The sequence below is a fragment of the Tetrao urogallus genome (assembly GCF_951394365.1).
Source record: "Tetrao urogallus genome assembly, chromosome: 1".
Lineage (NCBI taxonomy): Eukaryota > Metazoa > Chordata > Aves > Galliformes > Phasianidae > Tetrao > Tetrao urogallus.
Window position 1 is genome coordinate 13,226,853 of NC_136813.1, and position 144,179 is coordinate 13,371,031.

Sequence of the window (144,179 nt, forward strand, 5' to 3'; positions counted from 1 at the left end):
AACAACCAGTTAATGTAGGAAAAGTCTGGATTTATGTTTTTAATCTGTCATGTTTGGGCTTATTAAAATTCTACTCACATTTTAAAAAAGGTAAATTGAATATTAAAATGCTCTAAAACTATCTCTTCAACAGGTAATGAATAAATAAATATCAAGTCGTTTACCATGGCCACAGAGGATTTGCCAATGTGATTTCTGCAGTAAAGAACTGGAATGATGTAATTTCTGAATCCATAATAGAAATGTGAGCTAGACTTGACAAAAACATAAATATGGCTTTGAGTGGATTAATGTTCTGTTGCACTTCATAAATGTTTGGTTATCTCTTGCTTTCTTCTTTAGAGTTGATTGACAGTTTTTCCCCAAGTTTCCTTATAAGTTCTGCCAAATCTTCTGAATTTTGAGATTTTTCCTCAAGCAGTTCATACCGGAGACTTGAAATGTCCTGTTTAATCTCCTTCAGTTCACCTGTAACAGACATTAGAAGGTCATACTATTAAGAAAAGGACAGAATAACATATCCATACATCTCTCAGTCATCATGGCTTTTCTTTGGATTTCTTCACTGAACCAGAAGTGCGTGGGTATTCTGTAGGCCATTGATGAATGTTGGGTTATGGATAGGAATACAAAAAAGCAGTTCAAGAAATAAACAAATTCAAAGGCAGGAGCGTGAGAGTTCAGATCAGTTCACAAAACCTTAATGATCCTTCACATGGAAGTTTGTTTTGATTCTCTGATTAGAAGTAAACATGTAATTCATCAACATACTCACCTTCATTGACTTCATCACTTTCCTTATCTATCTGAGCTTTCAGTACATATCTTTTAATCAGACGCTTCATTATTTTCTGCAAAGAAGAAAATTTTAAAAAAGTTTTCTTACTTGCTTTCAGGCTGGACGTTAGGAAATACTACTTGTCTGAGTGGGTGGTCAGGCAGTGGAATGGGCTGCCCAGGGAGGTGTTGGAGTCACCGACCCTGGAGGTGTTCAAGGAACATTTGGATTTTGTGTTGAGGGACATGGTGCAGTGAGAACTATTGGTGATGGGTGGATGGTTGGACTGGGTGATCTTGTAGGTCTTTCCAACCTTGGTGATTCTGTAATTCTGTGATTCTGCTTATCACTACAAAATTTCAACATCTGTGCTATTAAAAATATGCTATTTTTTCTTGCATTCAGACTTTTCACAGTGTAGGACTTGACAGATTTTTTTGGAACAGTCTTTTATGTAGATGCTGCACAATAGCAGCAGTGGTGCAGCAAAGAAAGCAACTTGTTTTTGCCTTATGGTTAGAAAAGTATCAGTGTTCACTACTTTCAGCATCCTTTTGTTGAAGAAACAAACTTGGTTTCTTTGCACTGCACCACTGTTGTTACTATACAGCATCTATATAAGACTGTTTGAAAAACTCTCACCTTGTCATGACCGGAATCATTGTAATGCAGTGATATATGGTGAGATTATGAGGAGACAAAAAATAAAGAAACTAATGAAAGCACAAAGGCTGAAAGATATTTCCTGTGTTTGAGGTATAAGAATATAGAAACACAACACAATAAGCTAAGCTGCTTCAGCCAACAGAAACAGGAGTTTCTTGCATTTCTTTTACAATCAGAGAATCATAGAATGGCCTAGGTTGAAAAGGACCACAATGATCATCTAGTTTCAAATCCCCTCTGTGTAAAAAACTTCCTCCTAATATCTAACCTAAATCTCCCTGTCATAGTTTAAAACCATTCCGATTCCCATTCTCTATTGTGTTCTAGGTTTTCTTAGTTTGTACTGTGCAGTTGAGGGAGTTGAAAACTCAACCTGTGTCTAAAAATAAAGATATTTTCAAACACTGTAAAATATTGCACAATAAGGGCAGACAACAAAGATAAAACAAAACAAACAAACAAAACCTTTACATTTTACTGTATCTAAATTATTGCATTTATTTCTGACCTGCACAAAGTCTATGGACTTGTTTCGGACTCATGTTGCTTGGCATAAATTCAGACTGTCTTCATGATGTCAGTCTGACCTGCACAACTTCTTGACTGGGTACAAAAATAAAGTGCTTTTTACCTGATATTGTCTTGGAGGATTGTTTAAACTGTTTAAGTGGATTTCATCAGAGCTTCTTATACTTGATTGCTTCCTTTGACCGAGCTGAAATGGAAACATTACTTATAAGACAAGATAAATGTGAGTACAATATTAAGTTAAATTACCTCACACAGATATTGTATGATAAAATATTAACTGTAGAGCCCAGTTCTGGGAGTATGAAACTACTGTGGTAGTCTTCATACCTGTGCAGAACTCCATCAGAGGGGCTAAAACAAGCCCTATGAGAGAATGTGCTGTAGGATAGTTTTCTTTGGATTATGTGTATTTTAAATTAGCAAAAACAATTGTACAATATATATAGAGAGATATAGTGAATAATTATTATTTATATCTAGCATACTAAGTTGAATTCAGATGGAAACTGAATTAAAGATGTATAAAAAGCTAATGCTGCAATTTCTTGCTTGAATTAAGATACCTTAAATGCTTTGAATATATATTGGAAAACATAAGTTTATCTAATATGTTGTAACTTAAATGATGTGATTTACAACAAAAACGTTGGCTACTGTGTGCACATCACTGGATAATCACTGTTTTTCAGAGTTTGAAAACTAATACATATTCTTCTGAGTGTCACCTTTATTATTAGAATAAAAGAGAAAAAAACACCTTCTTGCTTCTTCAGCTCCTGGTTTCCTAATGAACAATTTCTGGAAATAATGTAATAGAATAAAATGAAGAATTTGCTTCCCCTGCAAAAAGCACATTTGTGTGCTTCACACACTATGCATTGATTGTACTCTGCTGACTGACCACTTGGTGGCAGAAACTGCCAAGATTTCCATGTAACCTCATTTTTACACTGATTGTTAAGCGTTCTGCCTATGGCTTTTTCCTCTCCAAAAAATTCTACTACTGTAATGAACTGGGCTTGTCACATAAATGAAGGAACTTGTACATGTTTTTAAGGAAATATCAATTAAAAATTTGCACGAAAGTAACTGAAGACTGAAGCGAAGATAATTTAAATACACCAATGATAAAAACTAATAAAAATAAATATCCATCCCTCCAGGTGTGTTGTGTGAAAGAAATGTAGCATATACGCCATTGCTCTTAGAAAAAAACATTCTTGTTTAAATTTGCTTCTCATGTCAACTTTCTCTAGTACTGCTTGAAATTCAAAGCAGTGGTGAAATCAATTTTCATCAAGCTTAATGAAAAGCTTTAAAAATGCTGAGTCATTAAAACCTTGAGCAAATGTTGAGGGAACGTCATGGAGCTGTGTCAGGGGAGGGTCTGCCAGAGGACTGGGAAAAGAGTCTCTGCCAGAAAGTGGTTGGGACAGAACAGGTTCCCCAGGGCAGCGAACATGGCCTTAAGCTTTTGGAGCTCAAGGAGTATTTGGACAGTGCTCTCAGACAACAGGTTTGACTTCTGGATGGTGCTACGTGAAGCCAAGAGTTGGACTCCACTGATCTTTGTGGGACCTGTCAAACTCGGACTATTCCATAAGATCTGTGAAATGCTGGAAGATTTACCTATAGCACATGAGACATCTGAAATTAAAAACAAGGCTGCCTTTGGTGTCAGTGTTTGTAACATCTGTGTTTGCTTTTATAAGCCATTATGAACTTAACCAGGGGCTTGCCAAAAGCACACTGTAGCTCCACACTTTCCTTGTAGGATTGTAATGAATTTCTTTCCACTTCTACTCTTCAGCTGTTATGAAAGAAGCTTGTCAGACTGGCTAAGAATCCACAGAGGCATGTAATTTCTCTACTGGACTCCATTCTGCTAAACTATAGCCACCGTCTCAAAAATTACTGACCTTGAACAGGCCTCTGCTCAGTCTGCTGCCTATTTTAACCCACTTTAAAAAGTTTCATAAAGGATATATTTGATTCAACCAAAATAAGAAACTCTTAACTTATTTACTTTTTTTGTAAGTGACTGTTGCCATATGCTCATCTTTCCACATATTAAGTCTCATTTGTTGGTTATAAAGTTTTTTTCCACAGTGCGTTGTAACAGTGTTAGTCTTTAGACTTCCACCTCTGCCCAAAACCCTACGTTCCCCTAACGCAATTAATTTATCCCAAACCACTGCAAGAAAAATAGACTGACTATAAACTCTTTAAACAAGCCTGTTATATACAGCTATGAATCAACTCAAGTGCTTTTTACTACACTTGTATAAAACAAATATCAGAATGCTTTAGAATAAAACCAAACTGCTTTCTTGGTGGACAGGCTTAGAGACAGGCTGCAAACGGGAATTCAAAACACTGCCCAAGTGCACGAGGGAGGCATTAGGAAAGTCAAAACTCACCTCAAACTGACATCTGCAAGGGCAACGAGAAGAGCTTCTACTGCTGAAATAGCAGGAAAAGGCTGAACAGGGAAAAAGTAGGTCTGTGGCTTAGTGGAGCAGGATGGTTAGTGACAGCAGAGCTGAGGGATTTGGTGCTTTCCCTCCTTCAGACTTCACCATTAGCCTACTAGGACACTGTGCTTAGAGAAGGGCTTTGATGAGGAGTTCCAAGAGCAGGCTGAGAATGAGAGTTGAATCAGGGGCAAGTTGAGAGAGCTTGGCCTAGGCATGTTTGTTAGATCTGATGGGCTGCAAACATGGGTGCTGACAGCAGATGGAGTCCTTGTAAAGATGGCAAAAAGATCATGGAGACTGGGAGAGGTCTCCAAAGACAAATGTCAAACTCATCTTCAAAGAACCCAAAATGATGATCTTGGCAACCACAGGCCACTCAGCCTCACTTTGATAACTGGAAAAATAATGGATTGAGTTATTTTGCAGAACATTTCTGGGTACACAGAGAACTGTTACTGGGAACAGTAAGTGTGGGTTTATGAAGGCTAAAATTTGCCCGACACTCCAGGTGGCTCTCTGTGATAAGCTGACTGGATTTGCAGATGAAGGAAGAGCTGGGGATGTAATCTATTTTTACTTTAGCAAGGTTGTTACAGGCTCGAGCAGTGGGCTCAGGTGAATCTCATGAAGTTCAACAACTCCAAGTGCAATGTCCTTCACCTGGCTTGTGGCCACCCCCACTGTCAGTACACACTGGGGGACAAAAAGGATAGATCACAGCCCTGCCAGAAAGGACTTGGGATAACAAGGGATGGCAAGCTGGACAAGAGCCAGCAGTGTGCCCTTGCAATCCAGAGGGCTGCATTGAAAGAAGTGTGGCCAGTACAACAAAAGATGTGATCCTGCCCCTCTGTTCTGCACTGGTGTGGCCTCACCTGGAGCACTGCATCCAGATGTGGAGTTCTCAGTACAGGAGAGACACAGAGCTGTTGGAGCGCATCTAGAGGAGGACCACAAAAACGATTCCAGGAATGGAACACCTCTCCTATGAGGACAGGCTGAGAGAGCTGGGGCTGTTCAGCCCAGAGAATAGACAGCTATGGGGAGATCTGAGAGTGGCCTTTCAGTATCTAAAGGGAGGCTGTAAGAAGGAAGGGGACAGACTTTTTAGCAGGGTGTGTTGGGAAATGAAGGAAGGGGAAATGGTTTCAAAGTAAAATAAGGCGGTTTAGATTGGATATAAGCAAGAAGTTTTTTACAGTAATGGTGGTAAGGCACTGAAACGGAAAGGTTTTGGATACATTTGGAAACACTTAAGGTGAGGCTGGTCTCTGAACAACTTGATCCAGCTGTAGATGTCCCTATTCATCACAGGGGATTTGAACTAGATGACCTTTAAGGGTCCCTTACAACTCCAAAGATTCTTTGATTCTGTGATTTTAACACTGTACTCGAGAATATATTTTACCAATATTAGGATGTTGTGGGCAAAACTCTGGCTGGATAGTTTTTATCAGAGAGCAGTAAGGGTTGTTGTCATGGGGCTTCCACTTTTTAACACAGAATCTATGAATGTATAAATCACAGGACAGTTTAGCCATGGCTCTTTTGATGCACCACAAGATACTGTTGGCTATCTGGGCTGCAAGCACATACTGTCAGCTCATTTCCAAATTTTTCAACCACCAAGTCCTCTGCAGGGCTGTTCTCAATCTATTCTTTGTTGATAGTACTGACACTGCAAACTGCTCTGGCCCAGATGCAGGACTTTGGACTTGAGCTTTATGAACTTAATGAGTGCACATTTTCCAAGCCTACTCAGGTCGTTCTGGAGGATACTTCTTCCTTCTTGCATTTCAACTGCACCACTCAGCAAACTTGCTGAGGGTGCGCTTGATCCTGCTATCTGTGTCATCAACGAAGATATCATGTGGCATTGGTACAAGTATGGACCCTCGAGGGACAATGCTCATTACTGGTTCCCAGTATCTTTACCAATGACCAGGTGTCAGGACGTGTTGGAGTGCACCCGTCAGACTTAGCAGAGGACCACAGAGATGGTGGGGGCTAAATCACTTTCCCTATCAGAAGAGGCTAAAGAAGCTGGGCTTGTTCAGCCTGAAACAAGAGTTTCATCCTGGATGGAACACTGCCCAGACAGGTTGAACTCTCTCTGTCCTTGGAGGTTTTCAAGACTGGACCAGATGAAGTCCTAAGCAGCCTGGTCTGGCCTCAGAACTGAGGAGGCAGTTGGATCAGACACTGCTTAGTATTTTCTGATTCTGTGACAGAAAGCAGGAAGAACTGTACATTTACAATGTTATTTTGGAACTTAACTGATTATAGAAGTAGACAAATATTCATATTAAAAAACAAAGTAAGAATTTCAGCCTGTACCCAGGTGACTGATTTCAGTCTGAATGAAGAAGATCAGGACTTTCATTAGAAAAAAATGATCAACACTGATAATGAAAACTTAAAACTGTTTTATCTTTTGAAATTGGTAGTCAGTATATGTACTATGAAATTACCTTGTTCATCTCTGCATCTTCCTGGAAGCTTTTCTTTTGGCACATAAATGGTTTAGTGATCCATTTTTTGAGTCTGAGTAAGAGATACAGCAAAGATTTTGGACTTGGCACTAAGTTGAAGGGTACTGGCAGAGTCCTCCCTTCTTCAAAGTAAGAAAACCAAAGTTTAGCCCTTGCAAATTTCCATTCTACATCAGCATCATCCTGAAAAACAGAAACATTACTATTAATATGTATTAATAGCATCTCTAGTATGGAAGATGCTCTAGATAATGTTGTGTGCTTTGAATGCAGTTGGCTGAATTTAATTTCTAACAGATCAAGAGCTTGATTATAATATGTGAAAATCACATATAAATGAATTTAACTGTTATCAATACATTTAAAATAATGTAATTTCAGAAGAACTAAGGAGTTTTGATTTAGACATTGGTTCATGCAGAATGAGTGCTAATATTCTGCATTACAGCATCACAAAGACTTTTTACCCGCCCGCTAGGAGAGTAATAAGAATTAAGAATACACAGCACAATGCCTAACAAAAACATGGCAACATTCAACTTCATACTCTTGGGCTTGACTGAGTAGCCATTTGCTTGGGACTCTGTTGTACTTACGATTTTTCTTTTTTATTTACTATGTTAACAGAAATGTAAAACGCTCAATGAGAACATGAGATCTGATTTCCTATTTCACCTCTTTAACCTATTATTTTCTTTGTGAAGAAGAAACAGTCTCAAAATTTTAGCTAAGAATTTTACTACTTTAAACTGAGCTTATGAAAGGTTAGGGGATTCTTCCTGAATTCCTTCCACCTGCTTAAAAATGTGATTAAATCTATCATCACCACAATTTATGTTTAACATTTATAATGGTTAAAACACTTATTTTTCTCCTTTGTGTAAATCACAGAATTGTAGGAGTTGGAAGCGAACCTCTGTGGAACCCCCCTGCTAAGGCCAGTCCCCTACAGCAGGTTGTAGAGAAAAGTGCCTGGGCTGTTTTTAAATATCTCCAGAAAAGATAAATCCATGCTTCTTCAGTCAGTTTCTCTCACCCTCAAAGTACTAAAGTTTTCAAGTTCAGATGGAACTTTCCTTGTTTCAGTTTTTGCCCACGCACCCCTTGGCCATGAGGGCACACTGTCAGCTTATGGTCAACCCCTGGACTACCAGAACACCCAGGTATTTCTCTGTAGAGTTCAAGAGAAAAGCTCAAGTCCGTTCTGCAGAAATAAATAGAAGTTTTGTTCCTGTGAGGACAAAAGAAATGGTTGTTTACAGTAAAGAAGGAAACAGTGTGTTCTAGACTGGCAAGATCAAGGCGCAGGAATGAAAACATCCTTGTAACAAGGACACTACGCACTACTTGAATAGTAACTACAACAACAACAAGGTAAAGGGAAGATTTACTAACTCACAACATACTATCCTTTTTAGGACCCTAAGACAGTTCAGTAGCAGTTCTTTGGTCCAATCTAGTTCTCACTTCAAGCACAAGCATCTGAGCAATTTCCAGCTATTTTATAATAAAAACGAAGGTTGGAATTAATATTTTTGAATAATACATTCCAAAATCCTATGTGTTATTTTTCTTATAAAAGATGACAAGTAGGTAGCATTTCCAGGAGATGTAGACAACCAGATGTAAAACTATTTCATAACAAATGGAATTTTTACCTCAATTTCCTGAAATGAGCTGTTAATCATGGCAATAAGCATGTTCAGTAAGACAATGACCATGGTAACATTATAGACTCCATAAAGAACGTAGCCAATATTTTCAATGAACTTGTGTTTATAATTGATAACAACTGATTTAACTTCTGACAGTCCAAATATAGCCCAGAACAATGTCTTGAAACTTTCTTCAACACTAAAAGGAAAAATTGAACACACGCACATTAATGAAGAACTGTAGAGCCTTAATGTACAAATTGCCAGCAACTGTTTTTATACGGAGTATAAAATTTTCTGTTAACGCAATGTACAACTCCTCCACCATAATATTATGCAGAAAAGGTTGACTACCTAATTTTACATGTATATGCTGTTCTATAATGTAATGTCATTCCTAATATTTAAGAATAAATATAAAACAATAAAAAATTTCATTCAGTTTAGGAATTATATGCACAGTCTCAAAAGAATATTACAGTGATTCACTATAAACTTTATTCTACATGCTACATACTTGCCTGTAATGTTAACATAAATAACAAAAATTACTAACCTTTACATGCTTCATTATAATTGCATGAACAGTTCGTAATGGCAAAAATTGGTATTAATTATTACACCATTAATATGAATGGTATTCTGAAACCGTGTCCTCAGCTTCTCTGACTGCAAAGCAGTACTCTTCAAAAAAAGTGTCTTTTACACTGAAATCCTGAAGCTGAGCTTTTACTATTCCCAGAGATGCAGGGTAAAGATAATAAGCCATGGCATGGTGACTGATTTTCTGATTATTTTTTTTTTTACAGGTTACTATTCCTCCTTTATATATATGTATGTGTAGAGAGAGAGGGAATATATATGATATATTAAGTATATATTATAAATACACATAGACATAAATTCAAATATCTGGGGCATCTATTCCTATCTGCACCCCTCTCTAGATGTATTTTCTCTTGCTTTGATGAATAAATCTTATTTTCCAGCAACCTGAATGCAGAAGCATTGCAAAGCACATTTTGGATTTTATTGCATTATCCTTAAGGAAAAAAATTAAATTCATAATTTTTAATTGTGAATCTACCTGTCTGTATATAATATTCTATCAGCACTCTATCTGAGAACTGAAGTTTTAGGTATTTCATCTATTGTGTGAACTAATAGTAAGAAGAAAATTAGTAAAAAAATTTCCATCTTGGTCAAGTTTGTTTGTTGGCTGCGTATGCTTTGTAATTGCTACAGCTTGAAATACCATGACAGCCCAAAACAAAATGGACACAGAAAAGAATGAGTTTTCATTCGAGTGACTTATCTTAAAATCACAGTTAGAAATAAGATGTCATAACAAATTTACACCAAATAAGTCCTGAAACAGAAAGAGTAAATTCAGAACTTCATTTCTTATGGTGGAAAAGAAAAAAGACTAATGGAATAACAAAAGTATACTTTTTCCTCCCAAGATAGAACAATCTGTTGCCATAGGAAACTATGGAGAGACAGGTGGCTTAGACCTTTGGCCAGAAAGAATATACAGAACTGCCTGAATTAAAGGATAAGTATTTTATAGTGTGTATCACACTGTAGTGATCAGCCTGCTTCAGTGAGAGGACAGTGGCAGCTAACTGAGGAACCAGCTCCCACATGCTGCAAGGAGCCACCATGCTGTGCTTTGAAGTTGTAATGCTGACTGCCCTCACAGCACGATCTGTCCTGCAGGCCCAGGATTAAGAGCTCATCCACTAACATACAAGAGAGAAAATAACTACTTAACACAACACAGAGTGATTTTTAAAAACAATTATAATCTTGTGCAACAATTAGTAAATGTAATATATACAATGCAAGCAACCATCTTTCCTCTAAAAACAGCCCACAATCATTAAAGTCTAATCAGTTGTACTTACGTTGTAAATGCTTCATTTTGCTTCGCTCCCAGATAGTAGGAGTAGAGATTAAACATTCCTATCATGAAAGCTACAAACACCATGATAAATATCACCATGAACTTGAAGATATCTTTCACAGTTCTGCCAAGTGATATCTGCAGCGGTCCAAAGCTTTCATTGGCTGGTAAGATATAGGCTATTCTGGAGAAACTCAGCACTACTGCAATTGCATACAGGCCTTCAGATATGATTTGTGGATCAGACGGATCCCAGTTGATTCTGGCTAGAAATGAAAGATGAGAATTTCTGTTAGAATTTTGAAGTTCACCCTAGGATATTCACTGAAGTGCTGTTTTTAGGTGCATAATGGTGAACCAGAGTCATTGCAAATTGGATCTGAATTCAATGGAGCAATGCCTTGAATGGTAAAGGTACAACCTACATTTTGTTTTTCCTTTACTGTACATTGCATCATGAATTTTCAGCTATTTTCATTAGTAAAAAAGTATGAAACTTTGCTGACTGAAAGTAAGGAGCAGTTATTTTTTACCCTTTTGAACTTAAAAACCACATAGAAAATCGATGTCTCCTGTAAGCAAAATCACCAAGAGCTGTGAATACTTAGTTATTCATCTGGCTTCAGTGTGCCATGTATAACTGCTCAAATAGTGCTAGTAGTGGTTGTACGCTACTTCACAGTGCTCAGTGAATGCCTTACATGTCACCAGAAATAAAAGTGTAAGAAAGGAAGGTACTTCACTAAGGTTGAAATAGAGGTAGGATACTGGCTCTACTTACTGTACTTAATAGATCTCCACTGATTATAAATGAAAGACAAGCAAATTAAACAGTATGTAAGTTACTTGAATGTTCTCCAAATCAGTGAGTGACAATCCTGCCCACAACACAGGGTTGGAATTATCTGATCTTTAAGGTCCTTTCCAACCCAAGCCATTCTATGATTCCATGATTCTGTAATGCCATGGTGCTGTAATTCTATGATCAAGTGAATGTGGTATTGCCATTTGATAGGAAACACATTCATTTGCAGGAGGAACATTCAAGTTTGAATCTACTTAAATAAATCTTTGTAGAAAAACATCAGAATGAGAAACTCAAAGTTTTTTAAGTTCAACTCACAATTATGCTTCAGAGAAAGAGAAGAGGTTAACCTGGCATGGATTTCATACATCCCAGCAGAGTGTAATCATTGTAGAAAATAAATAATTTATATAAAAATGAAGACAATCACTGACTGATTGCTAAAGTACTGTTCTGAGCTTTTAACTAACAAATAACTATTTAATACAAGTCAGTTATTTGAACAGCTTTACATTTTATCCATTCTCAATGACGCTGAGCAACAATGCTTCGAAACATCCTTTGTATGTCCAAAAATGTTATTCTTCAAGGAACTTACTGCCATGCCCATATTCACGTCATGACAATGAAATGAATGACAGTGGTTTTAGACATAGCAAGGGTCAGTACAATCATTCCATTTCTTAGCTGCTGTGTGCTTCTTGTGGGTATGTGCAGATTGTTTTGTTCACTGAGCTATTCACTGTAAATGCCTAGAAATCTGTATAAACATGATGTATTATGTATTATCTGTATTTTTAATCTGTATAACAGAATACTGTCCCATTTTCTATAAAGAGACATAGCTGTGTAAGTTTTACCTCATTTTCTGTGAATAATTGAAAGCAAAGATGGAAGATGTTGGGTTAGTAGTTTTCCAGGTCTCATAATGGGCTGTTACCATACACCCATTATTACCATAGACAGAATTTTACCACACATAGGTATTTTCCAAACAGGCTAAAGTGCACACACTTAAAAAATTGCTCAGAGCTGCTCAAGTGGAAAATAAAGCTGCAACTTCTTTTCAGGAGCTGCCTTCCCAGGGGTGGTAAAATATCATACAGCACAAATGAGATAAAGACTTGTGCTTGTCATATCCAGAAGCTGTAAACATAATGTTTGCAAGTTCTTCAAGTAGGTGTTATCTAAAATGGAATTAAAATGTAACTAGTTGCCTTTGTAACTTAGGTGAAATTTTGTAACTTCTCTGCAAAAAATTTAGAAAACTATAATTTACTGAGTTTCAAAATAAATATTATTACTCTTTTTTTCCACAATCTGGATGATGAAAAAATGTAACCTTTTCAGGAAAAATACTGGGCACATTGAAATGTGAAAAAGTGATGTAATTTGAAATCCAGATAGGAATATCTAATACAAGGAAGAGAGATGTGGTGTTATTGATTGTGAACACAAATAAACAGGGCTTAATCTTTCCTGAATTGTGCAAAATAGCTTCTACCCACTTCTCATATGTGACAAGCAAGTTTACTAACAAGTTCATTTATTATTGAGATATTAAAAATATTAAAATAATGTAATAGAGTCTCTGGGCAAAGTATTCAACTGTAGTTAAAGATACATCACTTATGTTGGCAAAAAAAGTGCATCTCATTGCTTAGCTTTACCCCTTTGTTAAATTGCATACATCTCATTCTCAGTTGTTCCAATAGAAATGTTTGCAGGATAACATTGTGCAACTGAAAAGATTAAATGACCAGGATCAAAATAATGTAAAATTTCTGAATTTAGATTATTTCAGTGCTTGATGTCTAGAATTGTTCCCAAGAAATTGTATGAGTACAGTAGGGATGAGAAAAAGAAGTACAAGTCCAGAATTTCTTTAACAAGTACATTGTGGAACTAATCATAAAATCATAAAATCATAGAATGATATAATCATCAAAGTTGTAAAAGACCTCTAAGATCATGCAGTCCAACTGTCAACCCAACATCACCATACCCACTAAACCATGTCCTTCAGTGCCACATATACATGTTTCTTGAACACATTCAGGGACAGTGACTCAATCACCTCCCTGGGCAGCCCATTCCATCAGCTGATCACTCTTTCAGAGAATAATTTTTTTCTAATATCCAATCCAAACCAACCCTGGCACAACTTGAGGCCATTTCATCTAGTATTATCACTAGTCATGTAGAAGAGACCGATCCCCACCTCACCACAACCTCCTTTCAGTAGTTGCAGAAAGCAATAAGGTCTCCCCTGAGCCTCCTTTTCTCCAGATTGAACAATTCCTGTTCCTTGAGCTGCTTCCCATAAGATTTGTGTTCCAGACTCTTCACAGCTTCATTGCCCTTCTTTGGACATGCTCCAGGGCCTCAATGTCTTTCCTGTAATGATGGTCCCAAAACTGAACTCAGCACTCGAGATGGGGCTATAGCAGTGCCGAGTACAGAGGAGTGACTGCCTCCCTGCTCATACTGGCTGCCCTATTCCTGTTACAAGCCAGAATACCATTGGCCTTGGCCACTTCAAAACACTGCTGGTTCATGTTCAGCCAGCTGTTGACTAACACCCCAATATCAATTTCTGCCTTAATGTACTAAATAACAGAAAATCTATCAATAAATTTTAACCAAATGCATTCAACTCACCCAAGGTGTAGTATTTTATGTTGGGCTCCAGTGTTGGACTTGACAGATCTTTCATATTTGCATCAACCAAGTTCTGGGCTCTGGACGCGTGCCAAAATGCCATAAACCTTGCTATGAATGATGCTGCAAAAATTGCTAACATACCAAAATCAAGCATATTCCATAATTCAAAAAGATATTCCTTTGGACCTTGAGACCAAATTTCTTTACATTCAGACCATATCATGCCTAGTAAAACAGAACAGAAAAAGCAGTGTATTCTTTTAACTTCATGTTCATTTTATATGATATTTTATTATGTACAGGGTATATCCTTTGTTGCAGTCATATAAAAACTATTTTAATCTTAGGGAGTCTGAATAGAAACTAAAATCTTTGAACCTGTTCACTCATATACATGTCAGTACTTCCTCCCAGTGTGTGTAATAATACTAATCTTTCATATTGCTTTTGCCTATTCTACTCCAAAAGCTTTCAAATAAAAGAATGGGAAGTGAGTTGTCCATCTGTTACGAACACAGAAAGAGACTGAAAGCGCAGAAATGCTCTGGCATCGTACAACCGTAGCAGAACTAGTAGCAGAACTCACATATTCTCATTTGCAGAGGACCCTGTGTGACAAATGAGCATGCAGCTAATAATCGTACCTAATGCTTTGTGAACAGGGAAAGTATCTGTTTGATTCCTAATATTAATTATCAAGTAATAACTCAAAAAATTAAATCTGGGAATATAGCATCCTTTATAGCATCCCTTTTATTGAGCAAATCCTTCCCCTTTTCAAGAAAAAGTTTTCAATCATGAAATAAATTTCCGGAATTCTCGAAAGTGAAAATAAGAAAACAAAACTTTTCATATTTCCTTTTTCATATAATATTAATTACATTAAATAAATTCAATATTACATTAAATAAATTCAATGCTATATCTGTATGCACTGAATTAATTTTTCATAAGTCTACACCTACTTCTGCATGACAGAAATAAAATAAATAGATTAAATTCAAAAACTATACATTCAAATTGGAAAAATACTGTTTGTTCTCCAATTATCAAATTTGAACATTTGTATTTACAGGATATTTGGAAATCTAAGTGTTATATTATCTCTGTAAAACACAGTTATACTCATTTATACAGTTATCTGATGAAATAATTAACAATTGTCAATGTCTTTTAAGGTTATATGAATTAGTTGATGTAAAAAAAGCTCCAATTTCAATCACAGATAGAGCTCATAAAGGCACAAACATTTAATTGTCTAAGTTCATGAGTGGAAGCAGATTTTGTTCATCTTAAAAGTAACTCTCCCATACTTAATAACCCTCCCCCACTTAATTAATAACCAGAACCTAGATCCTTAAAACATCTGTGCAACTAAACCTCACTGGAATCATAGAATGATAGAATGGCTTGGGTTGGAGGTTGCTGAGTTTGTACTTGATCCCATCACCTATGTCATTGATAAAGATGTTAAAGAGTACCAGTCCAAGACCTGATTTGTCACTGGCCTCCACCTGGTCACAAAGTCACTGATAATAGCCTTATGGCTGTGATATTCTAACCAATTCCTTATCCACCAAATAGTCCCCCCTTCAAATCCATATCTTTCCAATGTAGAGATAATGATATGGTGGGGGACCATATCAAAGGCCTTGAACAAATCCAGGTAGAATATATCAGTTGCCCTCCTTTTGTCCACCAATGCCATCACTCTACCACAGAGGATCAGTAGGTTGGTCAGGCATGATCTTCCCTTGGTGACTCTATGCTGGCTGTCATGGATTACGTACTCATCTCTCATGTGCCTCAAATCTGTTACAGGACGACTGTTCCATCATCTTCCCAGGCACAGAGGTGAGGCTCATCAGCCTGTAGCTCCCCAGGTCCTCCTTCCTCCCTTTCTTATAAATGGGATTGATCAAATAAATTGAATTAGACAGCTAAGATATTTTTTAGACACCCTGTTCAGCTTTTTCTGTTAAATAGGACCATGTCACAGAAGTGAACGGGTTATCTCAGAATATTTTTCACAGCATACACTTCATTCCTAAGCTGGACGGAAAAAGTCTACCTCTGGATACTGTGAAGTCTATTAGTTAATGATTCTCATTAGTTAATAATGCATTAAGCTCTATGTAGTATTAATTCTGAGGAAATACTTGCAACATGAGCAGAATATTAGCAGAAATGGAGAACTGGACACAACAACTTTGGCCCACAAATGTGCAAATCTTTCCCCATGGAAGCTGACACATGTGATACAAAACAAAAAACAAACAAACAAAAAAAAACAACAAACAAACAAACAAAAAAAAGCAAACAAACAAACAGAAAACTGGTAGCTGATTTCCTTAGCTATCCATAAAACTGCATTTATTCATATCGGAGATGCAGTTTTTGCCTAAGTCCTTTACCTGAATATTTGTGATTAACAAGGCACATGTAAAGGCCTACTGACATCTAGTAAGAAATATGAGGCCAATGTGGGAATGCAACCCTCTGACTAAATTCACTTTGTTCAATTTTTTATATTAATCCTTAAAAGCAAAGGATTAATTTGAGTCTAGCTTCAGTGAAATCACAGCAAGACAAATTTAAGGAATAATTAATCTTTACCTATTACCCAGGAAATAATTAACATCTCCATCCACGAGAAACACGATGTTTTCATTCTAAATAGCTGTTTTACATTGCCTGTAGTTTCATTGGGCCGGAGCTTGGTGCCATCAAATCTGTCAGCTGCATTCATGACAAGCAGACCAAGAAAAATGGTGAAAGAAGCTGCATGGGCTACAAACTTCATAAATGGTCCACGCATAATCCTTCCCAGCTGTAACAGAGGTTATAAAACAAAAAGATATTGCATTGCTTTCTTCCAAAATAAGAAAAATGAATAAAAAGAACAAGAACATAGACAAATATATGTTTCAATAACACAAAGGAACAAAGATTTGGAAATAAATTGTACTATAATGCTACACTGACAACCACATTTAAAATTTTCTCCTTATTTGCTATCTCCAGAGGAATAATTTCATTACTCACCTTCACCATATATATGTTTCTATATCAGTGTTTTGAAATAATTCTATAATTCTTTTGGGGCATCTTTATGTCTATTATAGGTAATCAAGAGAAGTATTTATTATAGTTGTTAAATATATTTCAAACTTACATTCCAGTGATATTTATGAGGTAGCAAAGAAACTGGGATTTTGACACTTACTAAAGGCATTGAAATATCACCAAGAGCACATTATGACTAAAGAATTCTGTTTCCTAACTTTCATGATGCACAGTTTGGCAGTTATTTTGCAGTTTTTTCAAGTTACTCCCCCTTTTAAAAAATGTCATTAGGCCTCAAGAGGGTATGTTTATAGTTCTGTAGTGTCTTTATTTCCTTTCTGACTCCTTTGATGGAAACATTCTCGACTCTCAATGTCTAAGCACTACTGCATAACTGTGTAGTGCAACATTAAAAAACCTAAAAGTTCCATAAAAACTTATGCAAGGCTGAACTTTTAGTTGTTATTTACTATAGAAGATATCTTGAAAGTGCCTGTATAAATATCAAAAGTCTTAGCTAGTTCACTTAGCTGGCAACAGTAAGAAAATACTTTTTTAGCCTTCTGACAAAAATCTCATGGTAATAATTGAGTAAGTACCACGGATCCCAGACAAAATATATTACTACCTGTGGTCAGAAAAAGGGAGAAGGCAGAAAGTTAAATTATCACCTTAAGTAGTTTTGCTATATTTTTTCAATAGCAAAAAACAGAATATTTTTGACTTTACAATCAGCTTTCACAGAAAGAAAGAATAAGGATGCAATGGTAAGGTCTCAATCACATTTAAAAAGTAGATACATATAAAGAAGATACTCTTGAAGAAACACTGTCAAGGTGCGATCACGGAGACGTGGTGGGACAGCTCGCATGACTGGAATGTTGTCATGGAGGGCTATGTGCTTTTTAGGAAAGATCGGCCGGCGAGGCGGGGTGGTGGAGTTGCTCTTTATGTGAGAGAGCAGCTAGAATGCATTGAACTCCACCTGGGGGAGAGCGGTGTAGCAGTGGAGAGCTTGTGGGTGAGAATCAAGGGGCGGGCTGGTATGGCTGACACTGTTGTGGGAGTGTGCTACAGGCCCCCCAGTCAGGAGGAGGAGGTTGATGAGGCCTTCCACAAGAAACTGGAAGCAGCGTCACGATCCCAGGCGCTGGTGCTTATGGGGGACTTCAATTATCCAGATATTTGCTGGAAAAGCAATGTGGCCAGGCATGCGCGGTCCAGACGGTTCCTGCAATGTGTTGAAGACAACTTCCTGATGCAGGTGGTGGAGGAATCGACGAGGAGAGGGGTACTGCTGGACCTTATTCTCACTAATAGAGAAGGGCTTGTCAGGGAAGTAAAGGTTGGGGACAGCTTGGGGTGTAGTGACCACGAGATGGTGGAGTTCAAGATCCTGAGTGGAAGAAGTAAAGCAAAAAGTAAGATTGCTACCCTGGACTTAAGGAGAGCCAACTTTGATCTCTCCGGGACCTACTTGGAGCTGTCTCATGGGCTAGGGTGTTAGAAGGGAAGGGGGCCTGTGAGAGCTGGTGGGCATTTAAGCAGCTCTTCTTCCAAGCTCAGGATCGGTGTGTCCCTGTGAGGAAGAAATCGGGAAAGGGTGGCAGGAGACCTGTGTGGATGAGCAAGGAGCTCGTGCGCAAACTCAAAGGAAAGAAGGCCCATGAAATGTGGAAAAAGGGTCTGACTACTTGGGAAGAATACAGGAATGTTGTCAGGGCCTGCAGGGATGCGACAAGGAAGGCTAAAGCCCATCTGGAATTAAATCTGGCAAAAGGGTAAAGGATAATAAAAAAGGCTTTTTAAGTATGTTAACAGTAAAAGGAAGACTAAGGAGAATGTGGCTCCCCTGCTAAGTGACGGGGGTGTTCTGGTAACGGGGGATGCTGAGAAGGCAGAGATACTGAATGCTTTCTTTGCTTCTGTCTTCAGCGAAAAAGCTCTCCCTCGGGAATCCGAGACCCTGGAGGTTAGTGAGAGGGTCTGGGGAATGGAAGACCTCCCTGCAGTCAGGGAAGAGGTGGTCCGAGAGCGCCTAGGCAACATCAATGTTCACAAATCCATGGGACCCGATGGGATTCATCCACGGGTGCTGAGGGAGCTGGCAGAGGTGATTGCTGAACCGCTTTCTGTCATCTTTGAGAGGTCTTGGAGGACGGGGGAGGTGCCTGAAGGCTGGAGGATAGCCAATGTCACTCCAGTCTTCAAAAAGGGCAAGAAGGAAAATCCAGGCAATTATAGGCCAGTCAGCCTCACCTCTGTCCTTGGAAAGGTGATGGAACAGCTGGTGCTGGATGTCATCTCCAGACAACTGGAAGAAGAGGAGGTTATCAGGAGTAGTCAGCATGGGTTCACCAGGGGGAGGTCATGCTTGACCAACCTGGTAGCCTTCTATGATGTTGTCTCTGGCTGGGTGGATGGGGGGAGAGCAGTGGATGTAGTCTACCTTGATTTCAGCAAGGCATTTGATACTGTCCCCCACGACATCCTTATAATAAAGCTGAGGAAGTGTGGGATAGACGAGTGGACAGTGAGGTGGGTTGAGAACTGGCTGACTGGCAGAGCACAGAGGGTCGTCGTTGGTGGTGCAGAGTCCAGTCGGAGGCCTGTAACCACTGGTGTCCCCCAGGGGTCTGTGCTGGGTCCGGTCTTGTTCAACATCTTCATCAATGACCTTGATGAGGGGACAGTGGCCACCCTCAGCAAGTTTGCTGATGATACGAAGTTGGGAGGATTGGCTGACATGCCTGAAGGCTGTGCTGCCATTCAGCGAGACCTGGACAGGCTGAAGAGCTGGGCAAAAAAAAACCAGATGAGGTTTAACAAAAGCAAGTGTAGAGTCTTGCATCTGGGGAGGAATAATTGCATGCACCGGTACAGGTTGGGGGATGACCTGCTGGAGGGGAGCTCTGCGGAGAGGGACCTGGGTGTCCTGGTGGACGACAGGTTGGCCATGAGCCAGCAGTGTGCCCTTGTGGCCAAGAGGGCCAATGGCATCCTGGGATGCATTAAAAAGAGCAGCAGGTCGAGGGAGATGATCCTCCCCCTCTACTCTGTCCTGGTGAGGCCTCATCTGGAGTACTGCGTCCAGTTCTGGGCTCCCCAGTACGAAAAAGACAAGGATCTCTTGGAAAGAGTCCAGCGGAGGGCCACAGAGATGGTGAGGGGCCTGGAGCATCTCTCCTATGAGGAAAGGCTGAGTGAACTGGGTCTGTTCAGCCTCGAGAAAAGGAGACTGAAAGGGGACCTGATCCAGGTCTATAAGTATCTAAGGTGTGGGGGACAGAATGGCGAGGCCGGACTGTTTTCAGTGGTGAGTGGAGACAGGACAAGGGGAAACGGCCGGAAACTGCAGCACAGGAAGTTCTGCACAAATGTGCGCAAGAACTTCTTTACAGTGAGGTGACGGAGCACTGGAACAGGCTGCCCAGGGAGGTGGTGGAGTCTCCTTCTCTGGAGATGTTCAAGACCTGCCTGGATGCCTACCTGTGCGACCTGCTGTAGGGAACCTGCTTTGGCAGGGGGGTTGGACTCGATGATCTCTGGAGGTCCCTTCCAACCCCTACAATTCTGTGATTCTGTGATTCTGTGTTAGCAGGCACAAAATTTTATATTTCTCCTTTATATGTTATTTTGCAAATTCATTCTTTTCATTATGTTTCTCGGTCAAAAAAAAAAAAATCTTTTTTAAAATTTATTAAATATTTCTTCCGCCTAATGAAATGATCTTCAACAACAAATTGTTTTGTGTTGCCTACAAGGAGAGAAATTGTTTGTCATGTGAAAAGATTCTAATTCAAGCTATCAAGGAACAGCTGTGAACAAAGAATAAAGCAGAGTTGGAAAATGATAAAGTACCTTGACGGTGTCCTTTCAAATGTATTAAATTTGTGTTTACAAATGAAGACGGGTTAGGAGACAGATGCCAGAAAGAGTCACAGACAGAGAAGAAAGAAAAAAAAATACTGAAGGAAGTAATATGAATATAATTCTTTATCAAAACCCATTAAATTTAAAAGACTGAACCCCTAGTCCCACACCCCTTTCAAAAGAGATATAAAAGTATTTTTACAATAGGTAGCAAAAAACTTCCTGGAGGTAGGAATGACTACAGTTGAAGTGATTACACAAAACCTGGAAGTTATTACGATGTTTCTATGTAGAGATCCAAGAAAAACATGTAAAGGCACTTTTAAAATTTGCAGTCTTCTTAAGGAGATCATATAAGTCAGAAAATAGGAATAAGGTAAAAAGAAAATCAAATATAAAGATAGACCATAATCTTTCAGGATACTGAGATTTTTCTATAAACTAAACTCCCTGTTTAACGCGCTTTCAGTGAGGGTTTGACGTAATACATTGTTTGCCATCGCAGAGACCAAGGGTATGGTCTCGTTCTGTAACCAAAGTGCTTTTGCACGTTTCTGATTCTTTGTGCTGTGATCTCTGTTTTGGAGAGTGCTTTATACATCTGTTCAGGTTTCAGTTGCCATGTGTGAAGTCAGGAGTTCTCATCAGTATTCCTCATGGGTCTCTTCCAACTCAGGACACTTTAAGATACTATGATTCTAGGACAAGATATGGAACTGTTATATTGTGGTTCCTTCTACTCCCTCTATAGGGGTAACCTGAAATTGCTGAGGACTGGAATCTGTGATTCACATTATTTCTCCCCTATATCTGAAGAAGCAATGATAAACACAACATTATGGAGCATGGCATTATTATAGAGAAGATGAAATAGGACTCTGGGTAGTACATGTTTCACAAAGGAGAAGAGGACTGGCAACAAAATGGGATAATGTAAATGCTTTTTAAGTGGAACAATTTCCCAGCTCCTCATGTAATGGACAGTAAAATTCAATTTCTTTAGCCCTACCACACCGTAAAAGAATTATGGGTATAACTCTCAGAACATACTTTGAGAAATAAATAGGGACTGATTAAGTTACTACTTCAGAAATCCCAATCCCGAGGACTGGAAATAGTTAAAGAAGATTGTATGTCAAATTCAGATCCCCTATCTTGGCTAGAGGCTGAAGAAAGAATGCATTAATTCATAACATTAAAAATATAAATTGCATTATTAATTATAACTGAAGAGCTTGGACATTATAAAGATTCTCAGATAAACCTGAAAATAATTTTTAGTCCTTCAAAATGTCATGCTATTAAATAGTGTATGAGAAGTTTTGTGTTAATTATCTCTGTAGTTATACTGATTTACCAGCTGGAAAAGCAGAGTAAATAGTTCAAAAAACTTTGAGGAGCCTCCAAGTGGATCACCAGCTAAAACTCAACTAAGCGACAATCTTTAGCCTTTCCAGGATCTGGCACTCATGAATTTCTGCCAAATTAACAGGAATCTGACCACAGATTTTTCTGAATACATTTTTTCTTCCTGATGTGAAACTCTCAATTCAGTATTTGTGGCCCAAGTTCAAATTGTCAAATTTTTTCCTAAACAGGAAATTGTTTATCTGTACAATAAACAGGTTGAGATGCAAATGTTACAAAGACAAAGGCTGACCCTATTTTTGGCTTTCTCAGAGCCATTGCATGAGAACTTAAAGAAATATATCAGAAAAATTCCAATGCCAGCTGTTATTTTCACTGTCTTCTTTCTCTCCTATCACTGTGCCCTACAGGGCCAAATGATGAAAGACAGTGGTCAATTTATCTCAGAAGGAGGAGAAAAAGAAGTTTTAAATTCCATCAGATCATACACAGAATGGAGTCTGTTGATATAATGTTCTGTATTGGAACAAATCTATACTGAACTTAGACAGCAAACATTTTTGTCTTCTAAAATCCAAAGAATCCAATTTTGAAGTATGAGTGAAGCACAAGAAAAGAAATCACAACTGGTAAAAAAGTATTCTGTGTTTTACATTTGCAGAATACAATGGAACAAAACCAATTGAACATGTACACAGATGACAGAAGGAGATTATTAAAAAGCAACAAATGAAGTGAAACTTAAAGGATCTTGTCCCTTGCAACTAGATATTAAAAAGCTACTCTGAAATAGCTTTTATAGAATGTACAATAGTTCAAAATGGCTTGAAGATCCAATAAATCACTGAAAAGGGGAAATGACAAATAGATAAGTCACTGCTATGGTTGAAAAACAATTACTAAAGTATGTTGAATTTCAAGGTGAATTTTAAGTCCAAAGAGCTCAAAAAAATCCTACTATATAGGAAAGTGAACATGACATTACTGATTTTTATTGTCCAGACTGAAAGAAATGAAAAACATGGCAAAACAAAAACTTTTCCCCATCATAGAAAAATGAGAGGGGAAATAAATAAAGCAAATACTTCAGTCTTCCATCAACCTTTCTTTTCCCCTGGAATCATCTGCACACTGCATCTGGCCTGTTAAAATAATGGATGAATGTCATACTGTGCCCTGTAAGATCCATTTGTTCCTTCTAATATGCTCTCAGAGGAAAACTTCAGTCAGTGTCCATTTGCAATGGATAGTGACTAACTGAAGTAGAGTTTCAGAATAAGTTCTAGAGAGGTCAGAGACTGTAACCTGTTCCAGCAGAAAGGCCTTCCACAGTGTATGCATCATTCAAGCAAATATAGTAGTAGCATCCAAATCCAAACAACATGTTATAAAGGGATACAGGGGAGCCTGAGCAACTGCTTTAAGAACTTCATGGAATATAATGAGTATTAGCATCATCTTGAAAAGCCAACATCATTCACTTTGACTTCTAGAAAATCAATGACGATAATTTCGGACATTAATGTTTTGGTGACTTTTACCTATTAATTTTTAATCATCAAAAATAAAATTGCCTTTGAGTTAATATGAGTCAACCCACAGCTTAAGCTTAGTCTAGCTCTGTGTCAATGAAAAATGAAGATCCTCAGTATTTGACTACTACAACAACAACTAAATGAAGAATATCTTGACCCACTGTTTATAAACTAAAGTTTTTACAAGACATGTCTTGCTCCAATATGTTTACTTAACATACATTGTATTTAACACACATGGTTGCCTAACTTAATTACAATTGTCAGAACATGCAACCCTGAAGCCATTATATTCTAATTCAGTTTTGAGATAACAGATTTGTCATGAGCTATTTGAGCATGAAAGTAGCTTGTAGCCATGTTTCAACACTGCCAGTCAGGAATCTACATGCGGATGATAACACACATTAATAAAAGGTCTTTACAAGATTCTACCAACTGACCTTACTGCAAGGGGCAATCCAGTAAGCCATTGAAAGGAATGGCAGTCCTACTGCAACGGCAAGAACAACCAGAAACTTCACCGCCATAGTCTGCTGCCGTAAACCTGACAGATTCTCATACCAGATGGAGAGAAGTTGTTGCTGGCAGTTTGGATGTGCTACAAACTATAATAAAGAAAAGGAGCACAGCAAAAGTATATTATTATCAAAATGATTTTGATTAAAATAGCAGCTATATCAAATGCGTTAAGACTGTGGGAATAGCAAAAAAAATCAACAAATATGCAAAGGAGCACTAACAAGGCTACAAGAGAAAGGTTTTTTATGAGTACAGTCTTCCAGCATGCAGGCACATCGCTATCAGCAAGAATAGATGCATTAACCCTAAAACAGTTTAATTTTATTGACACTATGTTCTATTACAAGCTGTTAATTTCCACTTCACTGCAATTATCCATCATCTATCTGTGCAAACTCCACTTGTTAAAACTTTTACGTTGGTACTTCAGAAATTTCAGAACAGAGTCTTTTGTTCTGCAAATGATGGTACAGTCTTTGGTCATAAAAGAAACAAATGTGTCATATCTTCACCTGCTAAGGTGGAAAATATCACTTTTTTAGCTGGTATAAGAATATAAGTGTCATTTCGGTAGAACACTGCGTAAAGGCTATTTGTAACTTGGTTATGGAATCCTCTGGGCAAGTACTGCAAAACTGAGAAGTCTGACTGGTAACCTTCTGTTCTGTTAAAACTTCTAAAAAGTGCAAGAAGGGTACAAGGTTACAAAGGTAGTAGTAAAGTTAGGCTCTTCTGCACATTAGATTTTAAGTCTCAATTTGGAAATACAGTTAGAAGTTTAACTCAATCAATCCAGTATTTCTTCTACAATAAATTCCATTATTTGAAGTATGACTGGTTGAAGGTGCAAGGACTGTCTTTATACATAGCAGGCTAAAGAATGTGCCTGCAGGTATCCAGCTGAAGACAGAACTTGCACTGAAGGCAAGATACAGACTCAAACATCATGAAGGACCCAGTCAGTGTTGTATCTGCCCTTTGCAAGTTGCTTTAGCTCTTTTTAGTGAGTTTTCCTTTTCAAATGTTTTGTATGTTCACGTTCATTTGCTAGGAGGTGCTCTTTGGTTAAAATGGCATTCTTCTCCTTTTCATGAACACAGTAAATACTGCTACAAATGTTCAATGTTTGCCCCAGAGATATGAATTCAATTTCTGCTGAAAATTTGCAAGTCTTCCCAGACAAACTAGGTCTGTGAATTGAGTCCATGCTAGATTTTCACACATTCTGATTCCCTTTTTATTTATTTATTTTAAATAAGAAATAGTTTATTTTTGCTGTGTTGACCAGATCTATTTCACTATGTAGGAAAAGTTACCAAGGGTGTTGCTGCTCTGAGAAAAGACAGCCCTACTTTAGGGTAACTTGCTTTCAAAGTACATTCCTGAGTCAAAGTCTTGTGTTCCTCATTTCTACGAATCACATACACATAACTTCTGGTTCACATAAACATCATCTGAAACTTTACAACCTGTATTATCCAAAAGAAGCTCCTGGGTAATTTTAGAGCCTTCGTGCAGCCATTAACTCAGCCAGATCCTACTGTGGAGCATATTTCAAGTGCGGATCACAGTCTTAAACTGGCAGTAGAAAGTAAGCCAAAGCAGATATTATAATTTGTGTTTTTGACACTGCCTGGAGCCCAGTGTTCTTCAGAAGCAAAAACCACTGCACTGTTCTGTTTCTCTTACATCATGTCTTTGATCACCATGGAGAAAAATACACATTTTGTGTGACACAGTTTCAATATATTTTTTTAGCTCTCCGAGTATACACTTCCAGGCTGCAAAATGAGTGCATATTTCTTTCTCTTACTATTATTTCTTTTGGACTGAAAGTTAAAGCAAGTAAAGATCTAAACATTTGCATATAGCTTGACATTTTCTCAGAACCATTAGATTTCATACTCACTTTGACCAGCATCCACCCTTCATACCTGCTTCCTTCTATTACAGGCCGTGTTTGTAAAATACACTGGACAGAAGGGCTCAAATGTTCATTTAAATGTCCTAAAGCTTCCAAAACATAAACACTTAGTAATTCCACATTTTAATATCATCATGATGACACATGTTTGATCACAAACAATTGCTTACTTTTTTTACTTCATATTTGATTGCGAGTTTTAAGCGGCTAAGGCTGGGGCGACTGTGTTCTCCATTACTGCTGTGACTCGTCTCTACATCACCATTCAAAATAGCTTCCACTTCTTCTGTGTTTCTGCACAGATCAAGGAGTCCAACTACAAAATCCTTGCATTGCATAGACAATTTCTTGTAATCATTCTGGAAAAGAGAGGAGGAAAGAAGATGACTTGATGTTTAGAGCTAACAACAGAGGAACGCTTTTGCATTCCAGTAACATGTTTGAGAGAATCAATAGGGGGTTTTTTTGGCATCTTACTTTTCTTCTGGAAATTAAACAGCATTTTGTTACTTCCCCTGAATTTTCTTTAGGAGTACTATTTATCTTATCTTTGTCACCTGGATATCTGTATCATCAATTTTTATCTCAGTTACTTCTCAAGACGTGCATTAGACCCAATTCAAAGTAGAAAACAATTTTAGAAATATTATATGGCATTATTTTAATGACTATTCAAGTTGAACTGTATAGCATGGAGGAAATGATTTTTCTATTCACCACAGAAATCTACATAACTAGCTCAAATGTGGAAAGTTACACTCGAGGTAACAAAATTGGATAAGAATAGTATTCTACGGAGAGCACAACTAAACAGCTTCCCAACTTCCTTGAGAAATACTCATGCATACATGCAAAACTTAAAACTTCCAATATTTTAATTTTTACTAATTTTTTCTACTTTTAATTTACTACTTTTTACTAACTTTAGGAATTCTTTTAAAGTTGTAATTATTGTATTAAAAATACAATTTTTCCCAGAAGAGGGAATGCAAAAAAAAAAAAAAAAACAACCAAAAGTAATAACAAAACAAAACACTACCATACAGTCATGCATTCTCTAATTTCATGTTCAAAGTAAATTTCTATGAATACTGTTATTACAGGAACACATTTCTACCTCTTCTGATTTGATCTTAACAGCATTCTCTCTTCTCTGGTTCTTTCTGCCTGCTTAGTCCTTTCTTTTTAACTACTTCTTCATACCAAGTGCTATCTAATGCACAGCCAGAAAGACAAAACATTATTTAACACAGAACACCCTAATTTGTTTGCTGAGCATGTACTTCATACACGTTTGTCCTTTACTAACCACAAAACAACAGCAGTTAATTACTTGGATGAACTCAAGAACTACATCAGAATTTTACATTTCATTTCCCTTAGATGGATGCAAAAATTCATAGACAAGTACTTATACACACCACTGTATAACTACATGTTTGTGATTTATATTTTTAATAAAGTAATGTGAATCAGATAGCTCAGATCTATCAGACAAGAGAACTTTAATGTCATTTATCTACACAGAAGTAAGAAGCTTTAATAATAAAATGAATCTTTCTGTGACAAGTTGTGTATTTTATTATTGTATAATTTAATTTGTCTTTCTTCAGAAGAATAACTATAGAGATTAACCAAAATCCTAAATTCTTAGCAGTACAGGAAGATATTTTTTGTGAGTAACATATCACCTTCTCTCTGGCTTTCATTTTTGTAACAGCATCTAAGATAAGATTTAGTATTCAATTATGTTAATAGTGAAAGTTAGAGGGAAAGCAGCCTTTTGAGATTCCTAGATGAAGGGGATTCAAAGAATCATCTGATGTACCCTTTCACACGAGCTACGATGTGCAGATTTAGGCTGATATCTGACACAAGAACACCAAATGGAAAAAGGGAATATTTACAAAGTTATGAATAAAACAATTTGGCCTACATAAGTAACTATTTTGTAATATACTGGTATGGGCATATCTTGTGATATGTCATCTAAATATGTGTACCTATATGCACATTAACACGCTCATTAGCAATACTTGCCTGCTCTAGTGCCTGAGACATGACATAGATCTTCAGAACAGGATGTGAGGAGACAATATCTCCGTGGTAGTCTCCGATGCATTTCAGCATTCTCCAAACAAAATTCAGATGTGATACCCTATTCTAGTGATTTTTTTTTTAATTCTAAATTTAATCCTTTTATTAAAATGTCACAAAACATTTTAATAGCCAGATACCCCCATTCACCTTTGTAGAATTAGCCCGCCGCCATTTCCACTCTGCGCACAGCATCATAATAGACTGTAGCTAACTCCATCACTTTCTTATTTGCAAGCATGATAAAACAGTGTTCCCTTCTGTGAAATACTGCCATGGCTGCAATCAATAGCAGCTGCTGAGCTGAAATCTCCCAAGTGGGGTTACAAAGGAGCCCTGGGATTGAGGCCATGCTCAGTATATCCACACTGTCCCTCCAATGGCGCAGGAAGGCCGCTGTGCGGCAGAGCTAGTCGAAGTATAGCCGAAAGCTAAGTTGAAATATAGTCGAAGCTAGTATGATCCTGCTCCTGTTCACAGTTTGCTGTCTTCAGATATATCCACCTATGAAGAACTTATTATTTTAGGGAAGGTTACGGAGGACAGGAGGGATGATAAGATGAGGGCTGCTCTGAAATTAATGCCTCCTATTTTAATACGTTGGCTATCTTCATCAGAAGCATACGTTGGTGGTATGGCAGTAGAGGCTGAACCTTCTCACCAGCATTCCATTACCTTTTGTTGCTGTGTGACAGGTGGCAGCAGAGGGGCACTCTGATAAACGGGCAGTGCATTTTAGCAGTGGCAACAATTGCAATGTGTCACCACTGCTGGGGCAGATTTTTATGAGTTCATCACTAGCAAAAACACATAGCTAATGGTGGTAGCTTCACTGGAAAATAGTGTTTTGTAGATCAGAATTTTCCCTATCAAATAGTGTTATTGTGCTCTTTGCATTAATTGTAGTTTTCATAAAAAGAACTAGAAGGCATTATTTTTTGGAGCAACCTACATATCTTAAACTGCTGCAGGATGATTTGTTAGGGGCTGAGCACAGGTAAGGTACCTCCAGTCAGGGAACTTCATCACTAACAAATCAAGTCTGTTCAATTTCAAAACTGTCTTGGGCCCATTGTTTCCTCCATCCACTTAAATGCATGGTAACAGACAAAACGGTTAACTGCAGCACATGCTTCTCTCCATCTCACTGCCCCTGTCACAGATGCAGATACTTCTGCCTGTCTCTCAGTTCTCCTGTCTCTTGACATTGATATGAGCCAAGGGAAAATGTTCTATTTAACTCATTTTTTTCAGAATGGCCAACGGCACACAGAGAATTCCACAAGTTTTCTTCTACAGCAAATTCTAAACATAATCAATTAAAAAAGCAGCCCTCAGGAACTGAGAAGGCAGTTTGCAATTAATTTACATTTGGAGTCACTAAAAAGAATCAGCCCTTAGCTTTGCAAACAGGGAGGTGTGTGCTTCATTCAGTGAATGTGACATAGCTGTTCAGGCCTCCTCACCAGCTCAGAAAAATCTCTTTTGCCAAATTTTGGCACCCCATGGCTGAGGGGACAGGCATTTACAAAGGCAGACAAATGCATTATTCCCCTTACAAATACAGTCCTTATTCCTCCCATGCCTCAGTTCTTCATCTCTAAAAGGTACCGTTAACTTCTCCCTAAGAGAGCTGAGACTACTCATGATGAAGAGTACAACCTGATTTCTGTTGGTGTGTAAAATTGAAAACAGACAGAAAATCAGGCTTTCAGATCATAATTTGGATTTTGTTTCTCATCAGAAAAACAAAACTCAGAAGGCTTTTTTAGGGGTATTACTTTACAGCAGACATTTATTGATAAAAATGCAGTTTTCCACTCCATCTCATTACACAATAAAACAGTGTGTTGCCATTAGAGCTGCAGAGGACTTTGCACTAAATACAAATCTTATCCACTTTGAACAGCACTGGGCCACAGCTGTTCCTCTCAAAATTCCAGGCCACGTCTCTGCAGGACAGCATTCGTCAGACATCATCTCCATCCTTACAGACAGATATTAGCTTGAGGGTGAGCAAATAATTTAGATTAAAAAGAAAAAATAGAAATACAAGAACAATTCCCCAGTGTTCTGTATGCTTTAAAGCTTCATGCTTGGCTATGAAACTGCCAAAGAAAGGAATTTATGCCTCTGCTTCTTGCTGTTTATGGCACAGATTCATGTTCAATTTTACCTTAAAAAATACTCCATAAGCAGTGTAAAACAAGTGAATTTTACAATGATGTATTACCAGAAAATTCTATTTTCAGTTAGGCAAGTTTTTGAATACTTTAAATGGCTCAGGTAAACTCTAGGTGGAGCTAAAGATTTATCATGTCCAGCTAAACTATGCACACGAAATATTTTTGCATTGATTACACTAACAAGTGTAGCACATTTTAACCAAATCCATATTTTTTCATTGAGTCTACGCTAGTGAGATAATTGCACTGAAGTCCTAAAATAAAATGAGGGGATGTTTTATTATAAAAATTGCTGGGATATGAGCAGGGATACAGGCTGGCAGGAACCCAGACAAGTCCAGGCTCAGTAAGGATGCCAGTGTCCATTTCCTGCAGCTCTGCAAACATAACCTTTGTGCTGTCTGCACTGAACCAAAGTCTGGTAGCCCTCAGTTAAACCCTCATCCTGTCTTGATACTGTAAATGTTACCACTTGTTAATAGTGTAAATGTTACCACTTGTAAATGCACATATAAATATTCTCTCTAGTCTTTGATATTTATCCAGAATTACCATGTGGCTTCAGTACTTGCAAAAATATACCAAACCTTATGCTGCCAGCTGTCTGCTTCTGGTGAAACCTTAAATTAGTGGTGACTTAAACTCCAGTACTGACTTGTGCTCCTGCTCCTCACTGCTCCTATCCACTTACGTTCCTGCCTTAAAGCATATGGATGTCCCAAGCAGAGATTGGCTGATGTACAACAGCTCTGCCTCTTCTGCAGCCTCCTGCTTCTGCTGAGTGACACTACTTCAAAATCTAATTTGCAGTTCTTTCACAATACTATCCTGGAAGTAGAGTTCTAATTTCAGAGAAGACAACTGTGGCAAAAAGAAGAACTCTAAAGAAAGGTCATGCAGGGCTGAGCAGTCACACAGAGCAGGTTGCACAAAGCCATTCACTGAACTAGTCCATCTTTCTTCACTTGTGAGCTCTATTTCCTTCCCCAGTAGCATCAGGGACAAATTCTGGCTCCCTTGTGCATCAAACATTCGAAGAACAATCCTTGCTGATAGTTTGAGATGATGATGTTATTTATCTCTATCAGTCAACTTGTGTTACTCGAAGTGCAGTAAATTGAGCTATACAGTCCCTACAAATCAGACATGCCACTTAGCAGGCTGCACTTATGGTGTATAAAAATGTTTATTTGTTCTGTTCTAAATTTACTCCCTTTTAAGTTAATCAAGTCCTTTTGTTCTCATCTCCAGCAGCTGCTGAAGTGAAAGATACAAGAGAATGTGGTTTAAATACTCTTCTCTAAACTGTAAGTGCAAGCACTGGATGAAATATGAGTCCACTGAGATCTCAAGGATTTCCGCCAGAAACTTCACGGGACAGACTTTCATTCTCTGAATTAAGCTGAACTAATTTTGCTCTTATCAGAATCTGGGCCTTTGTACTGAACTGCCTTTTTATCAGCACACAAGTTCTCATACTTGTACCTTTTCCATTTCTGTTCCCCATCTCACTGGGGGGTAATGAGCAGCTGTGAGAAGCTAGGCTGTTTGCAGGGTTAAACCACAACTGCAATCCACCATTAATACTGCCTGTGTTTGCACAAGGTCTGACTTTTCAGCCACTGAGAGCAAAAAGCTTATATTTGTGAGACTATTACTGTCTGAAATACAACTAAATGTTGCCCATCAGTGTGAAACCACCACTGGAAGAAGGTGGATTTAGACTAGATACTAGGAAGAAATTCTTTATTGTGATGGTGGTGAGACACTGGAACAGGTTGCTCAGCTAGATTGTGGATGCCTTCTCCCTGGAAGCATTCAAGGTCAGGCTGGATGGGGCTTGATGGGACTGGATGGGGCCTGGACGGACACAAAGGGAGATGTTCCTGCCTATAGCAGGGGGGCTGGAAGTAGATGATCGTAAAGGTCCATTCCAACCCAAGCCATTCTATGATTTTATGATTCTATGATAAGTATAACTGAATAAAAAAGATTAAGAGATATACAGAAACAAAAAAGAAAATCAGCATATTAAAAAAGGACAACATTTATAATCCTTTTAGTAAATAACTAAAATATTGTGAGAAGTGAGCAAAATTTTTCAGTCCAACCATGAGAAAATATTGAGTGTATGAGTAGAACTATTTCATCTGGCTTGCACAAGTGACCAAAACATGCCACCTTTTATATTATCCTACTGATTTACGAAGATGATTCCAACCTTTTCCTGTTCAGAAGAAACATCTTTGATTGAAGTTTGTAATTCTGTGTCTGTCAAATCAAATCTTCTTCTACTCACCTTAAACTCTTTTTCAATGTTGGCAAGCACAGCCAGCTCATTGCTTAGCTCTAAGGCAGTCATTACGGGGTCTTCACTGGATAAGGACAAATAAGCAGGGCTGGCCAGACCTTTGTAGGCATTGATTCTGGACCTAGAATGGCTGAAAGAGTCATGCTTTTGTTTCTGGTTGCATTCACTGCACTTGCAGAAATAGTCATGTGGTCTATCAATCCGAGCCCCTTTTCTCAGTAGAGTGTAGACAATCTCATACTCATGGCAGTGAGCAGCCAGAATGATTGGTGTAACATCATGAGAAAACCGTGTTCCATCTTCATCATATGCATAGAAGTCATCGTGCTGAAGCTCTGACTGGCTAGGACTTAATGCAAGCCTCTTGCCTTCGGCAAATGCGGGATGGTTTAGGATAGCTTCTACTATCCGAACATAACCTTTGCTAATAGCCAAAAGCAAGGCATCCCCAACCCGAGATAGGTTCTCCTTTTTCAGCAAAAGTTCTGTGATCTCCAGGTGCTCATTAGCAACGGCTAACTGCAAGGCATTCTGCCCCATGTAGTCCACACAATTTACATTGAGTGAGGGACATTCTTCCAGCATTTTGCGAATCACTGGGATATTTCCATATTCTGCTGCATCCAAGAAGCGCTCTTCCTCAAGAGAAAGACTTGTGGAGTGGTCATTAAACATATATGCTGGCCCTCGACTGGCCTGTCTCCTCCCCTTCTCCCGGAGAATGGTTTGTCGTCGTAGTGCGAGTCTGTTCTCATTGCCTCGGCTGTGTGGAAACAGAGAAAGTATTAATTCTGCTGTATGACAGGGCATGTTGATCTTAAATAATAATAAATGAAATATTTTTAATAATTTATCTGTGGTGTATATTTAATGCAATATAGAGATTATAAAACCTGACTTTGATGCGTTTTGTAACTACTATCACCACACAGCTCTGGAATCAGTAGTGAGCACACTTTCTTTGAACAAGAAAAAATGCTATTCAATCATCATTTAAAACTATACTTCTTTTCTTATTTCTGTAACTTCTGACAAAGCTGAATTCTGCTTTACATTACAGAGGTAGCGTAACAGCTTTTAAGGTAAGGTTCTTTTTCAAGTTGACACAGAAACCCTCCTCTGTTTTTCTAGTACTTCTCTACCTATTTGAACTTCTCATCTTCTCATTGTTGCTTCATATTCCACCCTTCTCTCCAATGTGCACAGTAATTTCATGCTTTTTGTTTCAATCTTAAAAAAACTCAAAAAGACTCGTTTCAATAACATTTGTACACGTTGACTCCACTCTCTGATTAGAAGAATATTTTCACCAGAAAACATTCAGCTAAGTATGAGAATTGCTTCAAGAAGGGCAAAATTACATTTTGCTGGACGAATGCACCACTTTGTGACATATACTCTTGCTCTAGAAGAGATATTTTGAAGGACTTCACTGCAACAGCTGGCTATCATCAGATCTCAAGTTCATTGCTTAAATGTACATTTTAAATACAAAGATGACCTGAAGAATAGTATTTAGGTGCAATGACTGCCTTCAATCCAGAAACAAATGATAACAACAGCACATGGTAAAGAGAATAGGCCATGTCTACTCGGCTGGCAGGAGTCCCAGTGACACCACATGAACCTGCGTGGCCTCAGGCAACCTTTCACTCATAGCTCTTTACTGGGTCTGTTGTGCTAAGTCACAGCTCAGAGTGAAGCTAAGTCACAGTGTGAAAGGGGTCAGCAGCCATGGGATGTGGGATCGCATATCACAGTAGGATGAGTGAGCAATTTTCCAAAACCCCATCTGCCTCAGAAAAGCACGCAGGCACACTACACTTGCTTTTATTATCCTTACTGCTGTTACTACACCAGCAACTATCTAACCTACATTTAGGCTTCTCCTCTGACTTGCTGATCCTTTTCTAATATCTAGAAATAATTGCTCATTCATGAATTGGAACTCTATATAATAAAAGCACACCTACTGTGCTGTATGACATCTGTTCCTCCCCATCTCCTCTTCCTTTTCATTATTACAGTTCAGAAAGTTGATCTCCTCCTATTAATTCCTTCATTTAGTGGCTTGCCACCGAATTATTCTAGCATTACAACAGCTCAGAAATGCAAGTAGTTCTACTACTGAAAATGTAATCCATCCCTCACTTGTCTTACTCATGAAGCATTTAATTATTACAACATAAAATGAACCATTTCAAAACTAAGCTTGTTGAGGAATGCTGAATTCTCTGCTGTGGTTTTTTTTTTCAGGGCAAAATATCCTACATTCTCTCTAACAAGAAGAAAATCTAATTCATGACACTATCTCTGCCAACTAAGTTCCTAATCCTCAACAGAAATTCAACTGCAAATCATTTTCTCTCCTAAAATTACTCTGTTAATCTACTCAATATTCACTGCAACTTCATCTTTTTTCCTTTTTGAATATTTGAATAGTATCTTAATGATTCTTTATATACATATGCTTACATACGCTTCAGCATTTTCAGTATTTCTCATAAAATAATTGCAAGCAATATTTTATTCGTTAAATATGTACCAATTAATATGAATTTGAGTATTTAAACAACAAAGTAAAATCATCATTTGAATCTGACTCAAAACTTCTTCACAAAAATTAGCAATACAAAATATCTTTTAAGAAAAATCTTCCAGACGTTTTATATTTAACCTTCCTACAAATTTCCTTCCTGCTTTTTGCCTTTTCTGTTTAGAGATACAGTCCTCTGCAGCACTGGAAATGCTTCAAATTGACCATGTCTTAAACTGAGCAGGACAATTCTTTGCAAGATATTTAGAGGTATAGAAAGTAGGATATCTCAAAATTGATAACTATAACATTGCTCAGTATGCAGACAGTACTAATAATGTACAACTATGGTAAGGTTGTAAGGTCCCAACGCCTTAGTCACAATATAGAATAAAAATACATTTCTTCTTCTCATCTTCTACTCCTTGAGATTGCTCTTGAGGGCTGTCTCAGTTCCTGTGGTTTCAAAGCATAAAAGAAACCTTAGGTAGATATGCTAATGTATTACAGATGGATATGTTACATCGTTGGTATAAAATTTTCCATCCATATTTTCAGAAATCTTAAAATAAAATATATATGTGTTCATAAGTCCTCCTCTGGAGAAGTTTCATTAAAAAAAAAAAACAAAAAACCATAAAAACTAAATGATGATAATGTTATTGTCATTGGCAAAAATAGTGATGCCCAAAACTGAAATCCATTAAATAGAAGTCAGGGTTGTTTTTTTTTTACTTACTTGCAAGCATTTTAGGAGGAGAAAATAGGCATCAGAGTCCCCAGATTTGAAAGTATGGTCTAAAGGACTGATCCTGAAAAGTTCAAACATGAAGTATAAAAGTCTGCTGGTAGGCTGAAAAGACAAAAGACAACTATGGGAAAAAATGGAGAAAAAAAAAGGTGGGGGAGGCTGGAAATCTGATAACATTTAAGGTTCATGCACTGCATGAACATAGCAGGGTCATAAATAGTGGGATCAAGTGCACCCTCACTAAGTTTATGCATGACACCAAGCACTGTGGTGCAGTTGATAACACCCGAGGAACAGAATGCCATTCAGAGAGACCTAGGCAGTCTTGAACAGTGAGCCTGGGTGAAACACATGAGGTTCAACAAATCCAAGTGCAATGTGATTGTGGCAGCCCCTTGCAATCAGTACAAATTGGAGGAAAAAAAGGACACAGCACAGCCCTGCAGAAAAGGACCTGGGGGTACTGGTGGATGGCAAGCTCAATAGGAGCCAGTAGTGTGCTTTCGCAGCCCATAAAGCCAACCATATCCCCAGCTACATGAAAAGATATGTGGCCACCAGGTCCTGAGTTGGGGAGTGACCCTGCCCCTCTTCTCTGCATTGGTGAGATTTCACCTGGAGTACTGCATTCAGATATGGAGTCTTCAGTACAGGAAATATGTGGATCTGTTGGAGAGCTTCCAAAGGCAGGCCACAGAAATGATCTAAGGGATGGAACATCCATCTACCCTTTAGAAATGTATAAAAGCATTTATAGGATCCCCTCTCAGCTTTCTTTTCCCCAGGCTGAACAGATGCTCCAGGCCTCTAGGCACCTTTGTGCCCCTTCCCTGGACTCTCTACATTTTCCCATCTTGAACTGCGGAGCCCAGATCTGAACACAGCATTCCAGATGTGGCCTCAGCACAGGCAGAATAGAGGGGGAAGATCACCTCTTCCACATGCTGGCCACACTTTTTAATGACCCCCAGGATACCATTGCTGGCCACAAGGGCACACTGCTGGCTCACAATCAACCTGTTGTCCACCAGAACACATGTATCCTCTGTAGAGTTATAGTTGAGGGTTTTAACCAGGCTTGATGCTTCGTGAGCCTTGCACCTTCCTGGAAAAAAGGCTTTGTGAAATAATAATAAAATTTTGAACAAGACAACTATAGTCAATTCTTATAAAATGATCAGAACTGTGCAATGCTTGGAAAAAAAAGATATTTTTGTGGTGAAATCAACTGGAGCTAGAGACAAGAAAACCAATACAGAGTGTAGTTATGTATCTTGCAGAAAAACGGTTCCACCAAATTTACTTTAGCATCAGTTGGTTTTAGAATTTAACTAATAAAAAGTAAGTTTTGCTAATGAAAGAAAACAAATTTCCAAAAAGCAGATACAAAAACCGTGGCTGTACTGCTTTTAAGACATTTTATAATGTGATGCCATGCCAGTTCACTGAACTGTGAATTGCCATTCTTAAGAGATATTTAGAAAACCAAGTATCATTGTGTCAGATTATTGTAAGAAAGATATATTATATGTTTTTTTTTAATTATTCTTTTCTCCTTCTACTGCACTTTAATGAATGAACATTTTCTGATACATACTGATTTGCCCTTTTTTATTCTGTAGTTGAATGATTTATAAATGCAAGAAGTTATTAAAATCATGGGAGGAAATCCTAAATGAGCAGAAAGAATAAAGCATTATTCGGTCAAAACCTGCACCTTTAATGAAATACAGGAAAAAAGAAAAAAAAAAAAGAAAAAGAAAAAGAAAAGTTCGAGGTGATTACTTTAAACAGGAATAGCTTTAATACCGGTTTAGAAAAATATAGGAAGCTTACAGAGTTCAAGATGAGAAAATTAGCATAAATGTAAAAATAAAGAGCATGTAACTTCTTCCTGAGCTACAGTTCTACAATACATAATACTTGTATATATGTTAAAAATAAAAGAGCTTGCTTTCAAAATTAATTTATACATAGAACTGAATACCGTCCTGTCAAAAAAAAGAAGTTGGAAAAGCAATTTATTACAAAATAGCAAATATTTAAACATATTATCTAACAGTTACATGTAGCTATAAATGTGATTGCTCTTTTAAATTGCTTTGATATTATGTAGTCAATCACTCATTTGACTTACACTTCATTTTCCTATTTCCTCCTCCTTTGGCCTGGCTGTTACGCCTCAGACCTTGCTCAGGACTGCTAATACAGTCTTGCTCAGTACTACGACTGTGAGTCAACCATCTTACCCCATAAATAGTGAACAGCTCAAGAGCCCTTAGAGCTCTAATCCCAGTGACATCTGCGTGTGAGCTCCCCAGCTCCTTCTAAACATTGTCAAGCTTGAGCGACTATAGTTTCAGGGTAGAGTATGTGGAATATTTGCAGGTGGTCCCTTACTGAAAGGTCCACCTCTTGTGAGAAGGTAAACTTCCAAGGAAAGCTACACGACATCTGACCTTAGGTGTGTACAAACACCATGGGAGACTTCCATGCTGACTCTAGGAAGAAAAAAAAGCAGCATAGAGTCAAACCCCATGATCATCCTTCAGGGATGGGGACTTGATCATAAAATCATGGAATCATCTGAATTGGAAAGAACTGTTGAAGGCCATCTACTCCAGCTCCACTGCAGTGAATGAGAATATCTGCAGCTAGATAAGGGGTGCTCGGAGACCCACCCAGCCTGATCTTGAATGTCTCCAAGGATGAGGCTTCCACCACCTCCCTGAGCAACATATTACCCGTGCCTCGCTACCCTTATCACAATTTTTTTTTCTTATATTCAATCTAAGCCTCCCCTCTTTCAGTTAGAAAAAATTTCCCCTACTGAAGAGTCTGTCACTTTATTTACTGATGAAACTATTGGAAGAGACCGACTATCTTGTTTTCCAGAGTCAACTCTCAGATAGCAGTTTTCCATCTTCCTGTCAAAAACATGTTCTCGGAGTAAATTTTGCAAAACAAAGGCATGTTTGACTATAGTCATCTAAGCTGCACTTCAGTGTAAGATAATAATATTAAAGTGACCTTAGACAGAAGGAATTTTAGGGAAAGTACAGACAAGTCAGAAGGACACCACTGGCTTCTGGGGCCAGTCAACAGGCTAAGCCTCCCTTCCTCCTGCATAGGGACACCTATTGGAAGAGATACACACACAGCTACACTGAGTTCTTCTCCAGAAAACTTAGAAATCTCTGTAGAGTTATTCCATCATTTAACACATTTGACCATATTACTGAAGCTCTTGGTTAACCTCACATGTTATGCAGGCAGTACATTTATCACCGGCAATTCAAAAGAATCTGCAATCTGTTGCTTTAATGAACTGCACTAATCTAGCCATGAGATTTCTCATTGGGCATAGCCATATTTCTTAAGGGTGGTTGCGAGAGCCAATTTGAACACAAACAGATGAACTGCATGTTATTTGTTATAGTTCATATTTTGTGTGATAGTTCATATTTTGAATGAGACTAGAATTATAATGCTGAATTTGACATCACGCAGAAGCCAAGCTCAGCCACCTCCAGCCCCTCTGAATACAAGCTGGAATGCAAAGGGGTGCAGGGGGAGATATTTTCTGACAAAACTCCTTGCCTTTTCCCAATGACACAGGGTAGCAAGTAGTGAAAACTTCCATCTATATCTGAGAAATCACTGGGCAATTTAGCTCTTGACTTAAATAAACAGTTTACTCATCAGTTGCTCAGTTTCCTTTCTACTTAGTTGTTTGATGACAAATGCAAATATTTTCACAATAATAAATGAAAGTTTTATTACTCAAATTAAATGTAACTTCTTCACAATGTTTGCTAAGGAGTCAAAACTCCAACTGAAATGCAACAGCAAGGCACTTTTATAGAATTACGTATTACAGAAGTTTGAGTTTCTAATCCAGCTAACGAATTTAAAATAAAAATTTTCTAATCAGTTCTGAAACTATGCAGTATTTTAACCCCTTGAGGACTTCTTTGCTCTGTTCAGTAAAAGCCACTGTAGGTGTTTTCTCAGCATGAGTTTTGCCCAACTCAATAGGCAGCAGAAGCGGGCAATGAGTAAGGTAACAAGTGTCATGTACTCATCTTTGATCTATTTCTTACATTTAGAAAAGGAAAAAATTTGACATATTTTAATTAGCACATCAACTACTACACATTTTGTTATGCACACAGTATGTGCCTACCCTAACTCTGCTGCAATTTCTCTCTCCATGGCCTCTGCAGGCCCTAAGATGAGATGACCATCTTCTGACAGATACACCGCAACAACTCTCACCTTCGAATTCCCAGAGCAATCACATTTCCTTTACCTTATTTTACTTCAATTCATTTTGAAGATCCAAACTCTCTTTTACTAAGTATTTATTTTCCTCCAAATCATATCACGGTATCTTCCTCAATCCTTCCTCCATCAGTTTTCTTCCCATTCTTTCCATATGTGCTGCAAGCACACATGAATCTAACTTCCAAAAAGCCACAGTGCCATTCTCTATCAAGGGAATCGCCCACAAACACTAAGTTCAATTTATTGACGCTAATCTCATCAGTTCCTACAATCAATAAAGGCAAACAGACACCATTACAAAAGGATTCAGAACACAAACTTCTCTTTACAGATTATAGGAGTACAGTATATCAAGTATGGAAAAAGCAGCACAAACAGTTTCTGAGTATAAGCTTGCAGCAAAAGGAGGGCTAAAGAATTCATGTAGAGCCTCCGTTCAATGGGGTGATGGACCTAGTGACCGAGGACATCACGGGTAAGGCAGGTAGATGATGCTTTTTCTGCTTCACTTTTTACTGTTCTGATCTCAGACCTCAGGGATCCATAAACCAAGTTGCAAAGTGAAGCACTCCTACATTTGAGGAAGATTGACCTAGACTGCAAATAAACCAGCTGGATCCACAGCCCTGAAACCTTGCATCCAGAGCTGGCAGACATCACCACTATCATGTTCTCTGTCAGCTATGACTGTGCACAGTTACTAGGAAAATTTTTATCCATGGGAAACAGATGTGCCCAAGTTTTTAGCTCCCCATTGGCTTCAGTGTATAGTATCACCTTAAACTAAATGACAATCACCATAACAATTTAAAACATGTATTTTTACCTGCTCTGTAAAACTTATCCAATATAATGAAATGATTTTGATGACTTTGGGTCTGTGTAAAGTCAAAAGAAAAACCCTTGAATTCAACAAAACTAGCATTTGTTTGTTTCCTGATTGGCTAACTGAACTTCAGTTAACCGGCAAAAAGTATAGTTTGTTAGCTGACTTTATCTTTCATTTCTTAAATAATAGAAACAGATTATATTTATATTCCAGCAACGTAGTCAGTATGATTTATCAAAACAAAGAGTAATCATTGCCCATCAAAAACACTCAGAATTAGGTTTTTTGTCCAGTATAATTTCCTCTTTCCTTGCCTAAATATATAAGAAAATCTCTGCTTAAATGGAAAAATTAGCACATACATTCCCTAGGGAGAAGCTCATCTTCTGGCATAGCACTTATTACAGACCGAAATAGAATACTGTACTGTTTGCTGTAGCATATCTTTGATGCTGAGCTCTAGAATTTCAGTGTAGTTTTTCCCTCAACCAATATATTTTATACATATGAACCAAAATTCCCATTTTGCTCATTTGCAATTACAGTTAATTAAAATTAAGGCTCTATAATTAGAACTGGTTTTCGCAGTACAACACTATAAATATGTTTACTTGCAACAGGCAAAGCAAATAATTCTACTTCAGAATTTCTGTTTAATTAGATACACACCATAAATATTAATTGGGGAGTTTGTTAATAAAGGTATAAAATACTTGGTTGCCTCCAAAGGCAAGGAGAGGAACTTGATCCAGAATAGTATATTTATTTTACCATTACTGGCATCTTCTCATTCAGTCAAAAGAAAACAAAAAGTTACCTGTGTTATGACCCATTAGCCACATTATTCTTAAAGTAGCATGAAATCTCAGCCTTTACAAACTGCTGGCTGCAACACATAATTAATGCACTCTAGCAGCAATGTAGTCAAAATGACTGTACTAACATATTACTAAGAGCCAGCAAGACCAAACTGTAATACTTGCACCATTTTGGATACCATATTACAGGAAGGAGTTCCACAAAATAAGAAATAAAACACAAAAGAGCAGTAGAGGTCATATAGTCTCTATTGCATTTTCCACTTAGAGCATAATAAAGTAGATTTTGTGAATTATACTGGATCACATTCAAGTCATCTAACTTCTAACTTCATAGCAACTCCTACAAATCAGTCATGTGGATTTATTCTCTACAAAAAGAGAGAAAATTAGATTAGATTAAGTTAAGGTCTTCTTCAATTTAGTAGGAACATGGAGCACCAAAGGATCATGGAGGCAAGCCCCTTACAAGCATAGATATCATCTCAAATGGTTCCTGTAAATATGACTCTGACTTAATGGCTCTGACTTAAAAGAAGTCAATTTATTGCTGGGATTTTCTTTTCTCTCACTAGTCTCAATAAAAAACTAACACAGAATTTGATTGTTCTCTCAGAAATATTCATCTAATTTTCAATCTAAATTGAATAATTGGCCACCTTAAATTTATCTGATTTAGTTTGTAAATCAGAATTGCCTTTCAAATTAAGTAGCAATTTCACCTGACAATGTTTACTTGCAACACTCAAATTCATAGCAATCATGCATGCATTCAATCTTTATTTTGTTTAGCTAAATCAAGCTAATCCCACTTCCTGCTACATCCATACATTGCACTTACTACAGAACAAAACTATACAGTAACCCCATTTGTCAGTGTTCACAGTAAAACGATCAGCAACCATTTTGTGTTAAAATGTACATCGTTAATTATCTCACTGGTGCATTTATATCCCAGAAACCACCTGGGCATTAATGACTCTTCTGGTGCCAGAGATAAGTCTCCTGCCTTTGCAGGTTTTCCTTAATCAGCTGTTGGGAAGTGAGAGTCTGATTTATGAACTGAAAGAACTGTGTCAAAAGATCCTATTTCAAACCTCAGCTCTGTCCAAGGACACTGACTTTCACAATGAAGAGCTGTGGAGATGGGAAAGTTTGGGAATGGAAAAACTTTTGAGCATATCCAGCACCCTAATCCAAAGTAAAAAGGTTTTTAGGAGAATCTGTAGCAGTAAATAAAGGCTGAACGAGCGTTTGAGTGGTGAGAGTTTAGACTCCTCCTTTTCTTTTGCACTAGGTACTGTTTAAGAGTACTCTGCTAACTCATTTAAGCTTGTGGTTTGGCTTTACTTTCAAAAATGTATTAGCTCTGGAGAAATAGTATATAGCTTCTTAGGAAAGCCAAGTTCTGCACCTTGGCCACAACAACCCCAGGCAATGCTACAGCCTTGGGGCAGAGTGGGTGGAAGACTGTGTGGAAGACATGGACCTGGAGGTGTTAGATTAATCACTCAGCTAAACATGAGCCAGCAGCATGCCCAGGTAGCCAAGAAGGTCAATGATATCCTGACTTATATCAGAAAAAGTGCAGCCAGCAGGAGCGGGGAGATGATCATCCCTCCGTACTCGGCCCTCGTGAGGCTGCACTCAAGCGCTGTGTTCAGTTTGGGGTCCCTCATTAAGGAAAGATATTGAGGCCCTGGAGCATGTACAGGGAAGGGTAATAAAGCTGCTGAGGGGTCTGGAGCACAAGTCTTATGGGGAGGGAACTGAGATTGTTTAGTCCTAGTCTCCTCCTAGAGAAGATGAGGCTCAGGGGAAACCTTATCGCTCTCTACAACTACCTTAAGGGAAGTTATGGTGAGGTGGGGTTGGCCTCTTCTCCTGCATAAGTAGTGGTAGGACTAGAGGGAATGGTTTTGATTTGCACTAGGGGAGGTTAAGGAAAAATTAGGAAAAATTTCTTCTCCAAAAGAGTTGGAAGGCACTGGAACAGGCTACCCAGGGAAGTGGTGGAGTCATCATCCCTTTATGCTTTTGTCTTATAACTAAATTTTAGTAAGAGAGACTGTAGTGAAGCCATTAACGTAAGTACACTCATGCATAAGCAGACATAATGGCTGTAGTTTTCATTAAGAGAAAATAGAAGTATTCTTGTGTAACACAGCCTTGAAGCATGGCTGAAGAATAAAAGGAGTTACAACTGCCAGCAGCATCCTAAAGAGATATATTGAAATCATAAATACTCTAAAAGTAGAGAGAAAGGAGGCAGTACAGCATGTTGTCACTCTGGCTTAATCACAGGTTTCTCTACGTCTTAAAGCTCAAGAATTTTGAAAAATGGCCAATTACTAAACCTGAGAATAGTACACACTGCTTGTTGAAGCTCAAGCACCTGGCTGAAACAATGTTCAAAACACAGTAATCAACTCCCGTCCACCTATCTGGGGAAGATTTCAGAAAACTCGAATCAAACAAGATCCATACATACACTGCAGGCCTTTAGTAAGACTTTTGTTGTTGTTGTCACCCATAACATTTTAAATGCAAACTAAAGAAAGAGGTTGAATGAAACTTTGAAGAAGGAGCTGAACAGTTGGAAAATTGTAGTTATCAATCCAAGGTTATAAAGACAAGTTGCTCAGAAAATCTTAGATCCTATTTAGTTATTTTCATTAAGTTTTGTGTATGATAGAGTAGAATCTTCAAATTTCAAATGTTCATACTGAGAGGAATCAAAAACAGGAGGAAAGCAAGGTTAGGGTTATAAATGTATCTGAAAAGAAATGGTCTAAAATAATACCATGCAATTTGACATTAAGTGAAAATTTTTATCCCTAAGTAAGAATAAGCAAGTGTACACTAAAATATGGGATTGGCCTGGGTTAGCCTGAAAGGAACAGATATGAAATTACATTGGGATTACACAGTCTTGTAGTAATGAGTAGGCCCTACATTTCAAAAACAACCAAGTGGTCTAGCAGATGACAACAGAACTGATCAAGAGTCTGGAAGATGTGAAATGAAGGATGAGCAGGCTTTGTTTGGTCTAGAGAGGACTGCAGGAAGATAATGTTCAAATTATAGTGTAAAAGAAGGGGATATCTATTCAGATCTAAGATTGCTAAGTGTCCTGCAGCCCTGAAGACCCCAAAACTTGTTGGTAAGAAGGAACAAGCTTATTTATAGAAGAGAGGATTACTTGGATATTCTATTCTTTAATATTTCTTAATTATATATATATATATATATATATATAACATACATAAAAAATCCGTTATGTAAGATAATATGTAATTTTGTAATACATATCCACACTGATATAAAGATTCAAAGTTCCCCCATATGCCTCAGAAGCAGGTGCTAAAATATAAGTGGGTAGAGCTGAAGTGCTCTGTAAATAACAATTCAAAACTATCTGTGGAGACTTACAGAAAATATTCCAAATAACCAATGACAGTGACTGCAGCAGAAATGAGTAGAAGTGGGAAAAGCTCACAGCGATCATCCCTTAAATATTTTATTTTGCAGCACTTGAAGGGTACAAATAAGATTTATTTCTAAGTCTTGGCAAACTTTTTTTAAAATCAGAAGATACACAACCAACACCAAAAATGAACTATGTCACCTTTGCCTTTAGAAGTGTTTTCTGAAGTTACAGTAGAAATTGATGCATCCTCTGGGACTTCCCTGATATTTCGGGACCTGCACTGCCATAGGTTTTTACTTAAGTACAACTGAAAAGTGTTTTCTTGAGCTGATTTATTATGTCGTACAAATACTTTTACACAGAAGTAGTTAAAAACAATCTGATTCTGAAGAGGATTCTGCTGTCCACAGCCTGGTTAAAAGTTCATCTGTTGCTTGTGAAGCTGGAAGGGTAATGGTCTGATTAACATTTTCTTCAGGGAACAGCAGGAGATATTCCTCTCTCCCCTCGAAAGCAATTCAATGACTACTTATTTGTCTGATGGAGAGAATGCACACAGCATAGGCCAAGGAACCATTTCCTAGGCTCCTCATTTCATTTATCATTCTCCACCAATAAAACTGGTGGCTTATTCAATAATGCAGCAGCTGCTCATCACTGAAAAGAGAAAGACAAACGAATAGAAAAGTTTAAGGAGATAAGTAAGAAAATAGTGTCTGCAGAAAAAATGGTCCAAAGAGGAAAAGCAATCTGGAAAACTGCAACTGAATCTGCTTGAAGGAGATTTATCAGAAACAACAAATAAATGGTTAAAGAACTCTGCTTCCTGTAGATTTCAAATGAAGAAATGGAATTCATATTCCTTCCTAAGCAAAGAAAAGGAGATAAACAAGTCCTTTACCATCCCAGAACCTGCTGTATACTATACTCGGAAGGCAAAGAAAACAACAGATTATTAACACTGTAAGCTGGTATAACACGACAGATGACACCTAGAATGGAGTTGAGAGTGCTTAGTGTGGAGTGCCTTTTATCACTCTTTCATTTTGGGATTAGCGTAATTTTAAGCTTCAGAAGACTGCCACAGAACTGCTTTTGTAGGACTGAAAATACTGTTGTACCTGAGGACACAGATACTTTCATATTGGCTGCTGGAAACTTTTAACAATAAGACTGGACATTACATATAAGATTTGAAGTTTAATTTTAAGGTCACTGCTGAAAATCTGAACTGTTATCATCCAGTACTTGATGATCTTGCTCGGAATTGTATTTATTTCTGCTAACCTGCATCCTTTATACTAACACATTTCTACGGAAATATTTTTGTAGAATGCAGAATGAATTCAAACTTCAAAATGCACTTTAAGTGCAATTGCTTAGTATCACTGTGACAGTTGCTAGGAAGTAGTTTTTTTAGAAAATTTTCTCGCAGAGGGTATGTGCCCACCAGAGGGAACTCCTTACTAAGCCTGGAACTTGATAACATCAGTCCCCAACATTCATAGCTTCCCAATAAAATTTCACAGCACCAACTTCCTTATGTGTTTCCTTGGAAGTAGCTTTTGAAGCTTCACCACATAATTTTTTCTATATCTCCTACTCCTTGGGAGAGTCAGTCCAAAATTCTTTGGTTTCAGCAATACTAGACAACAGTAAAACTACAATCAAATAGTTATAATTATTCAAATTAAAACTAGTATTTTAGCTAAAAGACTGGAAAAAAACATTAAAAGTCAATTAAATATAAAGTATGACTTTAAAATAAATTTCACAACTGGCTATATTGCTACCTGGTTTGTGTTTCTTACATAAAACACCTAAGGTATGAGTGTTTCACAGACTTCACTGCCATGTGTTTTGTAGAACTAGCCCAATATAAACTTATTTCAAGGGATAGTTTAAATTCTTTATCTATTTTTACAGTCTTATCCAGGGCTATTCTCAGAGTAAATAAGAGACTCTGTGATTCTAAAGGTACTTGTATGCCTTAGGAGTTGGGCCTTAAACAATCTCCATAGGTCTATCTGAGCTTGTATGCTCGTAAACATCTTGTGTTGTTTCCTCTCAGTCAGCCAGGCGGTGGCTAGCTTTGTCACTGAGGCTGATGGTTCTTTCTGAGGCTCACTGTGTAAGCGCTGAAAAGCTATTTATCCTTTGAGAAATTTATCCTTTGGTCACCTGGGCATGAGCTTGCTGCCCACCTCAAAACTTGCATTTTATGGAACTACTACTGTTGTACAGTACACAGGTAGGGAAGCAGCCAGTTGTGCTGCCTCTGGTGAGTTATCAGTTTTCATTACTCACCTCATCAGGAGTAGACTATCAGTAGCTGTTGTCGCAGAAGACTATTTTAGATAACAACTGCAACATGGTTTACCACTTCAAGCAAGCTTCTTATTCTTTTCCCCAGATATCATTGGAATTCCTGTGTTAATAAGCTACTGAAGTTAGCAGTCTAAAAGCCCAGTATCTGACTTCATCTGGGATGGTTATTCAAGATCCATTTGTTTACCTAAATATGAGACCACTGATCAGTTCACTAATTAGGTCAAGCACTGAAATTCCCCAAACTCCCCTAATGTCATTTTTTCCTATTACTATCATTTGATTATTGCTATCATAATATTATTCCTGATGAATTGTAGACTTAGGCACTAAATTCACTTATGGTAATGGTCCATGCTGCTTTTTAAAATGAAGCTTAAGCGTTGTCCAGTTAGAACGATAGCGATTAATAGAATGGCTGTAACACAAACACAGCTGTTCTCTGTGACAAACATGCCTCCATAAACAAAACATTATTACATTAGTAATGAAGCAGCAGACATCAACAAGATATCCCTCATACAGCTCTCTGGAATGTTGTGCTACCAAGGAATACGAGCCTGAGATCTGTGTCCCACTGGTTATAAATAAAAGCACTTAAAATAGAGCATGGATACTCGTACCAATGTTAAAACTGGGTAGAAATGAAGCAAACTTCTATTTTACACACCAAGTTGATCTTGGTACGCCCCTTATGGAACCTTGAAGATTTCTTAAAGAGAAACTGACTTTCAAAATATAAATTACTGACAATGTTCTGTGTTTCAGAAACCTGGTTAACATTAGATACTGATCCCACGAAGACAAAGGGACAAATACAACGGTTTTATTTATTTGTTTGTTTTAAAAGTTTAAAACTGATTTCTATTCAATTAAACAGCTTAATTCCTACACCATTATAATCTACTTGATGCAGCAGTTTTGCTGCCTAGTGGATTAGGTCAGGATTTTGTTTCATGCATATTCTTGCAGAAACACTCCCTCCTCTGCTCATTGCTGCTCCAGTACCATGTCATTTGCTATGGTGATGTAAGTGCTGGAACAACTCCAGGCTGACCTGAACCAAGGAGCTTAACCAAAGGATGGTATTTCTGAATAAAATGGTTACATTAAGCCCAGCTCCTCAACCCAATTTATCATATAGATGGAAACACTTGTGTTGGTCCATGGTAAGAGGAGGTGGGAGGACAAGGAATAAGTGATGGAGAGCAAGCAGAGAGAGAGGCTTGATCCCTTTGGTGACAGTAATTGTTAAAGTTGGGTCCATGGGAGGGCCACTCTTATGAAGACAGGCTGAGGGAGCTGGGCTTGTGCAAACTGGAGAAGAGAAGGCTCTGGGGAGACTTCTATGCAGCCTTCCAGTTGTGCTGCCTTGAAGGGAGCTTATAAGCAGGAGCACAACCGACTTTTACTTGGACTGTTAGTGATAGGGCAAGGAGGAATGGCTTTAAACCAAAAGAGCAGAAATTTAGGTTAGATGGTAAGATTCAAGATGGATAGTAAAGAAAAATTCCTTACTCAGAGGCACTGGCCAGGCTGCCCAGAGAACCTGTGATGCCCCCCCCCCCCCGGAAGTGTTCAAAGTCAGGCTGGATGGGGCTCTGGGCTGCCTGATCTGGTGGGGGGCAACCAGCCCACAGCAGGGGCTAGATGATCTTCAAGGTCCCTTCCAACCTAAGCCATTCTATGATTATATGAAAGTCATGCTGCAATATATGGAAATCTATGAATACAAAGATCTACACTTATACTGATCTGTACCTCAAAAACTACTGTTTGTCACATTGCTTAATTCACTGCAATAGCCTGTTTTGCTTTGCACTGCATTCAGACTGTGTGCGCTATTTGTTGACATGAGCACAATACCAAAAAAAAAAAAAAAAAAAAGCAGCAATATTTTATATTCATTAATCAATGATGATCTATCTATGATGATAGTGAAATGAAAAGAAAATTATCTAGAAGACAGATGAAAAGCAGAATAGATAATGTAATCTCTTATGGATATTTTCTATCAAGTGCCCACATCACAGCTGCATAAACCAAACCTGGATATATTGCTCTTATTTAAGTCTGCGCTGAAACTTGAAAGGAATTATATCTCAAGTTTAGTGTTCTGATTCACGTAGCAGAAAACAGGTTGAAATCAGTAAGTCCAGAAGGACTAGGATTTTTCTCAGTGGAAAGTTATTCACTATCAGCTTACTTTCCACAGTCTGCGAATGATGAGCAATTCCCTTTGCTGATTTCCTACCCTAAGGACTGCTTTTGCTTAGATCCCTGCTTCAGCTTAAGGCAACTACAGAACTCTGCTACTGAGAATCCACGAGAATGATCAGGAGACTGGAAAGAGCAAAGCCCCATTTATAGAAAAACCTTCCCTCTAGAGAGCATATGCTGTTGAACTGACACAAAAACAGATTTAAACTTCTGGCAACTCAACAGTGCAGTTCCATAGTATGTATTTTCCTTCTGTCATGTCTGTTTTTATTTTGACCACACCGTAGGCATGTTTTTAAATAGCACTGGAGAGACAGCTGATGACGAGTTATACTGCATACTTATTTTCCAAGCACAAGCTGAGACTGTGACTCTCCCTACAAAGTAAATTAAAGAAAATTGAGCAGTAAGTGAAATTAGCAGATAATTGGTTGAAAACAAGCAAAAGGATTCACATTGTACAGTTATTATGTGGAACCCACCACACAAAACTGAAGGTGCTAAGTTTACAATAGGCTCAAGGGGCAACTGGGCAAATGTAGAGAACAGAAATCCACCACTGTTATTAAGCATACTGCTTCTGAAGCTTTTCAGCAGTAAACAGCAGGAAATGATGAAAATATGTCTTGTTGTGTTTACTACTGTCATCATCTTCCCTTGGCATGTGCTTTTGGCCCCAGTTGGAGACAAGATACAGTGAGGTCTGTAACATAAACAGCATGTGTATATATACATATATATGAACATATTCATAATCATTATTAGTGATTCACAAGGTTTTCTTGAACCACAGGTAGAACAAAAAAGTCTGTTTTTTGAATCCTTTACCTTAAGAGGTAAGCAACTTTCATTTGGATGCCTCACAAACATGAAAGGCACAAGGATCTCTTTAAGGGACGGTTTCTTTTCTTGTTCTCTGACCAGGATTTAGCATAGCTTGAGATTTAGCTCATTAATTTTAATATTTGTAAGTATCACATACATGTGTGCATGCTGTAACAGCATAAATTAATAAAACACCTCTTCTGAATGGATATTTTAAAGGCTTGCGTATGGATAAAGATGTTAAATTAGGCAACTGAATGTATGCATATATATTAGAGACAAAATTATATTTGCAATGCTTTTCCATGTAAAGCCACAATCTATCATAGATAAATGGAATAAAATTTAGTATAGTGGCAATTTATACTTATTATATTCGTGTTTCTAAAACAATTTCATGTCTAAAAGAAATGAACAGTGAAGAAATTAGTACAAATGACTATAAGCACTGGTAGCTGGCCTGAGATGCAATTTTTCTTTAAAATTTGAAGGACCATGGTGTTCATACAGCTGATCTTGATTTAGACTCCTTTCTAATGCCTGAAATTAAACAGCAGCTTCAATAGACATTAACATCTGAATAAAACGTATCAGAGAGACAGGGATATCAGCCCCTAATTGATTAGCTCTGTAGCAGCACAGTGTTCTTCATTAGCAAATTCCAGAGTTGAAATGTGAAAGTTCAGTGGTATTAGCTCTTAGAGTGTCAGCAACAGCCTATAAACTCTAAAGCAATACTGATTCACTTCCTTGCCATCTGACATTCTGCACATCTAACCCTTTTTGCCTTTGCAAAACCGTATCTGGAGAAAACCATTAACATAAGACTGATGATTATAGATCTGATGATCTGTAATAGTATCTATAAAAGTCAATAACAGTAAGCAATACTGTTGAAGCAGATTTTCCAATGTGCTCTCCAAGGAGTCCAGATTGGAATTCAAGACCTTTAAAGTATCAGGGGTCATAGCTCAGAACCTTTTTCTAAAACTAGTTGGCATCTTCTGAATTGCATATGTAATACTGTACCAAACATACTTTACATAGCATATTTTGACATTAATGAAACAAAACAGATCTACAAGATCCATCTACATAAGGTACATTTAATCCTCTTGAATAGCTCTTTACAACTTATAAGTCTTAATACTGCTGAGATTGGTCGACTTTGAAGTAAAGGTAGGAAAACTCAAATCCTTCCTATAGTTCCAGGCTGTCTGCAGTAAGAGGAGCAACGCTATCAGTATTGGCCTTTTCATATTCTCTATGCCTAAAACAAAGAGGATGGGCAAAAGAAAGAGTTTCCTGAAGTTGAGTTATGTAACTATGAGCTCCAGCAAAATGCCAGTGCAGGGTACATGACAGTAGATGACCACAGCTGGACACTACAGGTAGCAAATTCGGGAAATGATGGACAAACTTTACTTACCAGCCTTTAGTAACAGCATTTCATGTAGTATTTCTGTTTGCTTGCTAGAATAGGCAGATTTGGGGGAGACTGCACAGAGGGACAAGAAACAGTCCTTGTTGAATATCATCAACAAAAAATGGAAAGGTGAAAGAACAGAAAATTAAAGCAGTGCCAGGGAAAAATGTATTTAAGTTTTGCCTCAGATATGAAGAAATGTCCTGGGGTACTAGTCTTCTGATAACAGTGGAATTTGTCATTTTAAGATTAATTCTGCCACAGCTTGTAAAGCTGGCACATTCAAGAAAATATTTTAAAATCAAAGGAACTTCACACTCTTGCTAACATTGCTCCTCTTTAGTTTGATTGTACCTTTACCTCTTATCATCATTTATATCCATTCTGCTTTGATTTTTCTAATGAAAAAAACTCAGCTTACTGACATATGTGATCACTAACCTCATTTTTGAAATGCTTCTCCCCAAGGACCTTCTTAACTTCTCCTTCATTAATTTTTAAATTAACCCTCTTTAGAGAGAACAATTGCCTACTATCTCTGTACTGAAAACTTGCCAGCAGATATTTATAAAATGCCTGGAATTAATCATATACAATAAAATTTAAATACTGGAATAGAAAATGAAAGATAATGCAATAATTCTTCCCAATCCTCTGGGTTGTCTGTTTGCTATCTGTAAAATGAAAGCACTCTCGGACAGAAATTGGCTGCACTTTACAGAGTCTGAGCTTAAAAGATGGATGTTGATAACAAACAGCTGGGTTAGAACATACTGCAAGGACAGCCTCATTTGATCTTCCATGTGGAATATGTACAGGGAACAGGATACACAAAATGCAAGAAGGTGCACCAAATTCTGGCAGATAGACAACTACCTTTCCAGGTAATCTGGGTTCAAAATCTCTTTTAAATATAAAAATGAAATGTAGAGGATTTATCCAAAATGAGAGGATAATCCAAACCAGACTGAATTTTTGGTTTACAAAAAAAACAAGATCAGCAACCATTTCAATTTCTGATTCTTAGAATATAGAGGATATGTTTGCATTCCCAGAACATATGGTATGATTTTTTTTCAGGATGCTGGAGACTATTTGCCTCTCCTTTCCGTGGTATTACTGCTCTTCCAGCTGTCTTTCACCTACAAGACAAGAAGCCAGCAGTATAATAAATTTCTCTTCCTGCATGAATAGGCTGCTGGATTACTCCATTCTTAGTCCCTTCCCATTATGCAACGATCCATCTATGGTTGTTCTTTGGTTCCTGGGAATTAGCCAATATCCTACTTCATCTTTCACTTGACACCACTTCAGTTTACAATCTCCAGCAAAGAATCTTGTCAAATGATTTTAGAAAGTATAAATACTCCAGTGAATATCACTTAACTGATGCAACATTTTTATGGTACTTAAAAAGGACTTCAGAAAATTAACCAGGCTTGTTGTCTTGTTTTCAAAGTCCTTTGGCCATTGATGGATAAATCATTTTCAGGGGTTTTCCAATTCCTCAAACCACATAAACCTCAGAGTTCTCATACAAAAATACTTTACCAAATTGTAATACTATAATTATACGTAATATATGTAGTACCATAGAATTACTTTTTCACATTCTTTCCTTTTGAATAAACCAGAAACAGAATGAAAGATAGCCATGAAATATAGAAACTGGGAGTAACATAGAAGGAACAGACATTCATTGATTTTATAGAAGGTTGTGCTAAATCTACTAAAGGAATTAATCTTCTTGCACAAAAAACCTATTTTTTACATAATAACATGAGTAATAATACTAAAGTTAGCCCAGATAATTATTATCTTCTCTGCAGAGTAAAAAGAGGTAAAAACGAACCACAGTCATTAGTTTTTATCAGGCTTACTAATCATCTTAAGTAATTAAATATTCCTCAGAACTAGTTACATTTATAAAAAAAATAAAATAAAATACATCTGCTCCTTTTTCTTGTAAAACATTCAATTTTCCTGCTTTTTTGTGCCTGAACTTTCCAAGAAGATGATAGTTCCCTTTTAGGATCTTCTTAAGTTTAACTTTCACCAAGAACATACTTTATCATGTACTCCACGTCGTGTACATGCTACATGTTATGTACATGTTATGACAAGGATAAACTGAGAATGATTGAACCATTCTTGTCTATCTTCAGCTCTGTTCTGCTTCTGGAGATTTTATTCAGTAGCACAGTAAAAATCTGTCTCAAACCAGAAATAATAAATTCACCTAAAATTTACATGAGTTTCAAACTCCCAGGAATAAGGATGTGAACTTATGCTTTGGGCCTGTTAGGATGAAAAAAAATGCACAAATGAGCAAATAATCACAGAATCATATAATCATTAAGGTTGGAAAAGACCAATAAGATCATCAAGTCCAACTGTCAACCCTTTCCCACCATGCCCACTGAATCATGTCAGTGTCACTCACTTTTACATTGACATGGTTCTTGAAAACCTCCAAGGATGGTGATTTCACCACCTCCCTGAGTAGCCTGTTCCAATACTTCAGCACTCGAAGAAGAAACATTTCCTAATATCCAATCTGAACCTCTCCTGGTGCAAGTTAAGACCATCACCTTGCATCATATCAATATAAGAGACTGAGATGAAGTAACGTAAGGATGTTCACCAAAGCTTTAATGAAACAGGGGCTTCAATATTTAGAAACCTTCCCTTAAGAAGAAGAGCAACACAGGTCCAGCCCCATCCTCCTGGCTGGAGCAAAAGCCAGAGAACCCTATGTGCTGAGCACAGAGCTACAGCTTCCATTGGTTTAACTTCCTTACACTAAAAAATCAATGGACAGTAGACAGCCTGTTATGTTTCAGTAATAAAGAAAACCATTATATGGAGAGGACTGGTATCTCCATATACAAGAGTGACTTCATTTGTGGAAGTAGTAGAAGTAATCCACATAAGCTTTGTTAAAAGAAGCTAGCTTTTGGTGTAACTGTTACCCTCTTCTTACTTTGCTACAAATGCCACTGCAGCTTGAATCTGGAGTGGTATCTTTGGAAACAGGGCCAGAACCACATACCTGCATTTCATGTATATTGTATAAAATTGCCATTTCCTTCCTTTTATGTGACCTAAATAAAGAACTCATGTAAGCAAAGAATGAGCTTTTTCTTTTAAAGTGTTCTAAAAACACTTTACATTTTACCTATAAATAAGTAATAGTGATATGAAGCATCTGGGCCAAGTTCAGTGTACAAAAATTCATTCAACTATCCAGAACAGTTAATAGATTCACGTAATGGTACCCTTAGTTTCAGAATAGATAAATTTCTTACCTAAGCACATTTTGTGCCTCCTTAAAAATGTGCAATTCCCAGCACCAACAGAAGTGAAAAATAAGGTGGATGAACAAGGTGAGCAAGGTGGATGAAAAATGTGGATCATCAAGATGGCAGGCTCTTGTCCTGCTGGGGGACTTCAACCACCCTGAGGCTGAACCACCCATCTGTTGGAAAAGTAGCACAGTGAGTTGCAGGCAATGCAGGAGGCTCCTGGAATGTATCAAAGATAATTCCCTAAGCCAGGTAACAGACTGTCCCACCAGGGAGGATGCACTGCTCGAGACACTGCTCATCAGGGCAAGCGAACTGGTTGGTGACATCAGGATTGGAGACCATCTGGGCTATAGTCTCCATGCAATGACTATAGTTCAAACTCTTGAGGGCTACTGGACAAGCAAAGAGTAAAATCGGGAGACTTACAGGAAAGCCAACTTCCAGCTCTTCAGGGAGTTAGTCAACAAAAAAGCCCCTGGGAAACTGTCCTAAGGGAGCAGAGCAGAGAGGGCAGATTTTTAAGGAAGCTTTCCTTAGGGCACAAGAGCTCTCCATTCCCAGGTATAGAAAGGCAGGAAAGGAAAGTAAGAGACCAGCATGGCTGAACGAGTACCCACTGGTCAAACTGGAGAGCAAGAAGAAAATGTACAGGCAGTGCAAGCAGGAACAGGTAACCTGGAAGGAGTATAGGGATACTGCTAGGCTGTGCAGACATGGGGTCATGAAGGCCAAGGCGCAAATGGAACTGAACTTGGCAAGGGGTGTAAAGGATAAGAAAGGCACATCAGGTACATCAGCCAAGAGTGGAAAGCCCAGAAGGAAGTATCCTCCCTAGTGAGCAACATAGGCAGGTTGGTAACAACAGACAAGGAGATGGCTGAGGTATTCAACAACGCTTTTGCCTTCACTGCTGACTGTTCTACAAACAGCCTTCGGCTAGATAGTTCGGAAGGATGGAACTGGGGGAGCATTGCCCCTTCTACTGCATGCAAAGATCAGGTTTCCAGATATCTGAGCAATATGAACATTCATATGGGTCTGAATGAGATGCATTCCAGAGTACTAAGGAAATTGGCTGATAAAATTACTAAGCCACTCCCAATATCTGAAAAGTCATGGTAGTCAGGTGAAGTCCCCGGTGACTGGAAAAAAGGTGATATAGCACCCATTTTTAAGAAAGGTAGAAAGGATGATCCAGGGAACTACCAGCATGTCAGCATCACCTCAGTGCTGGGGAAGATCCTGGAACAGATCATGCTGGAAGCTATTCGGAGGCATGTGAAAGAAGGGATGTGGGAAAACAAGCATGACTTCACCACGGGCAGTTCCTGCCTGACCAATAAACCTTGTCGCTTTCTATGATGGTGTGACTGTCAGAGAACAAGGAAAGAACCACTGATGTCATTGATCTGGACTTCAGTAAGGCCTTTGACATGGTCCCCTATAACACTCTTCTCTCCAAATTAGAAAGATACAGATTTGATGGGTGGACTGTTCAATGGACGAGGAACTGATTGCAAGATTGCACTCACAGAGTGGCGGCTCAATCTCTAGGTAGTGATCAAGTGACAAGCAGTGTCTTTCAGGGGTCAGTACTGGGACCAGTGCTCTTTAACACCTTAATCAATGACATCAACCATGGGATCAAGTGCGCCCTCATCAAGTCTGAAGATAATGCTGAGCTGTGTGGTGCAGACCAGAGGAGGGCCACAGAAATGATCCAAGGGATGGAACACCATTCCTATGAGGCCAGACTGAGAAGGCCGGGGCTGTTCAGCGTGGAGAAGAGAGGCCTCTGGGGAGATCTGATTGCAGCCCTCAGTATCTAAAGGGGAGCTATAAGAAGGAAGGGGACAAACTCTTCAGCAGGATGTGTTGTGATAGGACAAGGGGAAATGATTCCAAGCTAAAAAAGGGTAGATTTAGACTGGATATAGAGTCACAGAATCACACAGAATCACAGAATCACAGGGTTGGAAGAGACCTCAAAGATCATGAATCTCCAACCCCCCTGTCACATGCAGGGCCACAACCTCCACATTTAATACTAGACCAGATATATAGATATAAAGAAGAAGCTTTTTACAGTAAGGTTGGTGAGGCACCAGAACAGGTTGCCCAGAGATGTGGCGGATGCCCCATCCTTGGAGACACTTCAGGTCAGGCTGGGCAGGGCTCTGAGCAAACTGGCTGAGCTGTAGGCGTCCCTGTTCATTGCAGGAGAGTTGGAATTCATGAGCTTTAAGGGTCCCTTCCAACTCAAAGAATTCTGTGATTCTATAAACACAGCTCTTTTCATGGGGTCTGCATGCTTTGGGATATTGTATTTTTTGTTTCTCAAAGTGATTATGGAAAAGAAGACTGGGAAAACATATAGAACAGGCATTATGAGAGTCTGAGAAGAAGCATGCAGAAGAGACTTTTATTATCCATTCTGATAAATTTTCCAATAGCAGTTAAAGAATCAAACACAAAAATAAGTTCAAGACCAAAGAAAAGGAAAAGATGAAATACACTTGAAATAGTGAAAGCAATAGACATATATAAATGAATGCTCAGTATTCCTCATAAAAAACTTATTGAATTTTATCTTTCTCCTGATTGATGTATTTGTATGGAGAACAGCACAACGCTGGAAAATTACTCACAAATACAAAATGTAGGGACCTTGCTCTCAGGCCTTCATGAACAAGTTGTACTATTTGTTCCTGCTTTCTATGTATCTTTTTTACATCAGTCTCTAACCACGAATCCTATAAACCTGAACTTCAGGCCAGAGACTTCAATTGAATTTTTTTCATTTTGAGTTTATTTCATTCTATGACGGGTCATTAGTAAGGAAATTATGCTTATTTTCTGTGTCAACTTTAACTGCAGCAGGCTGAAAACAAGCCTTGCACGGTACATGTCCTTCCTCTGCATCATCATTCATAACAAAGTCCACCATGGCCTAACTCTTCAGAGTTACGTGTATGCTGGACCTGTGTTGAAAATGTTGTTTACTGTAATTGCCAGAGCTATGAAGACAGACTGAAAAAAGCAATAATGAACTTGTTGAAAGGATGTTAAGTGCACTCCAAACATAACAGAGAAGAAAAACAATCCCAAGACAGAGGCTACACATCTCCTTACATTTCTCCTGCCCATGGGTTGTAATTTTTAAATTTTGAATTATCATATTTCAATTAAAATTTAAAAAAAATTAAAATTCAAAAGGAAGAAGAAAACATTAAAATAAGTGAAGAAATTATTTCTAAATTAGTTAACATGTAAAGTAAATTATCAAAATAAACACTAGCAAATATTAAAAATATATACAACTGAAACAAGATCAACAACTTAAGTCTTGATTAGAGGCTCTTCCTTAGGGGGAAAACAAAAACAAACAAACAAAAAAAAAGTTGAATGAAGCCTGATTCCTCTGAGTAGGACTTGTCAGAATGGCCCACAAAAAAAATCAGTTGGATGACCTAAAGGGGTTGTGTTATCATTCCACGGCTGTATCAGGAAGCACTGTTGACAAGAAGGAAAATAATGTCACAAATCTGATTTATAAACAAGCTTCTCATGCTGGCACCTGGATTATTTAAGGCACTTAAAAAAGTCAAAGGAGGAAAATGTTCTCTAAATAGGGGAGAGCATGAGAAAATTCAGTGAAAAGTTAACAACCAGGACCTCAGGTCAGGAAATTATTCAAGAATACAAACTCAGTTTCCTGAAGCACTATAAGGTCTTGGATGCTTCTCTGCAAAACTAAAATGCATCAGAATCAAAGAAAGCTTGAATTTGGGTCATGCACATTGCAGGGGAGAACACTGTCTAGCCCTTTCTGGCTGCATGTCTGCATTCTTCTTTTGCATCACCGAATCAGCATTTTTCAACAAAGAAAAAAAAATAGAAATAAAAACATCATGGCCTACTCTGTTCAGACTTTATGTTTCTTGTGCTACTTTAAGAATTCTTGTGCCCTACAAAACATTTTTCTGGATTTAAATGCCAGAGAAATTACCCTGCCTGAACTCCTAACATCTCCATACTCCAAGTGCTGGGAATTCTCATGCTGTACAACCAAACAGATTCAGTTACAAAGAAAAAAATTATCTTCTACAGTCTCTGTTTCTGGAAATCTTTGGGAAGTGGTCTAAATGTGCTTCTTTAGAGTAATGAAAGGGTAAGCAGCAATCCCTCTGTGTGAACAGAATGTAATAAAATGAGTGAACATACAGCTCCTTCTGAAACTTCTGTCCTCCCTCTCACATAATAGAAATGCGCCAGCTCCACTCACAGCTGGATCAACACCATCCTGGGTCTCTGTGTAGCACAAAATAGCAGAGAAAATAGCAAATAACAAAACAAAAAATTATTTTCCCAAGAAATCATGGGTGACATTTATAATGCATAGGAAACAGTCTGAACATGTTTTGTTAGATTCCCATGTTACATGTTACCTTGTACACAGGCAAAGCTTCTTAGACCTACTGGCACTTCCACAAAAGCACTGAAAACCCACAGGCTGACCTTCCAGATGAGTTAGTCCTTTAGCAAAATAAGGAAGTAAATAAGTAGGAAAGAAACTTGGAAATATCACTAGCTGGAACTGACCTGGATGCCCATAATTCATTTGGGTTTATATCCGTCATTATTCATTTATATCATTTATATCTGTCAGCTAATTATGTTTCTGTCAGCTAATTATGTTTCAATACAGTAACAAGCTAAGATGATGCTGCTTCCCTTGTAATAGCAGTAACTCAAATTCAAAATCTGCAGACACTAAATGAAAAAAAATCCCATTGTAAACACACTTCAGATGGGATCAAAGAAAGTGAAGATAAAGGATGAAGCAGTTTATTTTTCTGAAGTTCACCAGTGAGGAACAGAAGGGTTTGAGTGACTGCAGGTAAGGAGCAAAACCGGAACACTACTTTGGGATTCTCTGCAGGCCTAGAAGTGCAAAGTCTAAAAAAGCCCTAAATGGTTTTCTTGGGATCAAAAGGACCATTAAAATTCCCATCTTCAAAGTCAGAAGCTGGTTTCCAAATTGCCATTTTTGTGCCTTAAAAGGAAAAATAAGTCTTGTGTTAGCATCTCACGCTCCATGTCAGGCACGCTGAGAGGCACCAATCGATTTTTATCTGCTTTCACTTCAGAAAATAGTGTGTCGCCAGACCCCTGCGGAACAGCACGTCTTTCTTCAGGCTTTGCAAAAGCAACACTACTACAGACTGAATAATTAATATTGTGAAATAAATAAATAAGGCAAAACATGTAATCCCTTGTGGCTCATGTGGCAGTGGGCATTGCTGCGTCTAGGGCAGCTCTGTGTAGAACACAATGTCAGAAGGTATTAATGTCCAATGTTCCTAAAGTGCCTGTTTTGCCAAGATAAAAAAAGTACATACCAAGTGCTGTACTTGGCAAAGAAGTAATAAGTCTCCTATATTATGTAAAACAACATTTTTTGTGTTCTACTTCCTTTATTAATATAGTTTCTGAAATCATCTTTCTGATGGGGAACCACGGCTCTTTGCATAAAGCAGCTGCACTCAGTTTCAACTTTGTGTGCTGAAATCCTTTCCAGAATAAAAACTTGTGTTGCTTCCATATGCACTGAATGCAATGACACAATAAAAGTTTTTTGAAAATACTACATATAACTAAATAAATTTCCCTCATTTTATGAGAAATATTTTCCCTTCATGTATTATTTATCTATGCAGCATGTAAAGCCTCCTAATTCTTCCTCTGCTGACTGCTCAGCAGACACCCAGGAAGCATCACGGAAAAGCTTGCAGGGGAATCTTGATCTATATCTCTATGATCACCATCTGTCATGAGAACATTTTTTTAAAGAAGACAAACTGGCAATTGAATACTTCCACCAGCTATCCCAGCTGTCACAGGGTTTTCTAGATGTGCCCCATTTTGCTGCAACACTAAGAAAGAATGCATATGGAAATAGAGGTTTTATATGATCGTCCATCATCTCACCTTTCCATGGGTTTCATTTTGAAAGGCTTTCCCATGACAATATCCTACAGTCTCAGTTTCTCAAGTAAGCAGCTCAATTTGCAGCTCCGTTTATAGAAGGCCAATTTTCCCCTACACTGAAGTCCAGACACTGGGCAATAACTTTTTGATTTTGATGCACAAAATATCCATTAATAAGAAATACAATGTATGTTAGTATGATGTAGTTTTCTTAAAAACAAAACAAAACAAAAAACATCAGCACGGAGAAAATAATCTGGCTTTTAATGGACTGAAGACTGAAGATATACTCATGTTGACACCAGAGCTGACTTGGTAAATGAAATAATGTCTAATCATAGCCTTTATGTGTGACACAATCAGATGAGATTGATCTGACTAAATATAGATATACACAATGCAGACACTGTGCTAAACACCCCAAACCTTCACCAGTTGATGGACACAAATAAGCCCTTTCACAGTAAGGTTTGATGTCCTAAGTAAGTGTTTAAATTGCATTGCACACTAAAAGCGTTTATTTAACTCCATCAGTTATAAAATTAGCTAAGCATGCCTAGCTGAGATGCAGATATCAGATCTACACCACTAAAGTTACCTTAAATGATTACAGACTTTTTCATGCTCCTACTCCAGTATATATTAATTGGTGCAAAAAAGACCCCTTTTTTATCTACAAACTTTATCTTGCTAATGTTCTTAAATCACTCTGACTATAGGAAAATTGCCTCTGAAATTGCCTCTGAAATATTCATTTTTGAAGTTGTACATCCGTTTATGAAGGAAGATACTGAAAACTATGCTTGAAGTTGTATGCGAAATTGGATTAAAAGCATGAATCCCAAAGGTTTATATGTGAACAAATGCCCTCTTAAGTACATAGTTTTCTGACATTCGGTCTAAGCTCTGGCAAAAGGTCAAATACTGCTGTGAAAATTCCCCAGGCAGTTGCATTTGTACCATGTCAGCAGAAGCTAGTTAAAGCCAAACATCTCTTTGGATCAGATCCAAGTGTTACTGACTCGTGTGGGAACTGCTCTGGACCTTTAATGGTCAAAAAGGGACTGAAAAGTGTTGTGATGAGATCTCTTCTATTTGGAAGAGATGAATCGCTATCAAAATAAGCAGTCACCTTACTTTAGTTAGCACTTTGTATTAGAATATCAAAATGAAGACAAATAAAAAACTCTTACTCCATCAAAGATAATGAAAGTTTTGATGCTCAGTCCATTGAATTCATTGTATGATTTGCAATTATCAAAATCACAGCTCTCAAGAGAGATGTGTTCTGCTTTGCTGCACTATGCAAAACAAATTCATTTGCATAAATTTAGAAAAATCCTACATGTTGCCTTTATAGTAGAGGTGAGTGGTTGACTTCAATACTGAATTCAAGCTTTAACAGTTTTATGGGTTTAAAACACCTCCCTGGTATATATTTCACTAGATTTCTGAGGAGACAAAGACAACAGATAAATTCAAAGTGAATTCCTGAAGCAAAAGATAAAAAAAGATTACTAATGCAAATAAGCAGGAGAACAAACTTTTTCAATGAAACAATTGCTTTGTACATCTTTTGAAGCAATACGATAATCACATTCCATCACTGTTCTATCACCACCAACATGAGAAGCCACCTAATACTCTTTTCCAAGCCCCGTAGGAAAGGTTTTCAAATAGTTTATGAAATACTCTCATACTTTTTTTTTCTTTTGTTAATAGATATTTTTGATTGACTTAGAATAACAGTTTAAGCAGAAAAGTATAAAGGACATAAGTCTAGTCAGAAAGTTGTTCAAGAATCATTTTTCCCTTAAGTAGCTGATGTAACAGAAGGCTGGATTTGAACAAATATGTCCAGTACAGAATGTTTTATGGTGGCATAAGAATCAGTGTAATTGCAATCAAATGTTTAATATCTGTATAACAAATCCAAATCTATCAAAAAATGAAGGAAAGATCCTTGTCTTGCTAAGTATGTTACATTTCATGGAATTTCAAGTATTTAACTTCAAAATTACTGTCAGCCTCTTGCTCAGTATTCAAAAGAAATTAATTGGCATTCTCATTGTAATTCTGCAGGTCTATCAGCTATAACTATGACAATGCTTTTTCTTTTGGTGGTGGTTTACAAAATCAGACAGTTATGCACAAGATAGATGGCTTATTCTCCCACAGCGAACTCCTGGGTGGTTTTGTCCTTTGTACACTGATGTGAGGTTGGCCTGCAGATGCTGTATATGCTCTTAGCTTGTGGCTGTCATTGGCATGGTGCAGTGGCTGGGTTACAAACCCAGCTGGGAGGCTGAGGGTTTAGACTCAACATTGAGTTAATTGTGATTACTCAGCTCTGCAGCAGGAAGTTTGCAGTGGGTCAGCTCAGAAACTCAACAGAATGAATGCATGCCTGCGGGCAAAGATTATACAGATGCTGCAGTGTTGTTTTTTATTTCCATTAATGTGTCTGCCCAGGAATTTTGATGTGTCTGTTTCTACTCATGAATAACAGAAAAATCTCCGTGACTTCAAAGATGACTTTAACTAACAACTCAGTGACTAAAGGCATATGATCTATTTTTCTTCTATCATCACTCAATTATAATTAAGACATAGAGGTGATGCCTTATATTGATTACGGAATTTTGACCCCATCAAAAAATTCCCTTCCTTACAGTCTTGTTTTTATTTCATATAGAAGAACATTTTCCAAGTGTTGTTTTTTTTCTTATTATCACAATATTTTTCCATTTACTCCACTGCTTCAGATAAAAGACTGCAAATTAATTACATAGGAGGATTTTAAAGACCCAAAGGACCTTGATAAGGCCCATCAAATGGGATTAAATTGCTGTGCGCTTCTTCTTGGATGAAGCCTTCCTCACTTTCTGTTTAATTTTCTATAATGTTTCTTAACATATAATTTAAGAACTCTATCTAGACAAACCATTTTTAACTGAAGTTTCAACTTCTTCCAAGTGTTTCAATTTTCCATTTCTCAAATTCCCTCTTGTTTACAGACTGTAGATGTTTCACATACACACTAGTGCAGAGTCATGCCTTCTTTTTACTAGGTTACAAATAAACATTAATTTTAAAGTAATACTTGTATTTTTGCATTACAAACAGCATATACAGAAAAAATCAAATTGTCAGCTTTTTCCTAATAAATGTAAATCTGGATTGATTAAAAGAAAATTCAAGAAGACTGGAAAAAAAATGTATCTAATACTTCTTGTAGAAAGAACAAAGAACATTATACACTCATAATGACTTTGAGACCTCAGGCTTTTTCGTCTCCCTCTCCAGTGCATCAATAACACCAGAGCATTCTTCCCTTCTCTTTGTTCTGTTTCATTGCTCATCTTTGGAAATATATGGAGGAAAAAAAATAAAAATGTCATTCAGTTAGACCTGTTTCCTGGGCTATGAAAGGTTTATTATTTGTTTTGGAAACACGGGAGCTTTATTAGGGTTATTCTTGGACATCTGTTCTCTCCATGTTTTTTCTTCAGGACCCAGTGTGCCTTTTTCAACTTTCTGCAAGTTCCCAGAAGTTTCACAAAACACCTGCAAACAGAATTAATAGGTACTGGGTATCAAAACAAAATTTATATTTTCAAGTCTCCCTTGTAATCTTGTTGATCACAAAGGTACTATGTTTTTTTAAGTGTCTAGACAGTATATGACACACGGGGCTTATGTTCAATGAATTCTTAGGTTTTCTGTACTAATAAATGAATAAGTACCAGGGAATGTTCCTGGGTAGTGGTCCTCAGTCTGTATGGCTTATGTGTTATCATAGACACAGGCATGTATTTGGACTCAGCAACTAACACTCCCAAATATTCCCATTTTGTGCTTAAGAGTTAACCTAGGCCATAGAAAATTTCAATTAGGTAGTCAGCATGCTGTCATTCTGTTTTGATAATTGAAATTTTAATAAATGCTCATGGGTTGTTCAGAACCAATCCACTTTGGTTGCACACTTCATTTTTTAGCATAAACACAGCCTAAGAGCTCTTCCAGCTTCCCAGATATTCATCCCATGGAAATACCAGCTCCACATCAGAACAAGATCCAGAAAAACACAATGCAATTTTACTCCAACACCTTTAGGCTTCCAGAGAGAGAAAATGATTGTGCTGGCTGGGAGGCAAACATAGCATGCTACAGAAGAGTGCTCAGTCTGGACAGTGGCAGAGCCAGAACAACGAAGCATGCAGCAGAAAGCACCTGCCATTCTTTTTCTCTACAAATTTACATAACAAGTCTTTTTCTGAGCATAAAATAATTACTTCAACTCCTATTTTCGACAAAAGGAGGGAGGAATCTGCATCTTCTTAATGATGTAATTGTATTGCAAGCACTTGCATACCAACCTTCTCTTTAGAATCCAGCATACCAGAGACATCTGGTTATTTTACCTGTTTCCAGCAACTCACTGCACCTGGCATATGAGATCAAGAAGAGTAAAGGAATAAAACAGTATGGCAATATGAAAGGTTTCGACTTGAGTCGAAGAAATCCCAGATATGTATACAAACTGGGAGAAGAACTGCTTGAGAGTAGCCCTGCTGAGAAGGACTTAGGAGTCCTGGCTGATAAAAAAATGAATATGAGCCAGCAGTGTGTGCTTGCACCTGGAAGGCCAATGGTATCCTGGGTTCCATCAGAAGAGGCGTAGCCAGCAGGGACAGGGAGATGATTTTCCCCCTCAACTCTGCCCCTTGTGAAGCTCCAGCTAGAATACTGCACCCAACTCTGGGGCACCCAACACAGGAAAGATGCAGTGCTTTTGAAGAATATCAAGAGGAGGGCCATGAAGATGATCAAAGGGCTGGAGCACCTCCCCTGCAAAGGCAGGCTGAGGGAGCTGGGCTTGTAGACATTCTTGCAGCCTTCCAACATTTAAAATAAGTTTACAAACATGAGGGAAATAAGCTTTTTACACAGCTTGATAGTGATAGAACAAGGAGGAATGGTTTTAAACTAAAGGAGGGGAGATTTAGGTTAGACTTCAGGTGGAAGTTTCTCACCGAGAGAGTGGAGAAGTACTAGAACAGGTTGCCCAGGGAGGCTGTGCATGCCCTGTCCCTGGAATTGTTAAAGGCCAGGTTGGATGGGTCCCTGGATAATCCGATCTAGTACCTGATTGAGCAGCAGGCAACCCCGCCTGTGGCAGGGGAATTGGAACTTGACGATCTTTGAGGGCCCTTCCAACCCACACCACTCCATGATTCTATGAAAGCCATGTATGAGCCTCATCATAGAGATCATCCTCTTTATCTCTGATACAATTCTGAAAGGAGTGCAAGAAGAATATAATCTTGCATTGGAGGTACAACATTATGATCTTCCAGAAAATACTGTTTGCCTGCTCTATAGCTTTTATTAGTTATTACAAACTGTTGTGTTATTTTTGAATTTATCTTCACTTATCTTCTTCAGAAAAGGCTTCAATTTATGTTCTATGTTTTCCATCTTTTATGCTTCTGTTACTGGTCTGAATTTTGGTAGTGACATTGAAAGCCATTGATTAAGGAAGCTGATGACTTTCACTGCAACAGTTCTCTGGTTATAGTTATAGCTGTAAATCCTTTACTTTTCAGATTAAATGATCTGGGGAACTTCTATGTTTTAGTTGACTTAATTTGGTGCTTTCAAAGGGCTCCCCAAGACACACCTGTATTTATCTAGGATCAACTAACTTTAGACTGATGAGTCTTGTTTCTGTTAAAATTTGCAGACGTTAGCTGTGACCTGTCTTGACATCCCCTATCAGAATATTTTCAGTTATACTTGTTTTTAACAAGGGGAATATCTATACCACACAACAGTAATAAAATAATCAAGGTTGTGACATGCAAAAATCTTCATAAGAAACATACTGAAGAGTACTTTGTACTGCTTAAGAAGTATATTATACAGGAGTTAACAGAAGTACAGTATCTACCAGAGACTCTGCAAACAGTAAACAAACAAACAACAACAACAAAAAAAAAAAAAACACAAAAAAAAACCACAAATATTCTACATCGAACACTGCAAATAACTTTTCAATAAAATACTATCATACACTAAATTCCGAAGCATTTCTCAGGCCAATTTCTCTTTTCCGTTGCTATGAAACACCTTGATTTTATTAGAAGGATTCAAGAACATATTTACACTTCTATCATACAACTACAAATACATTCCCTTTCAGTGTATTGTCAGAGACAATTTTTTAATGGTTGTGTTGTGGCTATAATACACAGCTAAATGAAACTGTCAGAAGAGATGTATTTATTAAGCCTAACTCAAAATTCAGCACTGAATAAACTCAGGAGATTAATGGTTCCTTCCAAACTTCATATAAGAGTTTCTTTTCTATAAAACTAAATGGAGGCAGGAGGGATAGGAAAGGCACAGATCGAACACCATGATCTAGGAAGCAGGACTTTGGAAGCATTCATTGATCAATTTAGACACAATTAAGGAGTGTCCACCATTTTCTTCAGGCTTTTCTTCTGGAATCAGCACTGAGCAAACTGAGGCTCAACAGAAAACTTTTGGAGCAAGGAAAACCAGTGCAGTGAGGTACTGAGGAATCAGACAGACGACTTGTCTGTTCCAAGCAAAGGACTCTGTATTTGCAACGTTCCCAGGTGAGGGCAATCTGGGGGAACATGTAGATATGCACATAAACGAATGTCTCTATCTTTTGTGCTGTTTTGCTCCTATTCTTAGAGCTAAAAAAAAGTTGGGGTTTAGGTTTTCTTTTGAGAACAAGGAGATGAGCTGTTTCCATTGGCACTAACTGGTACAGAATATTTCACAGTTTTAAGCAGTAGTTTACATTGCAGGCCTGTGAGACGGCTCCTCAGCATCTAGCCTACACCTAGTAAAAATGCCCTGTCATGCTTCAGGTCATTTGTGCCTACTGGCATGTAGGGGCCTACAGCCACAGCTGCTATACTCAATTCCAGTAAACTCATTGCTGAGAACAATGGGTGCATGAAAACCAACTGCTGGGAACATATCCAACAACACTTAATTCCTAAACTGTGAGGGGAATTGTTTGGGAAACTCTAGATGGTTTAGGGAAAAAGTGTGCCAGGGAACTTTCCAACTTGTTACTCACAAGCAAAGAATCAGTTTAAGATACAAAAGTCAGCAACAGCCTTGTCTGCAGGGACTATGAGGTTATACAGTTAATACACTGAGAGAAGATAGGAAGGCAAACAGCATGATTACAGCAAAGATTAGAGCTTGTTCAAAGACTTGCTTGGCAGGATTGAGTAAAAGGACAAATAAGACAATGAAAGATGGCTGATCTCAGGTTAACCCTCTTCAACAGTAAGAAAGCAGTCCTTTGTGATGTGGAGAACATCAAGCAAGTATGGCAAAAGGAAGGCATGGATAAATAACAACATCCTGGCTGACCACAGGTGCAAAAAGGAAGCAAAGGGATAGTAGAAGAGATTGAGTGCAATACAAAGACAATACTCAACCAGTCAGGGATTGAGTCCAGCAAACCAAAGTTCAGGTAAGTGTGAAATTAGCAAAGGCTGCGAAAGGCAACAAGAAAGGATTTTATAAGTATATTGGTGGCAAAATGGAGCAATCAAGTCTGTTACTCAGTGGGACAGGGAAACTAGTGACCAAGGACATGAATAAGTGAGGTACTCAGCACTTTCTTTCCCTCCACCTTTACAAGTAAGGTTTGTCATATAGCCTCTCAGATCCCAAAGCTAGCTATGAGTCTGGGAGAGTAAGGCATTATCTACATTACAAGATTAAGCTGGGCAATATTTAAGCCAATCAGATATACAGATCAAATTGATCAGATCAATTGATCAAATTGATCCAAAGTTGATGAGGGAGCTTGCTAATACTATCAAAAGGTTGTCCTCTGTTGTCCTTGAAACATTTTGGAAACTAGGAAAGGTTCCTGATTCTTGATGACAAAAAGGAAGAACATACAATATCCATTTTTCAAAGCAGGGCTCCCTAGAAGTAGGATATGTGGAGTTGTAGGTCAATGAACCCAAACTCAGCTCCTGGGAAAGTTAGACAGCAAATTCTTCTGAAAGGCTTTTCCAGTACATAAAGGAGAAAGTGACTGGCAATAGTCACATCAATTTACTACAGGCAAATCATGCTGATCAATTTGATTGCATTCTGTGACAAGATAATGGGCTCACTGCACTGAAGGGAGAGCAATGGCTGCCAATTACATTAATTTTAGGAAGGCTTTCAATATAATCTCATAGATAAATTGCCATGATGTAGTGTGGCCACGGACACGATTAAGTGAGCAGAAAACTGACAGGACTTTTGGGTTAGCTACAAGCACCACAAAATCCACCTGCTGCTGGTTACCATCAGGGAATAATACTAACATCTACAGTGTTTAATGTATGACATGGACTATGAGACAGAGCACAGCTCTGACAAGTCCCTGGATGATACAGAAATGGTGGGATTATTTGCTACACCAGAGGGTAGGCTGGACAAATTGGACAAATTGTAAATTGTAAAGGCTTGCATCTGGGATGGATTAATCCCATGCCACAGGCTGGGGACAAACGGGATAGAAAGCAGCTTTCATGAAAGATCTGGATATCCTCAAGCTGAAGAGAAGTCTTCAGTGTGTCTTTGTGGCAAAGGCAACCAACCATGTACACACTGCATCAACAGAAATGCTACCAACAGCAACAGTTCAAGTAAAGTGATCCTTCCCCTCTGCTGGGCACTGATGAGACCCTACTGAGCACATCTGGAGTGCTGTATCCAATTCTTGACTCCTTAGGACAAAAAGACAGGTATGTCCTGAGACAAGTCCAACAGACACTGCAGATACGTAAGAGCACAGGAAATGAAAACCAAGAAAGTGGGCTTGGTCATTCTGGAGAAGAGAAGCTTGAGGGGAAGATCTTCTCACTTTCTACACAACTTACTGAAAGGATATGAAGACAAATGAGCCAAATTCACCTCAGAAATGCACACTGAAAAGACAAGATGCAACAGGCAGAAGTTGTCTCAGAGGAAATTCAGATTTAGTATAAAGTACTCCTCATTGTTCCATAGGCTGGACAGAGAATCTGTGCAATCACCACTGCTGGCAGACATTCAAATTCATCCTAATAATGCCATGAACAACTTGCACTTGTTTGCAATTGAGCACGGGTTTGGATTAAATGACCTCTGCAGGTCCCTCTTAACCCATGTTGTTCTATGATTGATGGCACCATGAGCAAGGTAATAATTTAGATTACTGCATTCCAGTACCAAGGAACATTGCCAGGAACTGTTTGGTTTTTGTTTACCATTATAGAGGTAGCCAAACATTTCCACCAAGGAAATAAACTGATTAGTATGTTTTGAAAACACTGAAACATAAGAACCAGGAACTGTGAGAGGTAATTTTTTTTTGCAAAGAACTTTTTTCTTTTTTTTTCTTTTTTTCAAAAGGATCAAATCGTCATGGGCAAATGTGGCAATAAGTTATTTACAGTTCAAGAAAAGAGCTCTTGAGAAAAGATCGAAGGAATCAAACTGTTAATTCTCAGTTTTGGGAAGACTTCTGATGTACAAAAATATTTTCACATAGGTAATGCATCTGAGAGGAAAAGAATAACTATTCCCTAGGCAAGAAAAAGATTCATCAAGAAAAACTGTAAATGTTAGACACTTGGTAACAAAATCTCAGCGGGCAATTGCCTTCCATTAAACCACTTCATTCAATTACATCAATCTTTTTCAATTTAACAAATAATTGGTCATGCGGCATTATATCAAATACTTTATTGAATTGTGATAAATTAAGTCAATTGTCCTTCGTATTCATATAGTCTTGTGCTAGCCTGCAATGCGTTTCAAGTTGTTTAAGTTTTTCCTTCAACAATTTTTTGAAAACTTTGTGTACACTTCCACTGCATTTTTTATTAAAACATGCCTAGCACATCTATTATTCATTAGGTATGAAATATCATCCCTATTTGATAGACCTATTAAAAGCTGAAATAGAAACTGAAAGATTGCCTTTAGAAACTGAAAGTTTCTGTTAGTCCTGGGGAAAAATATATATATATTTTTTTCCTATTACTTTTATAATGTTTTAAATCACCTGTAACTGCATGAAATTCCATTTTAAGAGACTGTCTTACAACTCTTCTGCTAAGCGTGTATCAGACTGAAATGTATCTTATTTTTTTCAATCATAAATTTATTTCAATCATCTGTCATTTTTTGTTGTTCATAAAATAACTGAAAAGCAACAGGAAATTAATTTTAAGTATTTCAGAACAAATTGTCTGGCTGGAAAAATTGAGAATCTTGACAATAAATGAAAATGGAAATAAGTATAAGTAAGAAGTGGATTATAACAATTATTTCGAAGTTCCTTTCCAGCAGGTCAGCCCTTAACCTGTACTGATTCCACCACACCTCAATGCCAAGAATAAAAATTGAGGACATTATTTAAGATTCTCAAATCAATTTAAAACCTTGAACCCCTCAGAATCCACATACATACAAGAAAAAAGAAGGGGAGGGGAGGGGTGAAGGGGGGGAGAGGAGGGGTGAAGGGCGGGGAGGGGAGGGGAGGGGAAGAGACCAATACTCCCTGCCAACTTGGTGTCATCTGCGAACTAAATGAGGGTGCACTCAATCCCCTCATCAAGATCCATAATAAAGATGTTAAATAGAAGTGGCACCAGTACTGAGCCCTGGGGGACACTGCTCGTGACTGGCAGCCAACTGGATTTAATTCCACTGACCACAACTCTTTGGGTCTGGCCATCCAGCCAGTGTTTCACCCAGCAGAGCATACGCCCATCCAAACCATGGGCAGCCAGCTTTTCCACAAGAATGTTGTGGGGGACAGTGTCAAAGGCTTTACTGAAGTCCAGGTAGACCACATCAACAGCCTTACTATAATCCACTAACCAGGTCATCTTTCATAGAACAAAATCAAGTTTGTCAAACAGGATCTACCATTCATGTTTTTTTCAATTAGATGTGAAACTAGGAAAAAAGATGTATTTGCAGGAGCATAAAATTATTAAAATACCAGAATGGATTATTTTCATTTCTTCATCTGTATTTAAAGCATGTTGAGTATAAGAGCTTTGTGGTTTTCACTTAAGAATATAATTTAGCTCCATTAAAACACTTAAGACTAAATCACCTCCTCAAGTGTTTTCCGAATTGAATAGCTGTCTTAAACCCCAGATCAATGTTTCAAAAAATAAGTATATTGTAATACTCTCATGTTTTTAAATTACTAACAACCCTTTCACATTTTTCTAGTCATGCATGAAGCTATGTCTTCTCTGTAAGGAACCCCTGTGCAAAAAAGAGGCAGAAGCTGCTCTAGCCCTGCTGGTCTGAGTTCCAGCCCAGGGTTTTTGTCTCCTCTGGCTAGCACCTGTGACAAGGCAGAAAACAGCCAAGACAGATGGCCAACTGTGGTACTCTCTGTTTTTAACATTTATGTTATTAAACATACTGTTGCTTTTGTCAAACTGGATTTTGTAGCATTCTGCTGGATTGCATCTTCATTACTGTAGTACAGTACATTTGCCTTAAAAATTTCATATGCTGCACCCCTTACACTTCAGCTGTCAATCTCATCAGCATATGTTTATTTCCCACTCCCTGTGAGGAGCTGCAGGCCGCCATGAGGCCTCCCCTCACACTCTAGGCTGAACAAACCAAGGGACCTCAGCCACTCCTCATACACCTGGTCCTCTAGACTCTTCAGCATCTTTGTAGCCTTCCTTTGGATGCTGATATCTTTATGTACTTATACTGTGAGCCCAAACTTGCACGCAGTGCTCAAGGTCAGGCATTAGGACAATCCCTTCCCTTGCCTGGCTAGCAACGCTAGAAAGTCTTGTTCCCTTTCCAGATAGTGGACATAAGCTGAAGCAGTAAATATTTGTGTATTCAGTTCTGTTTGAAAACACCATACTCTGACTCAACTGCTCTGTTGATGTTTGCAATTGTTTTCCAGATGCTGGAGCATGGCACTTAGCCGTACCATAACAAATGCCGTAACATTCAAAATCTGTAATTCTCCTCAATTAGATTATGTGACAGGGAGGGAAAAGCAGCTCCTGATTTTTATCCCACCGTCCACATCTATGTAAAAGTAGCAAAAATCTAGACCCAGACCTCTCTGGCAGATAAGAAGGGAAATGACACTATGTTGACAGAAGAACTCAAGCACTGGCTGGTGATGCCAAGAGGACTGCTGAGCTTTCACTGCCTTTGTTGCCTAATGAAACTGAGTAATTCCTTTTAATTCATTTATTCCATGCATTGTCAGAACAGGGGGAGGGAAGGGAATGGGAATGTCTTTGAGCATGTATGCAAATATGAGTTTATATGTATTTATAAATGAAAGGAAAACAAACACATCACAAGAGTATAGTGTAATGAGTTCATACCAGTTTTTGAATGCGTCTAAACCCAACCATTGCACAGCTCAGTAAGTGCATGGGAAGATAAGAGCACAGGGTTAAACACAGGCACAGAATTCAGACAATCACAAGATTGTCTCGTTTTCCTTTTTCCTGTCTCCTAAAGATGTGAATTACTTCTGGCATGAATCAGAGCAAATTTTCACCACAACTTTAAACAGAGTTGTGTAGTCCCAGGCAATGGGGTATGATATCAGCAAAAAGGTCAAAGAACCAGAAAAACTGTCTCCAAGGGAAAAGCTAGAGAGAATTACAAAAAGGATGCTAAGACTAACATAAAATACTCTAAAAAGAGAAGCCCGTGAGAGGAAAAACATGACAAGTCCAGTATTTTTACTTGCTCCTTCCTGTCCTCCTTCCTTGGTCAGAAACAGGCTACGAAAGGTAAGCAAACTAAAGCAGATACTTTCATCTTATTTTTTGTAAAACTATTAATATCAGCTGTTAGCATCTTTTTATTGCTTTTCCCAGTCTGGACGTGTTTTAAGGAAAGTATGCATAAAAGTTAGGGTCTGTGGTATAATAATCCTCACCTTCTACAGCACAGAACTGACAATAAAACAAAATCACATGGCAAAGTATGAATTACAAACGTGTGACAGTGCACTCCTTGTCCCCCCACCCAGCCTGGTCACTATGCCCAAGACCTAGTACATACACTAAGGTGCAAAAGACCTTGTCCATGGGACTGATAACAATACAGGTTTCATGGAAGACATTTAATGATTACCATATTGTCTGAAACTGGGTGCTCAGAGAACTGATGACACCTAGTTCAACAGATCCAAACTAAGTTGTATGACTGTGAGTCAATCATCTTTATAAACAGTAAGCAGCCTAAGAACCCCTTTGCAAGTCCTTCTTGCACATAGTTGGCTGCACACTAGAATCTCTCCTTGAGTAGGGACACCTCTGGAGGTTAATTTACACCTACAAAGAGATTCACTTGGATTCACGTGGTGACTCCTTGCTGACAGAATGCTGACAAGTGGTTTATTATTTTAAGCTATACCAACTTTGCTAAGGTTTGATCTTGGATTCATTATGCACCCCCCACCCTCCATATAGCAAATAGTCCAGGATATCTGAGCATTTCAAATCTTGTTAAGTTGCTGTCATCATGTTCAAATTGCAATACTATATCTATTTTACATCAATAAATATCTTTCTGCCTTCATCTTCTTATGAGTGAGGCATGCATACTTTAGTCTCCATCCGTAACAACAGGTAACATTATGTTGGCTACAGTGATCCCAGCTATTTCCACTTACAGTACCAATGAAGGTATTAGAGAAAACAAAGTGATGAACTGAATGAGCGCTTCACTGCATGTGTGCCAGGAAGTATTCATTTTTATTATGCAAATACAACGTGTAGTTAATTAAAGTAAGAAGCAAGGCAGTATGTATTTAAAAAACAAAGTGATATCCAACAGAAAGAACAGACTGGTGTTATCCAGGAGAAAAACAAAAATAGAGAAATAGTCGGAAACTGAATTCCGTGAAAACAAAGATAGAACAGTTATTTCTGTAGATGTTACCCATCATCTGCTGCAAAGTAAGTTGAAGAAACATTTTATGTTTTTGAAAAAAAAAGAGAGAATTCTACTATGAAAACAGTATAGTACAGCTTCAGGATAAAGATTTATCATGAAATAAATCATTTCAATGCATGCTTACATAAGAAGCAAAAAATGTGGGGAAAAAAGGCAATGTATTTGATTTACTTATAATTATTGTAATTACTGCTATTTAAAAAATTACTCTGTAATAGTAAGGAAATAATAATCATGTTTACTGTTCCCTTCTACATGTAAAGAATTTACTTGCTATCCTAACCTTTGTAAAAACAGAATTGGAAGCAAGTCATGCAAGAAATTCCAGTGTGGGAAGGTTGTTTGCCCTTCTCAGACCTGGAGTGTGATAAGGAGACCTAATTTGAGATATAAATGGTGTAAATTGATACCTTTAACAGTTCCTGTAACTTCATAACAGCTGAATACTTTCTCAAGATCAGTAAAATTTAAAGAAGCTTCTGCTGAGCCAACTCAGTCACCACTGGATTGAAATTTCTGTTCTGCCTCAGTTGAAACAGGTCCTGCAACTCAGTCTTGGACATTCCAATCATGCACCCTACCACTGAATAATTCTCTAAGCTGAAAAAAGGTATATATAATGAATGTCCTAGAGAGGCATTTTTTGAATTTATTTGAATTGACACATTAACACACAGGTTTTGGAGAACTACCGCTGTAGCACAACAGCAAATACCCACTGAACATATTTCTCGCCCACTTCTTGTTTCCATCAAGAGAATTTCTATTTCTATTTTTGCAACATACTCTATACAACAATCATAATATAATGAAAACCTTTTAGTTACATAGAAACATTAACCTTGATCACTTAACATGAACATGCAGAGAATTTGATTATTCAAACCAGAATAAGAGTTTGAATCATTCATTTTGTATGTGAAATTCCATGTAGAGTAGCAGAATTAAGACCCTAAGACGTCAGGCTTTTGGCATGGACAGATATTTGTTACGGTAAAACTAATCCAGCAGAAATGAGAATTAAAGTGGCCTTTTTCACAGAGCATTTGACTGCATTTTAGTGATGAAAGGAGATCAAACTGTAGCTTCAGCCACCACCATCTCACTGGGGCTGGTCTCCCCAGGAAACCCTCGCCATGCACAAGCACAGATATGCTCTGAATGCTGCCGTATGCCCTGGCAGACAAGCCACACGTGCTACAGGAGAGCTGAAACCTTCCTCTCTACAATCTGCTATGGGGGAAGAAGCAAAAGCAATTAATATTGAATTGAGTAACTCATGATTTACAGGTGCCTTCAACAAAGCAAAACCAAATATTTTTATTTCAGACATATGAAACAATCTGATCAAAGAATAAGTGGTGAACATTTCTGAGAAGAGATTTTTCTAGAGTATTTGGGAGGAGAAAAAAAAGGAAATTTTTAACTTTATAACTACTCTAGTATGAAAGCAAATATGAAAATAATAACTTCTCAAGTGAATAGAAATCCCAGACTTATGTAGCTTTCACTTTTACACAGGACCTGGAAAAATGGAAAACAAGAAGTCATATATATTCTGTACTGGAAAAATGATTATTTTTTTTCTGTTTTGCCAAATCTACAAGGTGATAATCCCAAATGAAAAAAAAAAAAAAAAAAAAAGAATTTGCAGTGCTTTACTTGCAATTTTTGTTTACCTACAAGTTTTTTCTTCCCATGATCCTCTTGCGAGTGGTAAACCTACTCTCTAGTGTAACAGTGTAGAAGAGTTGAGAACAGTGAGTCACTCCCTTGTAGAAGTTATCTCTTGAATATGAAAGAAGCCTACTCAATATATCATTTATCTAGATGCTGTGCACAAGAAATATCATGTAAATACTTTCCCCATCCCTATTCTCCACTGTGCAAAGTTAAGTGCCTGGGCAAACTAAAGTTCCATGGTGAAGAAGATGCATCCTCTCAGCCGGCTTTGTTGCATTCTGAAATTTACCTTGAATTTTTAAAATTATGTTGACTGATGATTGTAGACAGGTTGTAATAAAAGTCACTCTCCTTATTTTCTATATCCCTCATTTTCTTTATACTTTCAAATTCCACCATTTTTGCACCCTTTTTTCCTTTTTTTTTTTTTTTTTTTTTTGTAAGGTAATTAGTAGTCATTAGTAGAGCAATACAAACTCAGGACCAGATCCAGACACTCCACAGCACACCTCAGAGTAAGTCATTGCTACATTCCTTACAACTCAGGAGGCAGCAGCCTGCTGCTGAGCCAGCCTGAGCACTCGAGGTGAAGGATACACCTGAATGTTCAGATATATTCCGAGCTCCAAATCTTGCACCATTTTTCTTAAGAGGAAAGGCAGCCAACCACGTTGTGCTGCTGTCCCAGGACTATCTGGCCAGAAATTCCTACCTGGGACAATATTTCCCCTCTCCCAGTATAATACTGATATATTTAAAAAAGAATTATTCCTCTCCAAAAGGTATAAATATTTATAAGTTACTTCTCAACCAAAAAAGATAATTTGCTGCTGCATCTCTCATGCAATTCTGTCTCCCTAAAACTGCCTTCATGTCTGTAAGAGAGACATTTATCTCAGGTGCCTTTCAGCCTTGAGGATAAAATAGCATGCTTTCCTACAATCTACAGTGGGCACCATGGCAGCATCCTTCCTTAAATTCCCAGGGCACCCACAAGCCACTTGAATTAAAAAAAAATCTACTCATGTAGATTATTTCTGGATGGAGGACAATAATTTTGGATGAACTTTCAGATCACCATGACATTGAAAATTCAGATTTTCATTTTTTTCTTAGTCAATGTTACTGTCTCCTGTGTAAACATTATGTGAATTTGTATAGTTTCTATTTTATCACCTAAAAAAATGGCAGAAAAAAATCCTCATTCCAACTGAGGAACATTCCCAAATTTACCCTGTGCTAGGCTGCACGCTGACTACAGAAGCATTAAATTAAATAAAGGTGATGTCAGTGAGCCATGAGTATAATTCAGAGGGGAGAATGTGATCTGACATCACAGAATGCTGGTAAACAGCCTTAATTGTAAGAAATTCTATTCTGAGACAGTTATGTCACTACTACCATTTCTCCTTCATCCATGCTGACCAAGGGGAGAGTCAGGTGAAATTCTGCAAAATCTTCTCTGATGTTGATTGAATATGTTGTTATGTTTTAAAAATTCATCACATTTAAGACTTTTGTATATTGGAAGTTAATGAAAATGAAAGGTCAAGCTCTTAATTACTTGGCTCATATTTGAATTTAAAATTATAGGCAAAAGTACTGCTGTGAAAGAATAAAGCTATTAGTATCTGTTCTTCCTGCCTCTGTTCCCTAATGAAGTGCAGGCATTTAATATGAAAAATATCCCTTGTAATTCTTACTTCTCCCTCCAAAAATAAGTCAGTCTAAGTGTTCTATAGTTCAGCAGGCAAGAACAAGAAAATCCGTCCATATACATATATGTCAGTTTAGCCTCAGTCAAAGCATTATGTGCAGTTTTTTCACTGCATATGATTTATTTATCATTTCTGAAATCTACATAATCTTCCATATTTAAGTTATCATCCCTGAGCTACACCACAAAGCATACAAAAAGAGGATTCAATTCACAGATTCACATTCACAGACAACAGAAACCAAGGATAATATTCTCTACACAGGCATACAAAACTCATCAAGTCAGCAGCAGTACATCTGCACGCTGTGACTTACAGATGCTCCATTCATCAACAGTCATTCTACAATACTTTAGCCACCAGTGTGATTCACCCCATCCTGGCACAGACCCGAGGAGCCGTCCTTTGGAAGGACCTGTCTCTTCCGTGCAGAGTGGAAGGAGCTCACACAACCAAGCTGGCTGCTTAGTCTCAGACAAACTCCTCAGCCTCTCCTACATCTGCTGCCTTTCTGTCACCCAAGCAGCAGTCTTAAACTAAGAGAAAATATCAGACTGCCACAGAGATGAAAGTAGGTACCAGCAGAATTTCCACATTCCAACAAACTCCATGTAGAAATCAAAAGAAAATGAAATGCTAGTGTTCCTGACATTGTTACTAACTGATGTAGGATTTGAAAACAAACCATAGATAAGTGTGGAATTTCTGTTAATTATGTTATGTTTGATCCACAATATGCAATATGTAGAAACTAATCTAGAATTTCAAAACTCATGAAATCTGCTTCCAACAGAGGTAAAGCTCAGGAACACAAAGCAATCAGAATTTGTTCCCACATTATTAGCTCCAGGAGTGCTTGTAAGGTCCTGCGCCTTCATATAAGCATATATATTGCTCTTGGGGCAATACCTGCACATGCACCAGCCCTCCAACATTCTCTTCAAGTTTCAATAAGAATAAAATCCAGATAGGCACTGCACCATATTTCCTACTGGTGAGCCCTCCTCTTCTTCATGTACATCCATGCAAATTCTGACCCTCTGAATGTACTGAGGTTTGCATGCCAGTAGTAGGAGCCAAGTCCAGTGACAGGCACATACACACAATAGTGCAGCCATCCCTGCACCAATGATTTCCCCATCAATTCCTGCAGGCAGGTCAGAAATCTTGCAGAAGCTGAACCTGGTTAATCTCTCTATAAGGTATTATCAAGTGCTCCCACTGAGAGATATGGAGATTTCTGCTGTTTTTCTGACGCGATGCAAAAATCAATAACATAGAAACCTCAGGTCGTTAAAGATCCTCAGACAGTTTTGTAAGATCAGAGTCATTAGCCTTGCCGTCCCTTTAATCTTTGTACAGATTCTTTTTTCAGCTTCCCTTCCCTTCAAGACCTGTTTTTCAACTCTGTTGCTGATTTTAGGCTGGAAGTGGCTGCGGGGTAAGAAATCCCAGCATATATTTTATATATCAACCTGTTAGGTAAGAGCATTATTATTTTATCATACAAAGCAGTGCCAAAACTTCACTGTCACATCTATTTCTGTTTATCTATCATATGCGGCTAATGGATTACGTAACTTTCTGACCTAATCCTCTAAAATTCTTTTCTGAAGAAAAGCATAAACATTCACTTTTACTGCTTTGTACAGCAAGGAGTGTTCATTCTGAGATCCCAGCTTTTGTCTGCAGACCCTGGCTCAGTTATTGCAGTCTCTTTTGTTAGTAGCTCTCTCCAAAATGTTTTACGTAATATAGACCTTTCCTTCGGACACTTACATTTCTCTCCCAGTCTAATTTTCTTTGTTATGAGATGCCAGTCCAAGACCCTTGCTATTCTTCCTTCTTCCATCTTGCTGTACTTCCTTCATCTATCCTAGGCAGTCAGATTCTGTTACAGACTCACAGCTTTGCTGGCCTTCCTGTGCCTCAAAGCAGTAACATGGGCTGTGGACAAACTTCCCAATGGCTTTGATGTTGTGCAGTTTTTTAAGATTCTGAAGTGAGAATACTGAAGTGAGGCCATATAAAATGTCAGGGAAAATTTCATCCCATCTACCTAAAAATGAAGTTATACTAACTAACTCTCATTTGCATTACCACGCTAACATGCAATTTTTGTTAATGGCCACTGCATTCTTTAATTCAGGTTTTAATGCAGAGACAGAAAGGAAAATTAAATAGTACATTGCAAGGGGAAATAAGACTTCAAAGTTCACTCGAGAAAGCTAAGAAGACGGCAGCCTTCCCAAGCAGTTTTGATAAATTAATAGGAAATTTTGTTCTAAGAGATAGAAGAAAAGGAGGGGTACAGAGAGGAAGAGTAATTGCTGCCAACCAGCAGCATGCTTTTCACATCTGATCTGTCAGATAACTTAGTTGGAGCAGGACTTAAATGTCTCAGTGGAAATTTTAAAAGTTTTACTGCAAGTATCTTCAAATATCCTGCTGCACTAGAATTGATTTAATTTCACCTCCCTTGTACAAGTTGTTCCTATACAGAGCTAGAACACATCCTAGCCTATGTTAAGAATGCAAAAGAGAGGAAGTGGGCATGCAGTGAGAGATTGCAGAATCACTGAATGACTTGGGTTGGAACAGACCTCAAAGATTATGTAGTTACCACCCTCCTGCCATGGGAAGGGCTGCCACCCACCAGGTCAGACTGCCAGGGGCCCCTTCCAACCTGAGCTTGAATACTTCTAGGGATGAGGCACCCACAGTTTCTCTGGGCAGCCTGTGCCAGCAGCTCATCACCATCCATGAACGTATATATTTGCCCTCCATTTCAGAGCTAAAAAGAGGCTAAGGATTTCTTGGTGCACTGGATTTCCTTTAAATAAGTGCAACGAGTACACTGGATGTTTATGCAAACTTATAAAAATATTATCTCCTTCATTGTGCCTGTCATAAAATTTCCACAAGCTTTAAATTACAATTTCAAAGTCTTTTTCTATTTAATACATTTGGTTAATATAGTTAATTATTGCAATTAACTACAGATCAATGAATCTAGCAGGAAAAAAGAATAAAAATGTATCTTCAACTCATGTGTGTCTTCAGTTCCAACCAATCTCACAAGTACAGATAACCAACGACAAAGTCATGGTACTTATGACATTTCATTAATAAACTTAAGAAAATACTTTCAAACTGAAAGCAATTTTAAATTAGCTTAAGGAAATAATGCTTAAAAACAAAAATCAGTAGAGCAGAACTAAACTAATACAGAAAATCAACTATGGCATTGCTAAATGGAAGGGAAAATTTATTTGTGGTCTTTGAACAAGAAAAACATCTGGTTAAGAACAACTTCCATTGTGAAGAAGGTTCATTGTGCTTTTGGAAATGATTATCAACATGAAAAGAACAGTACCATGGATCTGATCCTATATAAATCACTAAACATGATTAGAAATTCATGGAATTTGACCGTAAATATTGGCACATGAATTGCCACTACTGCAAATGGTTAAGAAAAAAAATGCAATCCACTGTCTATGATTGGCACTAGGTTCTACACCTGATAGGGTTTGGGAGTTAGAACTGCTCTTGCTGGCTCTCAGAGCTGCTTGTATTGCTACACGTGGGACAGATGCTAAGAGGTCAGACAGTCAGGCACCTTCCCCACTGCAAAATCAGAGGTGTGAAGGGCTCAGGGGGGAACCAGAAGGCAGGGCACCTTCCCACCTTGTGATGAGCAGAGGAAAGATTTTGCAGAGTTTCAGCAGCACAGACTTCCTGAGCTTTGTGATGCCAGGTTCCAAAGCATCCTTCTACAAACTGTTAAAATTATTGTCTGGTTTCACAGAATCACACAGAACCACAGACTTACAGGCATAGGAAGGGACCTCTAGACATCATCAAGTCCAATCTCGGGTTCTCTACAGCAGGTCATATGGGAAAGTATCGAGATGGGTTTTGAACATTTCCAGAGAAGGAGGCTCTGCAACCTCATTCACATGCGCACATGGCTATTACCACTGTTACTTGATCCTGCAATAGGATGGGTGCTGCAGAAGTGTTAATCATTGACACGGTCATGATTTAAAATGCTGTTGCCCTAAGAATCTCTCCCAAGTGCATTCTGACAGCTGGACTGCATGCACTGTGTCTGTAACAGGCAAAGCAGCCTTACAAGAAGTGCCGAGCAATGAGTTGCTACCACTTGGCAAGCAGATGTGTACAGAGGGTAGGTCTAATAAAGCTGAGCAATCTGATGCAGCTACCTGTTCTAAAAAAGGAGAGAAAAATCACGTATAGAACATGTGCAATATGTATGCCACAAACAAAAATCTTACAGAAGAGAAAGAACATAAATCACTTCTTAAAGATGTGAGAATCTTCCATTCTGAAAGACTTCTAAGGCAGTCAGCTATAATAGCCAGAATGTGGTGAAATCCAGCATGGGCCTAGAGGAAATCAGCCATCAGAGCCACTGAGCTTCCATGTGAAGTAGCACCAAAAGGAGACGAGAGGCAACAGATCAGCACTGCAGTCCAGATTGTCAGCTAGCTGCGCACATGCCTACTTGCTAGTTATGCTGACTACAATATGAAAAAAAAAATTAAAAAAATTAAAGAGGAGTCAAGATGTCTGTGGCTGCTGGCAGCCTTTTTAATGCCTCCTTGCTCCCAGCTGTGAGTTGAAAAGTCTGCTTGCATAACCATGGCTAAAGCAAGGATCCTCTTTTTTAAAGGAACGACCAAAAGCCTGATCAGGAAGTCTCCCATGCAGCTCAGAGGTTATAGAGTAGTGTAAATCTGTTCTAGCAGCTGATCCTCAACATGAGCCTGCTAAACATTTGGGCTACCCAGCAAAACTCCTACTACCTTCAGTGAGATCAGGGCTTAAATGAATACTTGATGTCATTTTAAGAGAGGCGCTGCTTTATCCAAAATTTAGTACCAAAGCAGCAGATGAGTTTCATAATAATTTCTCAGTCTGAATATCTTTGAAACTAACAATGCTGCATCATCAAACTTTGCAATCAGTATTCTGTTTTGTTGGTCTTTTTTCCATGCAATCTGCATACAGCATTATCCTTTGGCTCATCATCCTTCCTTCCACCTACACAAGAAAGGCCAACATAACAAATTATTTTAAAACTCCAGTTCTTTAATTTTTTCACTAAGGCAAACATTGACATCAAAACCATAACTTAATTTCAAAGGGCAAAAAAGAATAACTCAGGCCACATTCTTCTTAGCTGGCTACGGACAAGCTCAGGTTGGTTCTGGTTTAATAAATTTCATTATGTGCTGATGTTAACAGTGGTATGACTAAGGCATGACTGAAGGAATGTTTGAGCAAAGAGGCAGATATCACATCTACTTCTCACTGATTCACAACTACTGTTATTATTACTATTTGTCACTTGTATTTCATGACTACAATCCCACGTTAAAAGAAAGCAAGCCATCAACAGGGAAGGTTTCACCCCGCAAATCCACATCCACAACACTGTTGCTTTGTTCAAATTAGTTGATTTTTTATTTCTTTACCAAAATGAAGTTCCTGTGCTACAGAAAGCAAGCCACCCACACCAGCCCCACCCCACCCCTCCCCCCAGAACTTGGAGAATGCACCCAAGATGACAATTCTTGATGTGCATTGGTGTTCCACTTGCTTGTGGGTTTTGTACCCAACCTCACATCTCAAAAAGCTTATTTTTTTTTAATATTGACAAATGCCTATTTACATATATCACATTGGTGAGATAATAAAGCTGTGCTGTCACTTTTAAGAAACTGGTACCAAAAAAGTGTAGTTGTGGAGAAATGGATACAGAAAATAAACCCCAATTTGCATTATTTATCTTCACATCATATTCCATGACTTCTATTTTGCTAAAAAATAATTTGACTGTGAATTTAAATTGTCACTGCTTAGCAAATAATTATTCTACTGCAAGATAAAACCTTAAATCTATCCCACAGAACACTGAATGCAATTTAATTATCACTAAGTTTTTTGTTCACATTTCAGTATCAAAACTACCACTTAAATGCATCTTATCAAGCCAAATGCTTTAAGCCTCCTGTTGAGCAGATGTCATGTGCATGTCTACACTCACGAGTATGTATGTATGCAAACATCTATACAAGTCTGATGTTATGCACTTTCAAATTCCAGCCCTTTGCTAAGTCACTGCCACATACTGTGTCAGTTTGATGTAAGAAACCATAGAAAGTGATGAATATAGTTTAACTGCCAAAATTTTCTTTTGCCCATGTTTGCTAAGCTCAAACATCTCAACTTGGCTTGATGTGGTAGACTCACCATGCAAATTTGCTGGTACTTGGGGATACTGATTACTTGCAGGAGCCAGTTTCTATAACCCACAGCTCCTGCAGTGGCAAATGCTGCTGGAGGATGTTACACAAAGAGGACACTTGTTAGTAGTGTGCAATAGTAGGCAATGAAAATGTGTTGTACACATCATACGTGTTGTTTTACCACTACTCCTCCTTCCTCACACAAATCCAACAAGTGACTTGGAGGGAAATGAATTAAATGGATGAAATGGAAAGTCTCCAATTTCATAAAATTAGTTCCCATGGGGAGGTAACTATTACTTTTTCAGTAACTTCATCATAGTGATCCACAAACCTACCTTTTTCTTTCTGATGAGTATCAGAGAATCATAGAATTGTTTGAGGTGGAAGGGGCCTTTAGAGATCATCTAGCCCAACTCCTCTGCAATGAACAGGGGACTAATAATGTACTGTAAAAACAAAACAACAGAGACTATTACGAACTAGCGGTGTTCTTTCCTAAACTAATTTCAGCTGATCACAAGCAAGGTGTTTAGTTCAAGTATTTTGTTCCTTGTTTCAAGTCTATCTTCCCATCTGTACTTGTGGTAGGTACCTCACAAGAGCACTACTTGATATAGCAAATTTCAGCTACAAAATGCTATTTTTCTAACAGTCATCACCATTAGGCGTTACATCACCACCATGATACAAGCCAGCAAACAGCACTGCCATAAACCCATCATTTAAGCACTCGAGCGAGGCAGAAATAATTGCATGTGTGAATCTGCCACACAACAACAGCATCCTGCTCCAAACAGGTCAGTCAGGTGCTCGGAGCCCCCTTCAGCCTGACCTTTACTGTTTCCAGGGACAGAGCATCCAATCCACGGATCATAAAGTTCCTAGACTCCTCACCAAAGAAGCCAAAAGCAGACCTCAGGAAGTCTGTGAAAGGTTTCTGATGTTCACAGAAGTGTTCAATGAGTGCTGGGTCTGTAGCTCTAGGGTTGTGAGGCTACAGCTTTCTTGCTCCTGGATTCAGAGTTCAATAAATGGAGTTGGATCTCACTGAAATGCAAGATGCTTGATTCATGAATTATTTATTCATTTATTTACAATCTGATTTGGATCAGAGGAGTTGATGATTCACAGGAATACACTGAACTGTCACAGATTTTTGGGCAACCACCAAGCAAGACCCACAAGGGACAAGACCCATATAGAACTTCTACAAACAGAACCCCAGGAAATGGCCTTGGTTACAGGTTATGGTGCAGGAATGCAGTTATACAACGCTTATACAAATCCAAAAGTAGTTCTTTTCCTTTTACATTGCTGAAGAGAGGTGCGCAAACCAGAGATTGGTGATCTTACTCATCAAATTGGCATTCTGAATAACCCTGCAGAAATATTACCACAGGTCATGCGAAACTGATGAAGAAGTCTTGTCACGGTCATTGCTCTGGCACTGCAGTTGATGGAAGGAAATTCACTGCTACATTAGTGATCATACACCATGAATATGCAACTAGCAACTAAATCCAACAAATACTTAAGTCTTCACCAAAAAATGAACACGTGCCTCGGCTCACCTTTGAGAAGCAATTCTCAGGCCTTGTACCAGTTTTCAGCATAAGTTTACTGTATTTCTAGCAGCTTGAAAGCATAGAACAACCCCAAGAGAAACCTCCATCTATGAAATAAAGTGCTCTAGGGACGTACTTGAAGAGAGTATTTTGAAGACAACCAACCTGTTCCCCATCCCTGGCCAGCTTTGTTCGCTTTATGGATTAAGCTGCATGGTTAAGCTACAGCATTACCCACTATCAACAGATCCATATCTTCATACTGTCAATGAAACTATTGAAAGAGATTTTGAAAGGATGTAGGATCTCAGCAAAGGGACCAGTTCTGAAACACAGCTGCCACGCTGCACCCTGCTCCCCAAAGAGATTATGTCTAATGAAGAGTCTGGAAGATAATTTTACAGGTCATTTCAAGTAAGAGAGTTGAGGCTGCAGACAAAAATGATGCTATCATTTTTGTCAACAGCAGAAATCCTCATATTGCAGGCAGAAAAGAAATTACGTAGTGCATTATTTAACAGAGGAAGTGGTTTAGAGCATACACTGGCCTTAATAATGTCAAGAAACATTTGATTTTAAAACCACGGAAGCTGAGAAATAATCTGCACCTCAAGGCAGTTATGAATATCAGAATCATTTTCTTCCCTACTTTCATTCAATAATTTGTGTGCCTTGTTTAATTTACAACCAACATTTTAATGCCTAATTGTCCTTCTTCACATGTATGAGAAAATATATTTCTCTTCACAACACAAAATATTTCAAAATATATATAAGCAATACAATCAGATGTCTGAGTGCATGAGTGCATTCTGACTACCTCTGTATGCCAGCATTTATTCTTCAATACCACGTTTCCAGAAGGAAAGTTGACACAAATACTGTCAATTTTCAAATTCCGCTGCATATCAGTGCTCAGAGTTGGGCTAAGAGCTGAAAATGCACTTGCCATCATTTTTTCAAGTACAAAACTGGGGTTTTTTTACCCATGAACTATTTGCAAAACAGGGAGAATTTATGCACATTTTTGTACTTCAGCAGGTGATCTTCTGACTTACATGTGGTAATGCATTTTTCAACAATTGGAGAGCAGGTTTAATAACTAGATGGAAGAAATCTACTAGAAAGAGTGTTTCCTTACATAACATTTTTAATACACAATTTTTACATTCCTAAGAAAGTAACGTTATATTTTGGAAATCATTCTGCAAATTGCCTGAGAAGTGTCTTTCCTAGCAAGGTTCTGAAAAGCATGATATTTCAGCACAAATTCCCACTAGACCCTCTTGCTGAAGTCTTGTACACAGGAAAGTAGTACCTAACCCAGACACGGTAAAGCTGTTCTTTGGAAAGAGTGGTGCCGATCCTATTCGTTCAATACGACCTATGATGTTATGTAAAAGTACAGAAAGTCAGAGAAAGCCTCAAATATGTAAGTAATTCTGTCAGGTCTCTTGCTACTCACAGAGTCAGTTAACAGTGACAGGACAGTATTTCAAATATTTTTCCAATTTACATGCAATTTAGTGATTAAGTATTACATTAATAATCATTTACTACTAAGTATTTAAGTATACATACACACAAATACGTGAAAGTATTTATACTGTCTCAATCTAAATGTAAACAAAAACAATAAATCTATGCTGTTGAACTCACTGATACACCACCATGCCAATCAGGCTGATCACAGGCAATTATTCCTATTTTAATACAACTACACAATTTTAAAATTAATGAACCATCTAAAAAATCTTCTCAAACAACAAAAAAAAAGGCAAACTTGATGTTTTATTAAACAGTCATTTCCTTTTACAAAAGGAGTGTATATGAAGGCTCGGGAGTAACATCACTGAACTAAAGTGGTAGTAATTGATGGATTAGGGCTTTAGCAGCACATACAAGAAATGGTTCTCTTAAAATATTAATTTTAAAATCCAGAAACTACAGGATTCAAGGCAGTGTCAAAGAGATGCATGAAAAACACGTTCTAGAAACAACACATGCAGTTAAATCAGCATAAGCACTAAATGACTATGCAGGAAATTCCTCCTTGGTATCAGCCCACAGTTTAAGCAGGAGCCACCTCATGCCATGTTATACCACTACGTGTGTTACCCTCTCATAACAATGGAGAGGAGGCACACTGCAGATCTTCTGGACCTCAGCTGTACTCTGCATTCCTGTTCTGCATTAATCACCATCATACAAGATGTTCCTTGGGCATTTTTACATGTGCAAATGATGCCCATCATTTTCCAGTTAGTTTGAAAAAAATATCCATAGCAATTAGATGCACCAAGAAATAATGGAAGTGAAATGCAAGCAGCTTTAGTTAAAACATTTTAAAACACCAGCTGATGTGGGTTATTTTCATGTGCTCGCTTTTAAGCATAGACATAATATCCACGTTCAGGTGACATACAGCTCTGTCTCAATGGACAGACTACACCAAACCTAACCCAATGACCACCAAAGATTCCTACAAGCATTTTCACAGAAAAAACTGGCACCTCACAGCATGATCAGTTCCTAGGCCACCACAGGTCTGGAGAAGTAGCTAAAGAATAAACACCAATCACCTATGTATGGGCAGACTTAATAGGATATGCGTATTGAGCTCAGTTAAACTCAAAGCAAGTGAAGCACTGATTTTACGTACCCTATTTGTCTGGGTAATACAGTCTTTTCATTGGTAGTACATTCAGAATCTCCAGAGACCTTATGATTCTATGGATATAAGGTAGGTTCATATAATATACTTTACCATAACAACATCATGAAATACCAGTCATTTGAAAAATGAAGCAAAAAAAGTAAGCAAAGAGAAGTATTCTTATTGCACGCAGATCACAAAGGTTATAAATCGTACATCCTAAACACAGTCTATCTGATCTTGTTCTCAGCCATGTGAAGGCCACTGGTAAAACTAATTGGTTCTGGTTCTGGCTCAACACAGAGATATGCAAAAAGTATTTAATCATGACAGGGAAGGGGGGGAGAAGAAGAAAAAAAAAAAAAAGAGAAAAAAGAAAAAAAAACAGTATAGGAAAAACTTAGAATATCCGAAGTTGAAAGGGACCTACAAGGATCATCGAGTCCAACTCAGTACAGGTGGTTACTTTAGGCAGTATAAAATTCAGAACCTACACTTAGTAATTGCTATGTCCTACAGGAGCCCATAATCATTGTATTCATCCCTGCCAGCCTAAGAAGTCCTCCTTGGTCCTGTGGTCCTGTGCAGACACTGTCTACAGCTGCCCTAAGTGTCTTCTTAGAAGATGAGAAGCCTACAAACCACAGCTTCCCCATGCTTACTGTGCAACTGAAAAACAAGCGTAGCAACATCAAGGTTCTCTCAAGGATTCTTCTTGGTAACAATTACAGATGAATTTGAAAGAGGCGCAGTCCTCAAAGTTACATCCACCCTTAGATAAGGTAGCATCTGTTTGGTCTTAAAGACTGATGGAAACAGTTCTGAGAGGGAGAAACACCAGGGTCCAAAACCTACTTGCAAAGTACAGTCAATCACTAAGACCATGACATAACATAACCTGAGACAGATGCATGCATTTAGTGCTACTGAAGCTCGACAGAGCAACTTGATTAGGACGTTGGCTTCCCTCAAAGCCATTCAGAGATGAGGAGAAGTGATCTCCACACCTGTGTGCTGGACCAAGAGCTGCTGGCATGGGCTGATACTGACGAAGTGAAAATGCCTGCAGCCCACACCTCTTGCAGATCTTGTTTTAAGACACTATTTAAAACATTTAAGCAAGATCGTGGAAACATAGAATCATAGCACTGCAGAATCATAGAATCATTTTAGTTGGAAGGGACCTTTAAAGGTCATTTAATCCAAGTCCCCCGCAATGAACAAGGACACCTACAGTTAGAGCAGGTTGCTGCCTGCCCTTCAACATCTCCAGGGATGGGACATCCACTGCATCTGTGGGCAACCCGTCCCAGTGCTTCACTACTCTTATCATAAAACATTTTTCCCCTTAAATTCCATCTGAATCTCCCCTCTTTTAGTTTGGAACCATTTCCAGTTGTCCTATCACAACAGACCCTGCTAAAGATGTATCACAGCTGTACAACTATTCTGAATGAGTACACAGCCAAAGAACACTTCAGAGCTGAAGTCCATGTAGTCAGACCCTGTACTAATTAATCACCATTCAGTTTTTCTCAGGAAACCACTCATCAGCTGCTTTCATATATTTTGATGTGGGGTTTAAGCCCGCTGTACAGTAACAGTCTATTACAGCTAATGACCACACAGATTTAGAGACACTTGAAGCAGCACAGCAGAGAACCCTCACTGTTTCTTGTTATCCGCGCGATGCCGGGCACAGCGGCACCGGACAGCACGGAACCGGAGCGGCTCTGAACATTGAATGCCAGCTGACCCGGATTTTAACAGCCGTTGCCGAAACTTTCGTTATTTGTGTTCCATTTAGTCCTCACTGCGTATGCTCGTGCGCCTGACTTCACACGAGATCAGCTACCCAGCAAAACTTAGGAAGCCCCATCCCGCGAGGCTGAACGACCGGGACAACACGCTCTAAGGAGACGAGGGCTTGGCGAACGCGGCCGCGATGAGGGAACACCGCTCCCAGAAGTTAACATTTCCGCGCTGTACCAGCCCCATCAGGCAGCGCTAATTGCGAACCAGAGCGGCGCGATCGCAGCCCGCTCGGCTCAGCGGCGGTCCCGCTCCCCCAGCCGCGACCCCCGGCACTCACACGGGGTAGAAGGCGTAGGGCGGCAGCGCGCTGTCCTCGCTCGGCTCGGCGTCCAGCAGCAGGTAGTCCTGGCTGTCGTTCCGCCGGGCGCCGGCCGCGGGGGAGCCGCCGTTCCGAGGGCCGTAGGGCTGCGTTTGGCTCATGGTGTCCCGCGGCTGTGCCCGGGGCCGCGGGCTCCCGCCGGCTCCCTCAGCGCTCGCGGGCTCCGCCCCGCCGCCCTTCCCGCTCCTCACGGCTCCGCGTCCCCCGGCGGAGGGCGGGCGGTACGGAGGGCCCCGCCGAGACCGGCGAGGGGTTACTATGTCAACCGCTGCCCTGGGAGGCGGCGCGGGGAACGGAAAGTTTGCTGCGCGTCAGGCGGCCCGAGGGGAGGGGAGGGGAGGGGAGGGGAGGGGAGGGGAGGGGAGGGGAGGGGAGGGGAGGGGAGGGAAGGGGAGGGGAGGGAAGGGAAGGGAAGGGAAGGGAAGGGAAGGGAAGGGAAGGGAAGGGAAGGGAAGGGAAGGGAAGGGAAGGGAAGGGAAGGGAAGGGAAGGGAAGGGAAGGGAAGGGAAGGGAAGGGAAGGGAAGGGAAGGGAAGGGAAGGGAAGGGAAGGGAAGGGAAGGGAAGGGGGGAGACACGGTGGGTTCCTGATGGAGGAAAAGAGAGAAGAAAAAGGGAAAAGGAAGGAAAAGGGGGAGGAAGAAAGGGGAAAGAAAGGAAAAGGGGAAAGGAAGAAAAGGGGAAAGGAAGAAAAGGGGAAAGGAAGGAACGGGGAAAGGAAGGAAAAGGGAGAGAGGAGTTCTGCTGTTACATGCCACTCGTCTTTACCCTCTTTCAGTTGTGTCTTTTTGATGTTCTCATGTTACTAAAGAAAATTGTAAGAGCTGAAATATACTAAACAAAATTTTCTAAAAAAGGTAGTGAAGAAACAACGTTTGATCTGCAAGCACCTCTCAGTTATCAAACATAATAAGCTTACTATTTCGTTCGGTAATGTTTATAACACGTAGTTAAAATGAGTGTATTCACATAAAACTTTTCCTTCGTTTCTGGCAGTGTTCTGATCTCACAACTATTGCTGCTATCTGTATTTGGGTATCACACAGCCCTGTACTGCTCGAGAGCACGCACCTTCCCCTAATTTGGTGGAAGGCTGAGAAGCCAACCAGCACCATCCTTAACAAAACACACAGGCTGGCTGACGTTGTTCTTGCTGCCTAACATCCTCATCAGATCGTGGGTTTGGTCACTGCCTGAGCCACCGACACTCATCACACCTGCTGAGCTGCAAGAGGGGTTGCAAAGAGAGCTCCAAAGCTAACTGACATTACCATGGTCTTTATACCAGGTTCCAAAATACCTGCAGTTAAAGGTAATTCTGCAGTTGCTCAAAGTTTCTGAAGCTTTTTTCCTCATAGCTACTGTACTCGAAGTCATGACCTAATGAGTTCTACAAATCTTCATTCCTTTGCCAAATATATTCCCTTCCCTTCCCTTCCCCCTCTCCTTCCCCCTTTCCTTCCCCATAAGGAATACCTTAAGTAGAAAGTTTAAGCAATGTTACCATGTGTATTTTATAATCCTTATACTGATTCTTATTTCATATTACTGTAAAAAGAGATATCACAGAGGTATGGGTAGGCTCTGCAGTTGAGAATTATGCTGTTGATAGTACTTCAAATTTTTTTTCTCTAAGAAAATTGCTGGCCAGTAACAGAGTGCTTTTTGATGGGGGGATTCCAATGTGTTTTGTTGCTTCTCTTATCATAGCCTTTCATTTCAGAGCCTACTCAACCATTTTCTGTTTCCTTCTGCTGCTTCCTTCTAACTTCTGCTTACTGTTTCACTGCCCCTAGGACTACTTCTCATCCTCCTCATGATACTTTTGCACCCCTATCAGCCTCCAGCTCATGTTTCTCTTTTTTTCAGTTGGTCCCAAGATCCCAAGCTTTCCTCAGCCTTCATTCTCATTGCAGCCCTGCAAGCCCTGTTATCACCCAGGCACTCTTAGATCTTTCTCTAGATCTTTCCCAAATTCTGAAGCCACACTTGTGAGTTGCACTAATGTCTTTCATGGTTTCTTTCAGATCATATCACCCCATGGAAGTGATGCAGTGTGCATTCTGCAGAACCAAAATTTGTAAGAAAATTAACCAACTTCAGCAGGGACCACTCCATCAATTTTTTATGGCTGCTTAGTGACAGTTAACCACAAACAGTTGCTGAATTTTTGATAGCTCAGCATTTTGAACTCTTCCAGCTGTTAGTCATCTCAGTACAAGCTTTATGATTATTTTAGATTAACAGCACCTGGACTATGCTTTTTTTTTTTTCTTTTCTTTTCTTTTCTTTTTTTTCCCCTACAACAGAGAAAGTACCTATTGTCTTGGGAACAGTGATTCTTCCATCCCTATGTGCTCTTCACCTCTAGGAAAGCACCTCAGTATTGTGCAGTTTTATTTCAGTTTGTCAAAGTCTAGCTAAGTTGGGTGGTGATGCACTGGCACAGGCTGCTCAGGGAGGTTGTGGATGCCCCATCTCTGGAGGCACTGAAGGCCAGGTTGGATGAGATCCTGGGCAGCCTGATCTAGTGGGAGGCAACCCTGCTCACAGCAGGTGTTTGGAACTACATGGTCCTTGAGGTCCTGTCCAACCTAATCCATTCTATGATTTTATGATTCTAAGTTAAACAATTGTGTGATAGGTCATGATTTTCAGAAACGTTGGCCAGAACAAATCACAAGAGCAATCAATGATCACCTTTGAAAGAGAAGAGGATTTTGAGCCAAACAAAAACTCTGAATCTTCATGGATCTATTCAAAAATAGGGTGTCTTTTACTTTACTGTAACAGATGTCTACATTAACTTTTTACAGAGCAAAAACATGAAGCACTATGGGAGAGTACTTCAAGTATTTTTACTTGAAGTTAGATAAGTGCACAAATTCTGAGGTCAGTGGATGTTATAAAAGTCACAAAATGATGGAAACACTGGCCAGAGGTGATGTGTCATGTTGTAGTTATGTTCCTTAGCAAATTGCAAATTGAATTACCATGAAATTGCTGTACATTTTCTAGAAAAAGTTATCAGTCCTTCACTGCAGTCATTCTCAGCTTGATATATATTTTAAAACACAATGAATACAAATCCATTTATTCTGAGTTTTTATCTGACTTGAACACGTATTAACTTTTTGTTCCTTTACAATAAAATTCTATAACTTTGATTAATCACACAAAACATGCAATATTTCACCACTTAATTATGTTCATCTTTTTATTATGGAATTTCAAAATATATCGATCAGATAAAAGATTCTGATTTATGTAGTGTGAAATGGAAGCCTAGTTAAGAGCTGGATTGATTGATTTTTATCACAGACGGTGTGTTACAAACTACTCCTTCATCAATCACTCAGTAAAGCACAGTGACTGAGATATTTCACTTAGTAAGATGAAAAACAGAAACTGAAAGCTCCAATTCCCCTCCATAGGGGATAGGATGAGAGATGGAGTGAATCCACATGACTAGTGACAGTCACATTGCTTAGCTGCACTACAGGACGTCACTTGGGTACCATGGCAATGTAAGCTGCAAAAGAACCCATGTGGAATAGAACCATGATTCAGCCTCGCTGAAAAATTCACGTAAAGGTTATCTCCATATAGCAAAATTTAGATGCAATTATATCTCTTTCTTGCAGACTAATCTAAACCTGTTTAGGAACAGAAGTTACATCAATCTATACTTGCAAACTGGGCGTTTTTAAGGATTCATAGAATGACACTTACTTGCTTGTATTTAACTGAAATCTGGTTGTGTGATCTGGCTAGACTGCACGAACAGGAGTAGTCCAGCACACAGCAGCTAGTTTCTTGGCTGTCTCTGTTCCATACTGGGAATACTATCACAGATAAGTTTGTATATCCTGTAAAGGGGTTCACAACGATTCAGTGTAATCGTGCCATGGCTAAGCAGCATCACAGCTGTGAATGAGAGCATCTCCTGGAAATAAAAAAAAGGGAATGACAAAGAATGAATTTACTAAAGATCTGTTTCTATTTGTACAATTATAGCGAGCACTTCAGTTTGAGTGTAAACAGATACTTGGGAGCATGCTTATCTGCACCTATCTCTGTCACATATACAGATATTTATGGAATCACATATGCATAACTTAAAGGATTCCACTCAGGCATCATCCTGTGTTTTGCTGTCAGAAATGTACAGCTCTTCTCTACGTGCTTTTAAACAAGGCCTGTCATGCTACATTTGCCTTGATTTACTTGATGTAATTAATTACTGTCAATTATATTTAAAAATTTGAAGCTTTCACTAACACCCACTGGTATAACATCTTTTACATTATAAAAGTCAGTGCAACTGAAATATTGTCATTACATCTATTGCAGTTTTATTACATGTAATTCTGTGGGGTTTGCACAAGCACTATGCTTCCTACCCAGTAGTCTGAGGCATGCTGCTCAAAGATAAAGAATGCTGCTAGTCATCAAACTCCTATTACCATTAGAGATAATAAGATACTCTTGCTCTATTGTAAATGAGTAGGAGGATGCTGAAGTCAAAACTAGATAGAATTAAGTGGAAAATATCTTCCTATTTTCCAAGAAAGTGAAAAAGTATTAAAGCATTATTCCAGGAAGAGCATATATGGTAAGGAATGTTGGTCAAGAGTTTGTATACTCCTGTGAAAGCAGGAGTAACCTGGCAGAAATGTGCAGATATTACAGAACTGGGTGGGGGGAGCGGCTGACTCACCAGAGGGCTGTGCTGCCACCCAAAAAGACCTGTTGGCTGGGGAAGTGGCTGACAAGAATTTCACGAAGAGAAAGATGCAAGAGAAATCTCAGCAAGAGAAGTGCAGAGTGCTGCACCTGGGGAGGAACATCCCCAAGCACCAGTATGTATTGAGGGGGCACCCAAACTGGAAAGTAGCTCTGCAGAAAAATACGTGGGGGTCCTGGTAGGTACCTGGTTGAACATGAGTCAGCCGTACGCCCTTTCCACAAGAAGGCTGACAGTGTTCTTGGTCACATCAGGCAAAGTATCACTAGCAGGTCAAGGGAGTTGATCCTTCCCTTCTACTCAGCATTGGAAGGAGTCTGCTTTATCAGGGGGATTGGACTTGATGATCCCTTGAGATCCCTTCAACCCCTGAGATTCTGTGATTCTGTGATTGGTGAGGCTGCATCTGGAGTGCTGGGTCCAGTTCTGTCTATCCAGGAAGAGAGCTGAACGTACTGGAAAGAGTGCAGCAGAAAGCCAGGACGATGCTGAAGGGCCTGGAGTACCTGTCCTGTGGGGAGAGTATGAGGGAGCTGAAACTGCTCAGCCTGGAGAAGAGGAGGGTCTGGGGGATCTCAGCAGTGTCCATAAATACCTGAGGGGAAGGTGCAGGCATGTGGTGGTCAGTGGTGCCCAGTGCCAGGACAAATATAAATAGTGATGAATAAATAGAGGGACGTCTGCTAACATTTAATCCTTTCTGGCAAAGAAGTGTGTCAGTACAAAGCAGTTGTTTTGTTTGAGATATATATATATATACATATATATACATATATAAAACCAAACTAGCTGTAATGAGTGCCTCCTGAATATGTCTCACTGCTCTCTCAGCTTGGTAAAAGCAGTGAGCTATTTAGAGAGTCTAACATGATGAGTATTAGTGTTGCAATGCTGCCTTTGGGATGGAATTTATAATCTTTGGTATCTCACTGATTTCATCCTGCAGTATTAAAAATAATAACTCAGAACACTTTATCTGTCAAAGACATCTACCTTTTCTAAGTTAACAACAAATGATCTCCTATTTATGTTTTCTGTGAATTGCGTATGTTCCTTTACTGTAAATCAGTTTCTACACTAAAACTCTTGTTAGCAATTTGCTAAGAAATAATTCCCTCTGAAATTCTACTTCACTTTCCTGTTCTTCGCTAAAAGTAGATGCTGTGATCATCTTAGCTGTACTGTCTTACCCAGTGACTAAAGGAGCAGAGCAGAAAGAGTGTTTTAATCCTTAAATATTTTGAGGTAATTCCACCTTCCAGAATGGGGAGGTGCTCCAGCCCTATGATCATCTTTGAGGCCCTCTTCTGGATCTGCCCCACCAATTCAGTGTCCTTCATCTTTCTGTGTCGCTGCAGATCATTGACCTGATCAGATTTCTTTGGAAACTGGGGAAAAGTGAGTTAGGGAAAGAGTGTTGTGTTGCAAGCAGCAGCGTGCCGCATTGAACATCTCCACCTGAAGACCAGGGGTTTTACTCCATTATGAGACGCGCCATCAGCCTTCCCAACTAGTGACAAAATGGATTGACACTTCATGTACTGGAGAACTTCCTCAAAGACATCAACTCAAAGATTTTTAGTAAAGAAAACTCAGCAAACTCAAGTAAATACAGGAAGGAAAAATAATACCTGTTGTTAAGTCATTTATTTAGGAAAGCCAGGAAGGAGTCTCAACAGTTTCATATGGCAAAATCTGCCATACTTGTTTAGCTAAACTAGAGAAACATAGCAAGGAACGCTATTTTTCTCTTCTGATTAAAGTTTTCATTATGAATTGGAGAAAATCTACAAAATGTACTTCTTTAGACATTTGTGAGGATTTTTTGTTTATAGTTTTGGTTTTGTTTAACTATTTTATATTTTTACTAATGGTATTTTATTATTCTATTCTGACAACTGTTACTTAGTGAGAAATCTGTTTCATTTGGTATTGACAGTTAATAAAACAGAAATATTAAAATCTAGTTGAATATGTTTTGTTCAGGCTTCACAAAATGACCATGTGGTAGGTGTATTTTTGAGTAATGCTAGCAAAGAAATAAACTGTGAAGAAGGATGCACTGAATTGTACTGCTCATTTCCTTTTCAATAAACATACAGGGATCTTCTTTTATCCCCTGAGACCAGATTTACATGTCATGAGATTCTGAGAAATTTCAATTTACATGAAATCCATAAAAGGAATCTGGGGTGTTGATTCCTGACAAGTAAGATTAATGAGGAATGGGAATGGGTAAGTATGTATGTAAAAAGGCAAGTGTGCACTGAAAAATTCTGAGTATGCTGCGTGTTAAAAAGAATGTTTTGTTCAGTACAAAATTCTCCTAAAATAAAAAGGCAGGGATAAAAATAGTTAAAATAAAAAGATTTTGAGTAAACAGTAGAGGTGATCCTCCCCCTCTGCTCTGCCCTGGTAAGGCCTCATCTGGAGTACTGCGTCCAGTTCTGGGCTCCCCAGTACAAAAAAGACAGGGATCTCTTGGAAAGAGTCCAGCGGAGGGCCACAAAGATGGTGAAGGGCCTGGAGCATCTCTCCTATGAGGAAAGGCTGAGTGAACTGGGTCTGTTCAGCCTCGAGAAAAGGAGACTGAGAGGGGACCTGATCCAGGTCTATAAATATCTAAGGTGTGGGGGGCAGAATGGCGAGGCCGGACTGTTTTCAGTGGTGAGTGGAGACAGGACAAGGGGAAACGGCCGGAAACTGCAGCATAGGAAGTTCCGCACAAACATGCGCAAGAACTTCTTTACAGTGAGGTGACGGAGCACTGGAACAGGCTGCCCAGGGAGGTGGTGGAGTCTCCTTCTCTGGAGATGTTCAAGACCTGCCTGGATGCCTACCTGTGCGACCTGCTGTAGGGAACCTGCTTTGGCAGGGGGGTTGGACTCGATGATCTCTGGAGGTCCCTTCCAACCCCTACAATTCTGTGATTCTGTGATTCTGTGATTCTGTAAACTGGATCTGCTGAGGACCTAGGAACATTTTTTCAGTCAGTATTTCCAGGTCAAGTTAACGAATCTATGACTGTTTGGTCTTGGTGTTTTCTTCACCAAGCTGAGGTTGCAAGACAAGTTCAGTTGCAAAACGTCTTTTCCCAGACTTCACAGTTCTCAATTCCTGACAGCTTGCTGGTCTTGCAACACTGAAGAAAAAAAATTTCATATATATTTATATGTATATATATTATATATACATATATACATATGTACACATATACACACATATATATATATATCTATATATCTATATATCTATGTAAACTGCATGCACATGCATCGGTTATGTGGAACACAGTTCTGTACAGTTAACCTATTTCAGAGATTTTTTTTACTGAATTAGATTATACTGAGATCCAAATTGAATATATTTGCAATTAAAAATAAAAATAAAAATAAAAGGGTAATTGTCTTCTTTGGACACTGCTGTTTACACAAAATGTTTTCCTGATGATTTTAATCTGATCCAGTGGCACTAAAACGCTCAACTTAAAGGTATTTTCTTTTCCTGGAAAGCAATTAACTTCCCAGTTGAAAAACAAACATTCTTGATCACTTCAGAATGTATCCCACTGATTTCTTTGGGTCGGATTTTTATTTTTCTTTCGTAATTATTTTATATCACTTTTTGTAATTTAGCAATTTTAGTAATATTTGAATGCTTAAAATCAGAATGAAGTACCTTAAATGCTCTCAAAGTAAATTACTTCAAATAAACCAATAAACGTGATTTTTTTCAGTCAATTAACTGATTGAACATTTTTATCTTTTGACAGGGTCTAACTTGTTAACTTGGAAAGTTTCAATAAAGAAACAGATGAACATTTGTCAGCTTCTGAAGGCAGTCTGCTGGAATGCTGGAGGAATTCTGATCACCCTGGAATCTGTGGGAATTGTGCGATCATTGAACAACAACAGAACCAAGTGTTTATCTTGCATATGGACAAGATTGGGATGAAAGCTTTAAACAAATCTCAGCTGACTCAATCAGCTAGATCAGCATGCCTCCATTATTAATATTTCACAATAATAACAAAGCCTCTCCCACAGTGCTGATCCAGCCCAATGGAATTCAATGTTATTGTTTTGGTCTTGCTTACTGGGAATTGTTGAAAACTACTTCGAAAATTGGAATTTAATTGAAAAAATTGAAATTGAAAATTGAAAATTGTTTAATTATCTGTGCTTGCAATGCTTGTAGTCTTCTGTGCTATCATAAATGTCCAATTGATGCTTTCAGAAACATCAGTCATAAATCCAGTCAGCACATTCCCGAGTACCTAATGGCATGAGATTTGTACCTAGGAATATCCGAAATTCTGCAGCTTCTTTTTTGGACTACAAATGGTAGATAAATATCTATACATTAATTTCAGTGTCTATTCTTCCATTGGAAGACACATGAGTTGGGAAGGAGAAATCTGTGAGGACGAATCCTTGGGTTTGGATGTAGGTTCTGTCCACCCCAGTTTTTGAGTGAAACAATGAAGATTGCTAAAAGCTCTGGGGTTGCCAACACCACAGTGATATTTCTGAGAGGATTTTTCAGGAAACAGATTGCTTTAGCAGTTTGTTTTCACAAGAGACAATACGTTGTGGCGGCTTAATTGATTTATTAAATACTCAGATAGAAATCCCATAGTACTGTGATCCGAAGCATAAGACTGCTGCTGTTTGTCTCTGAGCAAAGTGTTGCATACTAAAACTTGCTATTAAGAGTCTTGAATCTTACAGAATCTGTTTGTTTTCTTCACTTACTATCTCTTGGGATTGTGAGTTCTCACTGAGAAAAGGTTCTCATGCTCTGACTTGCAAAGATAGAAAAAGACATCAAAATATGAATCCATATAGATTTGTGTCCATATGGATTAATGTAAAAATTAATTTTCAGTTTTTAGTGTTAAAATTAATTTTGATTTCAAACTGAGTAGGAACCCATTCCAGATGTAAGAAGTAAAATGAAGTAGAAGGAAAGTGTCCTCCATTCTGAAGGCAGAATTTCTGTGGGAAGTTCTCTGTGCCACTCAATTCTTACCCATTGCTTCTACGACAGAATAGCCTTTCTGAGCCCTTTCTACAGTACTCCTGAAAAGGCTCATATTTTTTTCTTTTTTTTTTTTTCTTTTCCTTATGTAGGTTAAAGTAAGCACTAATTTCCACTCACTTATAAAGGCTGCTGTTCAAAGTGAGAATATTTATTCAAAGCAACTTGTAACTGAGAAGACCTGCATTGCTGTTATGACAGGTTTTAGGATTGAAATTAGGAAAGCTGGATTTCCACCTGTAGAACTCAAAAGTTTTAAAGTTGTTTTCTGACATTCAGTCATAACAGATTTAGAAAATCTTTGCAGTTTGTCAGTAATAAATACGATTATGCAGTTATGTTTAAAATTGAGCATTAAGCAACATCCTGCTGTGAATAAGTGGATCTGGTCAAGGATAGGAGAGTGTAAATTTCAGAAAGCCAAGGTATTGCTACACTGTATAGGATGCAAGTGGTGAACATAAGAATAATATTAATTGCAATATGTTGGGGATATTTTATGTCCATGTCAATTAGTCCACGATTAACTTGTTCCAAATTCTATTCTTAGCAATACTACTATTATACTATTATTAAAGTAATACACTGCTCCTACCACTCAAAATTACTCTGTGGGGTTTTGCTGGACGTCCAGATCTCTACCCTGAACCCTGAGTTCTCAAGATGTATGTTGTGTGCAAGTTTACTGTCCTATCTGGCAACTGGCAACCAGGATGGTCTTTCAGAAAGTATTTCATAGCATAAAAAGCCAATTGAGATTTTTTCATAGCTTAAAATTGATTAGGTTTGTCAGGTAATCAAAGTCCTCTCTAGGTGATTCAGCACGTGGCACTGTTCCACCATAGAAGTGCTTGTCAACACTCTTGATCTTCATTTAGAAACATATTGTATTTCCAGTTTCAATTTCCTGTAGGTTTGCACTGCTCACTACCATGCCTGTGCATACCACACTCCATTCTGTATTTTGCTGTCTCCAAGATCACAAGGTGTAATGCTAAAAATTAGTTGTGCAGTTGATTGGAAAGTTTTTCTGGTAAAAAAGAAAGGATTTTACCAATCAGATCTAAATTAGCTTTCTTGACTTTTCAAAAACAGGAGAAAACAAATGGGTGAAAAATATGAATTTGTATGCGAGACTCAAACGCAAGTTCCGGTTTGAAATAAGGGTTGTGAGAAATAGTGTAAGATTGCTTTCATTCACTTTTTTTGTCGAAAAAAATTAATTTTTTTTTTTTAAGAAAACAAGATTTGAAAATCCACTGATTGGATTTTGGATGCAGAAAACTACTTCCTATCTACCCTTTGGAAGGAAAAGGATATGAACAGTGGCTCATAAAATAAAAAAGGAACTTGAAAACTGTACAAATATTCCAAACTTATGTAACGAATTTTTATAATACTGAATCATAATCACAATATGCCCACACTGTTGCAGTAAAATGAGGTTTGGGTGTTGTTTTGTTTTCTTTTTTAAAGAATCAATTGTAGCTGAGTAAACTCCAGATGCCAAAATTGTAACATCAAGAGGCAGGTGCAGCAGGAAGTTCGTAAGGGAAAGATGGAGAATAATTAATGTGTTGTGTGGATTATTTTTTTTTAAGAAAATATCTTCACAGACAGATGTCCAGCATGTAAGATGCTCCAGTTGTACTTATTCATTCTTGCACATTACCAGGACTTGTTTACTTATTGATCTTTTTCTTTTCTTAGCCATTTCCCAATACGAAGGAAATAATTATTATTCCATCTGTTACCCACGTTACAGTTATTAGATACAAGAAATATCTATGTCTATTGATGTTCATTTAGCTAATAGATGACAAGTTTACTAATTGGAGACCAAAGAGAAACAAAAGACGAGAGCATCTTGTATCAGTACATCTAGATGGATTTTCAAAGCCATCTACACAGTGACTAGGGGAAACATCATGGGGATTTAATGCCCAGGCAACAACTCAAGCTTTAGAATAGGCTTTGGATGAAAGCATATGTCATAGAATCATAGATTAATAGAATGGCTTGGGCTGGAATAGACTCCAAGGATCATCAGGTTTTAACTCCACTGCCACAGGCAGAGCCATCAACCTCCACATTTAATACTAGACCAGGCTGCCCAGGGCCCCATCAAACCTGGTCTTGAACACCTCCAGGGACTGGGCATCCACAACCTCTCTGGGCAGCCTGTTCCAGCACCTCACCACGCTTGCTGTGCAGAATTTCCCCGATATCCAATCTAAACCTCCCCTTCTTTAGCTTAAAATCTTTCAACAGATGTAGAGCACTAACTCTTTAACTCCCAGTGCACTGCATGATGTTATGATGTGGAATACCAATAACAAAAATCGTAAAACCATGACACTGGCCACCTCTCTTCTGATGGAGCCCAGGATACCATTGGCCTTCTGAGCTGCAAGAGCACACTGCTGGCTCATGTACAATTTTTTGTCCACCAGGACCCCTGAGTTCTTCCCCAGAAAGCCACTCTCAAAGAGTTCTTCTCTTTGGGAATCCTTATCTGGGATTATTCTGACCCAAGTGCAAAACCTTGCATACTGCTATATTGATGAGGTTCACACAAGCCTGCCTATTGAGTTTGTTGAGATCCTTCTGGATGGCATTTGTTTTTTCTAAAGTGCACCACTCAGCTTGGTGTCATCAGCAAACTTGCTGAGGCACTCGAGCCCATCATCAGTCATTGATGAAGATGTTGAAGAACACAGGTCCCAAGACAGACCCCTAGGAGACACTACTCATCACTGGCCTGCACCTGGACATAGGGCCATTCAGCACAAACCTCTGTCTATGGCCTTCCAACCAATTCCTTTATCTACCAAATAGTCCACCCTAAAATCTGTATCTCTCCAATTTAGAGATAAGGGTGTAGTGGGGGACCATGTCAAAGGTCTAGCAGAAGTCCAGGTAGATGGCATCAGTCACCTTCCCTTTGTCTACCAATATCATCACTCTATCATAGAAGGCCACCAGATTGGTCAGGCACAACATTCCCTTGGCAAAGCCATACTGGCTGTCGCAGATCACCTGCTCATCCCTCATATTTCTTAACATGTCTTCTAGGAGGATCTGTTCCATGATCTCCCCAGGCACAGAGGAGAAGCTCACTGACCTGTAGTTCCCTGGTTCCTCTTTCCTTCCTTTCTTGTAAATGAGAGTGACATTGCCTTTATTCCAGTCCCTGGGGACTTTGCCCAACAACCATGACTTTTCTGATATGATGTAGAGTGACTCAGCAACCCCATCAGCCAGCTCCTTTAGGACTCTGAGATGCATGTCATCCAGCCCCATAGACTTGTATATATTCAGTCTCACGAGGCAGTCTCAGACTTGCTCTGCCCTTACATTGGGGGGTGGGGATTTCCCCCCCCAGTTCCCACATAGTGGCCCAGGAATGCAAGCTTCAGGGATGTGAGAAATACAAGAATCCTGGCTGCTAGTGAAGACAGTGGCAAAAAAAGTCATTTAGTATCTCAGCCTTTTCCATACCTGTTGTAGGCAGTTTCCCTTTCTCATTTACCAAAGGAGGTACACTCTCTTTGTCCTGCCTCTTACGGGCAATGTAGCCATCATCTATATTCTGGTGATATCTATCAGAAAACTCATTATCTTGTTTTGTCATTATCATCATCTCTTATGTTAGCATGATTAAATCTAGATGAGTTGATATGATCCCATAACTCAGCTGCAGTATAGATGCATTTTATCAAGCTGTTCCGTTGTCATATTTCAGATTTGTTTTCTCTGTATTTTAAATCTGATCCTATAGCCACTCTAGCTACAATTCCTTCCATTTTCTCCTGTTGCTCCTCATTTACATTCCTCATTTCAATTTTAGATTTCATGCATTGCTAGGCTCTGTGTCAATGAAAAGTTTGCCCCTTGTGATAAAAATCAATATGAAATCCATGGTGTTGGATGGCACACATCAGGAATTCCCCTTAGCATCCTGACTCCCTAACAGATAAGTAGACCTTGGTCAGATTTTTGGAAATGATGAACTGACTCATGGATTCAAGACTCAATTTCAAACGTGCTGTGTGCACTGTTGAGCATAACTCAAACTGAAGGTGGGATAAGCTCCAGTGTACAGACAAATGCATGAAGGCATGTGCTTTTCTAAGGAACATCTACAGATCAGATATCTCCTCAGTGACAGTAATGAAGGACTGCAGGCATTAGCTGTAAGCTAGTCAATTCAGCTACCAATAACAGGCTGCTTACTCAATTTGTCTTGCTGCTTGGCTTCTGAAACTGTGCCTTTTGAAACTTTCTGCTTTTGAAAACTTTACCTTAAATCAAATTTTGAATTGAATTTTCTAGATTTCAATTTTGAATTGAAACTTCTACCTGGAAATTCTCTTGTAGCAGTTCTTCATGAGGAAAAGGGTGAGCTGAACAGGTGTATGGCAGCTCCCCAAGCTATGTTGGTGGTGGTGTTGGGTTTTGTATGATTCATCTGAACAACAACACCTTCTTGCCTTGTGACTGCAAGTAATGCACTCATCTTGGGAATGACAAGCCATGACAGGATAGTGACAGGCTGAATCCAAATAAAAAGGTCTTCTCTACGACATTAAGATTTAGGCGTAAGTACAGTAATTGGCTCAGTACAAAGGGATCTGCCTGTAGATCTCATGCTATCACATTTATCCTTCTATTTCATGGGATGCACAGGATTTCATTTACCACCACAGCCACAGAAGGATTACAAGATCTTCATTCAGGAGAGTTACAGAAGCGATTCCTGTCCTCATTTTCAGTGCCTCAGAGCCCATTTATTTGGGCTTCACAAGAGAAGTTCAATACCAGATGAAAAACAGCTACTGGGCTGAACACTGGCTCCAGACCCATCAGGACCTGACTTGAGAGATATTCCTGAATCTGCCATTAACTGCTGTGTGATGTTAAATCAATTTGTTTCTCTGTGGCTTAAATTCCCCCTTGGTACAACACAGATAACACTCTCAGTCATGCCAAGAACACAAGCTGGAGAAGATAACTGTTGTGTGGGCTTTTTTCCAAAGAAAAAAAGGAGCCTAAAGTTATCTGAGTAAAATTCCTTAATAATTTTAAATAGTTAGCTACTTCATTGTATCATTTAAGCAGAAGCCTCAGTTCTGAAGTTGTGATGAATGCTAGAAATGTTGGTGTTTCATGGTATTGTACTAGTTACCACACATATTGACTCATTTTTCATCAGGCAATCAGAATTTCCTTCAGATATACAGTAGACTGTGAACCTATATAATTCCAATTAAATGAGTACATGTTATGTGGTATTTAAACAAGAGGATATAGCTTCCTGATTAATCATCCTTTAGTAGCAGCTCATCGTTACAGTCTATTTGTGAAGCTATCTCATCTCATCACAATATCAAGCAGTTATTATGCCCTCCTTGTTCAGTGTTTTATGATTCTGATCCAGCATTTCATGACACTGCCTTACTGCTGGATCAGTTTACATACACACGTTCAAGCTGTCACATTAAAGCCTTTATTCTTAATTGCCACTAAGGCATCATAAGAGCAGCCTGGTCAAACTTAGTATTTCTTGGGCAACACAAACTCAGTTTTGTTGTGAGTGGTTTTATACTGTTAAATCCAAATTATTAAACCATCTGTGTTAAATGACTAATCTGGGGAAAGCAGCATTCTATTACACTTAACTTCTATTGCATACAATTACTTGCTTGATTTTGTACCCTTGTGTTTGTACTTCACAGCTCCATTCTTACAGAATCCAAATAACAGAACTGCCCACTGTCACACCCCCTTTGTTGAGATATCTGGCAAAATGCAGTATCACCGAACTTCCTCCCTCAGTTTGTACATTGTCCAATATGTACTTTTTTATTTCATGACAGTGCACACAAATTACTTCAATGAAAGACTTTAATCACTACGTGAACATCAATTAATGAATCTCTAAAGCAATTTAGGGAGACAGACATAAGTTATGGATAAATGAAGACATGGAGAATTTAGATTTGCTAAATTTCAATAGCAATAAAGGAGCAAAATGAGGAGAAGTATTCTACCTGCATCAAGTCTCCAGGTTGTCTTTGTTGCTCAGACAAATGCATTTGGTCTGTTTGAATGCTTTCTCTTTCCCAGTTCCTTCCATTTCACAGCTTACCATTTTGTCTATGCAATATTAAAATCTTCCCTGTAACATAAGAGCCTTTGATGGAAAAGCCTCTCAGAGGCAGCAGTCCTCAATCATACATAGGTACCTTCCTGCTGGCCTTTCAGAAACCTTAACATCACCCCCGTGATAATATCCTTTTTGATTAATTCATAACAAGATATTAACAAACATGCAGTTCTCAAATGAAGAGCCCTTCACACCACTCCACTAGCGTAAAATAGTGTGAAAGTGACTGCAAAGAGCATTTACATCCTAAATACATCACCAAAGTCGTGAGTCAGATGAGTGAGAATAACCAAATATGCAATTAAAATGTACTTTTAATGAACATGAATGAAAACGTGCAAGGGCAACACATTCATGCCATATTGTGAACGTGGCTAACTTTCTAAGGCTATTATTAATTCTATGTAGATCTGGATTTCATGTCTTGAGATAACTTACGCTTCATGCCTATTTAATAGCCTTTTGACTTTTATATTTTTCAGTCCTTATTGATGTTATCTGGAGTTTCTCTAAGTGTCAACATCATTTCTGTGCCCATACTCAGCTATTTTTATGTGAATACACCTCCATGCTCCCTCTGAAGTTTGCACAAATAGTAGGGTGGAAGGGCATTGAGAGCTGCTTCTTTTCCAGTGTAGTAATCAATGCTCACGGAAAGTTTCCAAATAGTGCATACTTGTAAGCACATATATACAGTACATACTGGTAATCACATATATTACAATGCCAATTAAAATAAGAAACGCATTCAGTCAATTTCCAATCTATTTTCCCTAAATCAGAAAGAGAAGAAATCCATGAAAAACATAGATATGTCATGTACATACAGAAAAAATATGTATTCTTAATTACAATAATAATTTAAAAAATTGAAAAATATATATAGAAATGCCCCTTTACAATAATTTAGGACCCAAGGAAGTTCTTACACACAAGCACTTTCCTAGTGTAATACAGTGTAGTCTGCATACACGCATTTAAATCCTTCAGACAGGCAATCTGCTTTAAATCATCTAGATGAGAACAATTACTTAAAATTATCACAGTACAATTCAGGAGATCTACTCTGGTTTGTAATTAAATTCTATCTGTTTTCAGACTCAAAACAAAAAACTTTCTTGAAACAAAACAATGAAGTCGAAGTCATTCAAAATTAATTCATTTGCTAATCAATTCATCAGCATCTCTTCATCTGCTTAGCGCTGAGGAATAGTATAAATCTGGTCATGAAGAATGAGACTGACCATTTTAGGGCTATGTATGTCCTATTGAAATGAAAGCTTCAGAATTAATCCAGCTGAGATAGTCAAGTCCTAAAGCTGATTCAGAGGTTCGCATTCCACTTTATTCCATACCCAGATTGCTGTGAAGCAATTCATAGTATTAATATTATCTGAAGCAGAGGGAGCAGAGAATAAGCCAGCATGTTGCTTTTTGCTCTTTGCTTCATTTTGACCTTGCTAGATATATACAAATCCACCACAGGTCTAGGGCTCTGGATGTTCCAAAATCACTAATCTGCAATGAGTCTTGAGAGAATTCATCATTCCTACTTCCCTACTGGGGTCACAGGAAAAACAGAGAGGAGCTATTTCCTTATTTGTAATGTATTTTTGGGGTTCTTCTGAAAGATTTCCAGTAAGACACCAACATTCAAAATGCCAAAAGGTTCAGCTAGGGTTGGATCAGCTAATAAAGAGAAACTTGTTCCTCACTCATGCGGGGCCTGGTGCGGTTGAACAGTATCACCAAAGACCCTAGTGGTGAAAGGGAAACCATCCGGCATTAATTTAAATGAAACTCCATCTTCTATTCATTTCTAGAAATTCAGTGATTTCTGGGCTGTAGGGACTGATTCTATCTGGAATTCAAACTCTTAAAAACTGTAATCAATACATTTATTGTAAGTAGTCTTAATAGTCATATTAATTATCACAGCTGTCGTAATGATCATAGCAGTAATAACATTCATAAAAATATTTGTTGATATAATGCTATTTGGACTTCTCCATTATGTTGATTAAAATGGTGAGTTCATTGTTGGTCTTCGCATGAGTTATCTGCCTGCTCTGTTCAGATATTTCTGCATTTTGTATTGGTGTTCTGTAGCAAGGTTTTGGCAGCAGAAAGCTGCAGGAGAGCTGCCCAGCATCTGCCCCACATAAAGGCTAGTAGGTGCTGCTAGAAAATACTTGAAACAATGCCTGCTTATTGATTTTCTGGCAAACTTTTTATTTCAGGAGGAAATAAATCCATTATAATCCTTTTTGTTCTAGAATAATACCCAGGTGGACAAAAAATTAACATAAATTATTGTAATAGAATATAAATGATTTTGTAATGAAATATTTATACATGTCATGTATCCACCATAAGCTACTAGGCTGTTTTTTTGTAGACTGTGGACAAGGAGTTTGATGTACCCTTGGCAGTACGTATCTCTAAGACTTACTCCAAATAGAGGCTAGACAACTTGCACAGAACAGGTAGCTTAGCTTGGATGAAAAGATCCCAACCCAACAGCAACTGTTTCCTGTCTTGACAGCCATTATGGAATAATGGAATGGTTTGGGTTGGAAAAGACTTTAAGACCATTTGGTTCCAACCCCCCTGCCATGGACCAGAACACCTTCCACCAGACCAGGTTTCCCAAAGCCCCCTCATGTTATGGGTTTGGAAAGGTGTCACCATCAGAACTTGGGACACACACAGATATTGCTGTATCTGTACATCCTCCTTTGCATGGAAATTACTTCTTAGAAGAGAAATCCCACTTCCAAACATATTTATTTGTCCTTTAGGGTGATATACCTTAATGCTTCCTTATCATCTGCTCCATCTCTGGCAGAAAGGACTACACTGGTCACAACTGTGCGTGTTCTTTATGGAAGAGGGAAGACAGCTTCATGACTTGGCCAATGCAGAAACTCAGCTCCATTTTTTTTTAGCTTGCAGACCTGGGGATGATGCCTCTATATAAGAAAATCAGCTCAAACACTAGTGATAAGAATGCATTTCTTTCCATTGATTTTATGCAACAATTTACTTCTCTGATGACAATATTTCATAGAAGTCTGATTTAGTACATTTTTCTTTCTCTCTGCTCATTTTTCTAACTTGATGAAGCATTCAGTACTTTTGAATAATTTCTATTTCAGTTTTTGCAGATCTGCTTCTGGCCTGAAATGTTTATTGTTCTGCTAGAAGGATGAACACTTTTTGTGCTGTTGAAACATTTTACTGGGGAAAGAAAAAAAAAAAAAAAAAGATCCAGAAGTTTGATCTTCTCAATTTGTCAGTTATTTACATTATTTTACACAAGTAAAGCTTCTTGAAAAATTAGGTGAGACTTATAGATCATTATAAAGCATTTCAGATACAAAATTAACCCAAACTTGATTTTGATGTTTTGTGGTAAAGTTATAGTGATTTTCTTACGCTCAACACTGGAGATATTTCTAAAAAAGAATAATAGATCTTGGAAAAGCTTATGGTTTCTTTTTTGTTTGTTTTTGAAAAGTTTGGCAGTACATGAAAATATAACGTAAGATAATTATCTGGCTTTATTTGATCTTTATTCTATATCCACTTTTAAGAAAGGATTAGAAGGAAATATTTCTAAGCATGGTAAATGTTCATCAAGTCCAGATTATCTTAGTCTATAACCAAGAATGGAGAAAACAAAGAGCTGTGATTTACCCATGATTAAGCAGGAAAGTCTCTGGCAGACCTCTCCTTCTTTCTATGGTTGTATGATGCCTTGGAAGAGGAGCAGACTACACTTTGTATCAGTTAATCATGTGGCATTTTAGAAAATTCAAACACAGTATTTCCTTCTCTTATAAACATTTCCAAATGAAGATGTTTCACAAGCTGACAGAACCACCATTACATTTGAATTTATTTCTACTACATCATGCTTTTTCATCTGACGGTTTGAAATGCATCTCATGGGTAGAAATGAGCCAGCCATAATACGCGCAAAAGAAATGGAGCCCTTCAAAAAGGTTTTTGTCTGTAAAGGAAAACAAGAAAACTTTTCAGAAAAGCTTCTCCAATAGAGAGGTTAGGTGTTGGAATGGGCTGTCCAGGAGGTGGTGGAGTCACTGTCCTAGGAGGCGTTCAAGAAATATTTAAATGTTATTCTGAGGAATATGATTTTGTGGGAAATGTTGGTGGTAGACACACAATTGGACTGGATGACTTAGGAGATCTTTTCCAACCTTGGTGATTCTAAGACTCTATATAAATTGAAGTGTTGGTCATGGAAGATAAGTGAAAGATTATTTTTCTTGGCTTGGATTTAATGAACACAATATGAAACCATATTTAGAAAGTACTAGGGACAGAAGTCTTTATCGTCCATGATGGTATGTGTGCTGTTAAATATACAAGTAACTTAAAATGTACAGCTGTATGCGTAATACCTCTAAATCAGTTCATGAGCAAAGACAAAATAGAGCAGCTGAAAAAAATTTCATCCAAAATGGTAATATTTGGCATTTTAAAAGCTCTGAAAATTGTAATTTTATATTAACTGTAAATGTTTTTTTCTTTCAAAGATGCTTAACTCATATTCAATTTATGCGGAATAGTCATTCTATTCCCCAGACATACGGCCATATCGCACCTCACACAGGGCAATGACTGATGATGGTCTGGGAGCTCAGAGAGCTGAGAGTGCCCACTTTGAGCCCCTGGCTTTTCTGATAGAATTATTTCATTAAAATATTTTGGAAAAGAGCTAATGAAATGCAAAGAAATTAACTTCTTCAGGCCTGAGCAGGACAATATCTTCCAGTGGACCTTGTAGATCTGGTAGGTAATGATACAATTAAGATTTTGTGTTCTCTTCCATTTGTAGGAACAGAATTTTCCTTAAAAACAGGGAAAATCAGAAGTACCAAGTTGGAAATAACATTTGAAAAGTGAAAATTAACCTCTCTGGGGAAAAGCCAGCACTATACAACACTGTCCCCAGTACCAAAGCATACTTGGAAACTCTGCTCGTTGGCCATAAAGATCTTCAGAAGAATTAGAAGCCATGTTATTATTATTGTTTAGAGGAACTGAGCAATTATTACAAATCTGTGCCTATCTTGAAGAAAGAAATAATCCTGCTGAGGGGGGGAGTGATGAGAGAGCCATAGACATGTGAACAAAAATGAGGTTAACTCACTACAAAGGACAAGACACATGAGTGTTACAGGTCCATAAGAGTCAATAATCCAATGTTTATCTACAGTCTAAAGTCTAGATTTCTATCACTAGTCTAAATCATGCAACAGAGCCTAATTTCCCTTTCAAACAATTACTAAAGATTTTTAGTTATTTTTATTGTTTTCAGGAATTTTCTTTAAAAAGGAAAAAAAAGTCATAGAATGGCTCAGATTCTAAAAAAAAGAAACCTAAACATATCATCCAGTTGTCACCTGTGAGGTCAGGCTGCCTAAGGCCCCATCCAAGGTGATCTTGAACAAACACCTCCAGGGATGGGGATGATCTAGTTAATTCTTAGGCTCGCTTGAAAAGTACCGGCATTTCTTTCTCTTCCCTCTTATTTTTATTTTTTTTTATTTCTGTGGAGGGATAAAGCCTCCACATGCCCTTGTCTTGATGCCCACCTCCATTCCTTTCCTGCAGTGTTCCTGAGCCATGCTTGCCCTTTTGCCTCCCAGTTGTTACTTCGCACTTGGCTCTCTGTTAGGGGACGCATAGCTGTGTTCTATTAATATCTAGCAGTGAGAAAAATTATCAAGAAAAGCAAGTACATGGCAAGAAAACCTAGAATTACTGAGATGATTCTCAGATGAAAAGTCAATGTAACTCTCCATAAATTGACTCCGACTTCAACCTCAGAATGTATGAATGATAGTTTGGTAATAGGTCAAAAAATCATACTTTTCTTCAATATTGACTATGCTGGCTAAATGTTGCTGTTTTACATTTGAATGAATGGGGAAGTTCTGAATTGCAAAACAGCAGTTTGATATGTACACTAACAACATACTCATTCCATTATACTGATCATTACTAACCTTATAGTAGCACTAAGAAGAAACAAACAAAAAAATTTTCCAATGTTGTCAGATCTTTTAAAGTTTGTCAGTAGATTCAAAACATTGTTTTTCATATAGAGATCTAGATTTAACTGTAATTTCTTTGCTTTATTCCTCTTCTCAAAAATAATTAAGCTGCCTAAAATGCAACATAGCAAATTTTGGTTTTGATGAGAATGGAAATGTTTATTTGTACTATAGACCAGAAATTAAGATGCTTGTTTAAATAAGAAATGAGCTGTAATGTATTGTACATCACATTTTTATGTTTGCAAAAAATTGCCTACAAAGATTTGTGCATCAATAATATAACCTTCCAAGACCTTATTTTCTACAGAAAACATTAAAGTCAACTACTAGAGCTGTTCACTTTTCATCAACTTCAAAATCGTTATTGTTAATGCCATATCCTACGGAAATTTAGTTTGATCTTCTGCATAAATCATGGCACAGTCTTTCACTCCATGATTCTCACACCACCCTTAGCAGTTCATGCTTAAATTAAGTATGTCTTCAAATAGATTTAAAGATGATTTAAAGATTCCAGTTGACAAAGAATGGTTCACATTTTTGGCAATTTGTTGTAGAAGAGTTACATTCCATCCTTTCCATTGTCTGATTTACAGTGCTAGATACAATTTCCTGAGTACTTTTTGAGATTGAAAGCATTTTCTAATTTAGATATCTTTTACATATGTAAATTTGTATCAACAGTCATTTTTTCTCTTCCATTTCACAAAAGAATTAACTTTAAAAACTGAATGTGTTTATTAAAGCTGGGATTTCTTGAGAGAGACTTCTGTGTTTTTCGCTGCAAACCAATACGTGTCGCTTTTGCAGTTTGCAAATAAGTATCTCGAGCTCACATTTATGGGTATTGCAGAGGGTTTTGTCACCACATCCTACAACACAAAAATGGCATATGTACATGACTCTGTTGTTCAGCATTCAAGAGCTGTATGCAGATGCCACCTGTATTCTGAATGTCAGTGTGGTTCTTCTCAGCCAGAACTTGCTTGCATTATCCAAATATGAGTTAAATAAAACATTAAGTGGCAATTCTATTGGAATGAAGTTATATTGAACATAACCAAGCCAAACTGAAACAAAACAGAAATAACAAAATCACTAAGTGAAGAAGAGTAACCATCCTTATTAACTACTGCCTGCATTTGATCTCCATGAGAGAAGCTGACCTATTATATTCAGCAGACGAGGGTGCACGTTTTAAGAGAACACCATGAATGAGTATCACAAGCACCATCTGAACTACACAAAATCAAAGAATGGCTGTGGTTGAAAGATCTCTGGAGGTCATCTAGTCCAATCCCCTGCTCAAGCAGGGACACTTACTTCACAAAGGAAAATCATTTACACATCAGTTGAGCTAATCTGAACCATTTCTGTTCCCAAAAGAAATCACTGAGCTTAATCCAGTGTACCCTTCCAGGATGGACAAACAGCTTTCAATATCTCACAGACACGTCCAGCATTAGCTCAAGTTCCCATATGGTATGATTATAAACTAACTTTCAAAAAAAAATTCCAAACCCTTGGTGAAGAGCTATGCAGTTTCACATTCAGTTCAGTCTGGAGAAGAGGGTACTCAAAGAGGAACTTATCACTCTCTACAAGTCCCTGAAAGGAGGTTGTGGTGAGGTGGGGATCGACCTCTCCTCCCAAGTAACAGTGACAGGACAAGAGATAATGACATTAAGTTGTACTGAGGGGACGGAGAGAAAGGGGGGGGGGCAAGTTGGATATTTGGAAAAAAATCTTCTTTGAAAGAGTGGTGAGGTATTGGAACAAGGTGCTCGGGGAGGAGGTGGTGGAGTCACCATCCCTGGAGGTTTTCAAGAAAAAGGTAGATATGACACAGAGTAGAACAGTCTGGAGTGGTCACAGGCATGGGTTGATGGTTTGACTGGATGGCTTTATTGGTCTTTCCAAACTTAACGATTCCATGATTTTATGAACTTCAGAATTTAGAAGTGACTTGTGCACTCCTTTGTCTACAGCCATTGCAAAAGAAGGAAACTGAAGCATTTAAAATTTAGAGAATGATACTGAGAGCAGAAGTTCAGCACTCTGCCTTATAAAGGGAATAAGTAGCTATTGAATATTGCAGAAACATGCACTCTGTCCTAAAAGGCAGCAAAGCTGCTGCTTCAAGGCCACATCTTGAGGGCAAGAAATACACATTTAGTGTGTGGTTGGATCTTGGGATACTCTCTTCATGAAGGGATAAATTTGCGCTGGCAAAATGAATAGTTAAAACATTTAGCTTGAGGCCTTCTGTGCAATCTTTTTCTACCTGAGGAGTAATCCAACATAAAACCCTAAAGATTTTATTATCACAGGATATTAACACTCATCTTCTTCTAACCTTTCTCTTGGCAAACAGTGAGAATAATCTTACAGGACAAAATTCTCTGCCATTACAACAAAAACACTGCATCAAAAGGTTGCTAGGGCATCAGCATGTAATCATTTGGCCTTTTTGTCATTTCTGCTAAACCTAATGAAAACAGCAATGTTCAATCTCCTTACTTCAGGCATTTAACTTTGTGCCTAGGCAGGAGTCTGTGTGCTTTGAAAGCAGTGGAGGGAGGCTCCTAATGTAGCTGCTCTTTTTTTCTCTACTGGCCGCAATTCCTACAAAGAGACTCCAGGGTCCCAGCACAGGCATCCGAGTTAACGATTTAAAATAATTTCCTATTCAATTTTTCTGCACTCCATAATGTTAGGTTGCATGCCATATTGTTAATGGAGCAACACCCCACAAAGGTGCTCAGAACTACAGTTCTCAGTTGCACGTAGATCGGTGCGCATGGAAAATTGTGCTGCCTTGATAAAATATCATGGCCTATAATTGTGCATGGAGGACTGCAATTAGTGATAAACCAAAGGTGGGAAACTGTGTGGGTGAATTACAGTTTATGGAATTATAGGGCCTGTTCTTTCTGCCATTATGTAGGAACAGAGACACGAAGTAGCTGCAGCTCAATTCCTTGTGCCCCACTGTGTGGGGTGGAAAAGAGAACCAAACCCACCTTGAAGTGGGAATTGTTGCTGCCCAGCAAGCACAGACCTGGAGAAGCAGTGAGCATCATAACCTGAGAACAAATTAAAATTAAGATGCTTGCAAGGACAAAATAAACCTGAATTTACTTGGTTAAAAGAGGGAATTAAAGATGAGGATGCCACATTCTGAATAAATGCTAAGATGTTGCATAGGAACAGTGGCATAATCCAGGAGACTCAGTGTTCGAAGAAGCAGTTTTGCTCTGCTTTAGAGAGAAAGAAGACATGCCATAAATGTAAGCAAGTTCAGAGATGAGTATCTCAAGTGGTAGGAAGTACTCATCTGCCACACTGCATGAAGCAACTCAGCACTGGGAAGCAGTGACATGAAGATTATATCCTACTTTCAGCACTTCCCTGGGTGACCCTGGGTGGGCTCCCAATCAGTGCTCTGTGCTCAGGCTGCTCTCTGCTGGAGGCATTACTTCTTTCCAGACGCTTTATGAGAACATACAGACAGGTGTGGGGGATTTCAGTACAGCAGGGAAGCACCTGGGTGTTAGATTGCACCAGCTTCAGGTCCCCATCAGTTAAGAATGAAAGTCCTCGCATTTTCCCATCTCATGGAATAGAGCATCATGGTGAGAATCAGAGCGCTAATCACTGTGAAGTGCTCAGGGACTATGAGGATTTGGGCCTTCAAAAGAGAGCAAAGGCATGCTCAGCTTCAGCTCATTTGACTTAGTGAAGATAAATGAGCGAATACTTTGGCAGTTTTCTTCTCCTAGATACTTAATATTTTTAATTACACATGTGAAGCCATAACTTCTGTTAGATTGTTTCACCCTTCAATTGCTTTTACTCGTTCTTAGTTTCTATTAGTCTTCTAAGCATGGTTTACTGCCATAACACCATTACAAGAGTAAAAGCAAAATTTTCCCTGTTTGGGAAAAAAAAAAGTATTGTATGACTGACAATTATGCCCCAGGCTTAAGGCACAAAGAGCCATTAACTTTCTCACCAGAGTTACAGTGTCGGTCATTTCAGTGCATAATTGGAAGTATTCTGGAGGTCTATGATGAATATGAATTCCCATGATTAAAACCTTCGCCTCTTTTCAAGCTGTGAAATGGTTATACGAAGGAATGCTATTGTTATGAATAAACACACTTGAACAGTAAGTTCTCGGGGTGTAATCTGAGTTTGGTATGTGTATGTGAGACAGCGATACAAAAACACACACGAGTTTATTGCTTGACTAAACAGACAAATGAAAGTAGTGATTTCCGTTTCATGGTGTATTTGTCTCTTAGCAACCTCAATTGTTTTTATCATAGTGCTTTTACGTTTGAGTTATGCATCAATTTACATTACTTGAAAATGGATAATACTATAATCTCTCAGGTTACAAATTGTTCTTTTGAGTAAAAGATAATTGCAGGATAGGCTGCCATTTTCTTTATCTTGAAAATATCAGATCTTATCTAAAGCTTTTTAAATATTGTCAGATTAAATATCACAGCATCACAGCATTGCAGTGGCTGACAAGGACCTCTGAGTCCATCTGGACCAACCACTGCTCCAGCAGGGACACCCAAGCAGGATGCTCAGGATCACATCCAAGTGCCTTTGGAAGGTCTCCAAGGAGGAAACCCCACAGCCTCTGGGCAGCCTGTGTGAGCCTGTGCACAGCACAGAGGTGCTCCTGGTGTTGAGAACCTCATTTCCAATTTGCTCCTATTGCCTCTTGTCCTGGCACTGGGCATCACTGACAAGAGCCTGACTATATCCTCATTGCATCTTCCCTTCAATTACTCATGGACTTGAGAAAATTCCCCTGAATCTCCTCTTCTCTGAGCACTTCCAGCTCCCTCAGCTTCTCCTTGTAGGAGAGGTGCCCCAGTCCCATCAGTATCTTGGTGGCTCCTTAGTGTACTCTTTCCAGTATGTCATAGAATCATAGAATGGTTTGGGTTGGAAGGGAGCTTTAATATCACCAACATCACATCCAAACTCCCTGCTATAGGCAGGGACACCTCCCTCTAGATCAGGTTCCTCACAGCCAGATCCTCGAATACCTACCAGCCTGGCCTCGAATACTTCCAGGGAGGGGGCATACACAACTTCTCTGGGCAACATTTTCCAGTGTCTCACCACCTTCACTGTAAATAATTTCTTGTTAACATCTAGTCTAAATCTACCTTCTTCCAGTTTAAAGCCATTTCCCCTTGTCCCATCCCTACCTGCCCTTATAAAAAGTCCCTCCCCAGCTGTCCTGTAGGCCCCCTTCAGGTACTGGAAGGCTGCTATAAGGTCCCCTTGGAGCCTTCTCTTCCCCAAACTGAAGGGTCCCTGCTCTCTCAGCCTGATGTCACAGGGGAGGTGCTCCAGCCCCCTGATCATCTTCATGGCCCTTCTTTGGACCTACTCCAACAACTCCACGTCCTTCTTGTGTTGGGGGCCCCAGAACTGGACACAGTACTCCAGATGGAGTCTCATGAGAGCAGAGGCGAAGAATCACCTCCCTCAACCTGCTGGTCACGCTTCTCTTGATGCAATCCAGGATACAGTTGGCCTTCTGGGCTGCAAGCACACATTGCCAGCTCACACTGTGTCTTTCATTAACCGGCATCCCCAAATCCTTCACTTCAGAGCTGCTCTCAAGCCATTCGCTGACCAATCTGTATCTTGCTGGGGATAGCCCCAGCTCAGGTGCAGGACCTTGCTCTTGGCCTTGTTGAATTTCACGAGGTTGGCATGGGCCCACCTCTCAAGCCTGTTCAAGTCTTTCTGAATAGCATCCCTTCCCTCTAAAGTGTCAACTGCACTAATCAGCTTGGTGTATCTGCAAATTTACTGAGAGTGCACTTGATCTCACTGTCCATGTCACCCACAAAAATATTAAACATCACCAGACCCAACACTGATCCCTGAGGAATGCCACTCGTCACCAGTCTCCACTTGGACACTGAGCCATTGAACACAACTCTCCGAGGTGCAACCATCCAGCCAATTCCTTACCAGTGAATGGTCCATCCCTCAAATTCTTTTTTCTCCAATTTGTCGACCAGGATGTCATGTGAGACAGTGTCAAATACTTTGTACAAGTCCAAGTAGATGTCCACGTTTCTCTTGTACTGGCGGGCCAGAACTGGACGCAGCACCCCACATGCAGCCTCACCAATACTTAGTAGAGGGGAAGGGTGTCCTCTCTTGACCTCATGGCAATATTTTACCTGATTCAGCCGAGAATATCATCAGCCTTCTTGTGGATGGAACCGAGAATACCATCAGACTTCCTTGTGACACAAGCACATTGCTGACTCATTTAAGTGGATGCCCATCAGAACACCCAGATCCCTTTCTTCAGAGCTGCTTTCCAGCTGGATACACCCAGCAAGAGCACGTGCCTGGAATTGTTACTCCAAGGTGCATCACAGTGCAAAGTTCAACAATGACAAGAGTTCAAATAATTCTTTTATTTGAGTATTAATAGGGATGGATCACCCAAGAGACACCTTTCTTGAAGAGTTTACATACCCTGAGCCTGTGTAAATGAAAATACAGTCTTAACTTTCACGTATTCTTGGTGCTTTACCTTGGAATCCAAATTACATACTCTGTTGGACACAGCCACTATCTGCTCCTTTGCTGTGGTTTTCTATACAAGTTCTTTTCCTTAGAGACTTTTAACTACTTCAGGAAGATTAGCCACTATCTAATTGTACCAATTATGCTGGAAGCTCAGTCAGTCAACTTCCTATTGATGTTATAGTAATTATCTGCACCATAAAAAGTGCAAGAGAAAGAAAAAAGAAAAGACAGTGATGGTCTTACACCAGAGACTGGTGTACTCTTATAAGTATACAAGATCAGATAACATACTTGAAAATATAATGGAAATGTGGAAAACCTTAGATAGCTTAGATACATTTCTCAATATTTTTTTAACATCATATACTACTTTTTAAGTGCATAAATATTAAAATCATACAGATGGAATAATATTTCAACATATGGAAATGGCTATCATGGGACAAATATAATCTTACTAAATTGGTAACCGGAAATACTGTACTACAAACAATCTGGGTAGCGTAGAATTGAACATTTCTGACTCTGGTGATTAGGCTCAAAACACTGAGAAAAATATTATTTCCTTTTCTCCCATGCCTACAACTATTTCACTTGTTTCAGCCTTCATCAAAGGCTGATGAAAGAATAAAAGGGCTCTGTTCTCAGAGTAGGTGCTTTGGTATCTGAGTTAGAATTTCAGCTAATTCCAATATAACAATATAAGTTGACAGCAAGGAATTTTTGAGTGTGTAATGAATATTCCGGTAAATGTGAAACACGCGCACATTAAAGCATAATGCAATTACTACTTGTTCACAAAATATTTATGCTTTATTTTCATCTTTTCTAAATGTACATTTATTACTTGATGCTAAAGTATATGGACTGGCTTTACTAGATTAAGCATTAAAAAATTCAGTACGTTAGCAGTTCTTTGAAGTGCTTCCTCTTGTATTGCAAAACTTCACACCATTGTAATATCTCACAATCACAGACTGATGTTGGAAAACTTCTCTAGATGTGGCATCATCCTATGCTCAGCTAAAGGTCAGTTACAGCAAGCTTCCCAGTGTTGTCTACAGTTGAGCTTTGAAGGTCTCCAAGGATGGAGACTTCACAGCCACTGTGGGCAACTTGTTTCATTGCTTGACCACATCGACCATTAACAAACAAACAAACAAACAAACAAAAAACACCAATACAAAACTCCTGAGCTTTCTGCTGCAGCCCTCTCCTCCTTTCCTTACATATTAGATGCTCCAGTCTCTTTATCATCTTCTTGTCATTTCTCTGAGCTTACTCCAGTATGTCCATGCCTGTCTTGTGCTGGGCAGCCCAACACTGAGCACAACAACTCTGACAAGTCTCACCAGGGCTGAGTGGAAGATCACCTCCCTCAGTCTGCTGGTAATCCTCTGCCTGATGCAGCCCGAGAGGATGCTGGCCTTCTTTGCAGCAAGGACACACTGCTGGCTCATGGTCAACTTTTCACCCACCGATATGCACGTGTCCTTCCTGAAAAGTTGTATTACAGCCAGTTGATCCTAGCTTGTCCTGGTTATTCCTGAGGTCATTCCTTCCCTGAGGAAGAACTTGGCCTTTCCCTTTGCTGAACTTCCTGAGATTCCTGTTGGCCCGTTTTTTCAAGCTTTTATGGTCCCTCTGGTTGCCAGCACACCCATCTAGTTTGTCAGTTACTCCTTCCCATTTTTATACATCAGAAAACATCAAGAGTGCATAAACCTCATGTAACCAAGATAATCATCAAAGACTTATATTAAAAAATATGATGTCCCCTTCATATATCCATGCTGACTACTCCAAGTTATCTTCTTGTCCTTAATATGTTTGGAAATGATTTCTCAAAAGATGACTCAATAGTGGAAGACTCCTTCAAAAAGAAACTGCAAAGTTGTCACTTGTAAATATGGTTGAATGTGCTTTTTAACAAAAGTATTAAAATAATGATGAAATTGTAAAGTGAAGGAAATCATGTCACAGTTCAAAGTGATTTGCCACAGATGTCCTTGCAGCGCAGGTAGGGTTTATTTATACAGTTCTCCCATTCATGAACTGGTTATAAACATTTCACCACCAGAAAAGAGTACGTGATTCAAGAATCATAGTTGTGAATATGAAAACAAGTAGGCTGTTTTCTTAGTCTAAGTGCATGCAAGAAGCCGTCACATCAAAGCAGGTTAGTTGTTTTGCCAATTGAGAATATAGTTAGTTATAATCTACTGTCTCAACTCTTATAGTGAGAAACCATGTTTTCATGTTCAGCATTAATAAATATTTTTTTCAAAAAACCTCAAGAGTAGTTGCTGGCTAGAATAATTCAGTTTGGTTGTAATATGAGTAGTGTATTTTTTATGTAATGGATCTCAAGATACATTAATGAACAAAATTTTTACTAATATCTATAAAAGTCTGCATTGTAGATTGTTTAGAAGATGCTGTTCAAGAAAAATACTGACAAACCAGAATAAATAGAGTGAAAAGTGTCAAATTCTACAAGCTGTAGAAGGCGGACTAATGTAACAAACAAACAAACAAACATACTTTTCAGTTATAAAGTTAGGCCTACAGGAAAAAAAAATAGAACAAAGAAAACTACATTTTCAAATATTGTTTTCATGTAAGAACAAAAAGCTCTGGCTACTGCTGCAGCATAACTGATTGTTGAGCTATGAAATTATGTTTTTGTGGGAGTACATATTTTAAAATCTCACTCTTGAGTGAGAATATTTAACTCGGTATCTGGAACTGCAGGTGTGAAGTTAGGACGATTTCCATTCATGTTTATCACTTTGTCTTCATATGCACTGAATTTCATATGCCTGTATATCTTCTGAGAATTCCCACTGCAAAGTTCTTCCACTCTTGGTCCTCACTTTTCTTTCTCTTACTCAGTGAGTATAACTAACAAACTTGTTCAGTTTAAACCTGCTTCTCCATATCATTTATTAATAGATGCAGATCTCCATGCTCAATGAAAGCATTTCTGATTCCCTTTGTATCCTGCATTTTAATCTTTTAATCCGTCATATGCTATGTGAATGGTGTCTCCCATCTCTTTTCTTCCTGTAGAAAACTGTCATCTCGAAGAACCTTTGGTGAATGTTGTTGTTGACTGCCTTTTGGAATAAACAATGTCAAATAAACCTCTCTTGTCCCTATCTCCAAACAAGTCTGAGAGAAAACTGAGTCCTTATGTCTCCTTACAAATTTTGATTTCCCTCTTCCAAAGCGTACTCTATTATTCTTTGTCCATTAATTCTGCTCTTTATTTGTTAGTTCCTTGGGTGTTCTTAAACCGTAAACCGTTGACAGCTATGAATCATCAGCCACTTTCTAGAGTTATGAGACCAAAACTGCTTTACCCTAGCAGTTAAAAATAAGAGTTAATATTCCACATATTTCATTTTAACACTCTTCTAGATCTCTTGGACACATAGCAACTAGTCTTGGTCACTACCTACTGTTTATTTCGTCTATTTTCTCTGCAAGTTCAGCCAACACCTTGATATCAAAAAGACCCTCTGACATGTTGTCTGCCGAGAATGGCAGCATTTGTGAACTCCTCAGCCAGAAATAAGGTTAGTCAGACAAATACACTTTCCATTTCAGCGTTATTGCTTTATTTCTTTGCACCATTTTTTTGACACACTAGTCATCTATTGGCATGAGATTGAGAGAGGTGTTCTTTACATTTCTCATAAATTGTTTCCAAAGTTCTTTATGACTAACTGTGCATTTCTACTCAGCCAAGTTTTCCCTCAGGTGCACATATTCTTATATTTTAGAAAGTTGCCATCTTGCTATCCTAGAACATATCCACATGCAAAAACCTTTTTAATTTTGTGAGCATTTTCATTTAGGCATCATCGATATGTCATACTCAGTTATACAACCGACGGAACAGTTCTTATTATCCTTAACACCAAATAAGTTTGTCAGTTCATCCCTCAACTGTAGAATGTCTAAATACTATGAAATTGAATGTTACTTTTAATTAAGCATGTGAAATTACTTGGCTTGACGGAAAGATAACAGCAAAGGTTCTCTTGGAATGAAAATAAGGGCAGATACATTTCAGTTTCAATACCTACAAGTAGAAGATAAATTTTTTTCTTGTTGATATTAACAGATACTCATTAAAGTCAACGGGTGTATTAAGCCAGAGGTATATAGCTCTGCTTTACAAATTTAGTTTAAAAATAATCACTTGGTCATCTGTCTGTGTCATCTTAGACATGGACAAAGTAAACACCATCCTTGGCTCTTCAAACCACCAAAGAAACAATTTCAAGAGCTATGAGACCTACCTGAAATGTGAGATGTTGTGAGAATCCTTCTTTGTTTTTTGGCTCAAAGCTTGCTTCCTGAGGTATTTCTTGTGATAAGACTCTGAATGATTTGTTGAGGAGGCAACTAATGGGTGCTTACCGTGTGACAATGGATATCGCTTTGGGAACATTTGAAAGCCCCTTCCCCCAGAGCTGCTTGCTCTGTAGAATCATAGAATCATAGAATCATAGAATCACTAAGGTTGGAAAAGACCTAAAAGATCACCCAGTCCAACCGTTCACCTATTCCCAATAGCTCCTACTAAACCATGTCCCTCAACGCAACATCCAGTCTTTCCTTGAACACCCCCAGGGTCGGTGATTCCACCACCTCCCTGGGCAGTCCATTCCAGTGCCTGACCACCCTTTCTGAAAAGTAATACTTCCTCATGTCCAGCCTGAATTTCCCCTGCCGTAGCTTGAAACCATTCCCCCTGGTCCTATCACTAATGACACGAGAGAAGAGGCCGACCCCCAGCTCACTACAACCTCCCTTCAGGAAGTTATAGAGAGCAATAAGGTCTCCCCTGAGCCTCCTCTTCTCCAGGCTGAACATTCCCAGCTCCTTCAGCCTCTCCTCATATGGCCTGTGTTCCAGACCCCTCACCAGCTTCGTTGCCCTCCTTTGAACACGTTCCAGGGCCTCAATATCTTTCTTGCAGTGAGGGGCCCAAAACTGGACACAGTACTCGAGGTGCGGCCTGACGAGTGCTGAATATAGGGGAACAATCACCTCTCTGCTCCTGCTTGCAACACTGTTTCTGATGCAAGCCAGGCTGCCATTGGCCTTCTTGGCCACCTGGGCACACTGTCGGCTCATGTTCAGCCGAGCATCAATCAATACCCCAAGGTCCATTTCCTCTACGCAGTCCTCCAGCCACACCGCCCCAAGCCTGTAGCGTCGCCTGGGGTTGTTGTGGCCGAAGTGCAGGACCCGGCATTTGGCCTTGTTGAAACTCATCCCATTGGCTCCAGCCCAGCTCTCCAGCCTGTCCAGATCCCTCTGTAGGGCGTCGCTACCCCCAGGCAGATCCACGCTTCCAGCCAATTTGGTGTCATCTGCGAATTTACTGAGGGTGCACTCGATGCCCTCATCGAGGTCATCTATAAAGATATTGAAGAGGACAGGCCCCAGCACCGACCCCTGCGGAACACCACTCACGACCGGTCGCCAGCTGGATTTGACTCCATTCACCACCACTCTCTGTGCCCGGCCCTCCAGCCAGCTCCTCACCCAGCCAAGAGTGTACCCATCCAAGCCTCTGACTGCCAGCTTCTGCAGGAGAATGCTGTGGGAGACAGTGTCAAAGGCTTTGCTGAAGTCTAGGTAGACCACATCAACAGCCTTTCCTTCATCCACCAGATGGGTCACTAGATCATAGAAGGAGATCAGGTTGGTCAAACAGGACCTGCCCTTCATGAACCCATGCTGGCTAGGCCTGATCCCCCGGTCACCCTGCACATGCCGCATGATCTCCCTCAAGACGATCTGCTCCATAACCTTCCCTGGCACCAAGGTCAGGCTGACAGGCCTGTAGTTCCCCGGATCCTCCTTACGACCTTTCTTATAAATGGGAGTCACATTGGCAAGCCTCCAGTCATCTGGGACCTCACCAGTCAACAAGGAGCGCTGACAGATGATGGAAAGCGGCTCGGCTATCACCTCCGCCAGTTCCCTCAGCACTCTTGGGTGGATCTCATCTGGCCCCATCGACTTGTGACAGTCCAGCTGGAGCAGTAGGTCTCTGACTGTTTCTTTCAGAAGAAAAGAAAAGTAGAAGAGCAGATGAGAGTGCTCAGGAGTGTTTACTGGCGGAAGATCTGGCCTGCGGCTAAACAGCTCCAGCTAGGTGTGGGAAAACTGAGGAACGATACCATCGTGTTCTGTGAGAAACAGGATGCAGATGGGCATCCCTGCTCCCTCTTATCTGCTGGCAAGGCCCGGAAGATGGGAACAAAGGAGTTTCTGCTGAGATCCCAGAGCCAGAAGCTGCCACTCAAAGGAGAGCTGACTCAACCACTTTGGATTTGAGCTGTCACTCCAAAGACAGCTGACTCGACCACTTTGAAAGCATTGAAAAGGGGCCATCATCGCCATGGTCATGGTCGTGGTCATCCTTCATCATTGTCAACAGAACAACAATGCCTGACGACCCACCACTATTGAGGATCAAAGACGGAACTACGAACCTCGCTGGATCCATGGTGGTGACTATGTCCCTCTTGCTTCCTATAAAGACTCCTTGCCTCTTCTTTCCTATCTTTTCTATCGCCCTCCTTCCCTTCCCCATAACCCTAATTCATAATAGTGTCTGTCCTCCCCTTCCCCATTTCCCTGATTAAGATTTGTAATAAACTGGTCGGACCAACATTTGAACCGTTGCTTCTTAATCTCACGCCGGGTATATAGATAATAAAAGAACCTCCTCTCCCTCCTATAAATTGGAGCGAGACATTTTTTTATTGGCGTTGTAAGCCTGCTATAGAGATTTTGTAACTACCAGGATGTTTGTATCAAAATGAATCAAGTTATCAGCAAGAAGGGCAGAATGAAATCAGAACTATTTAAAAGCTAGATCCAGTCTGGACTACATGTGAGAAAAATGGGAAAAGTGTAGGAAAAGAACTGTTACTGTAACATAGCTCTGTGAAATACTCGTGGAGACAGGAAGGAAAAACCCTAAAATAAAGCGTTGCTACCAAATGGTAAAATTTAGCACATGCACATTATAATATTATTAGAAGAGCATAACTGGAATAATCTCACAATACTTGTTTAGATAAATGTTTCTAGAGATAAAAGAAACACTGTGGTTTTGATTTACACAGAACTTCAGAGGGGTATTTGATAGAAGGTAAACAGGGGGAAAAAATGGGGAAAGAAGACATTTTCTGTTATTACTGAAGAGATAGAAGACCAAAAGACAGCAGTTGGAGTTGCTGCTGATGAAGTAAGACCCCAAAGAATGGCCTTGATATAATATTAAAATATATTTTAAAATAATATTTTTCCCTTATAAAAACTGTGACAATTAGATTTCCTGAGAAGAATTAGGTGACATGGTTAATAGATAAAAGGTCTGGGATACCAGTGTGGGAAAACCATATACTTCCAAGCTGAGAGTATTAAGAATTGGGTAAAATGTTCCTCTATAATATCCATATCATGAATATAAGAATTAAGAAAGGTGAATTTTACTGCAACAGAGGAATTCAGATGGAATTTTACAAGTAAGAGGGAGATCTGATTGTATAATCCAATCTTGCTGTGAAGGAGGGTCTCCAGTCTTTATAACCATGACAGAAGAAATGCAATTCTAGAACATATCAGTCAAAGCATTTCCTGTAGAGAAGCAAAAGTACTCATAACTAAATTATCAGGAGCTAGTGGTTGGCAACCCTGAGCATAGCAGGGGGGTTGAAACTCAATAATCATTGTGGTCCTTTTCAACCCAGGCCATTTATGAATCTATGATTCTATGATTCAATTCAGCTGCCCAAACTCAAGTAGCAGTTTTCTATACACTGAGACATCTTCATGAGGATGATATATTTGATGAAAAACATATTTGATAACAGACCGTGCCTCACCAGTGAATGGCAATGGCAAGCTACAAGATATTGCAGTTGTCACAGATGTTTAGGCAAATGAAACGTACTCTGACATCTATATTGTTTCAGATTCTTTGACGACACCCAAAAGCAGAACAGGTCTTTTACTTGATCATCCAGAAGATGCAGTTTCTTTACACCAGAGACTTTTTAGGATGTTCATTTTGTTCCCATGAAAGCTGAGTTCCTTACTTTCCTGGAAGTAAAACTTTCCTCTCAACACTGAGAAACAATGTTCAACATGTCCAGCAAAATATTTTGCTGACTGCACTTATATGAGACTGTATTCCCACAGGGAATTCTTCTGTCCCAATAGGAAGTAAAGGAATTTGGAGCTCGTGAATGCTATTTTAGTTTTTATTTTATAAATGGAGATTTGCCCAGATGGCCTGAAATGTATATAACACGCTGCGTGAGCTGGTTGTAACTACACTGAAAGCTTTTCCCACTGCATGAGAAAGAGACTCCTAAATTTTGCCCAGACTTAACTGTCTAAACACCAGTGATGCCCATCATACATGTTCATAGTGTAACACAAGAGTAAATGTTCATTTGCACACTCAATTGAAGACTGCTCTCGTCAGAATATTTTTTTTCTGCTTTGTCAAGTTTTTTCATATATAAAACATGAAACTCGATGAGTTTATTTTGTTATGTTTATTATTTATACCTTGAAAGGAGATTAATATTATTACAAAGTAACATTTCTAATATAATTTATATCTTGGAAGATGAAGAAATAAAATCCAGCTTTTAATTTAGATATAAACATGTTTTTGGCACTCAAAATCAGTGTTATTTAGATATGTTCTAGGGGAAGTATTGCCCCCATTCCAGGCTTTGATGACACAACTCCTAAGGTCAGAAATATTTTTCTTTGCCAGCTTATCCCATGATTGCTAACCGTAAGCCCAGTGATGCAGAAGGAGAAGACAATGCCTATATTGGTCAACATACTGTGTCACATGTTTGACTATTTGCTTTAGAGTAGCTGTTATAATTCTTCCTGTTCCTCAAATCTAGAAAAGCATTATCCTACTAAACATTAGCTGACTGTAACTGATCTGTTTTCTCCTCTTCTCTTTTGACAGAGCTAGCCCAGATCTGCTTGGGAGTTAATGAGCTCCCTCCAGAACCCTGTTGCTCCTGAAGAAAACTTTACTCAGCCTAAAGATCGTTTTATAATTATATGAATGCTGAAAATGGAAAATATAGAAAAGAAGAAAAAAGGCTGATAATTTATAGTCAAATTTGTAATATGAACCTAATGACCCCAAACAACAATGAAATGTACTCACTATAGATCTTACAGGTCTGTCAGACTTCCAGAGTTTCAGCAGAAGGCATTCCAGAGGAGGTGATACGTGAGCTAGTAAGAAAAAAAAAGCACTTCTACTCTTTTCATGAAGTTCACAGATTTTTATGGCCTATTTCTTGACTTTTCATTGGACAAAATCTTATTGAAACAGGAATTAGAGAATGTAGCAAATTAAATTTAAAAAAAATTAAACTACTTTCCAATTACCTTCTTAAAATGTCAGTAAGGAATTCACAGTTAGATTAGGGCTTTTCAGGCTATTACATTTAAGACTGCCCAATTCAAAAGAGAATGGCTCTTTAAAAACATTATCTTCGTAGTGCAAAGTGTAACATGCTCTTATTATTTTGTTTTGCTTTCTCTTTTATTTTTAATTCTACATCAGACTCTCCAGTGCAGTTTTCAACACAGGGTGGATGGCAGAAAAGCAACTCAGTGAATTAAGAACCTATTTTTTCCACATCACCAGTCATCGTTGTGGCTGTACCTGATCCATGTCTTTAGAAATACAAATACAGAATCATAGAATCATCCATGTTGGAAAAAATTCTGAGATCATCGAGTCCAACTATCTACCTACCACCAATGTCACTTAACTGCTTCTGCTGGCAGCACTATTTCTGATACAAGCCAGAATACCACTGGCCTTCTTGATCACTTATGGTTCAGGCAGCTGTCGGCTAACACCCTCAGATCGTTTTCCTCCAAACAGCTTTCCAGCCACTCTGCTCCAAGCCTGTAGGATTGCCTGGGGTTGTTGTGGCCAAGGTGCAGAATCCATCACCTGGTCACACTGAACTTCATCCCATTGGCCTCAGCCCACTGATGCAGTCCATCCAGATCACGCTTCCTGTCCCCTGGTCATTCTACCCCCAGGTAGATTGACATTTCCTCCCAACTTGGTTGTCTGCGTACTTACTGAGGGTGCACTAAATTCCCTAATCTAAAGCACCAATAAAGATATTAAACAGGATGGGCCCCAATACCGACCCCTGGAGAGCACCACTTGTGACTGGTTGCCAGCTGGATTTAATTCCATTCATCACCTTATAAGGAAAATATCATAAAATACGAGTAGCATTTTCACACAGACATTTTTTAGACTGAAATTGCAGCTTAGACTCAGTGCAGTAAAGGAAGAATATTCTTGACAAATGTCAGTCTAAGATACTTAAAACTGACTTCCATAGCCTCAGAAGAAGTGGCTGCTCTATTTGAAAAGTTGTGCAGAAAGAGGGCAACCACAGTGCTTTCCTTAAAAAACAAATATTTGAGTGCTTCAGTGCTTCAGAAGTCCTCATTTGTCATTTAGGGGACATCTGCTTGAAAATTCTGACCTCAGTTTCAAGGAGGAATCACCTCCTAGTGACCATTCTCCTCTGATTTATTGCACACTGAGAGCAATGTGGAAGAAATCATGCTTGTGGTGTTAAGTAGGGACACTTGAGACCTCATTTTCATTCCTGCTTATGGCAGCATCACCTTGTATCAATACCAACAAAGATCTTCTTAGGCTTCTGCTCAGCATATCTTTTATAAGGAACACAAATTCTTCACTTCCTGAAGGTAAATATGGGAATAAACTGATAACAGTAATATGTAAATAAAGGAATTCAAATAAAATATATATCCTAATAATTCTTGAAGTACACAGAGTTTTGCTACCAGACTAAATTCACTTGGACCTTTCACTACTACTGACATGGAAAAACAAGCAAAAGAAGCACTGTAAGTACAAATCCCATGAAGAAACTAAACAAGCTCTCCCCAGTACTTGAGCCAGTGTGCAGGAGGGGTTCTGACAGTTTACACAGTCTGATAGCAATAGGACAAGGGGAAATGGCTTCAAGCTAAAAGAGGGGAGATAGAGGTTAGATGTTGAGAAAAAATTCTTTATTCATAGGGTAGTGAGGCCCTGGCACAGCTCCCAGAAAACTGTGATGCCCCATCCCTGGAGGCACTCAAGGCCAGGTTGGATGGGCCCTGGGCAGCCTGAGATGATGTGGGGCAACCAGTCCAGGGCAGGGGGGTGGAACTTGATGTTCTTTAATGTCCCCTCCAGCCTAAGCCATTTTATGATCCTATGATTCTCTGAAATCTGCTACATAGTGCACATCTTATCATCAATTATCACGGAGGTGAATTAAATTGAATTGCACATCAAACAATTATTCAGGTGTTAATTCTTCATTTGTAAAATGCTAGAAGTATTTTCTACTGCCATATGATAGGATTGCTCTGTTCCTGAGAGATAACACAGGTGGAATTGTTCTGTGATGTGTTCTGCTGACAAATAAAACAAGCCCTCAAACTGCCAGACCACGAAAATGAGGTTATTCACATGAATCATAGTGAGTCTATGTCAGAAGAGGAATTAAAAATTGTTGATAGCATTTAAAACTGTCTGCATCCGTTTTGCTCTCCTCTGCGGACATTAAATGGAGCCCCAGCATCCCCGCCAGAGCACACCGCTATTACTCACACTAGCAGATGGCAAGCAGTACATTAAAAACACTGAAAAATTACTAGGAAACACATAGAAGGTAAAAAAGTCTCTCCTATGGTCTAAGTAATCAAAAATGCAATAATGGCCTGGAAAGGCCAAGAGTACAGCTGAGCTCGCTTGTGGTGCCAGCTCCCGTTGGCAGAGGTCCAAGCGGTAGTGGGAGAGCAGAAAAACACACGTTTGAGGTCTGAACTGCAGCTGCCTTACAGAGCTGAGGGGACACAAAAAAAAGAACACTGTGAAAGTCACTCTCTCTCCATTAAACTACTTGAATTCTGTTTTTCCACAGGTGCAGAGCATGAAACACAAAGTCTGAGTAGGCTTTATCTCACTGTATGAAAACACAGACACTTTGCTCAGTAACAAATTCACATCACTGAGGCCTGACTTTGAGACTGTAAGAATCTTTTTAAACTGACACAAGCAAGATCATGTTGAGCCCAGGCAGCTCAGCTGGAACTGGAAATATTTACAGTGTTTTGTACTGTGGAATTGAACTCCTCAGGCTTCTCTTGTTTCATCTCTGTTCCCAGTGCCTGGTCTCCTATGTAGCCACTTCAGGGCTGAGGTGTACAAGGGTCCTCAAGCATGTTTCTGGATCAAGACAATTACTTCAAAGAATCACAGAATCACAGGGTTTGGAAGGGACGTATGGAGATCAAGTCCAACCCTCTGCTATATCAGGTTCCCTGCAGTAGGGTCACACAGGAAGGCATGCAGATGGATCTTGAACATCTCCATAGAAGGAGACTCCCCAGCCTCTCCAGACAGCCTGTCCCAGTGTCACTTTCATAGCAAAAAATTTCTCACATTCAGGTGGAGCTTCCCATGTTCCATTTTGTGAAGGTTGCCTCATGTTCTATTGCTGTACACCACTGAAAAGAGTCTGTCCCCATCAACTTGACTCTCACCCTTTGGATGTTAATAAATATTGATCAGATCCCCTCTCAGTCTTCTCTGAACAGCCCCAGGTCTCTCATTCTTTCCTCATACAGGAGATGCTTCATGCCCTTATCATCTTTGTCACCCTCAGCTGGACTCTTTTTCAGAGATCCCTGTCTTTTTTGAACTGAGGAGCCCAGAACTGAACACAGCAATCCAGGCAAGGCCTCGTGGACCAGAGTAGAGGGAGAGAACCTCTTCTACCATGCTGCTGGTGATTTTTTTTTTTAGTGCACCATAGGACACCACTGGTCTTCTTGGCCACCAGGGCACACTGCTTGTGGCCAACCTGTTGTCCTCCAGGATACCCAGGTCATTCTCAGCAGAGCTGTTCTCCACTACGTCAGCACCTAACCTGTACTGGTGCTTACAATTATTCCTCACCAGGCGCAGGACCCTACATTTGCTCTTTTGATTTGTTGGACTTTTATCTGTTTTGAGGGGTTTTTTTCAGACTGCTCTTACTGTAATTGTGTACTGGTTTAACCAGGCAGGTTACTCAGCACACAGTCATTTACTCACTTCTCCCCTTCCCAGTGAGGGAAAGAATTGGGAAAACAAACAAACAAACAAACAAACAAACAAACAAACAAACCAAAAAAATCATGAATTGATAAAACTATTTACTAAGATATAGAAAAGGAAAAGGATAACATTTATGACTATAAATGTATGCATATATACATGTATATGAATGCATGTAACAAGTGATGCACAAGCAATTATTTAATTAATAACAAAAAACATCATCAGAGGTTGACAGATGTGATACCCACCAGAAATCCATACTTTGCTCTTAGGGCTGCAGTAGGCTGGGCAAAATCAACCACTGCACCTACAAAAGCATTAAATGTTTATAAATTGCAAACATGTCTTCCCCAGTGCATACCTCTTTTTGGTATTGGAGATGTTTGCATGCGGTCTGCAGCCATGAAACACGACCTCTGAGAAATCTATGTCTCACAGGGAGACTATGCTATCAAATGCTTACATGTGAGCTACTACATTAAACTCAGAATCTCTGTTGACTCCAATAGGAGCTTAGACAATTTCTGAAGAAGCAAACACTTACAGATTTCTTAGCTGAGGTATTTTAATTACAGTCTGAATTTCATCCTCAATGACCTGTGTTGCTCTAGGACAAAAGAAGCATTCCCAGAGCTCTCTCTTGGGAGCTGCAGGTTTGTGTCTGTCCTCAACATCTTCCCAGGTCACTGTAATGGCTTGGAAGTGGCAGCACTGGGGATGAAAATCCAATCTCCCCTTTACCTAACACACCTTTTTCCCAGTACTGTTAAAGAACAGATTTTTTCCCAGCTGGCATTTACCTCTGTAATCATACTCTCTATTGTAAGATCAGCACTGTACAGCCCTCTTTTAGCTGTTTATCTTCTCTGTAGTGCTAATATCACTGTTTCTGGCCCAACTTTTGCCTTATCACCTTTCTTTATCCAACTCAAAGTCCACAAATCTTGCATTTATTTTCAGACTGCTGGCTTGTCTTCTGCTGCAGCACAACCTTTTACCTGGAGGCCTAATTCTTTTGAATTAAGGGCACTGCCTTGATCGCCAACCTACAGCATGCAGTGCTGTTGTTTGCAAAGCCCAGCCAAATAAGATAATCCACTGCTGATGTTACCTTATCTCCTTTCCAATCTCTCCTTTCTACCCAAAAAGGCTATACTCCCAAAGCTACACATGGCAAATACGTGCTGGCTCTGAGCTTTTTTATGCTTTGGGCCATTTTGCTTCTATCTCTTGTTGTCTGACTATGCCAGAGCACTGTCCATCAGCCTTAACCATAAGGGTATTGGTGGGGCTGTCTTAAAGTGGCAAATTCTAATTACTTCCAAAGGGTTAATTCTGTTTTTCTACCGTGAATCTGCACATCTACCTCTCCTATTATCATCCAGAAATAATACTTTTTTTAACCACATCACTGCCCTTTCGGCTCAGAGCTGTTAAAAATAATTATTAGTAAATCCACCACCAGAAGCACAGCTGCCCTCAGACTTCTTGCTTTCATTCTGCAGCCCACTGCCTGTGGATCAGAGCAATGTGAGTAAATCTCTGCATTTCAATAATGTCAAAGCTCACAGAGCACTTATCCTCACCAGTCTTTCTCTCAGGGTGTTGTTTTCATCACCATAAAACTGACTCCCTATTATTCCTTTTTGAGCAATTTTAGAAAGGCATTTCACTGCAGGAGGATGACTCATTTCCTCTGAAATAATTTGTCTTGAACATATGAGCTTGTACCCACAGAATGATGGTCAGGGGATCACGTCAGCTCACGTCAGGGGATCAGTGACAAGTGGTGTCCTTCAGGGGTCAATGCTGGGACCAGTGCTCTTTATCATCTTCATCAATGACATTGACAGTGGAATCAAGTGCACCCTCAGCAAATTTGTGGGTGACATCAAGATGTGTGGTACAGTCAAACACACTCGAGGCACAGAATGCCACTCAGAGAGACCTACACAGGCTCAAACAGTGGGCCCAGGTGAACCTCATGAGGTTTCAACAAAGCCAAGTGCAAAGTCTTGCACCTGGATTGTGGCAGCCCCCACTATCAGTACAAGCTGGGGTAACAGAGGATGGCAAAGCAGACAGGAGCCAACAATCCTGGGCTGCAAAATATCAAAAAATATGTGGCCAGCAGGGTGAGGAAGTGATCCTGCCCCTCTGCTCTGCTCTGTGCTGTTGAGACCTCACCTGAAGTACAGCATTCAGATATGGAGTCTCAGTATGGGAGAGATGTGGACCTGTTGGAGTGCACTCAGCCACAGAAATGATCCAAGGGATGGAACACCTCTTCTACGAGGACAGGATGAGAGAGCTGGGACTGATCAGCTGGAGAAGTGAAGGCTGCAAAGAGACCTGAGAGTGGCCTTTCAGTATCTAAGGTGGGCTATAGGAAAGAAGGGCACAGACTCTGTAGCAGGGTCTGTTGTGATAGGACAAGAGGAAATGTTTTCAGACTAAAAGAGGGGAGATTTAGACTGGGTATAAAGAAAAAGTTTTTAATAATAAAGATAGTGAGGCACTGGAGCAGGTTGCCCAGAGATGTGGTGGATTTTCTATCCCTGGAGACATTCAAGGAACAGGGCTCTGAGCAACCTGATCTAGCTGTAGGTGTCCCAGTTTGTCCCAGGGAAGTTGAACCAGATGACCTTCAAGGGTCCCTTCCAACTCAAAAAGTAGTGATTCCACAATTTTCTGTCTCAAGGTACTATTCAAAAAAAATTCCATGTTGTTGATTATGGGAAGTTCAGACAGAATTGCTTAAAACCTTTACTGTGGGCTGGATTGCACACCCTGCATGGTGAGGCATAAGTATCATCCTGTCTGCATTTCTTTAGAGTTGGCGCAGCTATCAGAGTTTACCTTCACCTATCAGTGACCATCTCTCAGTTAACAAAACCCTTAACATATCCATTTAACAAAGATGTTTCAAGTAGAATACATAAAGGTCTTTTCTTCTCTCCCATGACTGTACATCAAACCTAGACTTTTGATTCTGATCCTGTGATGAAGATATATTAACGTGTCATTCCTTTGCATCCTCCATTTAGTATGCAAATTCTGGTCCCCAAAGAGCCATCTGTTGCAAAAAACATCTCTGCGTTTAGGCATCATGTTGCCAGTTTTTGCAGTGAGTACAGGAGGCAATCATTTGTCACAAGAGGATTCCATTAAAACATTTCTCATATTTATTCCATGATACAGTGACAGAGATTAAAAATCACATTTTAGACATCTTTGGATAATTTGTTTGCTCTAAGGCATGTGATGCAGATCTAAACCATGTTAGTGCTAACTGAGCAAATTGCCATCAGCAGTTTCAGCTCCTTTCCTTCTTCTTCTGCTGTTTATATTACATTTTATGTTCTTACAATTTTAATACAAAATGAACCAGAAAAATCTGCAAGTTGCTTTTAAAAATTGAGTGTTATAAAGACAGTATTCCAGGTCTTGGTGGTATGCACTGTTCTAGATGGACATGGATATGAGTCCTTGTAACTGGAGCACTCCCCAGTAGGTGAATACCTCTGTACTTCAGCCTGTGGTCTCCATACAGCTTACTGGGTTTATTCTAACAGTTTGCTCAGTTTTAACAGTTTAGTAATCTGTAAAAGCCATAGTGTCTGTAGGAAGCTGTTGAACCTTTTTCCAAATGCGGCATAAATTGCTGTCCTTCACACAGTGTGTGAACATTCCAATGCAGATCATCAAAATGGTATTAAAACAACACAGGCACACGCACACGAGTATCCTTTGCACAGTCAGAATGTGGTAAGAAAGAATCACAACAAATCAGCTTCTGATCACCTGTTGGAAGTACGATGAGATATCACTGGCTCTTCTGCCATTGGCATGGCCTGCAAGGGTGATGGCTTCCTGGACTTCCAGATGGGTACACAATATTTGTATTCTTTAATTTTCAGCTTCACAAAGTGCAGAAATTCCCTTATATCCTCTTCATAGCATATTTCACTTTTACTTGCTAACGGAATATGTGCTTCCTGTTTGCTTCTGGATGTAAACTTCACAGACCAAGAAGCTTTCACAATGAACTTGATTTCCATTGCAAGTTGTGTGGCTTCAGTGTTTTCTAATAGTTTCTTAGCAAGAAATGCGGCCACAATAAATGTGTTTAGTACTGGTGCAAGGAAAAGAGCAGCTATAATGAAAGTTTATTCCCTCTTTTTTTTTGTTTTGTCCCTTAGAGCAAACTAAGAAGCAAAAAGGTTTCCTATCTTTGCAACAGCTGAAATATTTATCGCAAATTTGGAACAGCATATTTTCCTTAAAATCAGGTTATTAATCAACTACTGCATAAATAACTGGGTGCAGGTGTTACAGGTGACACATTCCTTACCACCAATGAAAATGATGTATGGCAAACTATGGAGTTTCTCAATAAAGCATTTATAGAGAATATCTTTAGTTCAGATCACTGGAACATGGGCCTGAAGACCTCCTGAATCATTCCACATGGGCTATTGAATGCACCATGTGAACGTATTATTGAATACTGCCTAAATGTAGGACCATTTTTTATTTCTCTCCTCACTCTTCTGACTATTCCAGTCCTTCTCTAGGGTCATGTCCAGGATGTCTTTGGATTTTTAGCCAAAGGTCAGTTGGTACCAGCTTATTCTTATATGGTTTTATATGTCTGTGCATTTTTTCTGTCATTTTACAATATGTTTATAAATAGCCATGAAAAATTCATTTTCCTGGAGGTTACAGATAGATGGACCTTGAAGCCTGAAGGCCTGAAGACCTTGAAGGTGTGAGAAGCCTTGTTTCCTGTAAGAGAGAGCAGAAGCAGTGCAGAGCAGGAGGGCGATACCAACAACAGCCAACAGCACAATTTGTGCTATGAGATCATGTATTAGATAGATAGAAGTTACTTAATTTCTCTTTTCCTTTCAATCAAAATATTTGTTAATCCATTTTTTAGGAACTGTAATTGGGGAAAACAAACTTATTTAGGACCGAGTCTTTTGGTTTAATTTGCTTCTTTACCCTTTTGCTGGGAGGTACAAATCAGTGACCTCTTTAAATCTAAACCTGTCTCATTTAGCTTCCAGTGCTGACAGAAGGACTGCATACACTGTAATGAACAATGGCTTCTGTAATTAAACACATTCATCTTCAAATTTACCCTTCCAGACAGCTTGAACAACAGTCTTATTTGGGAGCCCTTTAACTTCAAATATACTTGCTTGTTCGGTTAATAGTGCATTTTCTTTAAAAATATTATGGTGTGATGACCAGATTTTCCTACAGTTTTATTCCAAATCATCTAAAAATTTATCTAGGAAAAGAGGCTAGCGGCACCAATAAGGCTTTAGGAACATTAAGACTACAGTTTATACCGCCATGAAGTTTGTAGCACCATGAGGTGCTATGAGATATGGTTTAGTAGCTTAGCGGGTAGTAATGGTGATAGGAGGATGATTGGACTAGATGATCTTGTAGGTCCTTTCCAACCTTGTGACTCTGTGATTCTATGATTCTACGCAGCAAGCATGCCTGCGTTGTCCAGAGCATGGTTAACATTGCTAACGTTAGGAGTCCTTGAAGCACCGCTTCAGGAAATGTGGCTCCACCACATTTCAGTACAGAAATGGAGGTTGTGGTGAGATGGGGGTTGGCCTCTTCTACCAGGTAATGTTTGGATTGGATGATCTTAGAGGTCATTTCCAACCTTAATGATTCTATGATTGTATTGTTCCAGATATTAGCCACTGCAATTATAGCCCATTTCATACACAGAGATATCAAGTAGGAGCTGAATTTCTTACTTACTGCAGTAGTGGGTGATTAATTCTCATCCAATTACTCCCTGCAAAGCATTACTGAGGTTTTGGAAAAAAAAAAAAATATATGTAAGATACAGGGATCAACACTAATTTTCTAGCTATCACTAGGAGGCACACAAGAAAGATGAACCGTCTCACCCTTCTCTGCAGCTTACAGAAGCCCTATAACAAGGCCCCTTCAGCTTTTATTGGTGCAGTTTATCTCCTCCTCTGGAAATTCCATTTCCCTCTTGCTTTAGTGTTGTTTACAACCATTATCTGATCTGAAATTGTCTTGGAAAACAGACTCACAGCCCTGAACAACTTGCGTGTGCCCATTTTAAATTATTGTTAGCCACTTTACCTGCAATTTTGTTTTGAATTTCAGCTGCTGACACACAGAAGAATCACGAGAAGCAAGAGACTAACAACTAATGCATTAAAGAGTAGCTTGGCCAATAGGTGTAGCTAGGATGCTACTGCATTTCAGTCTCATGGAATACAGATTTCACATTAGTCTATTCAGATATTCGTAGCCTCTTTCAAGGCTGATCCCTGGCTGCTCTCTGCTGCCAGTGCGAGGCTTAGTTAAGCCCATGCTGTTGGAATCTGATACTCCCTTGGCCAGTGGAGTAAATGGAATTATCTTTGTAAATGTTACTTTCTTTCCTACTACCATTTAGATTTATATAATCTGCAGTATTCTAGATATTGTCTCTGGAAAGCCCAATGATTCCTTGAATTCACAAAGTGTTTGCAGAATTGTCTGACATATCCCCACATCTGCACTGGAAACTGCAAAAAAAAACAGATTGGCTGCAATGGGTTTATGCAGGAGTCAAGTGTTTCATGGGAGACAGAACAAGGACTCTCATACACTGGAACACTGGGCACTATCTTCATCCTGGTATATTTAAGAAGCAGAGAGGTCATGGGAGCACAGGAGTGTGATGTTGTCAATGTTCTCAAATATTTCTTGCATTTCCTGCAACAAAGCTTGTCATTGGGGAGGCACTGCATGGAAGATAAGAGACAGGACCCCAAAACTAGTTTATACTTTGGAATGATCCTTTCCAGGAGGAGGGAGAGAGTGGAAGTTCAATAGCAGTGGCCTTAGGTTGTCCTCCCTCAGTCAGTGGTGGAGCTCTCATGGCCATTGCTTGTGATTTCCATCTGGACAGCCCCTACAACAGTCAGGGCAAGTTAAACTGCTCCCTGGGGAAGTCCTCTGGAATGCACAGTTTCCAGCATGGCTGTACAGAAAATAAGGGGGAAAATAGGTTTTATGGAACACTGCATGACTTTTTCAAAGTAATTAAAGTCAATTAAACTTACTGTCTCTCAATTCTCCAAATTCTACACCATGCTGATAAAACAGCAGTTGCTATTTTGTTTACCACAAAGTTAAGATACTAAAAGGTAGCATATTTTAGATTAAAACAATCAAGCAAACAAACAAACTAACAAACTCCAAGAACAAAGATTTGAATTCCACAACCTGGTTAATCTGGTAATATGAAGACTAGTGCTATATAAAAAAATAATTGGTTATAATAGGAGCTATGTCTTCTTCTTTTTTTTTTTTTTTTCTTTTTTTTTTCCACTGAAATATATATGCAGTATACATTTATTTTGTAATTTTTTTTTCTTAAACATTCTAAGTAAATCACATTCAGGTAGGGAACTCTTTTCCTTACATTTTCTCTCACTGCAGTGTATTGTGCTGATTTACAAGGACCCTGCCACAAGTCCTGGTCTAGACATTATTTCTGTATGCCCAAAGCTAGAAATAAGATGTTTGTAATTTAGACAAATATTTAAGCCTGTTTGAAATAAATCAAATTCAAGATGTTCTGTGTCTGTGCTACAAGACCTAAATAAGAAGGTAGAAAAGTAATTTATAGTGACCTTAGTTTCTCCCCAGAACTCCAAGCTTTGCATTTTGCACTGTTTCAGTGAAGAGCAAAGGAAAATCACATCACACTGACCGTCTGTGGGATAAACAAACTCCATCACAGCATTTCAGAACGCTACAAAGACATCAGGTGCTGATTTTCACTAGTGAAAATCAAATTGCCTTGGTGATTACAGAAATACAGACTACAATTTCATAATTTGTTGTTTTGTTTTGAAGTCTTTGATGTGTATTTTATGAGTACTTAGGAGTATGTGAGTAGCAAAATTATGATGTAATGGAATTTTCTTAGGTTTTGTTGGAAGTAATAAAGCAAAAATTGGTTAATTATGGTAGTTACCTGGCAATTACTTTTGTATGAGTGTCTGTGGCTTATCAAATTGATTTTGATACCTTTTCTACAGTGTTTATGCAGTACCTGTACAACTTGGTACAGTGTTATAGATGCTATTTAAGAGGGGCCTTGCACCAAGGCCAGAGCAGTTTGCCCAAATATAAAAACTTACGGATTATTCTTCATGTATTTGCTCTCAAACCATCCAAGTAGAATGTAAACAACATATCACTGAAAATCATTCTGTGGTCATTTCAGAGGAATGCTATCTGAGGAGGAGGAAAAAAAAGCTTGAGCACCTTAAGAATCCTTTATTTCCAGAGTGAAACTGTCATATTCCCTCTTTCTCCATAAATGCTATTTATATTTGATGAGAAAACTGAACAATTCCAGATGATCTGATATCTAAGAGCAAATCCTGTAAGACAGAAATGATTCTATTTATTTATTTCCCTTCCATGCATAAATGCTTTTAAATTACCCATTTTATCATTATTTTTACTTAAGGTTAAATATTATTTATGATAATTTACTTTTGGCTGATTAAAAGCTGAGCTTTTCAAGTTTACTTGGAGATACTGATGTTTAATCAGCAAGTAATATATTTCTAATGATAGTTTACGATGTTTCTGCCTATGCAAAATAAATTTTACTGCAGTTATGGCAGCTTTTTCAATACCTTCCTTTGCTTGCTGGCTAAACTTAGCCATTTTACTGAAGAAAAGAAACTGCATGACTTGAAATTGCAGAAACTTTCTCATAGCACCATTACTATCTGATAAGTTCTCCTTTAAGGAGACACACCTGAGCGTCTGAAGTCCCTTTTGCAGCTGTGCATGTAGTTGGACAGCTGGATGAGGGAAGGCTCACACGTCTTATGTATGTGTGAGTCCCTGTATGCCTTAGCCATATGCAATACAGCCTCTCCAAACAGACGGACCACTCAGAAGTCGTCCACTTTCTTTTGTCTTTCAGCAAAACCTGCACATCACAACCACTGCAGTCACGCGCCGAAAGTGCATCTGTGTTCAGAAGATGTACAGGAGTTTTAACAAGCAAGCACACAACTTGCAGCTGTCTCACTACTGTTCTGCAATGGCTTATGGGCTGCTGGAAGATGTCTAAAGCTCTGCTGCTACTGAGGATGTTTCACCACCCCTCTCACCATGCTCAATTCAGTCAGAGATTTGGTTGAACTGTGATTCTCTCTTCCAATTTTTATAAGCATGAAGAAATATTAGATGACCTAAATCTTCTAATGTATGAAGCTCACAGTCCCAGGAAGTTTGTTATTATTTTGAGTATACCACCAAACTTTACTTGTGATGAAAGCTCAGGCTGAAGTGATGATAAACAGCATCACACCAGTGCACTTTGAACACTCTGCTTCTGAGTGACAAATTGTGCTTTTTGTATTTGAAAACAGCCCTCCTAGAACCTAGCTCATTTTCCCATTACAGGTGAAAGCTTTTGGCAGTTAAGAAACTTATTCGGTTAACATTTCTTCCATTTGCATAACAAGTGTCTCAGATACTCTCTTTTCTCTTTCTCATACATTCTTGACTTGCCAAACTCTACACTGTTTAATAGGAATTACATCCTTAAATATTTATTATTGTCTGAAGAGATGTAGATGCCATTTGCACACTAAACATTTTACAGAATACATTAGCTTCCTTACATTTTGAGAGCTGCAGGATGGAAGGATTATCTTCTTTCAGTAAGCACAGCAAAAATTCAGAGTTGATACTCTAGGCTCTGCATTCTGTAATATTTAGTTGTGCTTTAGATGTAAATAATGAATTTACAAGTAAATAAGAAAAAAATGAAAATATTTTCGACAAGCTGATATAAGGGACTTGATGCCATACAGCTTTAGACCTGATCCTAAGCATCCTCATTCAGCTAGTACTTACAATGCTAGTAAGCCTACTGCATCCACAGAAATAAGAATTACAGGGATAAAACTTGCAGTACTGTGTATCCTCCCCTCCCCCTGAAATGCTTTACAATTAAAGGCAATTGAGTTCATGATCTGAAGATGGAGACAGATTTTAAATTTAAGAACAAAATTTACATAATAATTTACATAAACAAGAGAAATGTTTAATATCCTCCATTCCAATTCTGTCTCCCACTGAACAGACAAACAGTTTTAGGCTTGTGTCCCTTACGTCTGCTCCTGGATTCACTTTCCAGAGCTTGGCTTTCATTCTGTATAAAAAATAATTCAACATTCAAAGGAACAGGCCTTCCTTTTGAGGCTTTCTCTGGAGCTTTTTGAAAGCCACCCTAACTTTGAGTCACTTTTATTCAGTCTCCCTTCAGTGCTGCTCCTGCCTTAGTTCATTGTGGGAGCTGGATGGCTATCAGCCACATCAACTCCCACAAAGGCTCTGGCACCTCTCTCATAGCCACTGTCCCTCTCTTCCCTCCAAAAGTTTTCTTACCTAGCACTGACCACAGTAAACTACCTCAGCTTCCACTTTAATCATTTTCTGCCTTCATTCGTGCTGCTGTAATTTGCAGGATGAATCAGACAACAGTGAATTCTTTCATTCCATTCCAAGAACATATATGTATATATATTATTTCTTCCCCCGAATTTC

The 144,179-nt window shown here is 38.9% G+C and overlaps 1 protein-coding gene across 2 annotated transcripts; it reads right to left on the bottom strand.

The window, feature by feature from the left end:
- Window positions 1–319: 319 nt before the first annotated feature.
- On the bottom strand, window positions 320–91,768 carry TRPC6 (transient receptor potential cation channel subfamily C member 6; the record flags this gene model as incomplete). Of its 2 annotated transcripts, XM_079539777.1 has the most annotated exons (13): window positions 320–468; window positions 776–851; window positions 2,076–2,159; window positions 6,924–7,127; window positions 8,603–8,798; window positions 10,507–10,771; window positions 13,972–14,199; window positions 16,591–16,804; window positions 24,260–24,424; window positions 26,433–26,621; window positions 32,845–33,619; window positions 55,615–55,830; window positions 91,626–91,768. In XM_079539777.1, 13 exons carry the CDS (start codon window positions 91,766–91,768, stop codon window positions 320–322), a joined length of 2,904 nt encoding a protein of 967 aa, XP_079395903.1. The 2 variants fall into 2 exon arrangements, with proteins under 2 accessions (XP_079395903.1, XP_079395904.1); XM_079539778.1 differs by lacking the exon at window positions 55,615–55,830.
- Between the last annotated feature and the right edge of the window lie 52,411 nt (window positions 91,769–144,179).